The 142737-nt window shown below is 45.3% G+C and overlaps 4 protein-coding genes, 1 long non-coding RNA gene and 1 pseudogene across 5 annotated transcripts; 4 read left to right on the forward strand and 2 right to left on the reverse strand.

Moving 5' to 3' along the window:
* Positions 1 to 8078: 8078 nt before the first annotated feature.
* LOC119716542 (dynein light chain 1, cytoplasmic-like) lies at positions 8079 to 8443 on the reverse strand (annotated as a pseudogene).
* LOC113840600 (uncharacterized) lies at positions 8219 to 16161 on the forward strand. Its single transcript, XM_072032009.1, has 4 exons — positions 8219 to 10962; positions 11565 to 14417; positions 14590 to 14737; positions 14869 to 16161. Exons 1-4 carry the CDS (start codon positions 10894 to 10896, stop codon positions 14985 to 14987), a joined length of 3189 nt encoding a protein of 1062 aa, XP_071888110.1. The 5' UTR covers positions 8219 to 10893; the 3' UTR covers positions 14988 to 16161.
* LOC140000937 (uncharacterized) lies at positions 12090 to 44826 on the reverse strand. Its single transcript, XR_011806131.1, has 4 exons — positions 44689 to 44826; positions 33823 to 33993; positions 22958 to 23128; positions 12090 to 12228 (listed from the first exon to the last, which is right to left on the reverse strand). It is a non-coding gene; the product is annotated as an uncharacterized lncRNA (long non-coding RNA).
* Positions 19321 to 28126, forward strand: LOC113844713 (uncharacterized). Its single transcript, XM_072032027.1, has 4 exons — positions 19321 to 21862; positions 22465 to 25314; positions 25487 to 25634; positions 25766 to 28126. The coding sequence occupies exons 1-4, from the start codon at positions 21794 to 21796 to the stop codon at positions 25882 to 25884; spliced, it is 3186 nt and encodes a 1061-aa protein (XP_071888128.1). The 5' UTR covers positions 19321 to 21793; the 3' UTR covers positions 25885 to 28126.
* Positions 30479 to 38946, forward strand: LOC113840736 (uncharacterized). The gene is made up of 4 exons (XM_027447480.3): positions 30479 to 32727; positions 33330 to 36179; positions 36352 to 36499; positions 36631 to 38946. The coding sequence occupies exons 1-4, from the start codon at positions 32659 to 32661 to the stop codon at positions 36747 to 36749; spliced, it is 3186 nt and encodes a 1061-aa protein (XP_027303281.3). The 5' UTR covers positions 30479 to 32658; the 3' UTR covers positions 36750 to 38946.
* On the forward strand, positions 41338 to 49816 carry LOC113840735 (uncharacterized). Its single transcript, XM_027447479.3, has 4 exons — positions 41338 to 43593; positions 44196 to 47048; positions 47221 to 47368; positions 47500 to 49816. The coding sequence occupies exons 1-4, from the start codon at positions 43525 to 43527 to the stop codon at positions 47616 to 47618; spliced, it is 3189 nt and encodes a 1062-aa protein (XP_027303280.3). The 5' UTR covers positions 41338 to 43524; the 3' UTR covers positions 47619 to 49816.
* The last annotated feature ends 92921 nt before the right edge of the window (positions 49817 to 142737 follow it).

Consider the following 142737-nt stretch of genomic DNA (forward strand, 5'->3'; position numbering starts at 1 on the left):
ATGCTGCAATTTTTCTTCTGTTCTTTGTTTTTGTTCACATACCATTGAACAAGGTGATGTTTCAATGTTATATTAGAAAAGAAAAAGCGCATGAGAAGATGAACATGGCACTCTACTTCTAGAGATTCTGAATAGCTTCAAGCTTCATATAGCTCAAAAACTTCCATTAGGCAAAAATGCATTGTGTGTGCTTCTACTTACCCATGTTGTACGGAATATCATAGTCTAGACTGCACTTTTTCTCTCAAGTTACTTCTATGGATCTAATTGAGTTGCTGTAAAAGTTGCTGTACTTCTGGGTCTGTGGAAAGAAATTTATGACTTCTCTGAGTCCTGTGACAATAGCATAGTCACTGTAGGTTTGCTTGCAAAATAAGACTGTTGTATTGAATGAGTATGGTGAGCTACAAGGAGAAATAAAGGTAGATAGAAGAATACAGTGTGTAGCATCATTCTTTTGGGATTCTGTGCAGAGTCCTTGCTGAGCCCCATTTTCAGGCCTCTACCAAATTTCTTATGTTAGTAACAAAACTTATGATGAAGCAAGATATTTCTTTGATGCAACTGTGCTTATATCCAAACAACAGTCAAACGATATAGGACAGCCTGTTTTCTCAGAGCAGATACAAGCAACTTGTTGAGTGAAGGCTACCTAAGCCTGTTTTCGAAGGTACTAGGAAAGTGCTTTTACCTGCATCTTTATCAATCAGTACTCAATTTGCAGCAGTGGCTATGCCATCCATTCTCCTGGTAAGATTGCATGGGACAGATTCTGCTCAGATCTCACCTGCTCATTTTTTTTGTTTCTGGGTCCATTCAAGACTTTGGGTTCTTCCTGAACAAAGAACAGAGTTTATGATCAGTCTTCCTCAATGATATTTTTAGGGGGTCTAGCTTGACAATATGAGCATGAAATACAGGAGTCAGGTGTATTATTATTAAAAATATCAAACTCTTTATAGAAAACTTCTAAGAGACTGACAATAAGTGTCCTTGGTTACACATCTGCTAGCTATGATTAATACCCTCCCTCTCCCCCTGGAATCTAGTTTTCATTATTTTTCTGTTTGTTGGGCCACTTACTATCATGAAAAGTAAGTATAATATATTTTCAGTGGCATAACTGTTATTGTAATCAGCAGAATACACCTAGTTTGAATACTTCCCATCTGCATGGAGAGGGCAGAGTACTGAGATGTGTGACTGCCATTCCTGTGTGGACCAAACGGGAACTGAATTTTTATTTTCACCCGAAAGAAGACTTACAGAGAGCAAGGATTTCCAAATCAATGTCCATTAAACAAAATTGATCAGTACACAATTGTCATTCCTAGTGCAAGAACTAGCTGACAGAAAAGAAGCGTCATGGAAATTCTTCGTTAACTTCAGGTATTTGTCCTGTAACCAGAAAATATTGAGAGAATGGAATATTTAAAATATTCACATAGTTCACAATACATTTCAGGACTTCCTTGCTAGTTTCACTTTTCCAATAATATACAGAGAAGAATTAAGGGCCCAAACCTGTGCAAATAAGTTTCCCCATTGTATCCGTTTCTGCTATCCTTACTTCTCACAGTTCAGATCTCCTAAATCTCCTGCCATGAGAAATGTCATACAAACCTTTTTTTTTTTTTTTTTTTTTTTTTTTTTTTTTTTTTTAAATACAAGCATTTATTATGGTGGTATATTTTTAAAAAGACTAAGGAAACTGGAAATACAAAGATGAATACGATCTTTTACTAACTCGTGTAATTCCAGCATCTCTCTTTGTTTTGACATTAAAATAAGTCTCATAAGAAGAAACTGAACGTTATACTATTCAGATGGCATTTTTAAGGAAGGATTTATAAAGCGTTGTTCAGGTAACAGGCTCTCCAAACCTCCTTTGTGTGAGCACTGTGTGAGAAAGCACTGGAGTAGCAACTATCAAGTAGAGCATTTCTTCTTCATTCTTCTTTAAAAAAAAAATAAATAATAAATTAACTGTGCAAACTCCAGGACTTATGTGAACTGCATTTCGTGGGTTATTCAATTACTCTGATCTGTCAGCATAGTTTAGGTATAATTTGAAGTCTGGGAAGAGATCAGTGACTGCAGTTCAGAAACTGCTTTGTATGTATAAGGGGATTTTGTTAGACCTGAAAACCTCAGATTAAAAATAAAAATTGTTGAATTATATATATATATATTTGTTCTAGACAGAAGTAGGTTGTTTTCTTTGTTTTTTAAGCACAGGTCAAACTTAATCAGTGTGTGATGAGTTCTACACAAAGAAACTTCTCAGCAATTGGTCTAGGCCTCTTCCTTACTTGGTTGGTGTATGATGAAGCATTGTATACTTGTGGTCCAGATCTTATATTTCCTCATGCTAAACTTTCCCAAGGATATATTTTAAAGCCAGCAAGGTAACACTCTCCTTTCTGTTCCCATGGTTGTTTTCCCATAAACCTTTTTTTTTTTTTTTTTTAAACAAATCAAAACAAACAACACAAGAGAGATCTAAAATGTGCAAATATTTCAGAATAAGCATGCCCCTAGGAAAAGACCTCTGAAACACCACTGCAGAATGTGGTTTCAGTCAGTGTGAGATGGTACTGTTTGCACTTATAAAAAATGAACCAGTACGGAATAGCTGGGAGGTGAGTTATTTCCAAATTTTGTCCCCTCATTGTCTTGCATGCTTCAGTTTGGGGCTTTGTGGGGAGATGGGCAGAAATACAGATAGAAGAAGAAGAGGTCTTTGCAGTGACTTTCAGCACCTGGTTTGCTACTGAGCTCATGGCAATGGAGGAGTAGATGGAAAAAAATGCCAAACTCTTTAGCCTGCTGGCTGTAAGAAAGAGAATGACTGTGGCTGTTGGCTGCTTTTGTTGTAAACACCAGATGACCTGCAAGTGTACTCTGGAAAGGGGGCTTAGCTTACATCCCTACAGACTTTGTGAAATGCCAGCACCAGCAGCCTGTTATGGTGCTCTGAGACACCTGGAAGAACAGAGCTCAAGTTCTGGATTCCCCTTTTAAATGAGCTAGAGAATTTTGCACGTGGAGAAAAGTCATTTTAGAGTGCTGTTTGAGCATTGCCTTTGGCTTACATGGTACTGTACACTAATCTGCCTGTTGACTCACTGACATACAAGACCAACACTTGTTTTAATTTTATTTGCCTTTAGGAGCTGCAGACGAGAATTAAACAGTAAAGACCTTCCTTGCTAGTCTCTCAAAGACCATTGGGAGTAAATATACCATACACAGAAAAACAAAGAACAATTTCTCCTCCTTTGCCTGAGAGTCATTTGTAAACTCTGTCCCAGGTGTAATTTTCCATGCTTTTCTTTTTAAACCTTGAAATACAGATTAAAAAAATGACAGTTCTTCCCTTTGATTCTTCAAGGACTAGTGTGAAATCTTATTATTGACTATAAATTAATTGCAGCTTTTCCTCCCAGTTTGGACTGTTAAGACAAACTGTGATTCTGTTTTCTGAGACTGGTTGCTAGAGTAGACAGACCATCAATAGATGAGACTAAAAGATGATCACTTAGCAATAAATTCTCTCCCCTCTTTTTCACTGCTTTCCTTGGCTTCTTCCTTTTGTTGGATTTAAATGTTTGTGATTTTCACCTCTTTATCCATCATAGCACTCCATTGACTGAATAATACACTTTTATTTAGCTGCCCTCTTTCTGTGAAATAAATGCCAGTAATAATCAGTCAATCATTCAATCCATATGAATGTGGAATTTAGATGTGGCTGTTTGAATCACGTTTATAATATACCATTTCTTGGTACAGCATGTTCTTTGATAGTATTCTTTTAAATGACTGTTTCCAACTGCACTTGAAAGCACCTATGAAAGAAATTGTTTGTGACGCTATACTTAGTTTAAACCTCCTTCTCTTTTCTCCAGCATTTTTGTCTGTATTTCATTTCTATGCAAATTATATCTTTGCGAGTTAGTAAAATTTTACAAACCAGTTGAAATTCAGCTATGGAATGAATTAGTGGAGAAAATTTGGAAAATATGCTCATGAAAGGAAAACTGAGGAAAACATTTAAATCTAATTGTGTATTATTCAAAGAGAATTTCAGAGCAACTCTTAGGGAAATATTACATAAATGTATACCTATATTAAATGATTAATTTACCACAGGTAATATACTTGAGGGCTCAGGGACTATTTTCCCATTAGCCCGTGCATGTAGTACTTCTCAGCTGAAATAGAGCCTAGGTATACAAATGCACTAACTCCCTCGTGGGGAATTGCAGAGGAGGAATTGTGACTGTAATGCTTGTAAACAGCTAGGCAGCAATAGCAGTAACTACCAGCACCCCCGTACTTTGTTTCCATTAGAGCGAGAGTGACTGAGTTTAACCTCTCAGGGAGAGGACCCTCAATGACCAAGAATAATTTCTCATCCTCCCCAGTATAAAGTGTCCACTCCCCCTAAATTCATTAACAGCAGCTGGCAGATCTACTATGAGCACTCTGAATAACTACCAGATTCTCAGCAATTGATCTCCAAAATGGGAGGCTTGATAGCTGCGCGTTTGTCAGTCAAGAGTAATTTCTGTGATTTGTGCCTCCACGAGATACCTGCTTCCTCTCACAAGACAAAGGCAGGCTTTGTGAAGATTCACCCCTCATTTCATCATTTCCTACGAAGGCTGTGGGACCAAATGCAGATATTGGAAGTCTAATGGGCCTTCAGTACTTTCCAGGCCTCAGTGAGAGAGAGGAGTTGAAGTCCAGTCCAGACATTGTGTTGGCATCCAGGAGATACTGCAGCAAATCTCAATGTGATTTATTTTATTTTATTTTATTTTATTTTATTTTATTTTATTTTATTTTATTTTATTTTATTTTATTTTATTTTATTTTATTTATTTTATTTTATGTTATTTTATTTTATTTTATTTTATTTTATGTTATTTTATTTTATTTTATTTTATTTTAATGCTAATTCCACTTGGGTTTTCTATTTGTAAATACCAAGCTGCATGTCTGGAGGGTCAGGCTAGGGCACAGGACAATTGGTGCCAGTTGTCTTCCCCTCCCCTTATCCCCTGAGTTCTTCCTCACATGGTCCCCAAGTTCAGGTTTTACCTGTGTCTTTTGTACCTTTTAGAAGCTGACAGTGACTGTGGTCTCTTGGGGGCAACCTGTCCCACTTGTGTAAATTATTAGGATTTAATCCCTTTTAGCTCCTTTATCTGTGTGCCTGAACACTCCAATCCTGTCCATCATCTTTCTGTAACTATCTCATAATGCAGACTGTTCTTTAGGTTGGATATTAGGAAAAACTTCTTTGCCGAAAGGGTTGTGAGGCATTGGAATGGTCTGTCCAGGGAAGTGGTGGAGTCACCATCCCTGGAGGTCTTTAAAAGATGTTTAGATGTAGAGCTTAGGGATATGGTTTAGCAGAGAACTGGTTAGTGTTAGGTCAGAGGTTGGACTACATGATCTTGGAGGTCTCTTCCAACCTAGACGATTCTGTGATTAAGTTCACATGCTTTCTCCACTGGGAGATACTGTGTCCCCAGTGCTAGGCATCTTCTAACCTAGGTGCTACCAACATCTGCCATTCTTACAGCCCTACTTCTGAGTTTTCTTCTGGTGCTTCCATGCCTAGACATGCCCATTCACTCTCCATTAAAACCAATCTTAGTATTCCTACTACAGTCTTATTTATTTATTTATATATATTTTTTTCCATAGATAGTTTTAGTCGCTTTGGGTTTTCACACCCAGTAGAACATGTCCTTACTCCTCAAAGGCAGGCAGGGATGGCTTTGCTTCTGCGGAGTAAATACACCCAAGCTACAAGCAATATTTTCTAAACTGCTCATGTAACTAAGGGAGGGATCCAATATGGCACGTAGGGACACATAAACTGAAGTGCAGGGATATTTAAGGCATTGAAGTCTGATATTGCAACCCAGGCTACCTCTTTCTAGCCGCAGCTCAGCCTGGAGGTGTGTCTGGCTGGTGCCTCCCAGCTTGAATCCCAAGCTGCTCGTTGAAATTCCCTACCTTGAAAAGATAGGCAATTAGCTGCTGTCTAATATCGCTGAAGGTTTATCAGCTGCTATATGTGCCCTTGAAGGAGCTGATCTTCAAGGAGCCATCCTGTACAACGCATACTGGGAGAACCCAGCTCTGTGTGAAAACCCACAGCAAGAAATTCATGAGGGGCTGTGTCCTGGTTTCAGTTAGAATTAATTTTCTTCCTAGTAGCTGGTGGAATGCTGTGTTTTGGCTTAGGATGAAAAGAGTGCTGATAACACCCCGATGCTTTAATTGTTGCAGTGCAGTGCTTATACTAAGCCAAGGACATCTCAGCCTTTTGCTCTGTCCTGCCAACGGGCAGGCTGGGGGTGCAGTAAGAGCTGGGAGGGGACAGACCCAGGACAGGTGACCCAAACTAGCCAAAGGGGTATTCCATACCATCTGACGTCATGCTAAACAATATATAGGGGTGGCTAGCTGGGGGGAGGGGGCCGGACTGCTCGGGGTTAGGCTGGGCATCGGTCAGCGGGTGGTGAGCAATTGCATTGTGCATCACTTGTTTGTACATATTATTATTACTTTCCTATTATCACCATTGTATCATTATCATTATTATTGTTATTATTATTTTTATTATTATTATTTTCCTGTCTTATTAAACTGTCTTTATCTCAACTCACGGGCTTCACTTTCCATTTCTCTCCCCCGTCCCAGAGAGGGAGGGGGGAGGGTGAGCGAACGGCTGCGTGGTGTTTAGCTGCCGGCCGGGTTAAACCACGACAGGTGAAAATTGCAGTGTTAAGTCAAGTCAGATAAGTGAAGAAACATTACCCCTTCAAGCAGTAAAAACATCAAAAGAAATTTGAAATTTAACAGGCCGGCAACCGAAGGCCATGCGTTGTTTGTGAAGCATCGGATAGATTGTGAACCTGGCTTACTCACTCAGTGGGGAAACAGGGGAGGGTCCTGTCATCAAAAGGTATATAAACTGTGTTTTGGAACTAGTAGGCACGCTCTCCTGCTTGTGGGGCGCCCGCCATTGCAATTGCAAATAAATTACTACTTCACTGAGATCCTCGCCTGAGCCTAAGTTATTGGCTACGGAGTGTTTCTCACATAGGGCAGCTCATCCAGCAGCGTGGGCAGGGAGGCCTGAATGGCACCATCAACAGCATCTTGCTGCTTCTTCTCTGACATGTCCGCATTCTTGATGCCTGCCTTTCAGACAGTCGCGGTTGCCTCAGGGGCTCTGCTCACGCCGCCACTGCTCCGCTTTTAGGGGATTTGCTTCCAGGGCCTAGGAAAGTTGGGGATGCAGTACCCTTGGGGTTGGTTTTGGGCTCTGGGTTTGCCTTATCCCCTGCAGGGGCAGGCGTCTGCCCCTGAGCCCAGAGCCCAGGAGCGGCTCCTGCAGTCGTGGCTGCCCCTGCGCGGGCTGCTGCCGCTGCTTCTGGAACCTTCCTGCAGCCTCTGGCAGCTGGCGCCTGCGTGGCGGCCGCATGTTGGGCTTGGCAGCCTGGGATCTGCGGGCCGTGCCTGCCCATGGAAATCAAAATTGTTAAAAAGGAAATGAAATTTGTTAAACAGGTCCTAACCCTCGTGAACCCATGTTGGCTGGGAGAAATGACTGCACTGTCCCCCAGGCGCTCTTCAATAACTTCAAGGATAATCTTCTCCCTAATTTTAGCAGGCACTGACCTGAGACTGACAAGCCTGTAATTACCGGGGTCTTCTTTTTGCCCTTCTTGAAAATTGGTACAACTTTTGCCAGCTGCCACTCTACTGGGATCTCTCCAGATTGCCAAGACCATAGAAAAATAATTGAGAGAGGTCCCGCAATGATGTCAGCCAGCTCTCCAAGTACTCTGGGATGAATCCCATCCAGATGCATGGACTTGTATGGATCCAAATCTTTTAATTTCAACATTTTAAATTGGGGCTTGGCCCAATTTATACAATATTACAATTATTACAATAAATAAAAACAAAACAAAAAAAACAATGAATACATTTTGTTGGTATTTTTCCTTTTTATTTCCACAATGTAACACCTTCTGCTCTAGCATAATCCCTGCCATTGCCCTTGAAGATCAAGGTTTGTTTCCTCAGGAAGGCTGAAGTAACCAGCCATAGGAGCCAGCAAAGTCCTGTAACCAGATGCAAGTGTCACTAGGAGTCCGTGGTTCTAACCAGACTCAAAAAGAATAGCACCTTGGCTGAGCTAGAAGTAGGTGAAGTGCGTGCTCTCAGGAGTCACGTAGCTGCCGCAGTTCCTTCCTGTGATGCAGTGCCAAGTGGGATTCTATTTCTTGTCAAATTCCTTCCCGATGTGCGCAGCAATGCCCTTCTCGATGTGCTTCGCCAAGGTCTGAGTGGCGCAATCAACAGCATCTTGCTGCTCCTCCTCTGACATGTCCGCATTCTTGATGCCTGCCTTTCAGACAGTCGCGGTTGCCTCTGGGGCTCCGCTCGTGATGCCACTGCTCTGCTTTTGGGGGATTTGCTTCCAGGGCCTGAGAAAGCTGGGGATGCAATCTCCCACCACGTGCACAGGCACTTTGCAGCGAACAGGGAACACAGCCAATACCCGCAGCCCTGTTGGCCTGTTGTGGTTTGACTCAGGTGGGCAGCTGAGCTCCACCACAACCGCTCTCTCACTCCCCCTCTCCTCAAAGAGGCAGGGGGAGAAAATACAACACAGAGGACTCGAGGTTTGAGATGAGAAAGGTTTAATTAAAGGGAAAGGGAATGGGGAGGAAAAAAAGAAACAAGAGAAACAGTAAGTCAGTGCGGAAGCACAGAGAGAGGGAAAAAAAATATTCTCTACTTCCCATCAAGGAGCGATGTTCGGCCACGTCCTGGGAAGCAGGGCCTCAAAACGCGTAGTGGTTGTTCAGGAGGAACAGCCCCCTCCCCCAGGAGAGCCCCCCTTTTTATTGCTGAGTGTGACATCAGGTGTTATGGAATATCCCTTTGGTTGGTTTAGGTCAGCTGCCCTGGCAATGCCCCCTCCCCATCACTTGCCCACCCCCAGCCTGCTGGCTCTTGGGGGCTTGGAAGGAGTCCTGATGCCGTGCCAGCACGACGCAGCAACAGACACAACACCTGAGCGATATCAGTGCTGCTCCAGCTGCGAGTGCAGAGCACAGCACTGTGTGGGCTGCTGCAGGGAAAAGGTGACTCCAGCTCAGACAGACCCAACACAAGTACTGTTTCTGAGAAGCTTCTTAGCTCCTCTCGTAGTGCCTGGACTGCGTGCAGAGTGTTATTCTCTAGTTCTCCAGTGAGTGAAATTCCCTGGTTCGGTTTCCTAGAGGATTATGTGGAGTCCTCGTAATTCTGCGTGCGGTCTCAGGGGGGCTTTGGCGTTGTGGGTCTTCAGGAATAGGTACATGTGGAATTATTGCCCCCAGGGTGCAAGCTCCCTTCCAGCCAAGGGGCAACACCTTCCTGCATTTATTGCCGCAGAGCCAGTACTACCCCTTGCCATTCGGGACAGGCCATCCCCTTACAGGATTCTCATGTTGTATCTGCTGTACAACAACTTCTACTGTTACTGTTACAAGTGTTACTCTAGAGTGAGGAGTCACTCCCTTCACAGCAATACTTTGTCTCAAGCAGATCCAATACTTTGTCTCAAGCACATGCACTTCCACATATACTTCCTTGCTGCTGCAGCTCCTGCTGCCTCGGCTGCAATGTTAGGGTTAGAGGGAGCATAACTTGATTCCTCCTGCGGAAAAGGAGTCTTATTGTTTACATGTAAACTTGAAGCGGGAGTTTTCATCAGACCAGTGTTGTGGCCAAAGGAGCAAAGTTCCTTTTAATGGCTTTTCAGGCCAGACAATTGGACAATATCTAACCTGTGCTTTTTAATCCTTTTCCCTAGTTTTTGGGTTATTTTTCCAATTCCTTTCCTTTCTCCCCAAAGGACTAGCTTTACGCACAATTCCGAGGATTGTGCTTCTGAAGATCTCCAAGGATGGAGATGCCACAGCCTCTCTGGGCAACCTGTTCCAGCAAAGACACCGTTGTGTTACCAACACTGTTTCAGGCACAACTCCGAAGCATAGGACCTGCTTCAGCAGGCAGAGAAGCTGCAGGCTAAACAGCAGCGTGGCACAGCTGTGGCTCTGCTGCTGAAAGCTTCTCCACAGCTTGCTCTTAAAGCAAGGAGCAGGAACTCGTCCTGCGGCTGCCCAGGGCTTTCCTCTCACAGCCCTGCCAGAGCCCACCTCAAGCCACCTCTCTGCCAGCTCCACCGGCTCCCTGGCGCCCGCCTTCTCTGGGAGCACTTCACAGTGCCTAGAGCCACAGGCCTCTGGCTGCCCGGACACGGGAGGAATCCCTGCTCCTGCTCCTGCTCCTGCTCCAGCTGCACTGCCAGGGTGGCCCGATGGGCGTCCAAGCTCGAGTGCAGTCTCTGCTGATGTGTGGGCAGTCAGGCAAAAGAGCCAGGAAGCTTACGCGGATGACCGAGCAGAGCATCTCCTGGCAGAGCAGGTAACGCGCAGTTACCTGGGAGCAGTTAGGGAGCTAAGCTGACTCCCCTGAGAAAGACTGAGCTGGGGCTGAGCCGGGGGCACTGGCTGGAAGGAGCCAGAGGTACCTGCCAATGCAGATCCTGCTGTGGGTGTGTGAGATGGTGTCCCTGGGGTGTCTGCCAGAATATGGGCTTGAGGGCCCCATGGCAACCACCGGAGCATTGTGATGCGTACCCAAAGGCCATTGTGACACGGAGGGGTACCCACGGCAACGGTGTCCCTTATAAAGCCCGAGCCCCGGGCTGCCCACTCACTCTCAGGAGAGCAGCTCTGTCAGGAGGCAGCAGCTCCCCTGGGTGCCCGTTGGAGTTCTTGGTCAGAGGACCTGGAGCATAGCATGGAGCAGCAGAATAAGGATGACTCCCAGCCCGCTGAAGGGCAGCGGAGCGTACAGGAGCGGCGCCAGGTGAGGCTCAGGGAGCGAGACAGGGACAGCAGCGTGACGGGATGGCACCGAGAGCACCAGGATGAGGAGAACGGTGCTGGAGCGAGCCGGCCAGCTGGCCCTGAGCCCCTCCGGCCTGGACACAGTTGTTCCCAAACCTGGGGTTTCTCCATGAAGAGCCCACCCCCAGGACAGCCAAAGCCCACGTGGCCCTGGCAGTTCTGTGCCCAGAGGCACAAAGAGCAGCGTGGCCTAATTCAACCTGGCTGTGCGCAGCCAGGAGCTGCCTCCACCGTCCCTCCATGCGGACAGGCTGCCGGTGCGGTCGTGCCCAGAGAGCGTGCGTCACACTGGCAGCTGCCACACGGAGTCGGGAGCCCCAGGAGGGTTCGGTCGAACATCGTTGGCAGCCCTGGCAGCCTGCGACAAGCAGGCAGCACTTGCAGGAGGAGACAGGCAGGGCATTACCCTGGCAGGCTGAGCCCGGCTCTGCGTGGGCAGCTGCCAGGGCGTGCCGGGGGCCGCTGCAGGGCAGCTCACAGCAGCACTTCTAGGGGGTACACTGAGCGGAATGGCAGAAATGGCCCAAGTAACTTGGCCTTTCTCCTTGCCTTCTCTTGCAGATGGAGAAGAAGCCGCAAGACATCAAGACACTGCCTCACCGTGGGGTGAGGCAGGCCGAGAGAATCCAGCTGCCAGCCCTGCCGCCTTTGCCAAGGCAGGCAGCGACTCAGACAGCAGCACCCAAGCAAGTGCCTGCAGCAGAGGCATCATCATCTGAAAGGGCCACTTGCAAGCTGCCCCCTCTGCAAGCAGCAGCCTCTGCTTCTTCAGGGGGAGGAAGGGCAAAGTCATTGGGAACAGAGGCCCGCAGCCAGCAAGAGCTTTTGCCACCTCTTCCCTGCATCTCTGGCAACAGGGACAGAGCAGTGAGGGCAGAGAGGCGGGAACGTGGCCCACACAGCCCTGTGGCCCCTGACGAGGACGTGGGCAATGCAATACGGTCCTTCGTGTCCACTGTCATAACAAACACTCTAGCCTGCAACGAGGGAGCCAGCAGCAAGACAAGGCTTTCTCCCTCAGGCAGAGGTCCCAGGACCAAAGGCCCCAGAACACCACCTCTCACCACAGCAGCGGCCCAAAACTGGAAGAGTCGGCACTCGTCCAAAAGCAGCCTTGAATCCCCTGCCGAAGAAATGGACGACCGAATAAAGGCCTTTGTCTCCACTGCAATAAGAAATGGCCTTGCCTGGAACCAGGGAGCCATGAGGGAGGCAAGGCTTCCTCCTGTGGGCAGACCTCCGACGAGCAAAGGACACAGAACACCACCTCAGCCCGCAACTGGGCCCCAGAATTTAAAGAAGAGCTGGCACCCTGCCCCACACAGCCCTGCAGACTCTTGCACGGCACTGCAGGACACAGCACACTCCCGCGTGTCTGAAGTGCTGCAGAAGACGCAAAAAAGCTGGGAACACGGCCAACGATCAGCAGCACTTGGGGACCTGGCACAAACGGGGTGCAAATTGAGAGCAACAAGTTCAGCCGGGGTCCAGACAGACCTGGAGAGGACGTGGACGACTTCTCTGCCAGGGCCTGATTCCCGGGTATGCTCAGGAGCAAGGGCTTCCAGCAGAGACCCTGCAGCAGCTAGCCCAGGCCAGGGTAAGAAGAAAAAACAACAGGGAGAGAAACACGCCAAACCCAGGCAGGGGACAGGCAACGAGGGGACAAGCCAAGGCCGGGGCAAGAAAGAGAGCAGTCCTGGGGGATGCGATGAAGAGGAGATCGTCATCATCAACTCCTGGATCAACCCCAGGTTCGCCAGCCTCTTCACAGACGCACAGGACGTTCCCCAGCAAGAGGGCAGCGCAGCCAGCAGTGTGGACAGGGAGGCAGCAGAAGAAGCAAAACACCCAGCAAGCGCCTCTCCTGGCTCGCTGCAAACCACGGACACTGCCCCATCAGCTGCTCCCCTGGAAGAAGGTCCAGGGGAAGAGAGGCACAGCACGCCTCTCACTTACACAACAGCAGCACAGAGCAGGCCAGCAAGTCCTCCAGCAGCCCCTGCTCTGGAAGATGAGGGACACAGAGCGCCTCCCCTGACACGTGGGGCTCCACAGTCAAAACCATCGGCCTCTCCAAGCCCCAGTGAGCACAGCACTGCGGTGATGGTTGAGAGCCAGGGACGTGCCCGACATGCCTCCAGTGCCTGTGATGACGAGCTGGATGAAAGAGTTGACACCATCGTTTCCACAGTCCTACGCCGTGTTGTAGCCATGAGCCAGGGAGCCGTGAGCAAGGCACCAAGTGCTCCCTCGGCCACAGGACCCAGCGTGCCTCCTCCCACAGCAGAGCCTGCAGACTCTACATCCTCAGCATCTGCCTTGGCTGGAGCACTGGGGGACCTGGCACACACCGGGAGCACAGGGAGAGCAACGAGATCAGCCGGGGTCCAGACAGACATGGAGAGGAGGCGGACCACTGCTCTGCCAGGGCCTGATTCCCAGGTATGCGCAGGAGCAAGGGCTTCCACCAGAGACCCTGCAGCAGCTAGCCCAGGCCAGGGTAAGAAGCAAAATCAACGGAGAGAGAAACACGCCAAACCCAGGCAGGGGACAGGCAACGAGGGGACAAGCCAAGGCCGGGGCAAGAAAGAGAGCAGTCCTGGGGGATGCGATGAAGAGGAGGAGATCGTCATCATCAACTCCTGGATCAACCCCAGGTTCGCCAGCCTCTTCACAGACGCACAGGACGTTCCCCAGCAAGAGGGCAGCGCAGCCAGCAGTGTGGACAGGGAGGCAGCAGAAGAAGCAAAACACCCAGCAAGCGCCTCTCCTGGCTCGCTGCAAACCACGGACACTGCCCCATCAGCTGCTCCCCTGGAAGAAGGTCCAGGGGAAGAGAGGCACAGCACGCCTCTCACTTACACAACAGCAGCACAGAGCAGGCCAGCAAGTCCTCCAGCAGCCCCTGCTCTGGAAGATGAGGGACACAGAGCGCCTCCCCTGACACGTGGGGCTCAACAGTCGAAGCCATCAGCCTGTGCAAGCCCCAGTGAGCACAGCGCTGCCGTGATGGTGGAGAGCCAGGGACGTGCCCGACATGCCTGCAGTGTCTCTGATGAAGAGCTGGATGAAAGAGTTGACACCATCGTGGCTGCAGTCCTACTCCACTCTGTAGCCATCATCCAGGGAGCCCCAAGCAAGGCAGCAAGTGCTCCCTGGGTCACAGTGCCCAGGGTGCCTCCTCCCACACCAGAGCCTGCAGAATGTACATCCTCGGCCTCTGCCTTGGCCAGAGGCCATGTGGGGGAGGCCAATGAAGCCCCTCTCGCTGCAGCAGCAACGCCACAAGAAGGTGGAGAAGGGGCTTCTCCTTTGGCTGCAGAGCCTCTCCAGGAGCCCAGCAGAGATTTCCGCCCAGCAGCAGCTGACAAAGCAGGAGCAGCAGCCAGTCCCTTGGTTCCTGGGCACCAGGTAAGCACAGCACACGCCGTGGACACGAAGCATCCAGGGCAGCCCCAGGCAGAAGCAGTGCGTGGGGTGTGCATGCCGGGAGCTGCCTGCTGCTCTGCATTTCCACATGTCCCAGGCATAAGGGCTGACATCCCTTTCCTCAGCTGCCCGTGCTGTTCCTCTCCCCATGCAGGTGGCCATCGAGCAGGGAGGCCAAGCGCAGTCCTCCTCCTGCACCAAAGATATGCCAGCGGATGAGCCAGCAACATCCCAGACACAAGCGCCGTCCCAGGATCTGTTGGCCGGGCCTGTTCAGCGCAGCGAGCAGCACCAAGCACAAGGTTGGCAGCACCACGCGCAGGGGGGCTGGCTGGTCCTGGGCCACCCCTCCCCGGGGAAAGGCCTTGGAGGGGGGGACAGGCTCGCCCAACACCCGCTCAGGCCCTAACCTACACCTCTGTGTCCCCCACAGGCATCCTTGACCTCGCACAAGCCCCGGCACGCCAGCCACGGCCCTCCCGCATCAGGAGGGCACTTCGCGCGCTGCGCAGGGCTTTCCGCTGCAGATGCATCGCAGGACAGCGAGAGTAGCCGCGCCCGGCTGGGCCAGTCCCAGGAGGATGCTTGGAGCTGGCAGCTGGCCCTCAGGAAGCTTTGCAGCGCCCACGGAAGCATCACTGCGAGGCACAGGACAGCGCCCCAGGAATTCAGATGCCCCACCACATCCTGCCCCCAGCCTCAGCTCAGCTGCGGCTGCTTTCTGATCTGAATAAAAGCTCAGGCAGACTTTTGCCCCCAGTGCTCCTCTCTGTGCCGTTGATCTCAGGTGAAAGAGTGGTGCAGGCCATGCCAACCTGGCACCCAGGGCCAGTACAGAAGTACAGAATCATAGAATCTACCACTGAACCGTGTCCCTCGGCACCAGATCTACACGGCTTTCGAATGCCTCCAGGGATGGTCACTCAACTACTTCCCTGGGCAGCCTGTTCCAATGCTTCACAACCCTTTCGTTGAAGACTTTTTGCCTAAACCTAAACCTAAATCCACCTAAACCTCCCGCGGCCCCACTTTTTCCTCTTCTCCTACCACCTGTTGCTTGGGAGATGGGACTGACCCCCACCGCACTACAACCTTCTCTGAGGTCCTTGTACACAGTGATAAGGTCTCCCCCAAGCCTCCTTTCCTCTAGGCTACATAACTCCAGCTCCCTCAGCACTCCTCACATGACTTGCTCCCTGGGCCCTTCGGCTGCTCCTTTCCCCTTCCTTGGACATGCTCCAGGACCTCCATGTCCTTCCTGCAGTGAGGGCCCCAAAACTGAACAGGGTATTCATGGCGCGACCTCACCAGAGCTGAGTACAGGGGGAGAATCAGGTTCACAAACCACGCGATGCTTACTACTATACCATATATGTACAATTTTATTTGACCAACCTTTATTTTCCCCTTTTCCTTTTTTTTTTTTTAATTATTTTTTTCTTCATCTCTCGTGACTAGAAGGCCCGTGATTTATTTATTTATTTATTTGTTTGTTACTGATTTTTGCCCTGTTTCTCCTGCTTTTCTTAGCTATCCTCCTCATTTTGCGACTGTGGGACATTCCCCTTATCTGCTTAAAATACTTCACCTGGTATGCTACTGCCATGCCCGCACAATCCCTTTTGAAAATGCAAGGTTAGTGGAATTTTGCACTGCAAGAACCTGACGTGCTGTCTGCAGCCTGCAAGCTCTCCTGACGTGCTGTCTGCAGCCTGCAAGCACACAAGGGGAGGAAGTGCTGCAACAGCCGTTGCTCACCAAGCAGCTGCCCGGCAAGGAAAAGACAGTCAGGAGGACATGTGTCAGGACACTTTTCCTGCCGATGCGGCCAAATTCGCCTGAGAAAGAAACGGGAAAAGTCTCTTTCTTTCTTATGTGGGACTCCGGGAAGACAGGCAAAGTTCTCCGAGAGCTGAAAAGTGGGCTTCTTTACCTGGAGGAGCTCAAAGCAAAAAACAAGAGCAGCCCCACTTTAATAAGGAAGGAGGCACCCAGCCCAGGTACTAAGACACGCTGAAAAGCAAGAAAGGAGGAACAGTATTTAAGCATTTCTGGCACTGGAAATGCAGCGCGGGGCTTCCCCAACAAAGAAGATGGGCCCTTGTGCTTTGGCCACTGCTCATGGGAAGGTGCCAGATGGCGTCACTGCGGAGAGCCCTGGAGATGGCCTCAGTGTCTGGGAGCTTCCCAGCTCCCTCCTTTTTGCCCCCTACGGAAGAGCTGGGCTAGGAAGAGCACAGCCAACACCCTCATCTCAGGAAAAACCCTCCACGGGGTTCCCAACTAATAGGGAAAGCCTTGAGAACCGGCTCTGGCTACATGCTGGCTTGCCCACTCGGGCCACAGGCAACGCACAAGCGCCAGGCAGTACGCATCCCGTCCTTCTGCTGGAGCTGGGCTCTTCTGTTGTGCATATTGCCAGAGCAGCAAGGGGCCCCTGGCACAGCTGCACTTTGCAGGCTACCGCTGGGGCGTTTCTTCTGCTTGAGGAGGCGGGCTGTGGGGTGGCAGCTGCAGGAAGGAGCAGGCTACGAGGGCAGGACGAGGCTGCAAAGCCCACCTTGTTCAGTGCGAACTGCCTGTGCACGTGGTGGGGTATTGCATCCCCAACGTGCCCAGCCCCTGGAAAGCAAATGCCCCAAATCCCCTTTCAGCCGTGCCCTGGGGACGGCAACAAGGCCGCCAATGCCATGCTGCAGGCTGGCACGGCCTGCAGATGCCAGGCTGCCAAGCCCAACGTGCGGCCGCCACGCAGGCGCCAGCTGCCAGAGGCTGCAGGAAGGTTCCAGAAGCAGCGGCAGCAGCCCGCGCAGGGGCAGCCGCGAGTGCAGGAGCCGCTCCTGGGCTCTGGGCTCAGGGGCAGACGCCTGCCCCTGCAGGGGACGAGGCCCACCCAGAGCCTGCCCAGTGGCATGGGCCTGCCCAGACATCCTGGGGGGAAGCCCTGGCCGCAACAAGTGAGCAGGGGGCATGCAGAAGCCCCTCACAAATGCTGACGAAAAACAAGGCCCTCAAAGTGAGAGGCAACCCCGCAAGACTTGGAGCAAAGAGGCACTGCCTCTCCAGACAGCACGTTTCCTTCAGCACAAAGAAAAGGAAAGGCCTCTTGGCTCTAGATGCCGCCCACCATCGCTGGCAGCCGTGCTGCGGACAGGCCAAGGCCTCAGCCAGCTTGTGGCGCTGGGGGGAAGGCAGAACTGCCAAATGGCCGCCAGGGCTGTCAGAGGGTGGGGCTGGAGCCTCCCTGTCAAGGAGCAGCTTTTCTCTCTCTCTCCCTGCACTCAGGGAGTTTCCTTCCTGTAGGACCACAACTGAGCTGAGCAACCCAGGACTGAGAATAAAATTCTCTCGTTTCTGTCCCATACAAGCCTCGAGTACATCCCACAAAGTGTGTGCGGTGACCCATTTGGGTGTGGGAAGAAAATTCTAGAATTGCCATTTATTTCTTTCTTAAATCATGAAAAGAAATAAGAAAGAAGCAATGTACAGTCTACAGAAGAGCCTGCAGACTGTACATCCTCAGCCTCTGCATTGGCTGGAGGCCCTGTGGGGGAGGCCAATGAAGCCCCTCTCGCTGCAGCAGCAGCGCCATAAGAAGAAGGTGGAGAAGTGAGATGCAGAGCATCTCAGGGAGGCCAGCACAGATCTCCTCCCAGGAGCAGCTGACGAAGCAGGAGCAGCAGCCACTCCCTTGGTTCCTGGTGTGACCTGTTCCAGCAAAGACACCGTTGTGTTACCAACACTGTCTCAGCCACAACTCTGAAGCATAGGACCTGCTTCAGCAGCCAGAGAAGCTGCAGGCTAAACAGCAGCGTGGCACAGCTGTGGCTCTGCCGCTGAAAGCTTCTCCACAGCATGCTCTTAAAGCAAGGAGCAGGGAATCTTCCTGCCACACAGAGTCGGGAGCCCCAGGAGGGTTCGGTCGAACATCGTTGGCAGCCCTGGCAGCCTGCGACAAGCAGGCAGCACTTGCAGGAGGAGACAGGCAGGGCATTACCCTGGCAGGCTGAGCCCGGCTCTGCGTGGGCAGCTGCCAGGGCGTGCCGGGGGCCGCTGCAGGGCAGCTCACAGCAGCACTTCTAGGGGGTACACTGAGCGGAATGGCAGAAATGGCCCAAGTAACTTGGCCTTTCTCCTTGCCTTCTCTTGCAGATGGAGAAGAAGCCGCAAGACATCAAGACGCTGCCTCACCGTGGGGTGAGGCAGGCCGAGAGAATCCAGCTGCCAGCCCTGCCGCCTTTGCCAAGGCAGGCAGCGACTCAGGCAGCAGCACCCAAGCAAGTGCCTGCAGCAGAGGCATCATCATCTGAAAGGGCCACTTGCAAGCTGCCCCCTCTGCAAGCAGCAGCCTCTGCTTCTTCAGGGGGAGGAAGGGCAAAGTCATTGGGAACAGAGGCCCGCAGCCAGCAAGAGCTTTTGCCACCTCTTCCCTGCATCTCTGGCAACAGGGACAGGGCAGTGAGGGCAGAGAGGCGGGAACGTGGCCCACACAGCCCTGTGGCCCCTGACGAGGACGTGGGCAATGCAATACGGTCCTTCGTGTCCACTGTCATAACAAACGCTCTAGCCTGCAACGAGGGAGCCAGCAGCAAGGCCGCCAATGCCATGCTGCAGGCTGGCACGGCCTGCAGATGCCAGGCTGCCAAGCCCAACGTGCGGCCGCCACGCAGGCGCCAGCTGCCAGAGGCTGCAGGAAGGTTCCAGAAGCAGCGGCAGCAGCCCGCGCAGGGGCAGCCGCGAGTGCAGGAGCCGCACTGTGTTGCAGTGCCAAGTGGGATTCTATTTCTTGTCAAATTCCTTCCCGATGTGCACAGCAATGCCCTTCTCGATGTGCTTCGCCAAGGTCTGAGTGGCGCAATCAACAGCATCTTGCTGCTCCTCCTCTGACATGTCCGCATTCTTGATGCCTGCCTTTCAGACAGTCGCGGTTGCCTCTGGGGCTCCGCTCGTGATGCCACTGCTCTGCTTTTGGGGGATTTGCTTCCAGGGCCTGAGAAAGCTGGGGATGCAATCTCCCACCACGTGCACAGGCACTTTGCAGCGAACAGGGAACACAGCCAATACCCGCAGCCCTGTTGGCCTGTTGTGGTTTGACTCAGGTGGGCAGCTGAGCTCCACCACAACCGCTCTCTCACTCCCCCTCTCCTCAAAGAGGCAGGGGGAGAAAATACAACACAGAGGACTCGAGGTTTGAGATGAGAAAGGTTTAATTAAAGGGAAAGGGAATGGGGAGGAAAAAAAGAAACAAGAGAAACAGTAAGTCAGTGCGGAAGCACAGAGAGAGGGAAAAAAAATATTCTCTACTTCCCATCAAGGAGCGATGTTCGGCCACGTCCTGGGAAGCAGGGCCTCAAAACGCGTAGTGGTTGTTCAGGAGGAACAGCCCCCTCCCCCAGGAGAGCCCCCCTTTTTATTGCTGAGTGTGACATCAGGTGTTATGGAATATCCCTTTGGTTGGTTTAGGTCAGCTGCCCTGGCAATGCCCCCTCCCCATCACTTGCCCACCCCCAGCCTGCTGGCTCTTGGGGGCTTGGAAGGAGTCCTGATGCCATGCCAGCACGACGCAGCAACAGACACAACACCTGAGCGATATCAGTGCTGCTCCAGCTGCGAGTGCAGAGCACAGCACTGTGTGGGCTGCTGCAGGGAAAAGGTGACTCCAGCTCAGACAGACCCAACACAAGTACTGTTTCTGAGAAGCTTCTTAGCTCCTCTCGTAGTGCCTGGACTGCGTGCAGAGTGTTATTTTCTAGTTCTCCAGTGAGTGAAATTCCCTGGTTCGGTTTCCTAGAGGATTATGTGGAGTCCTCGTAATTCTGCGTGCGGTCTCAGGGGGGCTTTGGCGTTGTGGGTCTTCAGTAATAGGTACATGTGGAATTATTGCCCCCAGGGTGCAAGCTCCCTTCCAGCCAAGGGGCAACACCTTCCTGCATTTATTGCCGCAGAGCCAGTACTACCCCTTGCCATTCGGGACAGGCCATCCCCTTACAGGATTCTCATGTTGTATCTGCTGTACAACAACTTCTACTGTTACTGTTACAAGTGTTACTCTAGAGTGAGGAGTCACTCCCTTCACAGCAATACTTTGTCTCAAGCAGATCCAATACTTTGTCTCAAGCACATGCACTTCCACATATACTTCCTTGCTGCTGCAGCTCCTGCTGCCTCGGCTGCAATGTTAGGGTTAGAGGGAGCATAACTTGATTCCTCCTGCGGAAAAGGAGTCTTATTGTTTACATGTAAACTTGAAGCGGGAGTTTTCATCAGACCAGTGTTGTGGCCAAAGGAGCAAAGTTCCTTTTAATGGCTTTTCAGGCCAGACAATTGGACAATATCTAACCTGTGCTTTTTAATCCTTTTCCCTAGTTTTTGGGTTATTTTTCCAATTCCTTTCCTTTCTCCCCAAAGGACTAGCTTTACGCACAATTCCGAGGATTGTGCTTCTGAAGATCTCCAAGGATGGAGATGCCACAGCCTCTCTGGGCAACCTGTTCCAGCAAAGACACCGTTGTGTTACCAACACTGTTTCAGGCACAACTCCGAAGCATAGGACCTGCTTCAGCAGGCAGAGAAGCTGCAGGCTAAACAGCAGCGTGGCACAGCTGTGGCTCTGCTGCTGAAAGCTTCTCCACAGCTTGCTCTTAAAGCAAGGAGCAGGAACTCGTCCTGCGGCTGCCCAGGGCTTTCCTCTCACAGCCCTGCCAGAGCCCACCTCAAGCCACCTCTCTGCCAGCTCCACCGGCTCCCTGGCGCCCGCCTTCTCTGGGAGCACTTCACAGTGCCTAGAGCCACAGGCCTCTGGCTGCCCGGACACGGGAGGAATCCCTGCTCCTGCTCCTGCTCCTGCTCCAGCTGCACTGCCAGGGTGGCCCGATGGGCGTCCAAGCTCGAGTGCAGTCTCTGCTGATGTGTGGGCAGTCAGGCAAAAGAGCCAGGAAGCTTACGCGGATGACCGAGCAGAGCATCTCCTGGCAGAGCAGGTAACGCGCAGTTACCTGGGAGCAGTTAGGGAGCTAAGCTGACTCCCCTGAGAAAGACTGAGCTGGGGCTGAGCCGGGGGCACTGGCTGGAAGGAGCCAGAGGTACCTGCCAATGCAGATCCTGCTGTGGGTGTGTGAGATGGTGTCCCTGGGGTGTCTGCCAGAATATGGGCTTGAGGGCCCCATGGCAACCACCGGAGCATTGTGATGCGTACCCAAAGGCCATTGTGACACGGAGGGGTACCCACGGCAACGGTGTCCCTTATAAAGCCCGAGCCCCGGGCTGCCCACTCACTCTCAGGAGAGCAGCTCTGTCAGGAGGCAGCAGCTCCCCTGGGTGCCCGTTGGAGTTCTTGGTCAGAGGACCTGGAGCATAGCATGGAGCAGCAGAATAAGGATGACTCCCAGCCCGCTGAAGGGCAGCGGAGCGTACAGGAGCGGCGCCAGGTGAGGCTCAGGGAGCGAGACAGGGACAGCAGCGTGACGGGATGGCACCGAGAGCACCAGGATGAGGAGAACGGTGCTGGAGCGAGCCGGCCAGCTGGCCCTGAGCCCCTCCGGCCTGGACACAGTTGTTCCCAAACCTGGGGTTTCTCCATGAAGAGCCCACCCCCAGGACAGCCAAAGCCCACGTGGCCCTGGCAGTTCTGTGCCCAGAGGCACAAAGAGCAGCGTGGCCTAATTCAACCTGGCTGTGCGCAGCCAGGAGCTGCCTCCACCGTCCCTCCATGCGGACAGGCTGCCGGTGCGGTCGTGCCCAGAGAGCGTGCGTCACACTGGCAGCTGCCACACGGAGTCGGGAGCCCCAGGAGGGTTCGGTCGAACATCGTTGGCAGCCCTGGCAGCCTGCGACAAGCAGGCAGCACTTGCAGGAGGAGACAGGCAGGGCATTACCCTGGCAGGCTGAGCCCGGCTCTGCGTGGGCAGCTGCCAGGGCGTGCCGGGGGCCGCTGCAGGGCAGCTCACAGCAGCACTTCTAGGGGGTACACTGAGCGGAATGGCAGAAATGGCCCAAGTAACTTGGCCTTTCTCCTTGCCTTCTCTTGCAGATGGAGAAGAAGCCGCAAGACATCAAGACGCTGCCTCACCGTGGGGTGAGGCAGGCCGAGAGAATCCAGCTGCCAGCCCTGCCGCCTTTGCCAAGGCAGGCAGCGACTCAGGCAGCAGCACCCAAGCAAGTGCCTGCAGCAGAGGCATCATCATCTGAAAGGGCCACTTGCAAGCTGCCCCCTCTGCAAGCAGCAGCCTCTGCTTCTTCAGGGGGAGGAAGGGCAAAGTCATTGGGAACAGAGGCCCGCAGCCAGCAAGAGCTTTTGCCACCTCTTCCCTGCATCTCTGGCAACAGGGACAGGGCAGTGAGGGCAGAGAGGCGGGAACATGGCCCACACAGCCCTGTGGCCCCTGACGAGGACGTGGGCAATGCAATACGGTCCTTCGTGTCCACTGTCATAACAAACACTCTAGCCTGCAACGAGGGAGCCAGCAGCAAGACAAGGCTTTCTCCCTCAGGCAGAGGTCCCAGGACCAAAGGCCCCAGAACACCACCTCTCACCACAGCAGCGGCCCAAAACTGGAAGAGTCGGCACTCGTCCAAAAGCAGCCTTGAATCCCCTGCCGAAGAAATGGACGACCGAATAAAGGCCTTTGTCTCCACTGCAATAAGAAATGGCCTTGCCTGGAACCAGGGAGCCATGAGGGAGGCAAGGCTTCCTCCTGTGGGCAGACCTCCGACGAGCAAAGGACACAGAACACCACCTCAGCCCGCAACTGGGCCCCAGAATTTAAAGAAGAGCTGGCACCCTGCCCCACACAGCCCTGCAGACTCTTGCACGGCACTGCAGGACACAGCACACTCCCGCGTGTCTGAAGTGCTGCAGAAGACGCAAAAAAGCTGGGAACACGGCCAACGATCAGCAGCACTTGGGGACCTGGCACAAACGGGGTGCAAATTGAGAGCAACAAGTTCAGCCGGGGTCCAGACAGACCTGGAGAGGACGTGGACGACTTCTCTGCCAGGGCCTGATTCCCGGGTATGCTCAGGAGCAAGGGCTTCCAGCAGAGACCCTGCAGCAGCTAGCCCAGGCCAGGGTAAGAAGAAAAAACAACAGGGAGAGAAACACGCCAAACCCAGGCAGGGGACAGGCAACGAGGGGACAAGCCAAGGCCGGGGCAAGAAAGAGAGCAGTCCTGGGGGATGCGATGAAGAGGAGATCGTCATCATCAACTCCTGGATCAACCCCAGGTTCGCCAGCCTCTTCACAGACGCACAGGACGTTCCCCAGCAAGAGGGCAGCGCAGCCAGCAGTGTGGACAGGGAGGCAGCAGAAGAAGCAAAACACCCAGCAAGCGCCTCTCCTGGCTCGCTGCAAACCACGGACACTGCCCCATCAGCTGCTCCCCTGGAAGAAGGTCCAGGGGAAGAGAGGCACAGCACGCCTCTCACTTACACAACAGCAGCACAGAGCAGGCCAGCAAGTCCTCCAGCAGCCCCTGCTCTGGAAGATGAGGGACACAGAGCGCCTCCCCTGACACGTGGGGCTCCACAGTCAAAACCATCGGCCTCTCCAAGCCCCAGTGAGCACAGCACTGCGGTGATGGTTGAGAGCCAGGGACGTGCCCGACATGCCTCCAGTGCCTGTGATGACGAGCTGGATGAAAGAGTTGACACCATCGTTTCCACAGTCCTACGCCGTGTTGTAGCCATGAGCCAGGGAGCCGTGAGCAAGGCACCAAGTGCTCCCTCGGCCACAGGACCCAGCGTGCCTCCTCCCACAGCAGAGCCTGCAGACTCTACATCCTCAGCATCTGCCTTGGCTGGAGCACTGGGGGACCTGGCACACACCGGGAGCACAGGGAGAGCAACGAGATCAGCCGGGGTCCAGACAGACATGGAGAGGAGGCGGACCACTGCTCTGCCAGGGCCTGATTCCCAGGTATGCGCAGGAGCAAGGGCTTCCACCAGAGACCCTGCAGCAGCTAGCCCAGGCCAGGGTAAGAAGCAAAATCAACGGAGAGAGAAACACGCCAAACCCAGGCAGGGGACAGGCAACGAGGGGACAAGCCAAGGCCGGGGCAAGAAAGAGAGCAGTCCTGGGGGATGCGATGAAGAGGAGATCGTCATCATCAACTCCTGGATCAACCCCAGGTTCGCCAGCCTCTTCACAGACGCACAGGACGTTCCCCAGCAAGAGGGCAGCGCAGCCAGCAGTGTGGACAGGGAGGCAGCAGAAGAAGCAAAACACCCAGCAAGCGCCTCTCCTGGCTCGCTGCAAACCACGGACACTGCCCCATCAGCTGCTCCCCTGGAAGAAGGTCCAGGGGAAGAGAGGCACAGCACGCCTCTCACTTACACAACAGCAGCACAGAGCAGGCCAGCAAGTCCTCCAGCAGCCCCTGCTCTGGAAGATGAGGGACACAGAGCGCCTCCCCTGACACGTGGGGCTCAACAGTCGAAGCCATCAGCCTGTGCAAGCCCCAGTGAGCACAGCGCTGCCGTGATGGTGGAGAGCCAGGGACGTGCCCGACATGCCTGCAGTGTCTCTGATGAAGAGCTGGATGAAAGAGTTGACACCATCGTGGCTGCAGTCCTACTCCACTCTGTAGCCATCATCCAGGGAGCCCCAAGCAAGGCAGCAAGTGCTCCCTGGGTCACAGTGCCCAGGGTGCCTCCTCCCACACCAGAGCCTGCAGAATGTACATCCTCGGCCTCTGCCTTGGCCAGAGGCCATGTGGGGGAGGCCAATGAAGCCCCTCTCGCTGCAGCAGCAACGCCACAAGAAGGTGGAGAAGGGGCTTCTCCTTTGGCTGCAGAGCCTCTCCAGGAGCCCAGCAGAGATTTCCGCCCAGCAGCAGCTGACAAAGCAGGAGCAGCAGCCAGTCCCTTGGTTCCTGGGCACCAGGTAAGCACAGCACACGCCGTGGACACGAAGCATCCAGGGCAGCCCCAGGCAGAAGCAGTGCGTGGGGTGTGCATGCCGGGAGCTGCCTGCTGCTCTGCATTTCCACATGTCCCAGGCATAAGGGCTGACATCCCTTTCCTCAGCTGCCCGTGCTGTTCCTCTCCCCATGCAGGTGGCCATCGAGCAGGGAGGCCAAGCGCAGTCCTCCTCCTGCACCAAAGATATGCCAGCGGATGAGCCAGCAACATCCCAGACACAAGCGCCGTCCCAGGATCTGTTGGCCGGGCCTGTTCAGCGCAGCGAGCAGCACCAAGCACAAGGTTGGCAGCACCACGCGCAGGGGGGCTGGCTGGTCCTGGGCCACCCCTCCCCGGGGAAAGGCCTTGGAGGGGGGGACAGGCTCGCCCAACACCCGCTCAGGCCCTAACCTACACCTCTGTGTCCCCCACAGGCATCCTTGACCTCGCACAAGCCCCGGCACGCCAGCCACGGCCCTCCCGCATCAGGAGGGCACTTCGCGCGCTGCGCAGGGCTTTCCGCTGCAGATGCATCGCAGGACAGCGAGAGTAGCCGCGCCCGGCTGGGCCAGTCCCAGGAGGATGCTTGGAGCTGGCAGCTGGCCCTCAGGAAGCTTTGCAGCGCCCACGGAAGCATCACTGCGAGGCACAGGACAGCGCCCCAGGAATTCAGATGCCCCACCACATCCTGCCCCCAGCCTCAGCTCAGCTGCGGCTGCTTTCTGATCTGAATAAAAGCTCAGGCAGACTTTTGCCCCCAGTGCTCCTCTCTGTGCCGTTGATCTCAGGTGAAAGAGTGGTGCAGGCCATGCCAACCTGGCACCCAGGGCCAGTACAGAAGTACAGAATCATAGAATCTACCACTGAACCGTGTCCCTCGGCACCAGATCTACACGGCTTTCGAATGCCTCCAGGGATGGTCACTCAACTACTTCCCTGGGCAGCCTGTTCCAATGCTTCACAACCCTTTCGTTGAAGACTTTTTGCCTAAACCTAAACCTAAATCCACCTAAACCTCCCGCGGCCCCACTTTTTCCTCTTCTCCTACCACCTGTTGCTTGGGAGATGGGACTGACCCCCACCGCACTACAACCTTCTCTGAGGTCCTTGTACACAGTGATAAGGTCTCCCCCAAGCCTCCTTTCCTCTAGGCTACATAACTCCAGCTCCCTCAGCACTCCTCACATGACTTGCTCCCTGGGCCCTTCGGCTGCTCCTTTCCCCTTCCTTGGACATGCTCCAGGACCTCCATGTCCTTCCTGCAGTGAGGGCCCCAAAACTGAACAGGGTATTCATGGCGCGACCTCACCAGAGCTGAGTACAGGGGGAGAATCAGGTTCACAAACCACGCGATGCTTACTACTATACCATATATGTACAATTTTATTTGACCAACCTTTATTTTCCCCTTTTCCTTTTTTTTTTTTTAATTATTTTTTTCTTCATCTCTCGTGACTAGAAGGCCCGTGATTTATTTATTTATTTATTTGTTTGTTACTGATTTTTGCCCTGTTTCTCCTGCTTTTCTTAGCTATCCTCCTCATTTTGCGACTGTGGGACATTCCCCTTATCTGCTTAAAATACTTCACCTGGTATGCTACTGCCATGCCCGCACAATCCCTTTTGAAAATGCAAGGTTAGTGGAATTTTGCACTGCAAGAACCTGACGTGCTGTCTGCAGCCTGCAAGCACACAAGGGGAGGAAGTGCTGCAACAGCCGTTGCTCACCAAGCAGCTGCCCGGCAAGGAAAAGACAGTCAGGAGGACATGTGTCAGGACACTTTTCCTGCCGATGCGGCCAAATTCGCCTGAGAAAGAAACGGGAAAAGTCTCTTTCTTTCTTATGTGGGACTCCGGGAAGACAGGCAAAGTTCTCCGAGAGCTGAAAAGTGGGCTTCTTTACCTGGAGGAGCTCAAAGCAAAAAACAAGAGCAGCCCCACTTTAATAAGGAAGGAGGCACCCAGCCCAGGTACTAAGACACGCTGAAAAGCAAGAAAGGAGGAACAGTATTTAAGCATTTCTGGCACTGGAAATGCAGCGCGGGGCTTCCCCAACAAAGAAGATGGGCCCTTGTGCTTTGGCCACTGCTCATGGGAAGGTGCCAGATGGCGTCACTGCGGAGAGCCCTGGAGATGGCCTCAGTGTCTGGGAGCTTCCCAGCTCCCTCCTTTTTGCCCCCTACGGAAGAGCTGGGCTAGGAAGAGCACAGCCAACACCCTCATCTCAGGAAAAACCCTCCACGGGGTTCCCAACTAATAGGGAAAGCCTTGAGAACCGGCTCTGGCTACATGCTGGCTTGCCCACTCGGGCCACAGGCAACGCACAAGCGCCAGGCAGTACGCATCCCGTCCTTCTGCTGGAGCTGGGCTCTTCTGTTGTGCATATTGCCAGAGCAGCAAGGAGCCCCTGGCACAGCTGCACTTTGCAGGCTACCGCTGGGGCGTTTCTTCTGCTTGAGGAGGCGGGCTGTGGGGTGGCAGCTGCAGGAAGGAGCAGGCTACGAGGGCAGGACGAGGCTGCAAAGCCCACCTTGTTCAGTGCGAACTGCCTGTGCACGTGGTGGGGTATTGCATCCCCAACGTGCCCAGCCCCTGGAAAGCAAATGCCCCAAATCCCCTTTCAGCCGTGCCCTGGGGACGGCAACAAGGCCGCCAATGCCATGCTGCAGGCTGGCACGGCCTGCAGATGCCAGGCTGCCAAGCCCAACGTGCGGCCGCCACGCAGGCGCCAGCTGCCAGAGGCTGCAGGAAGGTTCCAGAAGCAGCGGCAGCAGCCCGCGCAGGGGCAGCCGCGAGTGCAGGAGCCGCTCCTGGGCTCTGGGCTCAGGGGCAGACGCCTGCCCCTGCAGGGGACGAGGCCCACCCAGAGCCTGCCCAGTGGCATGGGCCTGCCCAGACATCCTGGGGGGAAGCCCTGGCCGCAACAAGTGAGCAGGGGGCATGCAGAAGCCCCTCACAAATGCTGACGAAAAACAAGGCCCTCAAAGTGAGAGGCAACCCCGCAAGACTTGGAGCAAAGAGGCACTGCCTCTCCAGACAGCATGTTTCCTTCAGCACAAAGAAAAGGAAAGGCCTCTTGGCTCTAGATGCCGCCCACCATCGCTGGCAGCCGTGCTGCGGACAGGCCAAGGCCTCAGCCAGCTTGTGGCGCTGGGGGGAAGGCAGAACTGCCAAATGGCCGCCAGGGCTGTCAGAGGGTGGGGCTGGAGCCTCCCTGTCAAGGAGCAGCTTTTCTCTCTCTCTCCCTGCACTCAGGGAGTTTCCTTCCTGTAGGGCCACAACTGAGCTGAGCAACCCAGGACTGAGAATAAAATTCTCTCGTTTCTGTCCCATACAAGCCTCGAGTACATCCCACAAAGTGTGTGCGGTGACCCATTTGGGTGTGGGAAGAAAATTCTAGAATTGCCATTTATTTCTTTCTTAAATCATGAAAAGAAATAAGAAAGAAGCAATGTACAGTCTACAGAAGAGCCTGCAGACTGTACATCCTCAGCCTCTGCATTGGCTGGAGGCCCTGTGGGGGAGGCCAATGAAGCCCCTCTCGCTGCAGCAGCAGCGCCACAAGAAGAAGGTGGAGAAGTGAGATGCAGAGCATCTCAGGGAGGCCAGCACAGATCTCCTCCCAGGAGCAGCTGACGAAGCAGGAGCAGCAGCCACTCCCTTGGTTCCTGGTGTGACCTGTTCCAGCAAAGACACCGTTGTGTTACCAACACTGTCTCAGCCACAACTCTGAAGCATAGGACCTGCTTCAGCAGCCAGAGAAGCTGCAGGCTAAACAGCAGCGTGGCACAGCTGTGGCTCTGCCGCTGAAAGCTTCTCCACAGCATGCTCTTAAAGCAAGGAGCAGGGAATCTTCCTGCCACACAGAGTCGGGAGCCCCAGGAGGGTTCGGTCGAACATCGTTGGCAGCCCTGGCAGCCTGCGACAAGCAGGCAGCACTTGCAGGAGGAGACAGGCAGGGCATTACCCTGGCAGGCTGAGCCCGGCTCTGCGTGGGCAGCTGCCAGGGCGTGCCGGGGGCCGCTGCAGGGCAGCTCACAGCAGCACTTCTAGGGGGTACACTGAGCGGAATGGCAGAAATGGCCCAAGTAACTTGGCCTTTCTTCTCGCTTCTCTTGCAGATGGAGAAGAAGCTGCAAGACATCAAGACACTGCCTCACCGTGGGGTGAGGCAGGCCGAGAGAATCCAGCTGCCAGCCCTGCCGCCTTTGCCAAGGCAGGCAGCGACTCAGACAGCAGCACCCAAGCAAGTGCCTGCAGCAGAGGCATCATCATCTGAAAGGGCCACTTGCAAGCTGCCCCCTCTGCAAGCAGCAGCCTCTGCTTCTTCAGGGGGAGGAAGGGCAAAGTCATTGGGAACAGAGGCCCGCAGCCAGCAAGAGCTTTTGCCACCTCTTCCCTGCATCTCTGGCAAGAGGGACAGGGCAGTGAGGGCAGAGAGGCGGGAACGTGGCCCACACAGCCCTGTGGCCCCTGACGAGGACGTGGGCAATGCAATACGGTCCTTCGTGTCCACTGTCATAACAAACGCTCTAGCCTGCAACGAGGGAGCCAGCAGCAAGGCCGCCAATGCCATGCTGCAGGCTGGCACGGCCTGCAGATGCCAGGCTGCCAAGCCCAACGTGCGGCCGCCATGCAGGCGCCAGCTGCCAGAGGCTGCAGGAAGGTTCCAGAAGCAGCGGCAGCAGCCCGCGCAGGGGCAGCCGCGAGTGCAGGAGCCGCACTGTGTTGCAGTGCCAAGTGGGATTCTATTTCTTGTCAAATTCCTTCCTGATGTGCACAGCAATGCCCTTCTCGATGTGCTTCGCCAAGGTCTGAGTGGCGCAATCAACAGCATCTTGCTGCTCCTCCTCTGACATGTCCGCATTCTTGATGCCTGCCTTTCAGACAGTCGCGGTTGCCTACGGAGCTCCGCTCGTGATGCCACTGCTCTGCTTTTGGGGGATTTGCTTCCAGGGCCTGAGAAAGCTGGGGATGCAATCTCCCACCACGTGCACAGGCACTTTGCAGCGAACAGGGAACACAGCCAATACCCGCAGCCCTGTTGGCCTGTTGTGGTTTGACTCAGGTGGGCAGCTGAGCTCCACCACAACCGCTCTCTCATTCCCCCTCTCCTCAAAGAGGCAGGGGGAGAAAATACAACACAGAGGACTCGAGGTTTGAGATGAGAAAGGTTTAATTAAAGGGAAAGGGAATGGGGAGGAAAAAAAGAAACAAGAGAAACAATAAGTCAGTGCGGAAGCACAGAGAGAGGGAAAAAAAATATTCTCTACTTCCCATCAAGGAGCGATGTTCGGCCACGTCCTGGGAAGCAGGGCCTCAAAACGCGTAGTGGTTGTTCAGGAGGAACAGCCCCCTCCCCCAGGAGAGCCCCCCTTTTTATTGCTGAGTGTGACATCAGGTGTTATGGAATATCCCTTTGGTTGGTTTAGGTCAGCTGCCCTGGCAATGCCCCCTCCCCATCACTTGCCCACCCCCAGCCTGCTGGCTCTTGGGGGCTTGGAAGGAGTCCTGATGCCATGCCAGCACGACGCAGCAACAGACACAACACCTGAGCGATATCAGTGCTGCTCCAGCTGCGAGTGCAGAGCACAGCACTGTGTGGGCTGCTGCAGGGAAAAGGTGACTCCAGCTCAGACAGACCCAACACAAGTACTGTTTCTGAGAAGCTTCTTAGCTCCTCTCGTAGTGCCTGGACTGCGTGCAGAGTGTTATTTTCTAGTTCTCCAGTGAGTGAAATTCCCTGGTTCGGTTTCCTAGAGGATTATGTGGAGTCCTCGTAATTCTGCGTGCGGTCTCAGGGGGGCTTTGGCGTTGTGGGTCTTCAGTAATAGGTACATGTGGAATTATTGCCCCCAGGGTGCAAGCTCCCTTCCAGCCAAGGGGCAACACCTTCCTGCATTTATTGCCGCAGAGCCAGTACTACCCCTTGCCATTCGGGACAGGCCATCCCCTTACAGGATTCTCATGTTGTATCTGCTGTACAACAACTTCTACTGTTACTGTTACAAGTGTTACTCTAGAGTGAGGAGTCACTCCCTTCACAGCAATACTTTGTCTCAAGCAGATCCAATACTTTGTCTCAAGCACATGCACTTACACATATACTTCCTTGCTGCTGCAGCTCCTGCTGCCTCGGCTGCAATGTTAGGGTTAGAGGGAGCATAACTTGATTCCTCCTGCGGAAAAGGAGTCTTATTGTTTACATGTAAACTTGAAGCGGGAGTTTTCATCAGACCAGTGTTGTGGCCAAAGGAGCAAAGTTCCTTTTAATGGCTTTTCAGGCCAGACAATTGGACAATATCTAACCTGTGCTTTTTAATCCTTTTCCCTAGTTTTTGGGTTATTTTTCCAATTCCTTTCCTTTCTCCCCAAAGGACTAGCTTTACGCACAATTCCGAGGATTGTGCTTCTGAAGATCTCCAAGGATGGAGATGCCACAGCCTCTCTGGGCAACCTGTTCCAGCAAAGACACCGTTGTGTTACCAACACTGTTTCAGGCACAACTCCGAAGCATAGGACCTGCTTCAGCAGGCAGAGAAGCTGCAGGCTAAACAGCAGCGTGGCACAGCTGTGGCTCTGCTGCTGAAAGCTTCTCCACAGCTTGCTCTTAAAGCAAGGAGCAGGAACTCGTCCTGCGGCTGCCCAGGGCTTTCCTCTCACAGCCCTGCCAGAGCCCACCTCAAGCCACCTCTCTGCCAGCTCCACCGGCTCCCTGGCGCCCGCCTTCTCTGGGAGCACTTCACAGTGCCTAGAGCCACAGGCCTCTGGCTGCCCGGACACGGGAGGAATCCCTGCTCCTGCTCCTGCTCCTGCTCCAGCTGCACTGCCAGGGTGGCCCGATGGGCGTCCAAGCTCGAGTGCAGTCTCTGCTGATGTGTGGGCAGTCAGGCAAAAGAGCCAGGAAGCTTACGCGGATGACCGAGCAGAGCATCTCCTGGCAGAGCAGGTAACGCGCAGTTACCTGGGAGCAGTTAGGGAGCTAAGCTGACTCCCCTGAGAAAGACTGAGCTGGGGCTGAGCCGGGGGCACTGGCTGGAAGGAGCCAGAGGTACCTGCCAATGCAGATCCTGCTGTGGGTGTGTGAGATGGTGTCCCTGGGGTGTCTGCCAGAATATGGGCTTGAGGGCCCCATGGCAACCACCGGAGCATTGTGATGCGTACCCAAAGGCCATTGTGACACGGAGGGGTACCCACGGCAACGGTGTCCCTTATAAAGCCCGAGCCCCGGGCTGCCCACTCACTCTCAGGAGAGCAGCTCTGTCAGGAGGCAGCAGCTCCCCTGGGTGCCCGTTGGAGTTCTTGGTCAGAGGACCTGGAGCATAGCATGGAGCAGCAGAATAAGGATGACTCCCAGCCCGCTGAAGGGCAGCGGAGCGTACAGGAGCGGCGCCAGGTGAGGCTCAGGGAGCGAGACAGGGACAGCAGCGTGACGGGATGGCACCGAGAGCACCAGGATGAGGAGAACGGTGCTGGAGCGAGCCGGCCAGCTGGCCCTGAGCCCCTCCGGCCTGGACACAGTTGTTCCCAAACCTGGGGTTTCTCCATGAAGAGCCCACCCCCAGGACAGCCAAAGCCCACGTGGCCCTGGCAGTTCTGTGCCCAGAGGCACAAAGAGCAGCGTGGCCTAATTCAACCTGGCTGTGCGCAGCCAGGAGCTGCCTCCACCGTCCCTCCATGCGGACAGGCTGCCGGTGCGGTCGTGCCCAGAGAGCGTGCGTCACACTGGCAGCTGCCACACGGAGTCGGGAGCCCCAGGAGGGTTCGGTCGAACATCGTTGGCAGCCCTGGCAGCCTGCGACAAGCAGGCAGCACTTGCAGGAGGAGACAGGCAGGGCATTACCCTGGCAGGCTGAGCCCGGCTCTGCGTGGGCAGCTGCCAGGGCGTGCCGGGGGCCGCTGCAGGGCAGCTCACAGCAGCACTTCTAGGGGGTACACTGAGCGGAATGGCAGAAATGGCCCAAGTAACTTGGCCTTTCTCCTTGCCTTCTCTTGCAGATGGAGAAGAAGCCGCAAGACATCAAGACACTGCCTCACCGTGGGGTGAGGCAGGCCGAGAGAATCCAGCTGCCAGCCCTGCCGCCTTTGCCAAGGCAGGCAGCGACTCAGACAGCAGCACCCAAGCAAGTGCCTGCAGCAGAGGCATCATCATCTGAAAGGGCCACTTGCAAGCTGCCCCCTCTGCAAGCAGCAGCCTCTGCTTCTTCAGGGGGAGGAAGGGCAAAGTCATTGGGAACAGAGGCCCGCAGCCAGCAAGAGCTTTTGCCACCTCTTCCCTGCATCTCTGGCAACAGGGACAGAGCAGTGAGGGCAGAGAGGCGGGAACGTGGCCCACACAGCCCTGTGGCCCCTGACGAGGACGTGGGCAATGCAATACGGTCCTTCGTGTCCACTGTCATAACAAACACTCTAGCCTGCAACGAGGGAGCCAGCAGCAAGACAAGGCTTTCTCCCTCAGGCAGAGGTCCCAGGACCAAAGGCCCCAGAACACCACCTCTCACCACAGCAGCGGCCCAAAACTGGAAGAGTCGGCACTCGTCCAAAAGCAGCCTTGAATCCCCTGCCGAAGAAATGGACGACCGAATAAAGGCCTTTGTCTCCACTGCAATAAGAAATGGCCTTGCCTGGAACCAGGGAGCCATGAGGGAGGCAAGGCTTCCTCCTGTGGGCAGACCTCCGACGAGCAAAGGACACAGAACACCACCTCAGCCCGCAACTGGGCCCCAGAATTTAAAGAAGAGCTGGCACCCTGCCCCACACAGCCCTGCAGACTCTTGCACGGCACTGCAGGACACAGCACACTCCCGCGTGTCTGAAGTGCTGCAGAAGACGCAAAAAAGCTGGGAACACGGCCAACGATCAGCAGCACTTGGGGACCTGGCACAAACGGGGTGCAAATTGAGAGCAACAAGTTCAGCCGGGGTCCAGACAGACCTGGAGAGGACGTGGACGACTTCTCTGCCAGGGCCTGATTCCCGGGTATGCTCAGGAGCAAGGGCTTCCAGCAGAGACCCTGCAGCAGCTAGCCCAGGCCAGGGTAAGAAGAAAAAACAACAGGGAGAGAAACACGCCAAACCCAGGCAGGGGACAGGCAACGAGGGGACAAGCCAAGGCCGGGGCAAGAAAGAGAGCAGTCCTGGGGGATGCGATGAAGAGGAGATCGTCATCATCAACTCCTGGATCAACCCCAGGTTCGCCAGCCTCTTCACAGACGCACAGGACGTTCCCCAGCAAGAGGGCAGCGCAGCCAGCAGTGTGGACAGGGAGGCAGCAGAAGAAGCAAAACACCCAGCAAGCGCCTCTCCTGGCTCGCTGCAAACCACGGACACTGCCCCATCAGCTGCTCCCCTGGAAGAAGGTCCAGGGGAAGAGAGGCACAGCACGCCTCTCACTTACACAACAGCAGCACAGAGCAGGCCAGCAAGTCCTCCAGCAGCCCCTGCTCTGGAAGATGAGGGACACAGAGCGCCTCCCCTGACACGTGGGGCTCCACAGTCAAAACCATCGGCCTCTCCAAGCCCCAGTGAGCACAGCACTGCGGTGATGGTTGAGAGCCAGGGACGTGCCCGACATGCCTCCAGTGCCTGTGATGACGAGCTGGATGAAAGAGTTGACACCATCGTTTCCACAGTCCTACGCCGTGTTGTAGCCATGAGCCAGGGAGCCGTGAGCAAGGCACCAAGTGCTCCCTCGGCCACAGGACCCAGCGTGCCTCCTCCCACAGCAGAGCCTGCAGACTCTACATCCTCAGCATCTGCCTTGGCTGGAGCACTGGGGGACCTGGCACACACCGGGAGCACAGGGAGAGCAACGAGATCAGCCGGGGTCCAGACAGACATGGAGAGGAGGCGGACCACTGCTCTGCCAGGGCCTGATTCCCAGGTATGCGCAGGAGCAAGGGCTTCCACCAGAGACCCTGCAGCAGCTAGCCCAGGCCAGGGTAAGAAGCAAAATCAACGGAGAGAGAAACACGCCAAACCCAGGCAGGGGACAGGCAACGAGGGGACAAGCCAAGGCCGGGGCAAGAAAGAGAGCAGTCCTGGGGGATGCGATGAAGAGGAGATCGTCATCATCAACTCCTGGATCAACCCCAGGTTCGCCAGCCTCTTCACAGACGCACAGGACGTTCCCCAGCAAGAGGGCAGCGCAGCCAGCAGTGTGGACAGGGAGGCAGCAGAAGAAGCAAAACACCCAGCAAGCGCCTCTCCTGGCTCGCTGCAAACCACGGACACTGCCCCATCAGCTGCTCCCCTGGAAGAAGGTCCAGGGGAAGAGAGGCACAGCACGCCTCTCACTTACACAACAGCAGCACAGAGCAGGCCAGCAAGTCCTCCAGCAGCCCCTGCTCTGGAAGATGAGGGACACAGAGCGCCTCCCCTGACACGTGGGGCTCAACAGTCGAAGCCATCAGCCTGTGCAAGCCCCAGTGAGCACAGCGCTGCCGTGATGGTGGAGAGCCAGGGACGTGCCCGACATGCCTGCAGTGTCTCTGATGAAGAGCTGGATGAAAGAGTTGACACCATCGTGGCTGCAGTCCTACTCCACTCTGTAGCCATCATCCAGGGAGCCCCAAGCAAGGCAGCAAGTGCTCCCTGGGTCACAGTGCCCAGGGTGCCTCCTCCCACACCAGAGCCTGCAGAATGTACATCCTCGGCCTCTGCCTTGGCCAGAGGCCATGTGGGGGAGGCCAATGAAGCCCCTCTCGCTGCAGCAGCAACGCCACAAGAAGGTGGAGAAGGGGCTTCTCCTTTGGCTGCAGAGCCTCTCCAGGAGCCCAGCAGAGATTTCCGCCCAGCAGCAGCTGACAAAGCAGGAGCAGCAGCCAGTCCCTTGGTTCCTGGGCACCAGGTAAGCACAGCACACGCCGTGGACACGAAGCATCCAGGGCAGCCCCAGGCAGAAGCAGTGCGTGGGGTGTGCATGCCGGGAGCTGCCTGCTGCTCTGCATTTCCACATGTCCCAGGCATAAGGGCTGACATCCCTTTCCTCAGCTGCCCGTGCTGTTCCTCTCCCCATGCAGGTGGCCATCGAGCAGGGAGGCCAAGCGCAGTCCTCCTCCTGCACCAAAGATATGCCAGCGGATGAGCCAGCAACATCCCAGACACAAGCGCCGTCCCAGGATCTGTTGGCCGGGCCTGTTCAGCGCAGCGAGCAGCACCAAGCACAAGGTTGGCAGCACCACGCGCAGGGGGGCTGGCTGGTCCTGGGCCACCCCTCCCCGGGGAAAGGCCTTGGAGGGGGGGACAGGCTCGCCCAACACCCGCTCAGGCCCTAACCTACACCTCTGTGTCCCCCACAGGCATCCTTGACCTCGCACAAGCCCCGGCACGCCAGCCACGGCCCTCCCGCATCAGGAGGGCACTTCGCGCGCTGCGCAGGGCTTTCCGCTGCAGATGCATCGCAGGACAGCGAGAGTAGCCGCGCCCGGCTGGGCCAGTCCCAGGAGGATGCTTGGAGCTGGCAGCTGGCCCTCAGGAAGCTTTGCAGCGCCCACGGAAGCATCACTGCGAGGCACAGGACAGCGCCCCAGGAATTCAGATGCCCCACCACATCCTGCCCCCAGCCTCAGCTCAGCTGCGGCTGCTTTCTGATCTGAATAAAAGCTCAGGCAGACTTTTGCCCCCAGTGCTCCCCTCTGTGCCGTTGATCTCAGGTGAAAGAGTGGTGCAGGCCATGCCAACCTGGCACCCAGGGCCAGTACAGAAGTACAGAATCATAGAATCTACCACTGAACCGTGTCCCTCGGCACCAGATCTACACGGCTTTCGAATGCCTCCAGGGATGGTCACTCAACTACTTCCCTGGGCAGCCTGTTCCAATGCTTCACAACCCTTTCGTTGAAGACTTTTTGCCTAAACCTAAACCTAAATCCACCTAAACCTCCCGCGGCCCCACTTTTTCCTCTTCTCCTACCGCCTGTTGCTTGGGAGATGGGACTGACCCCCACCGCACTACAACCTTCTCTGAGGTCCTTGTACACAGTGATAAGGTCTCCCCCAAGCCTCCTTTCCTCTAGGCTACATAACTCCAGCTCCCTCAGCACTCCTCACATGATTTGCTCCCTGGGCCCTTCGGCTGCTCCTTTCCCCTTCCTTGGACATGCTCCAGGACCTCCACGTCCTTCCTGCAGTGAGGGCCCCAAAACTGAACAGGGTATTCATGGCGCGACCTCACCAGAGCTGAGTACAGGGGGAGAATCAGGTTCACAAACCACGCGATGCTTACTACTATACCATATATGTACAATTTTATTTGACCAACCTTTATTTTCCCCTTTTCCTTTTTTTTTTTTAAATTATTTTTTTCTTCATCTCTCGTGACTAGAAGGCCCGTGATTTATTTATTTATTTATTTGTTTGTTACTGATTTTTGCCCTGTTTCTCCTGCTTTTCTTAGCTATCCTCCTCATTTTGCGACTGTGGGACATTCCCCTTATCTGCTTAAAATACTTCACCTGGTATGCTACTGCCATGCCCACACAATCCCTTTTGAAAATGCAAGGTTAGTGGAATTTTGCACTGCAAGAACCTGACGTGCTGTCTGCAGCCTGCAAGCACACAAGGGGAGGAAGTGCTGCAACAGCCGTTGCTCACCAAGCAGCTGCCCGGCAAGGAAAAGACAGTCAGGAGGACATGTGTCAGGACACTTTTCCTGCCGATGCGGCCAAATTCGCCTGAGAAAGAAACGGGAAAAGTCTCTTTCTTTCTTATGTGGGACTCCGGGAAGACAGGCAAAGTTCTCCGAGAGCTGAAAAGTGGGCTTCTTTACCTGGAGGAGCTCAAAGCAAAAAACAAGAGCAGCCCCACTTTAATAAGGAAGGAGGCACCCAGCCCAGGTACTAAGACACGCTGAAAAGCAAGAAAGGAGGAACAGTATTTAAGCATTTCTGGCACTGGAAATGCAGCGCGGGGCTTCCCCAACAAAGAAGATGGGCCCTTGTGCTTTGGCCACTGCTCATGGGAAGGTGCCAGATGGCGTCACTGCGGAGAGCCCTGGAGATGGCCTCAGTGTCTGGGAGCTTCCCAGCTCCCTCCTTTTTGCCCCCTACGGAAGAGCTGGGCTAGGAAGAGCACAGCCAACACCCTCATCTCAGGAAAAACCCTCCACGGGGTTCCCAACTAATAGGGAAAGCCTTGAGAACCGGCTCTGGCTACATGCTGGCTTGCCCACTCGGGCCACAGGCAACGCACAAGCGCCACGCAGTACGCATCCCGTCCTTCTGCTGGAGCTGGGCTCTTCTGTTGTGCATATTGCCAGAGCAGCAAGGGGCCCCTGGCACAGCTGCACTTTGCAGGCTACCGCTGGGGCGTTTCTTCTGCTTGAGGAGGCGGGCTGTGGGGTGGCAGCTGCAGGAAGGAGCAGGCTACGAGGGCAGGACGAGGCTGCAAAGCCCACCTTGTTCAGTGCGAACTGCCTGTGCACGTGGTGGGGTATTGCATCCCCAACGTGCCCAGCCCCTGGAAAGCAAATGCCCCAAATCCCCTTTCAGCCGTGCCCTGGGGACGGCAACAAGGCCGCCAATGCCATGCTGCAGGCTGGCACGGCCTGCAGATGCCAGGCTGCCAAGCCCAACGTGCGGCCGCCACGCAGGCGCCAGCTGCCAGAGGCTGCAGGAAGGTTCCAGAAGCAGCAGCAGCAGCCCGCGCAGGGGCAGCCGCGAGTGCAGGAGCCGCTCCTGGGCTCTGGGCTCAGGGGCAGACGCCTGCCCCTGCAGGGGACGAGGCCCACCCAGAGCCTGCCCAGTGGCATGGGCCTGCCCAGACATCCTGGGGGGAAGCCCTGGCCGCAACAAGTGAGCGGGGGGCATGCAGAAGCCCCTCACAAATGCTGACGAAAAACAGGGCCCTCAAAGTGAGAGGCAACCCCGCAAGACTTGGAGCAAAGAGGCACTGCCTCTCCAGACAGCACGTTTCCTTCAGCACAAAGAAAAGGAAAGGCCTCTTGGCTCTAGATGCCGCCCACCATCGCTGGCAGCCGTGCTGCGGACAGGCCAAGGCCTCAGCCAGCTTGTGGCGCGGGGGGGAAGGCAGAACTGCCAAATGGCCGCCAGGGCTGTCAGAGGGTGGGGCTGGAGCCTCCCTGTCAAGGAGCAGCTTTTCTCTCTCTCTCCCTGCACTCAGGGAGTTTCCTTCCTGTAGGGCCACAACTGAGCTGAGCAACCCAGGACTGAGAATAAAATTCTCTCGTTTCTGTCCCATACAAGCCTCGAGTACATCCCACAAAGTGTGTGCGGTGACCCATTTGGGTGTGGGAAGAAAATTCTAGAATTGCCATTTATTTCTTTCTTAAATCATGAAAAGAAATAAGAAAGAAGCAATGTACAGTCTACAGAAGAGCCTGCAGACTGTACATCCTCAGCCTCTGCATTGGCTGGAGGCCCTGTGGGGGAGGCCAATGAAGCCCCTCTCGCTGCAGCAGCAGCGCCACAAGAAGAAGGTGGAGAAGTGAGATGCAGAGCATCTCAGGGAGGCCAGCACAGATCTCCTCCCAGGAGCAGCTGACGAAGCAGGAGCAGCAGCCACTCCCTTGGTTCCTGGTGTGACCTGTTCCAGCAAAGACACCGTTGTGTTACCAACACTGTCTCAGCCACAACTCTGAAGCATAGGACCTGCTTCAGCAGCCAGAGAAGCTGCAGGCTAAACAGCAGCGTGGCACAGCTGTGGCTCTGCCGCTGAAAGCTTCTCCACAGCATGCTCTTAAAGCAAGGAGCAGGGAATCTTCCTGCCACACAGAGTCGGGAGCCCCAGGAGGGTTCGGTCGAACATCGTTGGCAGCCCTGGCAGCCTGCGACAAGCAGGCAGCACTTGCAGGAGGAGACAGGCAGGGCATTACCCTGGCAGGCTGAGCCCGGCTCTGCGTGGGCAGCTGCCAGGGCGTGCCGGGGGCTGCTGCAGGGCAGCTCACAGCAGCACTTCTAGGGGGTACACTGAGCGGAATGGCAGAAATGGCCCAAGTAACTTGGCCTTTCTCCTTGCCTTCTCTTGCAGATGGAGAAGAAGCCGCAAGACATCAAGACACTGCCTCACCGTGGGGTGAGGCAGGCCGAGAGAATCCAGCTGCCAGCCCTGCCGCCTTTGCCAAGGCAGGCAGCGACTCAGGCAGCAGCACCCAAGCAAGTGCCTGCAGCAGAGGCATCATCATCTGAAAGGGCCACTTGCAAGCTGCCCCCTCTGCAAGCAGCAGCCTCTGCTTCTTCAGGGGGAGGAAGGGCAAAGTCATTGGGAACAGAGGCCCGCAGCCAGCAAGAGCTTTTGCCACCTCTTCCCTGCATCTCTGGCAAGAGGGACAGGGCAGTGAGGGCAGAGAGGCGGGAACGTGGCCCACACAGCCCTGTGGCCCCTGACGAGGACGTGGGCAATGCAATACGGTCCTTCGTGTCCACTGTCATAACAAACGCTCTAGCCTGCAACGAGGGAGCCAGCAGCAAGGCCGCCAATGCCATGCTGCAGGCTGGCACGGCCTGCAGATGCCAGGCTGCCAAGCCCAACGTGCGGCCGCCATGCAGGCGCCAGCTGCCAGAGGCTGCAGGAAGGTTCCAGAAGCAGCGGCAGCAGCCCGCGCAGGGGCAGCCGCGAGTGCAGGAGCCGCACTGTGTTGCAGTGCCAAGTGGGATTCTATTTCTTGTCAAATTCCTTCCTGATGTGCACAGCAATGCCCTTCTCGATGTGCTTCGCCAAGGTCTGAGTGGCGCAATCAACAGCATCTTGCTGCTCCTCCTCTGACATGTCCGCATTCTTGATGCCTGCCTTTCAGACAGTCGCGGTTGCCTACGGAGCTCCGCTCGTGATGCCACTGCTCTGCTTTTGGGGGATTTGCTTCCAGGGCCTGAGAAAGCTGGGGATGCAATCTCCCACCACGTGCACAGGCACTTTGCAGCGAACAGGGAACACAGCCAATACCCGCAGCCCTGTTGGCCTGTTGTGGTTTGACTCAGGTGGGCAGCTGAGCTCCACCACAACCGCTCTCTCATTCCCCCTCTCCTCAAAGAGGCAGGGGGAGAAAATACAACACAGAGGACTCGAGGTTTGAGATGAGAAAGGTTTAATTAAAGGGAAAGGGAATGGGGAGGAAAAAAAGAAACAAGAGAAACAATAAGTCAGTGCGGAAGCACAGAGAGAGGGAAAAAAAATATTCTCTACTTCCCATCAAGGAGCGATGTTCGGCCACGTCCTGGGAAGCAGGGCCTCAAAACGCGTAGTGGTTGTTCAGGAGGAACAGCCCCCTCCCCCAGGAGAGCCCCCCTTTTTATTGCTGAGTGTGACATCAGGTGTTATGGAATATCCCTTTGGTTGGTTTAGGTCAGCTGCCCTGGCAATGCCCCCTCCCCATCACTTGCCCACCCCCAGCCTGCTGGCTCTTGGGGGCTTGGAAGGAGTCCTGATGCCATGCCAGCACGACGCAGCAACAGACACAACACCTGAGCGATATCAGTGCTGCTCCAGCTGCGAGTGCAGAGCACAGCACTGTGTGGGCTGCTGCAGGGAAAAGGTGACTCCAGCTCAGACAGACCCAACACAAGTACTGTTTCTGAGAAGCTTCTTAGCTCCTCTCGTAGTGCCTGGACTGCGTGCAGAGTGTTATTTTCTAGTTCTCCAGTGAGTGAAATTCCCTGGTTCGGTTTCCTAGAGGATTATGTGGAGTCCTCGTAATTCTGCGTGCGGTCTCAGGGGGGCTTTGGCGTTGTGGGTCTTCAGTAATAGGTACATGTGGAATTATTGCCCCCAGGGTGCAAGCTCCCTTCCAGCCAAGGGGCAACACCTTCCTGCATTTATTGCCGCAGAGCCAGTACTACCCCTTGCCATTCGGGACAGGCCATCCCCTTACAGGATTCTCATGTTGTATCTGCTGTACAACAACTTCTACTGTTACTGTTACAAGTGTTACTCTAGAGTGAGGAGTCACTCCCTTCACAGCAATACTTTGTCTCAAGCAGATCCAATACTTTGTCTCAAGCACATGCACTTCCACATATACTTCCTTGCTGCTGCAGCTCCTGCTGCCTCGGCTGCAATGTTAGGGTTAGAGGGAGCATAACTTGATTCCTCCTGCGGAAAAGGAGTCTTATTGTTTACATGTAAACTTGAAGCGGGAGTTTTCATCAGACCAGTGTTGTGGCCAAAGGAGCAAAGTTCCTTTTAATGGCTTTTCAGGCCAGACAATTGGACAATATCTAACCTGTGCTTTTTAATCCTTTTCCCTAGTTTTTGGGTTATTTTTCCAATTCCTTTCCTTTCTCCCCAAAGGACTAGCTTTACGCACAATTCCGAGGATTGTGCTTCTGAAGATCTCCAAGGATGGAGATGCCACAGCCTCTCTGGGCAACCTGTTCCAGCAAAGACACCGTTGTGTTACCAACACTGTTTCAGGCACAACTCCGAAGCATAGGACCTGCTTCAGCAGGCAGAGAAGCTGCAGGCTAAACAGCAGCGTGGCACAGCTGTGGCTCTGCTGCTGAAAGCTTCTCCACAGCTTGCTCTTAAAGCAAGGAGCAGGAACTCGTCCTGCGGCTGCCCAGGGCTTTCCTCTCACAGCCCTGCCAGAGCCCACCTCAAGCCACCTCTCTGCCAGCTCCACCGGCTCCCTGGCGCCCGCCTTCTCTGGGAGCACTTCACAGTGCCTAGAGCCACAGGCCTCTGGCTGCCCGGACACGGGAGGAATCCCTGCTCCTGCTCCTGCTCCTGCTCCAGCTGCACTGCCAGGGTGGCCCGATGGGCGTCCAAGCTCGAGTGCAGTCTCTGCTGATGTGTGGGCAGTCAGGCAAAAGAGCCAGGAAGCTTACGCGGATGACCGAGCAGAGCATCTCCTGGCAGAGCAGGTAACGCGCAGTTACCTGGGAGCAGTTAGGGAGCTAAGCTGACTCCCCTGAGAAAGACTGAGCTGGGGCTGAGCCGGGGGCACTGGCTGGAAGGAGCCAGAGGTACCTGCCAATGCAGATCCTGCTGTGGGTGTGTGAGATGGTGTCCCTGGGGTGTCTGCCAGAATATGGGCTTGAGGGCCCCATGGCAACCACCGGAGCATTGTGATGCGTACCCAAAGGCCATTGTGACACGGAGGGGTACCCACGGCAACGGTGTCCCTTATAAAGCCCGAGCCCCGGGCTGCCCACTCACTCTCAGGAGAGCAGCTCTGTCAGGAGGCAGCAGCTCCCCTGGGTGCCCGTTGGAGTTCTTGGTCAGAGGACCTGGAGCATAGCATGGAGCAGCAGAATAAGGATGACTCCCAGCCCGCTGAAGGGCAGCGGAGCGTACAGGAGCGGCGCCAGGTGAGGCTCAGGGAGCGAGACAGGGACAGCAGCGTGACGGGATGGCACCGAGAGCACCAGGATGAGGAGAACGGTGCTGGAGCGAGCCGGCCAGCTGGCCCTGAGCCCCTCCGGCCTGGACACAGTTGTTCCCAAACCTGGGGTTTCTCCATGAAGAGCCCACCCCCAGGACAGCCAAAGCCCACGTGGCCCTGGCAGTTCTGTGCCCAGAGGCACAAAGAGCAGCGTGGCCTAATTCAACCTGGCTGTGCGCAGCCAGGAGCTGCCTCCACCGTCCCTCCATGCGGACAGGCTGCCGGTGCGGTCGTGCCCAGAGAGCGTGCGTCACACTGGCAGCTGCCACACGGAGTCGGGAGCCCCAGGAGGGTTCGGTCGAACATCGTTGGCAGCCCTGGCAGCCTGCGACAAGCAGGCAGCACTTGCAGGAGGAGACAGGCAGGGCATTACCCTGGCAGGCTGAGCCCGGCTCTGCGTGGGCAGCTGCCAGGGCGTGCCGGGGGCCGCTGCAGGGCAGCTCACAGCAGCACTTCTAGGGGGTACACTGAGCGGAATGGCAGAAATGGCCCAAGTAACTTGGCCTTTCTCCTTGCCTTCTCTTGCAGATGGAGAAGAAGCCGCAAGACATCAAGACACTGCCTCACCGTGGGGTGAGGCAGGCCGAGAGAATCCAGCTGCCAGCCCTGCCGCCTTTGCCAAGGCAGGCAGCGACTCAGACAGCAGCACCCAAGCAAGTGCCTGCAGCAGAGGCATCATCATCTGAAAGGGCCACTTGCAAGCTGCCCCCTCTGCAAGCAGCAGCCTCTGCTTCTTCAGGGGGAGGAAGGGCAAAGTCATTGGGAACAGAGGCCCGCAGCCAGCAAGAGCTTTTGCCACCTCTTCCCTGCATCTCTGGCAACAGGGACAGAGCAGTGAGGGCAGAGAGGCGGGAACGTGGCCCACACAGCCCTGTGGCCCCTGACGAGGACGTGGGCAATGCAATACGGTCCTTCGTGTCCACTGTCATAACAAACACTCTAGCCTGCAACGAGGGAGCCAGCAGCAAGACAAGGCTTTCTCCCTCAGGCAGAGGTCCCAGGACCAAAGGCCCCAGAACACCACCTCTCACCACAGCAGCGGCCCAAAACTGCAAGAGTCGGCACTCGTCCAAAAGCAGCCTTGAATCCCCTGCCGAAGAAATGGACGACCGAATAAAGGCCTTTGTCTCCACTGCAATAAGAAATGGCCTTGCCTGGAACCAGGGAGCCATGAGGGAGGCAAGGCTTCCTCCTGTGGGCAGACCTCCGACGAGCAAAGGACACAGAACACCACCTCAGCCCGCAACTGGGCCCCAGAATTTAAAGAAGAGCTGGCACCCTGCCCCACACAGCCCTGCAGACTCTTGCACGGCACTGCAGGACACAGCACACTCCCGCGTGTCTGAAGTGCTGCAGAAGACGCAAAAAAGCTGGGAACACGGCCAACGATCAGCAGCACTTGGGGACCTGGCACAAACGGGGTGCAAATTGAGAGCAACAAGTTCAGCCGGGGTCCAGACAGACCTGGAGAGGACGTGGACGACTTCTCTGCCAGGGCCTGATTCCCGGGTATGCTCAGGAGCAAGGGCTTCCAGCAGAGACCCTGCAGCAGCTAGCCCAGGCCAGGGTAAGAAGAAAAAACAACAGGGAGAGAAACACGCCAAACCCAGGCAGGGGACAGGCAACGAGGGGACAAGCCAAGGCCGGGGCAAGAAAGAGAGCAGTCCTGGGGGATGCGATGAAGAGGAGATCGTCATCATCAACTCCTGGATCAACCCCAGGTTCGCCAGCCTCTTCACAGACGCACAGGACGTTCCCCAGCAAGAGGGCAGCGCAGCCAGCAGTGTGGACAGGGAGGCAGCAGAAGAAGCAAAACACCCAGCAAGCGCCTCTCCTGGCTCGCTGCAAACCACGGACACTGCCCCATCAGCTGCTCCCCTGGAAGAAGGTCCAGGGGAAGAGAGGCACAGCACGCCTCTCACTTACACAACAGCAGCACAGAGCAGGCCAGCAAGTCCTCCAGCAGCCCCTGCTCTGGAAGATGAGGGACACAGAGCGCCTCCCCTGACACGTGGGGCTCCACAGTCAAAACCATCGGCCTCTCCAAGCCCCAGTGAGCACAGCACTGCGGTGATGGTTGAGAGCCAGGGACGTGCCCGACATGCCTCCAGTGCCTGTGATGACGAGCTGGATGAAAGAGTTGACACCATCGTTTCCACAGTCCTACGCCGTGTTGTAGCCATGAGCCAGGGAGCCGTGAGCAAGGCACCAAGTGCTCCCTCGGCCACAGGACCCAGCGTGCCTCCTCCCACAGCAGAGCCTGCAGACTCTACATCCTCAGCATCTGCCTTGGCTGGAGCACTGGGGGACCTGGCACACACCGGGAGCACAGGGAGAGCAACGAGATCAGCCGGGGTCCAGACAGACATGGAGAGGAGGCGGACCACTGCTCTGCCAGGGCCTGATTCCCAGGTATGCGCAGGAGCAAGGGCTTCCACCAGAGACCCTGCAGCAGCTAGCCCAGGCCAGGGTAAGAAGCAAAATCAACGGAGAGAGAAACACGCCAAACCCAGGCAGGGGACAGGCAACGAGGGGACAAGCCAAGGCCGGGGCAAGAAAGAGAGCAGTCCTGGGGGATGCGATGAAGAGGAGGAGATCGTCATCATCAACTCCTGGATCAACCCCAGGTTCGCCAGCCTCTTCACAGACGCACAGGACGTTCCCCAGCAAGAGGGCAGCGCAGCCAGCAGTGTGGACAGGGAGGCAGCAGAAGAAGCAAAACACCCAGCAAGCGCCTCTCCTGGCTCGCTGCAAACCACAGACACTGCCCCATCAGCTGCTCCCGAGGAAGAAATTCCTGGGGAAGATAGGCACAGCACGCCTCTCACTTACACAACAGCAGCACAGAGCAGGCCAGCAAGTCCTCCAGCAGCCCCTGCTCTGGAAGATGAGGGACACAGAGCGCCTCCCCTGACACGTGGGGCTCAACAGTCGAAGCCATCAGCCTGTGCAAGCCCCAGTGAGCACAGCGCTGCCGTGATGGTGGAGAGCCAGGGACGTGCCCGACATGCCTGCAGTGTCTCTGATGAAGAGCTGGATGAAAGAGTTGACACCATCGTGGCTGCAGTCCTACTCCACTCTGTAGCCATCATCCAGGGAGCCCCAAGCAAGGCAGCAAGTGCTCCCTGGGTCACAGTGCCCAGGGTGCCTCCTCCCACACCAGAGCCTGCAGAATGTACATCCTCGGCCTCTGCCTTGGCCAGAGGCCATGTGGGGGAGGCCAATGAAGCCCCTCTCGCTGCAGCAGCAACGCCACAAGAAGGTGGAGAAGGGGCTTCTCCTTTGGCTGCAGAGCCTCTCCAGGAGCCCAGCAGAGATTTCCGCCCAGCAGCAGCTGACAAAGCAGGAGCAGCAGCCAGTCCCTTGGTTCCTGGGCACCAGGTAAGCACAGCACACGCCGTGGACACGAAGCATCCAGGGCAGCCCCAGGCAGAAGCAGTGCGTGGGGTGTGCATGCCGGGAGCTGCCTGCTGCTCTGCATTTCCACATGTCCCAGGCATAAGGGCTGACATCCCTTTCCTCAGCTGCCCGTGCTGTTCCTCTCCCCATGCAGGTGGCCATCGAGCAGGGAGGCCAAGCGCAGTCCTCCTCCTGCACCAAAGATATGCCAGCGGATGAGCCAGCAACATCCCAGACACAAGCGCCGTCCCAGGATCTGTTGGCCGGGCCTGTTCAGCGCAGCGAGCAGCACCAAGCACAAGGTTGGCAGCACCACGCGCAGGGGGGCTGGCTGGTCCTGGGCCACCCCTCCCCGGGGAAAGGCCTTGGAGGGGGGGACAGGCTCGCCCAACACCCGCTCAGGCCCTAACCTACACCTCTGTGTCCCCCACAGGCATCCTTGACCTCGCACAAGCCCCGGCACGCCAGCCACGGCCCTCCCGCATCAGGAGGGCACTTCGCGCGCTGCGCAGGGCTTTCCGCTGCAGATGCATCGCAGGACAGCGAGAGTAGCCGCGCCCGGCTGGGCCAGTCCCAGGAGGATGCTTGGAGCTGGCAGCTGGCCCTCAGGAAGCTTTGCAGCGCCCACGGAAGCATCACTGCGAGGCACAGGACAGCGCCCCAGGAATTCAGATGCCCCACCACATCCTGCCCCCAGCCTCAGCTCAGCTGCGGCTGCTTTCTGATCTGAATAAAAGCTCAGGCAGACTTTTGCCCCCAGTGCTCCCCTCTGTGCCGTTGATCTCAGGTGAAAGAGTGGTGCAGGCCATGCCAACCTGGCACCCAGGGCCAGTACAGAAGTACAGAATCATAGAATCTACCACTGAACCGTGTCCCTCGGCACCAGATCTACACGGCTTTCGAATGCCTCCAGGGATGGTCACTCAACTACTTCCCTGGGCAGCCTGTTCCAATGCTTCACAACCCTTTCGTTGAAGACTTTTTGCCTAAACCTAAACCTAAATCCACCTAAACCTCCCGCGGCCCCACTTTTTCCTCTTCTCCTACCGCCTGTTGCTTGGGAGATGGGACTGACCCCCACCGCACTACAACCTTCTCTGAGGTCCTTGTACACAGTGATAAGGTCTCCCCCAAGCCTCCTTTCCTCTAGGCTACATAACTCCAGCTCCCTCAGCACTCCTCACATGATTTGCTCCCTGGGCCCTTCGGCTGCTCCTTTCCCCTTCCTTGGACATGCTCCAGGACCTCCACGTCCTTCCTGCAGTGAGGGCCCCAAAACTGAACAGGGTATTCATGGCGCGACCTCACCAGAGCTGAGTACAGGGGGAGAATCAGGTTCACAAACCACGCGATGCTTACTACTATACCATATATGTACAATTTTATTTGACCAACCTTTATTTTCCCCTTTTCCTTTTTTTTTTTTAAATTATTTTTTTCTTCATCTCTCGTGACTAGAAGGCCCGTGATTTATTTATTTATTTATTTGTTTGTTACTGATTTTTGCCCTGTTTCTCCTGCTTTTCTTAGCTATCCTCCTCATTTTGCGACTGTGGGACATTCCCCTTATCTGCTTAAAATACTTCACCTGGTATGCTACTGCCATGCCCACACAATCCCTTTTGAAAATGCAAGGTTAGTGGAATTTTGCACTGCAAGAACCTGACGTGCTGTCTGCAGCCTGCAAGCACACAAGGGGAGGAAGTGCTGCAACAGCCGTTGCTCACCAAGCAGCTGCCCGGCAAGGAAAAGACAGTCAGGAGGACATGTGTCAGGACACTTTTCCTGCCGATGCGGCCAAATTCGCCTGAGAAAGAAACGGGAAAAGTCTCTTTCTTTCTTATGTGGGACTCCGGGAAGACAGGCAAAGTTCTCCGAGAGCTGAAAAGTGGGCTTCTTTACCTGGAGGAGCTCAAAGCAAAAAACAAGAGCAGCCCCACTTTAATAAGGAAGGAGGCACCCAGCCCAGGTACTAAGACACGCTGAAAAGCAAGAAAGGAGGAACAGTATTTAAGCATTTCTGGCACTGGAAATGCAGCGCGGGGCTTCCCCAACAAAGAAGATGGGCCCTTGTGCTTTGGCCACTGCTCATGGGAAGGTGCCAGATGGCGTCACTGCGGAGAGCCCTGGAGATGGCCTCAGTGTCTGGGAGCTTCCCAGCTCCCTCCTTTTTGCCCCCTACGGAAGAGCTGGGCTAGGAAGAGCACAGCCAACACCCTCATCTCAGGAAAAACCCTCCACGGGGTTCCCAACTAATAGGGAAAGCCTTGAGAACCGGCTCTGGCTACATGCTGGCTTGCCCACTCGGGCCACAGGCAACGCACAAGCGCCACGCAGTACGCATCCCGTCCTTCTGCTGGAGCTGGGCTCTTCTGTTGTGCATATTGCCAGAGCAGCAAGGGGCCCCTGGCACAGCTGCACTTTGCAGGCTACCGCTGGGGCGTTTCTTCTGCTTGAGGAGGCGGGCTGTGGGGTGGCAGCTGCAGGAAGGAGCAGGCTACGAGGGCAGGACGAGGCTGCAAAGCCCACCTTGTTCAGTGCGAACTGCCTGTGCACGTGGTGGGGTATTGCATCCCCAACGTGCCCAGCCCCTGGAAAGCAAATGCCCCAAATCCCCTTTCAGCCGTGCCCTGGGGACGGCAACAAGGCCGCCAATGCCATGCTGCAGGCTGGCACGGCCTGCAGATGCCAGGCTGCCAAGCCCAACGTGCGGCCGCCACGCAGGCGCCAGCTGCCAGAGGCTGCAGGAAGGTTCCAGAAGCAGCAGCAGCAGCCCGCGCAGGGGCAGCCGCGAGTGCAGGAGCCGCTCCTGGGCTCTGGGCTCAGGGGCAGACGCCTGCCCCTGCAGGGGACGAGGCCCACCCAGAGCCTGCCCAGTGGCATGGGCCTGCCCAGACATCCTGGGGGGAAGCCCTGGCCGCAACAAGTGAGCGGGGGGCATGCAGAAGCCCCTCACAAATGCTGACGAAAAACAGGGCCCTCAAAGTGAGAGGCAACCCCGCAAGACTTGGAGCAAAGAGGCACTGCCTCTCCAGACAGCACGTTTCCTTCAGCACAAAGAAAAGGAAAGGCCTCTTGGCTCTAGATGCCGCCCACCATCGCTGGCAGCCGTGCTGCGGACAGGCCAAGGCCTCAGCCAGCTTGTGGCGCGGGGGGGAAGGCAGAACTGCCAAATGGCCGCCAGGGCTGTCAGAGGGTGGGGCTGGAGCCTCCCTGTCAAGGAGCAGCTTTTCTCTCTCTCTCCCTGCACTCAGGGAGTTTCCTTCCTGTAGGGCCACAACTGAGCTGAGCAACCCAGGACTGAGAATAAAATTCTCTCGTTTCTGTCCCATACAAGCCTCGAGTACATCCCACAAAGTGTGTGCGGTGACCCATTTGGGTGTGGGAAGAAAATTCTAGAATTGCCATTTATTTCTTTCTTAAATCATGAAAAGAAATAAGAAAGAAGCAATGTACAGTCTACAGAAGAGCCTGCAGACTGTACATCCTCAGCCTCTGCATTGGCTGGAGGCCCTGTGGGGGAGGCCAATGAAGCCCCTCTCGCTGCAGCAGCAGCGCCACAAGAAGAAGGTGGAGAAGTGAGATGCAGAGCATCTCAGGGAGGCCAGCACAGATCTCCTCCCAGGAGCAGCTGACGAAGCAGGAGCAGCAGCCACTCCCTTGGTTCCTGGTGTGACCTGTTCCAGCAAAGACACCGTTGTGTTACCAACACTGTCTCAGCCACAACTCTGAAGCATAGGACCTGCTTCAGCAGCCAGAGAAGCTGCAGGCTAAACAGCAGCGTGGCACAGCTGTGGCTCTGCCGCTGAAAGCTTCTCCACAGCATGCTCTTAAAGCAAGGAGCAGGGAATCTTCCTGCCACACAGAGTCGGGAGCCCCAGGAGGGTTCGGTCGAACATCGTTGGCAGCCCTGGCAGCCTGCGACAAGCAGGCAGCACTTGCAGGAGGAGACAGGCAGGGCATTACCCTGGCAGGCTGAGCCCGGCTCTGCGTGGGCAGCTGCCAGGGCGTGCCGGGGGCTGCTGCAGGGCAGCTCACAGCAGCACTTCTAGGGGGTACACTGAGCGGAATGGCAGAAATGGCCCAAGTAACTTGGCCTTTCTCCTTGCCTTCTCTTGCAGATGGAGAAGAAGCCGCAAGACATCAAGACACTGCCTCACCGTGGGGTGAGGCAGGCCGAGAGAATCCAGCTGCCAGCCCTGCCGCCTTTGCCAAGGCAGGCAGCGACTCAGGCAGCAGCACCCAAGCAAGTGCCTGCAGCAGAGGCATCATCATCTGAAAGGGCCACTTGCAAGCTGCCCCCTCTGCAAGCAGCAGCCTCTGCTTCTTCAGGGGGAGGAAGGGCAAAGTCATTGGGAACAGAGGCCCGCAGCCAGCAAGAGCTTTTGCCACCTCTTCCCTGCATCTCTGGCAACAGGGACAGAGCAGTGAGGGCAGAGAGGCGGGAACGTGGCCCACACAGTCCTGTGGCCCCTGACGAAGACGTGGGCAATGCAATACGGTCCTTTGTGTCCACTGTCATAACAAACGCTCTAGCCTGCAACGAGGGAGCCAGCAGCAAGGCCGCCAATGCCATGCTGCAGGCTGGCACGGCCTGCAGATGCCAGGCTGCCAAGCCCAACGTGTGGCCGCCACGCAGGCGCCAGCTGCCAGAGGCTGCAGGAAGGTTCCAGAAGCAGCGGCAGCAGCCCGCGCAGGGGCAGCCGCGAGTGCAGGAGCCGCACTGTGTTGCAGTGCCAAGTGGGATTCTATTTCTTGTCAAATTCCTTCCCGATGTGCACAGCAATGCCCTTCTCGATGTGCTTCGCCAAGGTCTGAGTGGCGCAATCAACAGCATCTTGCTGCTCCTCCTCTGACATGTCCGCATTCTTGATGCCTGCCTTTCAGACAGTCGCGGTTGCCTCTGGGGCTCCGCTCGTGATGCCACTGCTCTGCTTTTGGGGGATTTGCTTCCAGGGCCTGAGAAAGCTGGGGATGCAATCTCCCACCACGTGCACAGGCACTTTGCAGCGAACAGGGAACACAGCCAATACCCGCAGCCCTGTTGGCCTGTTGTGGTTTGACTCAGGTGGGCAGCTGAGCTCCACCACAACCGCTCTCTCACTCCCCCTCTCCTCAAAGAGGCAGGGGGAGAAAATACAACACAGGGGACTCGAGGTTTGAGATGAGAAAGGTTTAATTAAAGGGAAAGGGAATGGGGAGGAAAAAAAGAAACAAGAGAAACAATAAGTCAGTGCGGAAGCACAGAGAGAGGGAAAAAAAATATTCTCTACTTCCCATCAAGGAGCGATGTTCGGCCACGTCCTGGGAAGCAGGGCCTCAAAACGCGTAGTGGTTGTTCAGGAGGAACAGCCCCCTCCCCCAGGAGAGCCCCCCTTTTTATTGCTGAGTGTGACATCAGGTGTTATGGAATATCCCTTTGGTTGGTTTAGGTCAGCTGCCCTGGCAATGCCCCCTCCCCATCACTTGCCCACCCCCAGCCTGCTGGCTCTTGGGGGCTTGGAAGGAGTCCTGATGCCGTGCCAGCACGACGCAGCAACAGACACAACACCTGAGCGATATCAGTGCTGCTCCAGCTGCGAGTGCAGAGCACAGCACTGTGTGGGCTGCTGCAGGGAAAAGGTGACTCCAGCTCAGACAGACCCAACACAAGTACTGTTTCTGAGAAGCTTCTTAGCTCCTCTCGTAGTGCCTGGACTGCGTGCAGAGTGTTATTTTCTAGTTCTCCAGTGAGTGAAATTCCCTGGTTCGGTTTCCTAGAGGATTATGTGGAGTCCTCGTAATTCTGCGTGCGGTCTCAGGGGGGCTTTGGCGTTGTGGGTCTTCAGTAATAGGTACATGTGGAATTATTGCCCCCAGGGTGCAAGCTCCCTTCCAGCCAAGGGGCAACACCTTCCTGCATTTATTGCCGCAGAGCCAGTACTACCCCTTGCCATTCGGGACAGGCCATCCCCTTACAGGATTCTCATGTTGTATCTGCTGTACAACAGATTTTTGGCGCCCAACGTGGGGCCCGAAAGGTTGAGATAACGGCAGATCTGATCAGAGTGTGTTAAACTAAAATTGGTGTAAGGATTAGACCTGCTTAATAGTCACTTGTCATGATTCTGATTGCTTTAATCTGAACTCTGCTGCTCCTGTTTTCCAAATTGAGTATTATAGTACATTATTTTCCGTATTTGCTCTCTGTCGTGTTGTTTATCCTCTCCGGGCCCTGGTATCAGATCATTATGGTACTGAGTGTTATAGCAATGGCTTATGAGACGATAAGGTATCTGGTCATGACTCTAACCTGGTATTTATACTCAGTAACATCGTGGACTCTGTACTTTGGAAACAGTATCTTGGGAACTATTAGCAATTATACCTATTGTTTTTCTCCATTAGAGAGTCAATCTGTGGAGGGGAAAGGGGAAGATATTTTTTCTTACTTGATTACTCTCCCTTTCTCCTTCACAACCCCTGTATCCTCCCTGGATCACTTTGCCTTCTCTTCCAAAAAGACTGTCGTGGTTTAACCCGGCCGGCAGCTAAACACCACGCAGCCGTTCGCTCACCCTCCCCCCTCCCTCTCTGGGACGGGGGAGAGAAATGGAAAGTGAAGCCCGTGAGTTGAGATAAAGACAGTTTAATAAGACAGGAAAATAATAATAATAACAATAATAATAACAATAATAATGATAATGATACAATGGTGATAATAGGAAAGTAATAATAATATGTACAAACAAGTGATGCACAATGCAATTGCTCACCACCCGCTGACCGATGCCCAGCCTAACCCCGAGCAGTCCGGCCCCCTCCCCCCGGCTAGCCACCCCTATATATTGTTTAGCATGACGTTAGATGGTATGGAATACCCCTTTGGCTAGTTTGGGTCACCTGTCCTGGGTCTGTCCCCTCCCAGCTCTTACTGCACCCCCAGCCTGCCCGTTGGCAGGACAGAGCAAAAGGCTGAGATGTCCTTGGCTTAGTATAAGCACTGCTCTGCAACAATTAAAGCATCGGGGTGTTATCAGCACTCTTCTCATCCTAAGCCAAAACACAGCATTCCACCAGCTACTAGGAAGAAAATTAATTCTAACTGAAACCAGGACAGGCTGGTTGTTTCGTGGCAGCACCCAGCTCAGCCTGTGTTCTCCAAAGGGAACTAAGAGACCAGCAAGGCATCCTGGCTCACCCTTCAGGGGCCGGGTAACCCTACACCAGACATTACTTCTCATGAAGCAGTAATGACACATGCAGTGCCCTCACTTTAAAAATAAATAAATAAATAAATTCCACACCTGTGTCTCTGCTCTGCAGGAAAGCCTGCCTATTTATGAATTATTCTCGACTGTAGGAATGCTTATATTGAGTAAAAATGACACAAAGCTTACACATTCCTCTTATTTCAGCAGACACAATAGTGCTTGGCAGCTATTGTTCTAATGTGGTATTTTAGCTATATTTTAAATGGATGACAAAGGAAATTAAATCTTTAATTTGAATTTCCATCAAGGCTATCTTACATAAGCTAGTTATAAGGATTCTGTAATGCAGAATAGAGGGATGAATTTGTGTATGTGTGCACATCATTTTTTCCTATAATAATTCCTGGCATTATGGATAGGAAAAAAAGTTCCTTTTACCATACTGAATACATACATTTGTACATACAGTATACTGGTCAGGTGGTAAATCCTACACATAGTGGCTTGTAGGTGTCACATCCTGAATGGTTCTGGTGAAATTTTATAGAACATTGTGATAATTTTCAGAGTCCTCAAACAACTAAGGTGGCTCACTGATTGTCTGCAATTCAACAAAATTATGTTCAGTACAGAAGAGCAAAAGCTTAATTCTTCAGACTCAGTGGTACTCATACTCAGAATTTAAATGAAGTTTTGTGAGTTGAGTTGGAAAAATTAATAAAAAATATTATTCTCTATTTTAAGAGTGTGCATAAAAAAATAATTTTAGTATAGAGAATACTTTTTTCACCTTCAGGTAGTGCGTTTGGGTTTATTGATGTAATAAATATAGCACAGAAGGGGAAAATGCTGCTCTTTTAACTTTCTTTTCTTGGAGGACAGAGGCTTCTCCTGGACTTTTCAATGGAAACTTCTACTGAAGTGTTCTTCCAAGGGGCCCAAACTTCTTTGAGGATGAGGGAAACCTTGAAACTGTACCTCTTATTCTTGGCGAGAGCTATTGGTATAGGTTTTTTTCTCTAGAAGAAGGTCATTTATTCCTCTTGCATGGAGTTTGAATAACTCCACTTTGAAGAACCTGGTGTTTCAAAATCAGAATATCACTAGCTGGCGGTCTTACTCTGGTAACATGCTTGGTGCCAGTGACTGTATATTCAAGTGTAGCCAAGACTGAAGCATCTGTTCCAAGTCTGTCTTATACTTGCCATCTTTCATGTTCTTCTGTTACCTTTCTGCATGGAAAATCCTCCATTTGATCTAGACTGAGCTAGACCTCCCATACTTGTGGGTTGTACACTGCAAGGCAATTTCTTTTTCACAGCTCATCTCTCCTGGCTGATGCTCTGCATTCTTTGCCCAGCAGCACAGTAAAGCAAAAGCAGTTCTGGCTTGAGGTTCCTCTGCAACCAGAGGCAAGGCAGGGAACCAGGCCAGGAGCTGTTTTAGCCATCAATGCTAGCATGAATGAATAGGTAGGCCAGAAAGGGTCGTTCTGCAGGCTGCTGTGGACCAGAAAAGGGTTTGTGGGGGTCAACCAATGTGCACAGCTCTAGCATGGTGTATTATGCTAAGTGTTTTGAAGATCTCTGATTTTCATATTTAGACAAAAACATTCTTTGTTTCCCACCTAGTAATGTACATGACAGTCTGTCTGCTGCTAATTTGTGACACCTAGCCTGTATTGCCCTGCCCGAGCTTATGAGGTGAGGGTATATGGCAGAAAAAGATGTACTTGTACACTGGGCATGTAACTTCAGTTTGGCTGACCGAGATGAGGTAGGTAGAGCCATTTTGAAAAAACTGTGACACTTCCATTCACTGTTGATCAAGAATCTGTTGATTCTTGAACAAGATATTCAGGCAAGTCAGGAACAGTTTAATGGAGAGAAAAACAGTGCCTGATATGACTTAGAAGCTATAAGAAAAAACTTTGAGAGGAATATCCTCTCAAAGAGTGCCCAGTCCTTTGTTTCTGGCTTTGGAAGGGGAAATGTTGAAAGGGAGCAAAGTCATCTGCATCCTGTGCTGCACATTTCACATTGTGAACTGAAGATTTTGCTTCTTCTTTCTAGTTATAAATTCCTCTCTCTTTGGAGCCATTCTGGGCCCTAACTTTGGAGGACGGTGCTATCCTAGTCAACACTTTATGCCTTCATGAGGGAAAAATCCAGAAGGAATCAACAGTATGTACTGTTAGAGGAGAACATATCATACTGTGTCCAAGAGCCCAACAGAGACAAGCCTGCTGCCTCTGCATGCCCCTAGATCCAACCAAGAACGTGTCTGGAAATGTATTCCCAGTAGGAAATAGGGACACACACGGATACACCGTGTATGTATATGTACACAGCTGGTCCCACAGGTCAACCCAGACAGACACATAGACCACTTGTGCAAATGCAGGCAGAAGAAACAGCCTCATCCTGCTCCCCTCGCTGGCTGAACAGGATGGAGGTTCTCTAGTGAGATGATATCTATGTGTATGTACAAGGCAGAGACCTCCAGCAGCTGGGCTGACAGATTCAGTCTGCCCCACAGCTAAACCCTGGGTTCCAGTCTCCCCAGTTGCTGGCACCTGGATGCCCCCAAGGCCCCAGCTCCCCTCCAGCTGCTAGCACAGACCACCTCTAACACGTATGTGCACACTCACACACCTGACAAGGACTCCCCAGGACTGGTCTTGCAGTAGCCAGACCTCTGTCACACACATGCACATGGAATGGAGAACCCTCACCCAGGAGAGGGTTAGAAGGGAGGTTGATAAGATAGGACCACGCTGGTCAGGTGAAGGACATGACTGGATAAACATACAAATCAGCAACCTATTTACATACATCTGGCCCTTTTTATCTGCTAATCCCTCTGTTTTCCCATATTTGCTCTTCCCCAGATCACCTAAGTACTTCCTTTCTCTACCTTTGGTTTATACCCAGGAATTCCATGGTAAATCCTGAGGAATCCCAAAATGTTCTTCCCCTGCAACCCATAATGTGTCCTTTCTCTGGGAGGCAACTCCCCTTAGTCTGAAGAAGACTGATCTGTGATCACAGATGCTGCTCATGAGGATTCATTGGGATGGGTTGTGTGCCTGGACACTGGGGCTGGTAGCTCTGCTGGGGCAGCTCTGGGAAGGGACTGGACAGGGTGTTTATTCCTTGGGGTCCTTAATTTGGGTTTCCTGCCTGCTGTTTTCTCTCTGTTCTCCTTTTTGGGTGTGCAGACGAGCTTTCATCACATAACCTAACATATGCTACTTTTCTGTACTGCAGAGAGTAAGTGAGAGTTTTTTTTTTTTTTTTTTTTTTTTTTTTTAACTTTCTGCATTATAGCAAGGGAAGTTGCAGCCTCAAGTCTATGTAGTTGTCTACTCTGTCTGTTCTGTAGCTGCTGTCTCTGAGCTTTCTTCATGAGACTATTGTGTAGGCTAGGTACTATAAGTCATGCTGTATATGCAAGGTAGGACAGATTGAAGAGATTTTTCCTAGTAATATAGTCACTGTTGGCCCTGGTATATGGAGAATACGCTAGAATCTCTGAATAGAAATGAAAACTTCAGCTCCAAGCACCTAACAGAATGCTGTTCACCACACAGCTCCTCTTTTCCTGAGTACACATAAAAATAGCAACAACTTGGTTTAATATTCCTAGGAAAATATTCAGACTTTGTCCTTTATTAGGACTATCATGGTGTTCTTAGTGTTCCTGGCACTTGTACATGTAGAATTTCTGTAGTGCCCACAGAACAGGACTAATGGGCAGGCCAAGATTGCTTGGGGAATCCTTTTGTGTAGTATCTTCCTGGAGACAGCTTTGTAAAAGTGATAAATTCATGTATGTCATCTCACAGCTGTGTCTTGCTGATATCATACCTTAATTCCACCAGAAAACTTGAGAGCTGGCAGTATACAGGGTGACTAAGTGATTGTTTCAGGTGTGTTGGGGATGGGCATAATATGGATGACAAGAATGATAGCGGCACGGTTAGTTCAGATGAATTTATTCCCAGAACAAGACCAAAAACAGTGCACATTCTGCCTACAGAGGGTTGATTAGAGTCTCTCTCTTCATAACAGTTGAAAGACATTCAGAATAGAAGTAAGGGCATGATGAAGGAAACTCTAACAGAGTGGGAAATTAAGCATTGTTATAATTTATCAAAGGAAGCAATGTCCTTCACTGTACAAATTTCAACTCAAGATAAATTCAAGCATGCATTGCAGTTCAAGAAAAGCTTTTGAGCTTGTAATAGCACACATAGGGAAAATCTTACACTATGCATAACATGCAAGGTTATGTTAGATGATTTTTTGCCTTTCAAGTCTGAGTTTTGTGTAATTCCTGGCTGCAAGAAGCAGGAGCCATGTTTATGTGTACTAAATGTGTAGGGTATCCAAGGTGAGCAGATGTGCAACTGGGAAGATTGTGATGGGAAATGGGAAGACTGTTTTCTGTAATGGTTATTGGGTGGTAAAACAGCAGCTGGTCTTTTCTGTGCTAGGATATGTAGACACATTAAAAATGCACCTTTCTCCATTCACAAAGGTAAAAATATACAAGTTTCATGAAGACGAGGCTAATGCCATGTTACAAATCAAGTGAATACAGAAATATATTTAAAAAAAAAAAGTAAGTAAGTATACAGACCAGAAAGTAATTTAGGGTAGTCAAAAGTGGTAGAAAGAAAGAAGAGATTGTGCTTGCAAAAGGTGAAGTCTGTCTGATACAGTGCGGGACTTGTTTGTGCAGAGTTCCATTCACTGAGGAGAACTGGATCAACCAACCTCCCTCCCTCCCTCCCTCCCTCCCTCCCTCCCTCCCTCCCTCCCTCCCTCCCTCCCTCCCTCCCTCCCTCCCTCCCTCCCTCCCTCCCTCCCTCCCTCCCTCCCTCCCTTCCTTCCTTCCTTCCTTCCTTCCTTCCTTCCTTCCTTCCTTCCTTCCTTCCTTCCTTCCTTCCTTCCTCTCCCTTCTTCCATTTCTCTTCTCTTCTCTCTCTTCTCTTCTCTTCTCTTCTCTTCTCTTCTCTTCTCTTCTCTTCTCTTCTCTTCTCTTCTCTTCTCTTCTCTTCTCTTCTCTTCTCTTCTCTTCTCTTCTCTTCTCTTCTCTTCTCTTCTCTTCTCTTCTCTTCTCTTCTCTTCTCTTCTCTTCTCTTCTCTTCTCTTCTCTTCTCTTCTCTTCTCTTCTCTTCTCTTCTCTTCTCTTCTCTTCTCTTCTCTTCTCTTCTCTTCTCTTCTCTTCTCTTCTCTTCTCTTCTCTTCTTTCTTTCTTTCTTTCTTTCTTTCTTTCTTTCTTTCTTTCTTTCTTTCTTTCTTTCTTTCTTTCTTTCTTTCTTTCTTTCTTTCTTTCTTTCTTTCTTTCTTTCTTTCTTTCTTTTCTGTCTTTCTTTTCTTTCTTTTCTTTCCTTTCAGCATTGAAGATTCACATGCCTGGTGCATCACAGATGCCTACCCAAGTGCCTTTCTCTATGAGAAAAATTGTATCTTTCATCAAGGTAATGTATTTTTTTTTAAACTGTCAGAATCATTCCGATGAAATGCATGAAGAAATCAATAGTAGAATTGTATTAGAGAAAAACCACAGCTTTGCTCACAGTTAAAGGTTTCAAGTTCAATAACGTTGGACTTTAAAGAGGAGGAAAGAAATCTCCTTCTTTTTTACTGTAATGCACTTAATGCACCATACAGAGAAGAATAGAAGTGCTGTCCAATAGACCCTTTGTGTTTTTCCTCAACCTTTGCTATCAGCTTCCTTTTACATTTCTTTTTAATTCTCCTTGTTCATTTTCAAAAAAGACCCCCCCCCGCACACACTGCAAATGAAGCTAACTCCTTCCAGTAGCACTGCAGCAGATATAACTATATTCTGTCACAAACAATACCAGTGATGTTTAGAGAACTACCTTTATTTTGAAATATCAGTAGAAAAGGTATTCTTGGTTCTGTTCTTCCTGAGATAATGCAAAGAAAGATGAAAGTGTGCTAATGCCATGGCTTTTTTTCCCGCAATGTACTTCTTCTCAGCATGTTAATACACAATGAGAAGAACAGCCAGATAAGCAAGGTGCCTTCCTGCCTTGTATCACAAATAAGACTAGTTATTGAGAATTATTTTCTTCAGAGATCCTTTTCATTCAGAAATGTAGGATTGGCCTGAAACAGCTGCAGCTTTTTGGACCTATTCCTAACTACATACGCCTAGCTACTTTCATATCTACAGATTAGGTATGTTGTCTTCAGTACAAGTCTATTTTGCTGTCCCTAAATTGTCTTCATTTTAAATCTCCTTCAGGCAAAAATTTCTTATAGCCTTCCTTAGAACAGAACTTACTTTTTTCTTGCTGTCTTAGAATATTCCTCCTACCAACAGCTAGTCTATCCTTATATTCTTTTTACTTTTTTTTTTTTTTTTTTTTTTTTTTTTTGGTGCCAGTTAACTCTCAGAGAGAGCTTTGCTTTCTGATTTTAAATAGCATTTCTAATAAATAGTATTTATTTTTCTAAACTGAATACTTACTTTTCTGGTTAGAGATAAAGGATTTCTGCCAAGAAGCAGACAATTGCCTGAATCCTTACAGAGATCTAAACTGGGTTTTAGGTTCGTATGATCTGCCCATCTCTATGTCAACAAAATGGCACAATGGGTTGTGTTCTCATCACCTTCCATGCTAACTGAAAAGCTGGTTACCTTCTACCAGTAACAAATTGTGATCCAGCTGTCACGTGAAAACCAGAGTCTCTGGGACAACTTACAAAAACATGAATGTGAATGTGATTAGGGACATGTTATCGTGATTAATGAAATTCACCACCACCAGTCACACTGGCTGACACCATAGCCTTGTCTTCTCCTTCTACCATGTCTATTTGTGTCTGCTTTGAGCTGTTTTTGTCCTGTTCCAGAGGGTGGTTTCTGTTTGATGGCTGCCTAATATAATAGGCTCCAAGTCTGCCAGTAGTTTTCCCACCTCCTCAGGTAGTGCAAACAGCAATGATGAGGTACTTCTATTCTGCCTTTCTTCTTTTATTTTATTTATTTATTTATTTGTTCAAAATATCCCACTGAATATCCTTCCTCTCAATGAAGTGGATAGGGGGGTAACAAAACATGCTGATGAACACTTATTCACATCCTTGCCTGCACAGTGATAGTGCTCATAGCCAGTCTGTGCCATTTTTACTGGTTCTTCTCTCTTCTTTGTGGACTTGGGTAGAGGAATGGTTTATATGCATGGTTCCCAAATTACTGAGGCACTTCTCTGGTGAGTCAGGGAGTAGCCCTGTTGTTGACTGGCTGCAGGGCTGCTGGAAGCTCAGCTACAGGGGGGATAAAAAATTTGAGAGGATGTTTGTTTTTTGGGTAAGCCTAAAGCCTTTCTTAGGGGGCAGACAAACAACAATAAAAACCATCACCAACAAAAAACAACAATGAAAACAAGATGGGAACAATGAAAAAATCAATAGAGTAATTAATCAAAATTAAATTAATTTAATCCTAGCAGAAATGGAGACAGTATAAAAAGAGTAAATGAAACTGTGGTTTGAATTTCTGAAATTCCTACCTTTTCTGTTTCACTTGTTGGAGATGTGTGGTCTCTTGTATCCAACTGTCTTCTCTAAGGCTTTTCTTACCTCTTCAGTGCTGAAGTGTAAGGTGACCTGTGAAAGATGACTGACACTTCTTTGACTTGCACTTATAAGGAAATGATAAAACAGCAGGTCCATCTTTAAAACGATGGGGATTGCCTGGTGCTAGCTGCTTTGGTTTATGTATATTGGCTGAGTACTGATTTTACTAGTCAACTTCTGATGGGTCAGGCACTTCAGCATTTCTGTTGTAAGAGAGGCTTTCACACCCCATGTATGGGGCCAGAAATGAGTATTCCATCTTTCCCCTGTTTTAGGTCTCTTCACTTTCTTCAGTCACTTAACAGAGAGCAGGTGAAGGTAAAAGGAAGGTCAGGACCTTCTGGGAATGGCAAAGAAACCCTGTACTTGAATGGGAGAATGGGATGAGAAACAGTATAAGCCTGCTGCTGAAGTTAGACCTGAGGAGGTGGGAAACACTAGAAGGGTCTGTGGCAGAAGCTTGTGGAAAGATGAAATGAGAGGAGGAAAAGGCCTGGTGCAGGGTAGTGTCTGCTAGAAACCCTCTGATGGTATTGCTGTGAGAATTTTTATGCAGTTAAGGACATCCCTATCATATTTTGTAGAGGGTTTGGGAAGGATGACTTCACTGATCTCATGGAAAGGTTAGTGAGGAAGACCAGGTAGAAGCAAGTCCATCCTTTTTAAGCAGCTGTTGTGTTTAAATGGTGACTTGGCAGCCTCTCTCGCTTGCCCTGTGCAAGCTCTCACAACGGGGGGCTGTTTCCTGGGGCTATTTCCCTGCTTATTGTTGCCATAACAAGGCAAAAAGGTGTCTTATGGTTTAGTGATGCATCAGGCGTTGCCAAATTTCTGAAGTATGAGCTTCGCAACAGGTGATAGTGGGCTGTTTGCCATTGCTTTGCATGGTACCTTGTGTAACCTGGCTTTGCATACCTGAGCTGAATGCTACCTGTCCTGAATGAAGAGAATAAACAAGTGGGAGAAGGGGCAGGGTGCTGCCTTTATCAGGAGGGTCCATTTACCCCGACAGCTCAGCCTTTCAGGGTATTAAAACCATATTAAAATACTGTCTATTTGTAAGACAGATCCTCTATTATATATAAAAAAAAAGTAGGATTAGAGACAAAAGATATTTTCAGAAAGCATCTGCTGTAAACAAAAATGTGCACATGCACGTGACTGCATATAATAGATACACACAAACATACAGAGACAAATTATAGGAGCACTGCAAAACTGGCTAGATTTTGTCTGTGGATATATATGGAGACCACTTTCAGCCTGCATGTGTACACATACACAAATTTAAATACTTTATGCAACGATATGCAATCTCTTTTGATATTCAGTATTTTTCTGATCTTCAGTAGCTTTTTCATACAGAAATGGTGCCAAGAATATAGGAATTTGTGGTTACATTGTGTCTCTGACTAGTGGTATTGTACAGATGCTCCCAGTGCCTTGATGTTCCAGCAAGCCTCATGAACAGAAGCTGGAACTGCTGTACCTGAGCAGATGTTTTTCACTAGTTACAGTATAATTCCCCAAATACTGCTTTTCAGCATGTACGCCTTGTAGCCTTCCTCTCTCTACTACAGAACTCCTATGTGAGCATAAAGCATTCTCAGTGTTTTATGGGTATTAAAGTGCTACCGGATCAGAACTTTTCAATTTGAAAAGTATTTAAGCAACTTTTCATTGTCTATACCATTCCTTTTTTTTAAAAAAAAATACTTGGTCTGGACACAATTTTTTCCTCTGTTTCCCACATCAGTTTGCCAGTTTGGTCATGTCTTGGGGGAATGGCATAGCCATTTCCACCAACTCTTCAGAGAAGCTTCAAATACTGTAAAATGTAAAATGGAAGAATGAAAACACTTGAGGTGTGAGTAGAATGAAACCCTCTGTAAAAAGTTGAGCTGTATACTGGAATTTTAAAATACTTCTTTGCAACCAGCTATTCCAAGTTGACAGTGGTCTGTGTGTGCACTAAATTTTGTAGGTAGCTACCTGACTTTGTGCAATAGCTCTGTGAAAACCAAACTATAACATTTTACTCACAACATAGTTCTTTTGATGTACACACTCTCTCTTTCACTCTCTCTGATGCCGAAGCAGACCTTTTGGGGCATGTTTTGCTTTCATAAACTCTCTAGATATTTTCCAGTAAAATTATTCCATGCCAAAATTTGCAAGAATGGGTTCATTTTTCCTTTCTGAGTTCTTTTTCACAAAGTACTTTAATAGTCTTGTTATCCCAGTAGAGAAACTGTGACTCACTGAAGTGAGCATCAAGAACCAACCCCCTTGGAATTCTAATGGGTCTGAGCCTAGCTATGAACCTCAGGAGCAACATTTGCCTTTAGCAAGATGCTTCAACATGAGCTGCGCCCGTTCCTGAAAAGAGAACCAGAAAGAAGATCCAGAGTATTCTGCAATTCCTGGTTTGAGCTCAGCTGCACTTTTAAGTGGCCAATGCCCAAAGACAGACTTCTCGTCCATGAAATCTGTATGAGGTTGCCTTAACGTGATTCGCTGCCCAGGCCTAGTAATATTAAAAATGCACAATGAATTAAAAGGTAGAAATACAGCATGAAATGAGAATTGTTGGTTTATTTGTAAAAGTCCAGGTCTCAATGTTCCTGAGTTAGTCACACACCAGCTACGCACTGAGTTAGACCTTCAGTAACAACTGCTGCTTATTTTCCTCTACTGCTTTTCAAAAGTTGATGTCAAATCTTTGAAAGATAAAAATGAATTAATTCAATTTTTACTGTAGCTGTGTAAAGACACAGAAATTGTCTCATAATCAGTAGTCTTAAATGTGCTGCATTTGAGTAATTCTGTTGTGCTGTGTGCAAATTTTTGGGAGACTTCTTAATTTAGTGACTGAGGCAGTTCAAATCATAGTGTACAGAGGCTGCATTCATAATACAGCATCCAGGTGTCATTGGCAGAGTCCATCTGCTACCAGTGCCATTCCACTCTTCTATCACACATGTTCTATAAACCATTAAAAAAAATCAATAATTTTTAAATCTTTTTGTCTGATACAGCAAAACTGTTTTGTTCCCTTTATAGTCTGACAGCTTAATTTTTATTTCTTAAGAAAAAAAAATCAAATCCTAAAGCTGATCTTGAGTTACACAATTGTTAAAAAGCCTCAGAAATTAGCAAGCAGCTTTTAGAAATGTTTAACTTAAAAACAGCCAGAAAGGGTTTTTTATTTTTTTTTCCTTTTACATTTGTTTAAAAAAATTATATTCCCTCCAAATGAGACCTTTGTGCCAAGTTTTATTCTGGAGCACAGCTTTACAGCTGAGCTAAAACCCCCTATAATAGGAGAAAAGTGACAGACCCTTAACTATAGTAGCATGAACAGCACTGCTATAATTCCTGGGTGAACTTTGTCCCTGGATGTGTGTTTTTGGAGTGTGCCGGGGTGACATTCAGCCTCTACATTCATTTTTATGATAATTCAGAGTAAATTGTGGTGCAATAAACTCTTCAAGCCTGTCTTTCTTGTGAAAGCCATGAATCAATCAGCTGCAGGCTTTTTTGGGTCTTTTCAATGTATAGTGATCATTTAGATTTGACATGCATTGTGAGACCTTGGCTTAGCTCCTCTCTATGGTCTGTCATTAATTCCAGCCTTTACTGTTCTGAAGTACAGTGAAGGATGACTGAGAAATCATTGCCCCTCTTCAGCTCTGTTATTGCACAAAATAGCAGCGCAATAATTTTTTGTCAATGTTTTACTCTAAAAGCTTTCTACATCAGTTTTGAAAAGGAAGCAATAAAGCCCATTCAATGGTATGAATAAAAATCCTTTGAGGTTTAGGCGCAGGGCTGCTTTTCTTCAGCTGGTAATCAAATTGGAGCTAAAATGAAATTGAGTTTTCTTATGAAAATAGCCTTTGTTGCTGGGAAGGCTGGTAATTCATAAACAATAACCTGCTCTTTTGTGTGGATAATAATATATTCATGTTCTTTCAATAGGGTAAAAGCCAGACCTAGTGCATTATGGTACAGTAAAAATAGCAGAAGGAGCTTGCTGGAATAATCTTGAAGAAGAAATGTAGCATTCGGTGACTTAAGCTTTCAGCTCCCATCTGAAATTGTACTTTGCTTTTATTTGCGAGCCGGGTTTTAGTTGTTGATTTGTTGCTGCTATACAATATTTGGTTAATTGTGGAAGATCTCAAGCTGTGCTCATCACTGCTCCTGCGAAGGCTGCTGCCAGCTGCTAGAAGCAGAGCCTGCTGCTACAGGATGTACACTATTCACAGGAGCAGCCTCTCAGCGCTGATTATCACTGAAGAGGTCCCCGCTCTCCATCACTGCGCGCCCCGCACGCAACCGGACTGCCGAGCACGGGAGGTAGGCTCTCTCTCCCCTCTCCTCAGGGTAAGGTGAAAGGCGTGCAGCGGCGAGCGCGGTGGGCGAACTTGGCTGGGAACCGACCACGTTTGCTCTGCTGTTTGCTGGGGAACGGCGTGTGCTCAGCCACGCCGGAGCTGAGCAGGGCTCGGGGAGGATGCTCGGGGCAGAGGGTGTCGGGGTTCCCAACTCTGCTGCTGGGCGCCCTTGGAAACGTCGCCTCATCCAGGGGCTTTTTGCCTAACTCGCCGGGTGCTCCTTTGTGGGGTTGATCCGGCTGTCTGCTGCGTTTTAGGGTGTACCTTGTTGTTACCTCTGTGTGTTGCCACTTGGTGCTAAGGGGTGGGGGACACCTCCGGGTACCTTGTGTGGGCGAAGGCAAGAGGCTAGTGGAAAACTCTGGGAGCATGTCCTGTCTGTAGGGACTCTTTTCTCTGCCTCAGCTTGTGGGGAGCAGAGGGTAAAGTTCAGTCTGAGTTCCTGAAATTACCTCCCCCCGGCTCTGTATCAGGGTATGCTTCTATGCTGGTGATGGCTTTGATAGTTTTGGTCTTCTGAGGGGTGATAAAAATAAAAACAGAAAATACTGCATTCAGACACAGGCATGCAGAAATGCTTATTCTGGAGTCTGTTTACATACACGATGCTTCCTCAGCCTTACCAACTGTATGCACTGAGGTGGAAGCTTGCTTAGGGATTTGGTTTAATTTTGATGAGTCTCCATGCCTTGGTGACTCAAGTAATATTAAAAATACTCTGTCAGAGTGCCTGGGGAGATGCAGCATGAGAGGTGATAGCAGGTCAGGGCTGTGCCATTACTTGGGGATTTCAGCCGGGCAGGAAGACTGGAGGACAGACGGTCTCTTGGTGTAAATCAGAAGAGGCTTTACCCAGGGCTTTCTTGCAGTGAAATTCTTTGTAATCCAGACTAGAGACTCAGAAACTCCACTCTTTTTTATCTGCAGTGAAGAATGGATTAATACCATGTGTACTGCTCTCCCTGTAAACTTTCACGAGGGTTCAGAAAAGTTTAAAAACACAAAACAAAAGACACCCTAAGCAGATATAAAGTGAACGAGAATGTAGCATGCAAAGATTTACAATGGGTATTTTCTAAGTAACACTGAAGTTAAATCTTACCATATGCAAGGCTGTCTTGAGGTAGTTGCATAGGTTTTTATTCACTTTTAACAGTGAAATTATATGCTTAGGAAAAGGAACTTTTAAAGGCACAGTGGTAACTGACAGTCACAGCAATCTATGTCATTATCCAATTAGTACACACAAGTGTGTTTTTATTATTCACTTAACATACCTCTGTGTTTGGCTTTCACAAATACGATGTTTTATTTCTCAAAGTGTTTTAACATTGGTATGTGTTTTACCGCTGTAATCAGAGGTAATATTTTTGCACATTACATTTGTTAATGTTGTTGTTGCTGATTGAATTAGCTCTGTTTAGGAAAAAAAAAATAAATTATATGAAAAATTGTTTTTGTGGGTAAATGCTAGTTATACAAAATGTAGCTTGTCCTGAATTTCAGTTTTCTTCCCAACTGGAAAATGTGCTTTATATTGCATCCAAAGTTGAATTCAGATAAATAATGTTGCTTTTGTTTTAAAGACTGATAATACAATGAAATTTTTGAGTGCATTTGAATGAAATGTGTTTAGCATATAATACAGCATTTGCTGGTGCTTGCTAATGTGAGAACAGAGAGTCTATACAATTGAACCACCCTTTTTGTTTTGCTGAAAAATAAACTATCTAGCAATGTGTTGTTGGCATTTGTTTCCTTGGGATACTAGTGAACTGACAGATGTGGTGGTGATTTTAGTTTTTTAATAGCATGCTTTGCAGAGTTGTGGTACGTTGTGTCATCAGAGTTGTCTAGGAGCAAACATTTTGGTTGTAGTTGGACAGTGCTGTTATCCTAGCACCAAATAGGTCAAATAAGTACAACAAGTTTTCCAAAGAATCCATGTCATCCACAGCTTTAAAAAGAACTCTTGCTTTTCTTGCTGTATTTAAATAAGATTTAGTGAACATGTTTGAAGTGGGGTATGTTTCCTAATGTTTCTTATTCTGGCTTCACCTTTGTCATGGAAATGCATGCTTTGTTCTGGGATTCATGCAGAAAGGAGGCTTCACTTAGGTATACAGTGCTCTAATGAAGCTCTGGTATGTGCACAAACCTCTATGCAAGTAAACTCAGTCTTAAAATTTCACTAATATTAAATATTTCTTTTACTAACAACACCAGAGTGGGACAGTTGTATACCAAAGTATTAGCTTTCTGTGAGAGATCTGCTGTTGTATCTCATGCTCAAGGACTATTTTATTATTTGACAGCATTAGGAATTATGAATAATTAGACGGCAGTGAACAAGTCTTAGACTTCCAAACTAATTTCTGGGGGCCTTTATTACACTATAACACAAGTGTATATCATGTTTACAAATGTAAACTTTATGTTCCACTGTAACTTACAAAGGTAGGTATTTTCAATTGCAGTTAACATTTCTGAGTTCACAAAGGAATGTGTTTTAGGTCTATGCAGTCATAAATCATATGGTACTTATTGTAACACACAAATTAAAATTGTCCAGTCTTGACAAAGTTGGTTGAATGACGCACTGTAAATTTGTCTTGAAATTTTATGTATCTGCTGATGCTAGACCACAAAATCTTTGTTGAGTATGGATTTCCCTACAGAAGTAAGGCAAAAAAGTTAACTGTAATTATTTTGCAATAAAAATTAACTTCTAACCTTTGCAGACAATAAGGTAACTAAAAGCTCTCAACCTTCTGGTCAAAAAAATAACGATGTATTCAGATATAACATATTGTACCTAATGAATGCATCCTACAACTGGAAGAAAAGCTGACCTTTATGAAAAGATGATAAACAAGGTGAATTAAGAATGAGATTAGTGTAAATGGGAGAACTTTTAAATGATTTTTTACACATCTGCTTGCTCTGTACTAAGTGTATTTACATTCTTCAGTCTTGCTTTTTGAGTAGTTTGTGGTCATCTTGGCTGGGTTTGCATCTTGTGTTTTATTTTATTTTATTTTAGAAAAGGCTATTCAGTAAAGGCATATCTGAGTAAATTATTAGTGTTAGAATTCTGGGGTTAGAATAGATCTGATAGCTCTCGACTATGTAAAAATACTTATGAAGAAAAATGTATCCCAGGATCCTTATCAAAAGTAATGATGAAGGTCACAAACTTCAACCCATACCATGTGGATGAGTATTTTCAGAGTGCTGCTTCACATGTCTTCCTGTTTTTACTCTTCCGATTCTTATATTTGCTTAAACTTTGTAGATTTTAGTTAAGTATTGTACTATTTTATGCAAATTGCACAGAAAAAGTTGAGTGTTTCACAAAGCTTCAGTAGTTTCATGTCTGTCTCCAATACAGTCCTTGAAATCTAATAGCTTGTTTATGGGTGACTTAGTTTCTACTGAAATATAACATTAGTGGATTTTTTATTGCCTTCTCAGCTTTCAATACACTCTGCCTTATCAGTGTACTTGAATCCACATGGCACGTATAAGATGAAATACCTCAAGCATTTTTATTAAGATATCCAGGAAGGACTCTGTAAACAAGGCTTTGCTTTCCAATGCTTGAGCTTTGAATATTCAGCTCTTACAAACACACTCTTACTTTCTCAGTCTGAAACGTGGCCAGACAAAAGAGCAGATCTCTAACATGTTTGGTGCCTTCTTAATGTAGATATTTGAATAACATGATTTTGCTTTGAAATATGAATTGTCTACTTTGTGAAGAGGGCTAGTCTCTCAAGTTTTCTCAGTGCTTGTGAAGCCATAAAGGAAGCATTATTTTACAACATAATTCATCTCACTCTACCAAGATTTTTCTTAAAGACCATTGAAATGACTTCTTTCTCCTATGAGGCTCTTGAGTACCATACAAGTGAGTCAATAAAAGTAAAATCTTTTGCTGGCACTCTGGATATTGAAGGAGCTTCAGGAGTTTAAATAAAGTGGTGGTTTTGCTTTGGTAGCCTCCCTTTATGGGTTCAAAATAGGCTGAAAATAAGTATGGAAAAATGAGCTAAACAGTGAGCAGAAGCAAAACACAAAAATGGGAAAGCAATGTTCTACTTCCCCACTGTCTCCACTTTGCACTTTCTTTGATGATTTCAGAAAGTAGGTTAAAAATGGAGGCTAACATGGCAGCTGCAATGTAGTCCAGAGGCCAAGGCATGCTCCAGGTTAGATTATAAAATTGGGGTGGTGGTGAAGGAAACGGTGGCTGGATACAGCAAGCTGGTGGGGCCAAAGGCAGACCCACTACACCAAAAAAGTGCCTGCTACAACCATAGAGAGTTTTAAAATCATGTTGCATAGCTGTGAAGAATCATGCTCACATGTGTAAAGGAGTAAATTCTGTATCAATGGTCTCTCAAAATATGTCTGGCATTGACTCTGATGCCACCAGCTAGAGAGAATACTTGGTACAAAATCAGACCAACAGTTATCAGGTACATTGAGTAGGTACTGCATTGAGGGAAAGAAATAGAAATTGGCAGCACTTTGGAATTTGGAGAAGACTCCCACACAACACGAAACAGTTTTTTAACTAGACTTACTTGTGCCTTTCTGATATATATATATATATATATATATATATATATATATATATATTTTTTTTTTTTTTTCTTCCATGGATTATTTTTTTTGTTCACTGATTTTCTTTGCTGCAAAATAATTTCATCTCTTAATTTTAGTTTATCACTACTAAAAGCACTGGTCTGATTTCCCCAGAGCATTCCATCACTTACAAATCTCTGTAACTAATGTGAAATCTGATCTATGCAGTGAGAAAGTGATGGGAAACACTAGGGAATCGAGTCTGTTCTCTTAGAGAAAAATCCTAGGTTTGTAAACGTTTTTCAGATCACTTTTCCTACTGTCAAATGTTAAAGTGTCAGAGTTTAAAAACTTTTCTGTTTTTCTCCATAAGCTAGCCACGTTTGCTAGCATTAAAGTAGTCTATAAAAAGTTAAATTCCCACCACCATACTGAAGAAAATGAAATAGCAGCAATCACAGAAAAAAAAACAAACACACTCGAGCATGAAGTAACTGGTGCATTCACTACCTAGTAACATAGCAAAAGGAAAACTTTTAAGGTCAATCATTATTCAGTGTTATGGAGAATCATCATCATGGTCCAGGCTTGACAACACATCATATTAAACATTCATCCTCAGAAACTTGCATGGCCCCTTTCTGTGCACTGCTTACACTGTAGCAAGACTACCGTTATAATTGTACCAGTCAGCAAGGATTACACAGTTACAAAAATGTAATTTTAGTCTCCCTGGGAGATGTAACATCCAGCTGCAAAACATTTATAAAGTATGTCAAAAACTTCATATTGTATAGCAGCTAGTAAAACATGGCTTGATTTATGTGTTTGAGAACTGATCCACAATGTGTGTTTGGAGTTGGTCTTAATCTTTCATCACACTGCTTCAGAAAAGCTTTAACTATATTGGAAACAAAAATGTGACTCTTCCACCATACTGGAAATGTGACATGTGGCTTTAATTGAAAATTTATAACAAAATTAATACAATCATGCCAACAAATGTTAAAGGATAAGCTGGCATTTGACTTTACACTTGATTTATTAGGCTGCATTGCTAATACAGAAAATTGATAATGGACCATTGATTAACAATTTAGTTCATAAAATGACATAACAGTACAGAAATCATTATAATCATTTCATTGTAGGAAGAATGAAAGTTCTTAAGAAAACTCACTGTGAAGTTTTTAAAAAAATTCAATAATTTAAATTGGTGTCCAAACCAGGTCAGTAATTTGAATGAGACTTTGCAACCCTTTATCCTAAATAAACCACAGCTGCTCTTAAAATCAGCCAATACTCTGGTTAGTGTAATAGAATAAGAATGTGAGAATTGTGTTACTCATGTCTGAAGGTGTGTATCAGAGACTTTGACTTATCAGGCCAGCATTATTGTCAGTCTTGAAGTCTGAGTGCACATGTCCTGAATTGAATGGATATATGAAATGGTCCAGTTGATTAGGATTGCAAATCTGGAGAGAACCTCACTGTTTAAGGTCAAATTCAAGAGACCAATTTTTGTGTTATGTTTGCTTGTAATTCTTTGTTACATTTTACTGAAGATTCTGCCTTAATATCTCAACACCAACCTAATCCAGAACAGACCAATGTTTCTGTTATACCAAGTAGAAGAAAGACACAACTTTGTAAGTGTCCAAATTTTTATTCTTCTGAAAAACTGTCCTGGGGAGTCAACTTTTTGATGTCAACCTGCTCCAGAGTATAGCCAGTGCATCACCTTATAGAAATTCTGTCTGTATTTGTAGTGAGACTTGTATGAGTAGGAGAAAAAGGGGCATTGATCCTCTCTCAGTATGCTTCTGAGCACTGAATGCAGAGCTTAGAAAGATGAACTTTGCAGTTATTTTTAAAGCTAAAAACAAAGTATTTAATTTGGTAAGGGAGCTTGCTATTTGGAACACTGAATTCACATTGTCCCTAGGGATCAGGCTTTTGTGTGTATAAAGTCTGTCTTGGACGACAGCTCAGCAAAAGGAAAAATATTGTTCAAGCAACCAAGGAGTCTTTAAGCTGCAAGTGTCTATGGTTTCGAAATAATGGTCTATCTGAAAATGGGGATCTAGTTACATGGAGAAAACATGGACCAAAAGACACATATGATGATGAAAGGCTGCTGGCAGTTTAATTCATGAGCCACTGTAGAAATTAGCAATGCTATATGTTCTTTGAACTTTTAACAAACTTCTTGGCATATTCTTGGAGAACATGTCCTTTCCATGAGCATTACACATGTCTCTGTCGGTATGTTGTGTTTCTAAAGGCTGTCTTTATCTGTTAGGGTCAAACATGCTCAAGCAGAGTACTCTTTCTGACGTTATCCCTCATATGAACAATGTGTGGTAGTTCAGTCTTGGGCAGCTAGTTGGTGACATCTTATCACAAAGCTGTTTTGACTTGGACCTACCAGTGGAAGGGACAAGGAAATTCCAAAATACCTCTGAATGGCATGTGAAGAACTGTTTGGTCTTTATAACACAGGGAGTAAACGTGTGTACTGTTTGTGAAAGATTGACTGTATTCATTTGCTGTATAACTGGGAGAAGGTGCTGTGCAGAACTGACTGAGAATTAAATCCTTGCATTAGTGGATTTATAGCTGAACAGAGTATTGGGCTTGTTGTTTGGAAGGATGGATCTAATTGTATCTTTTGTGTTGTAAAAATATATGTGAATATAAAGCTTATGAGCTCTTCTATTTTTTCTCAGCCTGAGAAAGTCACCAGTGACTATTTTTCTGGGTAATGTTGACAAACAGAAATGCTTTGAGGCTAACTGTTCATAAGGGATAGCCCATAGCACAATCAGATGCAGTAATAATTTACAGCTGCTCTCATTCCAGACTGGATATGACTTATAAACCTAAAGATAGAAAGATATTTTTTCAGTTACTAAGCTCTAGTGCCAGTCACATGCTCTAGTGATTCTGTTATCTGTAAAGTACACTTCTATTCTGAATGTCCAGGAGACATTACCCTGCCCATGATTTTCACTCTGGGAGAGGGAGAAATATCTGTTAGCTCTAAACAATAATGCTTTTCTCAGTAGATGAGAGGCTAATGTCCAAAGGTCTATTGAAGCTGATTGTCAAAAGCAGCAACAAAGGCTTGCCAGCTATTTTGGTAAGTGTTGCATGGATGCTGACCTTGTGTGGCAGTGACATTGCATCATCTTTTGTGTTAGGGCTGGGTACAGGAGGCTGACTGGCTGAATTGGAATTAGCATTCCCTAGCAAGGTGATGCACATAGGTTGTGCAAAACATTACAGAGTGCTGCACTCCTCCCTAGCACCCTCCCCATATGGTAGCTGCCTTAAGGCAAACAGGGTGAAACTACTGCTTATTTAGTTTTTGATGGATCCTTAGATGAAGAGGAAAAAATGCTGTCAGGGCGTACTTCATTTTAATTTTGAGGGTGAAGAGAGGAAAGCATTAAGTATTTCTCTTTTCCTGAATGATTTCCATTCTGGGGAAAGGAAAAGCCAGCAAGCATACAGAACTTTGTTAAGAAGGAAGCAATTGCCTCTCTAAATCATGACAATCTCCTCCCTTTCCCTTGTTGTCTCTCCTCTTTCTGGCTTTACTCTATTTGATGGCCAGGAAGTTTTGGGTTCCTTTAAGGTCCACAGAGTTGAGCTTCTTTTGATTTTCTAGATTCTTACTTTTTTTTTTTGCAAAGGAAGAGGACAAATCTGCACATCATTTCTCCTTAAAATCCTTCTACATCTTTCTAGACCCTTAGGCTGTTGACAACACTGTATCACTCTGAACTCATGCTGTGTCATCTCTAATCTGTTAGGAGGATGCTGTGATTTTGGGCATTGCAGTCACACTGGCAGAGCATCTTTAGCTTCTTCGATGTATTTGTGGGCATAAGTTTCTTGAGTGTCTTCAGCTGTTCACTGACAGCAAGAATAGAGCTTCTCCATGTTACTGACTCATACTTTGATAGAGGATGGAGTTTGGCAAAAGTCTGTTCCTGAGTTGTACAGGGTCGTGAATCTGTGAGGCACAAGGTTCAGGACATTCAGCTTACTGACCTGATATAAAGACCTGATATAAAGATATATTTCAGTGCAGTTACAAGCTAAGCACATCTAGTTTGGACTTGTATTAAGATGCTATTAAATCAGAAGCATAACTGAGTACTTCAGGTAAGCATTAAGCATGTTTCAGCTGATGCGTCTGCTAGATCTGCTGGCACACGGGGCTTTGAAGTAAGTTCAGATAAGAAAGATGGTATATCTAGTCAACTAATATTCCTTTGAAAGAACAAAGCAACTGAATGGGTTATCCAGAGAAAAATTAGCAGAGAAATCATTTGTTATGTGATAAGATGTCTATCAGAAATCGATCTCTTGGGGAAAAAAACCTAAATCACTAGTCCCACAATACTTTCATTAAGCATGCTTTCAACAAAAGATGTGTCTAAGCATCAGAAGCATCTTTGAATTTCTGTTAAACTGCCCAGCAGGCATGTCACATGGTCCATAGAAGCAATGAGATTTTTTCCCATCTGCCTATTTTAACTTTTTAGTAACAAATTCATATTATTCCCTAGACACTGTGAAGAATTAAATATGGATGAACTCAGTGTCAAGGCAGCAACTTGCTGGTAGTGCCAGTAAGAATGTCATGCTGATGAGTACAGGAGGAATTCTGAATGAGACCATGATACCAGCAGGTTCCAGCTCCTACATCCATGCATGTGACATGCTCCGGGTACAGGCATGGTGTCCAATATCTTGTTGCTTGCCGAAGAGCCTTCATGCTCATTCCTGGTTGCTGGTAGACACATCTTTCCTGGTACTGGGGTACCATGTTTCCATATGGTTTGTGAAATATCTGTGGATACTTACTCTGTAACTAATATGACGAATGCGCTGGGAGCTGAGAAAAAAATTTAAGATGCTGTTCTCAGACAGACAATATTAAATCTCTGCAGTTGTTTCTCAGGTGGTAGTCTTGCCTTTTATCTTAACTGAAGTATGTAAATGAAGTATTGTAAACCAAAGCATCATATCCTTGGAGATATTTCATTTTATGCCAGTAACTACTTTTAGTTTCAATGAGCAGTAAAACCTGTTTATCTCCCTTCATTGATCAGTGTGCATTTGTCAATAAAAAACAATTTTCTCCAGTGAATCTCATATTCTGTGAGGGAGAAAACCTGATGCAAACAGGTAAAGGGGATGAACACAAATATCTCACTGCTTGCTCTTAATTGATACTGTATGCTCCGGTGACCCTCTGCTTTTGGAGGTAAACAGATTTGGGCAAATGGCCCATCAGCTTTATTCTGAAGATACTTCCTTTGTTTTCCTTTGCACACTGAAGCTAAGCAGTAGTGTATGTTTTCACAAGAATTAGTCTGACGGGGCTAACTTTTCAATAATTTCTGTGAAAGACACATAATGAAACCTAGCAACAGTTACAAAATATTGTCTGTGGTTTTGTAAATGGAAGTGTGGGCCTGCTGCTGAATGGCGTAGATACGCTCTTGATAAAAGATAAAGAGAAGTCAGAGTTCTCTTCTCTGCTTCATCCTTTACTGCTAAGGTCAGCCCCCAGAAATCCCTGACCCTGGAAACAGGAAAGAAAATCTGGAGAAAGGAAAACTTTCCCTTTGTCAAGAAGGATTGGGTTAGAGATTATTTACACAGAATCACAGAATCACAGAATTTCTAGGTTGGAAGAGACCTCAAGATCATCAAGTCCAACCTCAGGTAAACCTGACACTCACAAATCCATGGCGCTGATGGGATATACCCATGAGTGCTGAGGGAGCTGGCCAATGTTATAGCTAGACCACTCTCCAGCACCTTTGAAAGGTCATGGAGAACAGGAAAGGTGCCTGAGGCCTGGAAGGAAGCCAGTGTTGCTCCAGTCTACAAAAAGGGCAAGAAGGAGGATCTAGGAAACTACAGGCCAGTCAGCCTCACCTCCATCCCTGGAAAGGTGATGGAACAGCTCATCCTGGAGGTCATCTCCAAGCATGTGGAGGAAAAGAAGGTGATCAAGAGTAATCAGCATGGACTCACCAAGGGGAAATCATGCTTAACCGATCTGATAGCCTTCTATGATGGGATGACTGGATGGGTAGATGAGGGGAGAACAGTGGATGTTGTCTACCTTAACTTCAGCAAGGCTTTCAACAATATCTCCCATAACATCCTCATAGACAAGCTCAGGAAGTTCAGGATAGATGAATGGGCAGTGAGGTGGATTGAGAACTGGCTGGATGGCAGAGCTCAGATAGCTGTGCTTAGTGACACTGAGTCTATTTGGAGGCCTGTAGAAAGTGGTGTCCCCCAGGGGTCAGTACTGGGTCCAGTCTTATTCAATTTATTCATCAGTTACCTAGATGATGGAGCAGAGTGCACTCTCAGCAAGTTTGCTGGTGACACAAAACTGTGAGGAGTGACTGATACAGCAGAGGACTGTGCTGCCATTCAGAGGGACCTGGACAGGCTGAAAAGTTGGGCAGAGAGGAACCTCATCAAGTTCAACAACGGCAAGTGCAGGGTCTTTCACCTAGGAAGGAATAACCCCATCCACCAGTACAGGTTAGAGGCTGACCTGGTGGGTAGCAGCTCACTGGAGAAGGACTTGGGAGGCCGGGTGGACAGCAGGTTAACCATGAGCCAGCAATGTGCCTTTGTGGCCAAGAAGGCCAGTGGGGTGCATTAGGAAGATTGTTGCTAGCAGGTCAAAGGATTGTTGCAAAGCAGGTCATCCCTGACGAGGCCACACCTGGAATACTGTGTCCTGTTCTGGCTCCCCAGTACGAGAACATGGAGCTACTGGACTGAGTCCAGTGGAAGACTATTAAGCTAATTAGGGGACTGGAGTATCGGTCATATAAGGAGAGACTGAGAGATCTGGGCCTGTTTAGCTTGGAGAAGACTGAGAAGGAATCTTATCAATGCGTATAAATATCTGAAGGAAGGGTGTCGAGAGGATGGGGCCAGACTCTTTTCAGGACAAGAGGCAATGGGTTCAAACTGAAACACAGGAAGTTCCACCTGGATATGAAGGAAAACTTCTTTACTGTGTGGGTGACTGAGCACTGCAACAGGTTGCCCAGAGAGGCTGTGGATTGTCCTTCTTTGGAGATATTCAAAACCTGCCAGGACATGATAGAATCATAGAATAGTTAAGGTTGGAAAAGACCTTCAAGATCAACTGGTCCAACCATCCCCCTACTACCAATGTCACCCACTACTCCATCATCTCCCTGGGCAACCTGTTCCAATGCCTGACTACTCTTTCTGAGAAGAAATGTCTCCTAATTTCCAACCTAAACCTTCCCTCGTGCAACTTGAGGCCATTCCCTCTAGTACTATCGCTAGTTACCTGTTGAGAAGAGGCCAACCCCCAGCTCCCCACAGCTTCCTTTCAGGTAGTTGAAGAGAACAATGAGGTCTCCCCTGAGCCTCCTCTCCTCCAGGCTGAACACCTCACAGGATTTGTGTTCCAGGCCCTTCATCAGCTTTGTAACCCTTCTCTGGACACACTCCAAGGCCTTGATGTCCTTCTTGTAGTGAACACAGCTGAACACAGTACTCAAAGTGTGGCCTCACCAGAGTACAGGGGACCGATCACCTCCCTGGTCCTGCTGGCCACACTATTCCTGATACAAGCCAGGATGCTGTTGGCCTTGTTGGCCAGCTGGGCACACTGCTGGCTCATGTTCAGGTGAGTGTCGACAACACCTCCAGATCCTTTTCCTCTGCACAGCTTTCCAGCCACAGCACATGATCCTATACAATGTGCTCTAGGTGACCCTGCTTGGCAGGGAGGTTGGGCTAGATGATCTCCAGTGACCACTCTGTGACACTGTGTACAGCTAACAGTAGGAATATTCCTGAAATCTCCCTATTTTCATAAAATTGATGTAAGATTTAAAAAAACAAACAACAACAACAAAAAAACCCGCCATGATCCAGCAATGAGAGTTTAATAGATATTCTAATTAGTGATAGCCAATTTATTAAAATAATTAGTAATTTTAATACATTACTGCAGAGATACTACTTGGGGAAGTATGGGTATCCCACAATCTGTTGTAATTATTAAAGATGATATACATATTGTCTGATAGATGACACTACACACAATTTGAGGAATATATGAAGCTCTTTACTCAGTGTCTAAGTTTCTTTTAATCCATCTTTATAAACTCCTCCATTTGATTACAGCATGAGCTGCATTTCCAAAATGAAAACAACATAGAATTTACTTTTTTTTTTTTTTATACTGGAGTCTTTTATCAGATAAGGTGTTTTGATGATGGTGTTTGGTCATTTCAAGGGCATTTGAAAATGCAAAATTTGCTGGACATTGGGTACTTGACATTTTTATCCCAACAGTTTGAGTACTCCTGCTGTATGTAGTTACTTTGCTGCTCTAGATTTGTTAGAAAACTTGTGGTTATGGTAGTAGGCAGGTTTTAAAAGTTTCTCACAAACAGAACATTTTCTTGTGGATTATCTTTTCTTGTATGGTTTTATTCTGATTTTGATAAGAAAGCAAAATTACTGCCTGTAACGTCTGCTCTCTACCTTTGCACTGTAGCTCATTTATTTTTCATTTGGACTTAGATGAATAGCAGCTCTTAAGATTAAGAAAAAGACTTCAGAAAACCATGCACTTACACAGTCAGTATTAAATTTAAAATGGGGATGACTCAATTGTTTGTGTCAATTATTTTTCATTATCAAATGGAATGAATTCATTAGATGCATTAGACTTCAGTTCTGCAAATACTTTGCTTGGTTTTCAGCCCATGAGCAGTCCTGATGAGTGATGGCTTCACATTGTTCAGCATGGATATCTCTTTGCAAGCCTGAGGCCTAAATGCCTGCTCTAGTGTCTCAGCTGAAGGTGGCAGAATGTTTGCTTGCTGAGGACTGCTGAAATGAGGCTTTCTTTTCCAACATCATTTTTAAATGTTTCTGCAAATGCTGTGTGTTGCAAAGACTAGTAAGCCATTCATGTTTTTGCCCCCAGGTACTTTTATAATAAAGTTTTCTATCAGTCATTCTTATGGGGAAGTCTCCTTGCTGTTATTTTGTAGCACAGGAGTCATTTCAATGCTGCACAAAGTTCACCTAAAGGAAAAATAATTGTTTCCAGATTTGGAAGATTTTTCAAAACTTAGCACTGTGGACAAAATCCCATGGGCTTTCACCCCTTGCTGGGGCTAATACATTGGGAAGTTCTGTGCATGTAAAATTCTTAAGAAAATACAGCAAGAAATCTTCCCTCTTTGGTAACAAATGACAATTTCCAGGCATTCACAATCAGGGGGTGCTCTGTACTCCTGTCACTGGGCTAATCTTAAAAGTTATGACTCAGACTAATGGATATAAATTATCATAACTGTTTCACAGATTTCAGATATTGTGGATGTTAACTGAAATATTTAGAAAGAACATCACAAAAATTATAGTCATATTCATGACTGCTTTTGTTTTACAGGTTATGACTGTATTCATATGTTCCTCCTTCTGTGATTAATAGCGCAAGCTTGAGAGTTGATGGAGTTTTGCATCCAGTACAGACTTTCTGCACAATTCTATGAATTAAAATTTTAATAAAACTTACATCAAAACTCATTATAACCATTATCATCATGCTCCAGAGGCCATGCAGTTACTTGCTGATGTGTGTAGGAGACAGGTTTGCAGGTCCCTGTCCCACCTCCAGCTGCTTCTACTGACACAGATACTGTTTTCAACTGTGGCTGCAGAACAGGTTTTAGGGCTCAAGTAGGGCCACTGTGTGGTTTTATTAAGAAAAGAAGCTAGTAACTGGTATGCAGTGATAAAGGAGGAAGTTTGATGGAGCATATTTTGTTGTAAAGCTGTTTCCCTGGTCTTCATCTCCATTAACTACTGCTCCCTTTAGCTTTCCAGAGCTTTTTATTTTATTTTAAGGTTGTTTCACCTGCTTCCACATTGAAAGATCCACTATATTATCTGGTCTGTTCTTCCATGATGGGTGAAACTCCCCACGCCTGAGTTTTCAAGCTTAACTCCTTAAAGTCATCTAGGATTTCACTGTACCTTTCCTGCTTTGTTCTCTGCTTCCCTGCTAGACTCATCAGAGGTTGAGTTATTGACAAGGATTTGGTCTTGGAGGATATTGATTGTGCAGGATTGGACTGTATGGAAAGAGAGGAAAAATAACAAGCAAGCAGTTGTTCTGTTTCTGAGGCATCATATATAACTAAAGATGGGGGACTATGCTGACCATCTTTGCTCCTAGAAGTGGAAGAGCTTCATAAAGGTATTCATAAATCATAAAGTTATTGCCTAAATAGGCTAGGACAGCCCAACAAAATAAGAACAAAGTCCACTGTGATGGAAAGCTGTAGGTGAAAACCAGTAGAAAGGCAACTTGGTACTGTAATGCTTAAACCTGTATGGCTTACTTCTGTCCTATGCCCAGCTTCACAGTGGAACAATGAAATTTGCTGTGATTGTTTAGAAGTTCAGAGGTTGGTGGGGTCCAGTCTCACTTTCATTTCTGATGCTGTCCATGTATTTCTAAGAGGAATTTATTTAGCAATGCAAAGCTAAGGTTGTTCCTAGGTAAGATACCTTAGATATCTTGCTGCTGCTGAAATGCTGTGATTTGTATCAGAAAAAATACCTCATGCAATGCTATGCTCAGCCTCTCCTTGTTTGACAGATGCTCCAAGCCCTTCATGGTATTTGTGGCATTTTTCTGGACTCAATCCACTGAGTGCATGTCTTTATTTAACACCACTGGACCCAGCACTCCACAAAAGTTTCATCAATGTGAAGTAGGGAGGAATGATCCCCTTGCATTACCTGCTGCCAATGCTTTTCTTCCTGCTGCCCAGGATGTGAATATTTCCTTATTTCCAGAGGAAAGCGTTATTCTGACCCACTTGTCTGTTACCTGACAGTGTTTGAAATATTTTCATTGCTTCAGTGAAGTAATGCTTTAAAAGCTCTTGTGCTCTGGGGCTGCTCCAGGTGTGTACAGCCCTACACATGACCATGCAGCAGGAATTTCTGTAGGAAGGTGAATACCACAGAGCAGTCATCTTATGTGGCAGAGACCATATTGAATGGCAACTGAAGGATGGTCGAAATAATGACAATCAGCAGGTTGGATGCTTATTAATGTGAGGTGGAAATGTTGTAATAAATAGATAGTGAGACTGCAATGGTTAGTGCAGTAAAAGTACAAAGCTAGTTACCTTTCTGTGTTGACCCGCAGTCAGGCATGTATGCAGGACATGCCAGCATGTAGCAGCTCCATCTTCTGTGTTACCCCAGACTGCCCTGTGTGGCAGAGAAAGCAGTGAATTTGATTTTGATTTTGCTGTGTTGATTATATACCAGTGAAGCTCTCAGGACATTAATGGAATTACATGGGTGTGAATCACAGTGTTAACAGATTGCTGAACTGGACTTGCACACATCCTGCAAGACTTACAGCTGCCATCCATGTAGGACCGAGGGGCTATAATCAGTCTACTTTAATTTCATAAATTAAATGTAAGCAAGCGTAAATTACATGCAAAGTTATCTTCAACAGAAGAATGTTAAAGCCAATTTTAGATACACCAGAACATATACAGAGGTCCAGCTGCAGTAAGAAAGCTAGAAACCTGTGAAGGATCAAGAATGATCTCCACGCAGACGCATACTAGGACCATTCTACTGTGAAACTGGTTCTGCATTTATAGGTGAAATAGGTCTTGATTCTTGTACCGGGTCTGGCTGGGATGGAGTTAACTTTCCCTGCAGTGGCCCACACAGTGCTGTGCTCTGCACGTGTAGTTGGAACAGCACTGGTATCACACCAGCATTGTGCCTGCTGCTGAGCAATACTGGCACAATCAGGACTCCCTCTAACCAACCCCAGAATAACTGCTGGCTTCATGGTAACCTGTAGCAGAGGATGCCCACTTGGGGAAGCACAGAGAGGAATCATGCATGTGGTTTGGGCCAAGGCATAGTAATTTTGGTTGACTTTTCACAGGCCTTTTGAAAGGCTAATTGCAATTTGGAGATCCATTAGGAATGTTGCTATAGGGATGAGTGGCCAAGAAAACCCCACATTACAAGTGAGCTGCACCTAAGGGAAAAACATGACCAAATAGGAAAATTAAAAGGGGGTGGATGAAAGCAAAGAATAACAATGAATTTTAGAGAAAAACAAAGTTTTCATCTCGTATTTTGCCAAGTCGATGTCAGAAGGATGTGGAAGGTCTTAAGGAGGGATTTGTCAGAGACAGGGAGAGATTTTGTGCACTGTCAGGAAGAAATTCCTTCAGAATTAGGACAGCTTGAAAAAGGAGGAAGCCACTTCAGAAAGAAGCAAGAAAACTGTGTTGGCATTGCCGGTACTGGTGGGGTAAAGGCAAGGATTGAATGTATATTGTGGTACTCTATATGGTGGTAGACTTTAAAAGTGAGGCCATGTTATATTAAAGTCTGTGAAGCATCGACATTGCATGTGTTAGGGCTGTATCAATTCATCAGCAAGACAGACCAGAGACCTCACAGCACCACTGTGACACAGTTAAGGATTGCTCCCATGTGAAAAAAGTAAGAGAAAGGAGCTTAGCACCTCCTCTGAGCAGAGCACTTGGGAAATGTATGAGTAGCAAAGCAGACTCATTGACTTCAATGACACTGCTTTTGCTTAAAGTTACATAGGGACACAAGTGCCTGGCTGAATTGAGAGCCCAAGGGTAGGGATTAGGACTTGTGTTTACTTGGCTTTCTGCCTGAGCAAAATTTGTTCTGCCACACTGATCCCGAAACACAACTTCTGTTTATATTATTTGCAGAGTGCTGTGGGGAAATGAAAGCTGGTAAGGCGTAATTTTATTTGTGTGCTTTGAAATTTTATGTTATTATGTATTTCTTGTTGCAATGTAATGAAGCTTAGATTTCCATATTTAAATTAATAAAATGAAAATAACATGAATGCGATATTCCTGCTGAATACACATTGACTATAGAACGTTTTCACATTATTTCACAAACATATTTATGACAGCCTATTTTACTGTGTTTTGAGAAGAATGGAGATTCAATGAAACCTTAATCACTCACATTTTCTTACCAATTATGACAGAGTTCGCACATAAGCCACCTTTGAATACCACTTTTAAACTAATCAGTAATAGAATAAGTTCTATTGTAGTGATGTATAAGTATTTTTAGGCTGTTGCCAGCCTATAACGGTGTATTTATGAAAGCAGTGGCACTTACTGGAGAGAAATAATTTGTTAAAATAGAGCTTATATTTTATAACCAACCCTCCTTTGTTTTATCATGGATATTGGGCAGAGTAGAAGAACATCACAGCTTTGATGTGTTCAGGTAAGTAGATAAAACTCATTCAGATGTGCCTGTGTTACTTGAACCTTTTAATTTAGCAAGGACTGAATAGTTTGCTATAAGTAATATCAGTACTCTGTAGGACCTGGTGAATATGCATTGAGTGTTCGGAAGAGTGATGGGTTTGTAAACTATGGTATTATGTAATCACTGTTTGGTCCTCAAGAATGCAGAAATCGTGTGTGGCCAAAATATTTAGAGAGAAGAGCATAATCCTATCACAACTTGTTGTCCCTTACACCCATGCAAAGGTATCATAACCTCCTTTACACTACTGGTGCAGTATATTAGAGCCCATTGCTTGGTGCCCAGCTATGGAGGAAGCAGACTAGCAGGAGGAACACGAATATCTGTGCAGCACATGGGCTACACCTGCGTCACAGTTTTTTTGTAGTCTATTCTTTTTCCTCATCTGCCCCAAAAAATGTTCATGGTATTGCCATGTGGAAGAACATTTCACTGTGGGAGAGGGGCAGACAAAGGCTGGATGAAATTTTCCTAGGGTTCTTTGCTTCCAGCCAGCCCACTCTCTCAGGACTTGCACCTTGTGCCCAAGCAAGTAATTGTGTTTTAGGATGGGGAGTGGTCTTATGTATAATAGGTGTTTCTGAAGAGATCATGTTAATGATTATCCCTGCCATCCTGGTGAAACTTCAGCCCGTGGGATGGTGAAACAGGCATCAGATTTGCAAGGGTGTTTTGTAAAAGCATTCTCCCTTGTTGCTTGTCCAGCTACTGCCTGTGGGATTCATGACTTTAGAAGCATTATGACAAATGAATCATTGATTCAGCAAATTTAATTTCAGGGTGTCAAAAGACTGTCATTTACATCAGTGTCTGTTTTTGTACCTCTTGTTACCAGAGGTGAAAAAAAAGCAAGCATCAATGGGAACAATTTGAATATTTTATTAAATGATACGGCAGTCTTCATGGAAAGCAGTTATCACTGAATTTCACAGCATGGACATTGTGATGGTGTATGGTAATGTTTCCTGCCCAGGCTACTGAGAATACTCTTACTGAAGAAAAGCATTTAGAAGTGTTTTTTTCTGCTCTGGTTCCAAGAATCCAGAAAACATTAGATGAGCAAAGGAATTGTTCATTCCCTATGTCATCAATTAAAATTACTTTACTTTTATTCAATTTTTCTATAGTCTTTCATTTGGTCCTTCATGTCAGATGGAGCTGTTGCTACTGGAAATAGATCTTCCAACAGATTGTCTGAAAAGGAAACTATGTTATGAACTATATTACTTAAAATAGAACACCATATACTCTAATATAAATACAAATATATTATTTATAATACAAAAAATCATACTGTAGTACTATAATTTATTAATATTTTGTGATTTTCAGAGTTTTAGTAGTAGGACAAACACTTTACTGATGAATATACTTCTGTATCTTTTCTGTAATCCCTCCAAAAGTATAAAAGCAAGTACACTTGTAGACATTGACCCCAAGGACTCATACTGATCAGACACAGAGTCCCTCTACTTGTGGTCCTTCGCCTCTTAGTTGATTGTACCTTGTAGTAGAGGATACTTTTGGTAATGAAATTTGCAGGTCTATTCCCTTCTTGAACCCAAAATAAACTTTGATTTTAATTACATGAACTCAAGGAGGACTCAGTTATTTGTTCAGAATAATTAAACAACATTAAATAATTTTAGGTTTTAATCTTATTTCTAAAAGAACTGATTTGATGTTAACTGTTAAGACAGCCCCACAGAATATAATTCAGCTAATCAGCTATACCAGTCTGTACATTTCTCGTGTTGCTTTGGTATATGGCAGTAAAAAACATATGTGGAAGATCTTGCCAAGCCATTGAAACCTTAAATGCAAACTGTTTGCTTATCTGAACTGCCTGCGTGTGTGTAAAAATGCTATAGCTTTAATCTATACCAGCGTGTACTTTACTGATGATTTAAGGCAGAGAGGAAACTATTAATCCTAAAAGGAATTGCCAGAAATTAGGCCGTTTGCCTTCAGAGTCAAATTTTACCTTTGAAGGGACTGCCAGAAAAAGATGCATATCTAACTGCTTTCTTAACCATATTACCAGAATAAAATTCTGTTTTTGCTTGGGTACAAAGCATATATTTTGACGTGGCAGCAGAAATAAATATATGGAGCCATACTGAGAACTTTGACACCACTGTGGCTTCCTGTGAAGATAATTCTGGGTGGAGATGCTCTTTTTTGTTTATTTTCTGCATGCAGAAGATGAGGCAGGATGGGTTTCCTTTTGCTACCTGTTAGATGGGAGAGGAAATTAGCTTAAGTGCACCATACACTCTACTCTACAGTTACTTAAAAGGGAAAATACATTAACAGAACACTGGCACTGAGGTGAGGCAGAACCAGAAACATTCCCTTGCTTCCTTGCACAGCTCTCAAAAGCAGAGCCAGTCACTACAGGGAGCTACAGAAGACCAAAGCAACACCACAAGAAAGTGTTTTGTACCACAGGTTTGGTGGGAGCTTTTTGTTCCTCTTTCTTTGGCTTTTGAGTCCCTCTGGACTCTGGAGTGAGGTCAGTGGTTTTTGGTGGTGTTTCACAGCACAGATTAATGTTCTTCTCTTTATCTGCATGTATTTTGCAGCAAATACAGCCTTAGGGAAATGCATGAGCATCAAAGTGTTGAATTAAATGCCTGTTTAGGGGAAGGCCTGCTGATTTAAGTGCTGCCTAGCAGCCAGTTGGGGACTAGAATAAATACAGTACATTTCTTTTATGACAAAAAAGTGTGGACGTTTGCAGTGATGTAATGATAGATTACTGGTAATTGGGTTCAGCATTGTTTTGGTACCTAATCACAGGTGGAGGTCATCTCACCCTACTTTAGACATTTACCTCTGAGCTAATCATCCAGAATGTCTTACAACTCTTGCAGAGAAACAGGCAAATCAAGAAAGCAGTGCATACCACCCATTAGTTTAGGGATAAAAGGAATTATTTTCTAGGAACACCTGCCTTTCTCCACTGGCTGTTAAAAGGTGCTGAGGGGATTACCTGAAGAGTGTCAGCCTATTAGTTGCCTAAATTAGGGCACACTAATTCCATGCAGTAGCAGTACTTTCCAAATTGATTAAAATGGTTAAGAAACCAATGGTTCCAAATTGATTAAAATGATCAAGGAACGCCCTTCCCTGTCCTTTCACATGGTGCCCCAGGCAGCTGGCTGCCAAATCTTGCTTGGTTTCATGCTCTCTTTCTATAGACTTATGTACAGTTAGTGCCTTTGTACATGTGGAACAGCTTCCACAAGAAAGGTCAGCAATGCTGCTGACCCCCCACAGCCCACCCACCATCACTGCGACACCTTCAGGAAGCTGGGGTGAGTCCTGATGTTGAATTGATGTTCAATATCAACAGATGTTGAATTAGTATTGTGTCCTATGAATGCTCTGGAAAATGGTCATTAAAAAATATTATGCACTGAGGTTATTTCATCACTAAGCAAAGCATGCCCATGTGTTACCTGCAGAGGAACCATCTGTAACATTTACAATTCCAAAGTCACTTTATACTCGAAGTCTTGCTGAAGTTGTAAAGGTAGAATAGTAAGTCATGAGATGCTTATCATTCGGTAATGCTGTTTTCTTTTCCATATGGACTGTATTTTGAGAAAAAGTCCAGGATATCTGACTCTACTCCTTTTTCTACTTTTAGGTCACTGTAGAACTTCACATCCCTGTGTCTTCCACGTGCTCTTTTTCTTAATTTCTATATTAAAATTACACCAAGTTGAATTAATTCAAATTGGATATGTAGGGAAGCATGTACAAATCTTGTTAGATTTGTACATCTAATATCTAAAATCAGACTTTTTTTTTTCTCCTTTGAAACTTGTGTAGTATTCAATCATTTCACAGAATCACAGAATTGTCTAGGTTGGAAGAGACCTCAAGATCATTGAGTCCAACTTCCGACCTAACATTTCTCACTGTTTACAACAGTACATGGTATGAATTTTTGGTTTTGCTTAAAATGCTAAAATATTTAAGAATACTCTACTGGAAAAGCTTTTGGACAGACGTTTGTTTTCTTACATACAGTCAGTTAAAGCCATATGCTGTGCTACATCTGAAATATGTCTGTTTCACAGGCTGCCCAAGTACAAGTCATCTGCCTTAACAACTCTTGGGGCTTAGCTTTGACACTTTCATTCCAATCTCCATCAAATACTGTGGATACTTATCTTATCTCACTGATCAAATAAAAAGCTATAGGGAAAAAAAAAGTGATTTTGCTTTTAAAAGCCTCATTCTGTGTTGATTTTCCTGAAAAGGAAGACAGATATAGAGTTGGCTGCAGCAGTTTGTCAAAACTGTTATTCTCTCCCTCTGTTTTTTTTTTTGTTTGTTTGTTTTGTTTGTTTTTGACAAATGTTTTTTAGTCTTTCATTGAAATGATATTTCCTGACTCATACAGAAAAAGGATATTTTTTGTTAGCATGTATTAAAATAAACTGGAAAAAAAAAGAAAGCAGTACAATTAAGCAGCTGGAAAATCTTGAAAATGTGAAACTACAGACTGATTTTGTGACTTTAACTAGTAACTCTAATATCTGGTTTCCAGGTAGCACATTACCTCCCTTTTCTCTCTGAAAATCCAGCTCTTTCAAGATTACCCTAAAAAACAGGAACCATAGGGGTTTAATTGGTAGTTAATTTTCTGCAGTTTCTCTAAGGAGAACTTCTATCGACTTTGCCTAAAAGCATGACCCTCAGAAGAGGAGATATCTATTTAAACTGCTTCGTGTAGAGTGCCATAACACCCCTCCATTTCCATGACTATTCCCTATAGTGATGCTAGAACATAGTGAACTGAGAACATTGCCACAGTGGGTACCAGGAATAAATCTCAGACACCAGAGATGACATGCCACATCAATAAAAGTCACAAAGCCAAAGCTAGTTGCATTTTAATATGTGAAGAAAAACAATACTTCTTGTCTTGGTGTTTTTTTTTTTTTTTAATTTATTATTATTATTTTATTTATTTGTTTTACAATAAAGTATGTTGCTGTTAGAGCTAAAACCATAAAGGGCTTTCTCAGCACAAGAGAACCTGTTACATGATAGACATCTTTGACATGTGCCAGTGTGTATTTTATGCTATTGGCAATATTTAAAGAAATAACTTCACCAGTCTACATTGCAGAGAACTTGGGACTACAACGTGCGCTTCTGTGCTGGAGCAGATAACAGTGGTTCTATGAATCGTTGATAGAGGAAACGAGAAGGGACTTTATTGGTAAGAATAAGTCTTTGTAGCTGTAACATTATCAGTATATTCCCAGCTTTTACTGTTCCTGAGGACAAGGTGGTTGCTAAGCAATCACAGAATTAGATGAGCAGATTCAGAAATTGTTAACTGTACTTTAAGAGATTTCATAATTCAAGCTCTATGACTGCTACGAAGAAAGGATAGCAGATGACTGAAGCCAGCACCAAACCATCCAATGTTGTAACTAGTAGAAATCTAAAGCACCTGTTGAATGTCTGAGTTCCCTGGTGGCACATCCTTTCCAGGTAATGACAATTACCTATCTGTCTGACGTTGTAGGCTTATTTATTACATGTCATCTGTTAGTTTTCTGAGTCATCACCAGAAGACACAGAGTCCTCCAAAGATCGGTTCTACCAAATGGAAGAAAGATGGCTTTATGAGTAGATGATTCATTAATTTGTAAGAGTCATTTGGTGTAGTCCTTACAAAACACCCTTTGACCTTGCACCTCACCAAAGTACATGTTTACAGCCCACACACAACAAACTTCAAGAAACAATGTAAGCCCTTAAAGCAATGTCAGTTTGTGTGTCTGTGGTGGTTTTACTCAGCTGGGCAGTTGAACTCTGCCACAACCACTCTCTCACTCCCTCTCCTCGAAGAAAAAGAGGGAGAAAATATGATGGAAATGGCTCAAGTGTTGAGATAAGGGCAGGGAGATTACTCAACAATTATAATCATGGAAAAAACAGAATCAGAATAAGGAGATTAATGTAATTTATTACCAATAGCAAACAAGCTAGACCAGTGTGAATCTAAAAACAAATTAAAACCATCTCCCCACCCCAACCACCCTCTTCCATCTCCTCCCCTCGGGTGGCACAGGGGAATGGGGGTTGTGGTCAGTCTATAGCTCTTTGTCTCCCCCACTCCCTCACGGCCACTCTCTGCCCCTGCTCCCCTTGGGGTCCTTCCCACTGGATGCCGTCCTTCCCAAACTGAGCCTGTGGGGGCTGCCCACAGGCAGCAGCTCTTCAAGCACTGCTCCCACATGGCACCGTCCCACGGGGTCCATCCATTCCCCGGGAGCAAACTGCTCCAGCAGGGGTCCCCCACGGGTGTGTGGCAGCTCCCCCCAGACCCTTGCTCCTGTGTGGGCTCCTCTCCACAGGCTGCAGCTCCAGCCTGGGGCCTGCTCCTGCGGGGGCTCTCCATGGGTCGCAGCCTCTTCCAGGCCACATCCACCTGCTCCACCGGGGTCTCCTCCACCCATGGGGGGGCTGCAGCGTGGAGATCTGCTCCATGTGGGACCCATGGGATGCAAGGGGACAGCCTGCTCCACCAGAGACCTCTCCACAGGCTGTAGGGGAACTGCTCCAGTGCCTGGAGCACCTCTTGCCCTCCTGCTGTGCTCACCTTGGGGGCTGCTTCTCACTCCTCACTCTCCCAGCTGCTGTTGCATAACAGTTTTTTTTTTTTTTTTTTTTTTTTTTTTTTTTTTTTTTTTCCCTTTCTTAATTCTGCTCTCTCACAGGTTCTCCTGTCATTGCTCACTGACTTGGCTCTGGCCAGCGGTGGGTCCCTTTTGGAGCTGGCTCTGATGTGACATGGGGCAGCTGCTGGGCTCTGCTCACAGAGGCCACTCCTGCAGCCCACTGTTACCAAAACCTTGCCACACAAACCCAATACAATGTCTTTTTGTTACTGTCCAGCAATGATATGTAATACACTTGGCATTTGGAAATACATGGGTAACTATGGCTGGAAAAAATGCTTCTGAATCATGGCCTGTCCCAGCAGTATGAATTAAGACACAAGATATGGGGAAAAATTATTTCCCACTAATAAAGCAAATGAACAGTTCTGTTTTTCTCATGAGTTCATTGTAGCAAAAGAAAAACTAAATCCTGATGTTGATATTGATGTAAAGATGAGCTCAAAGAAGATCCAAGTTTACTTGAAGGAAATTTTGAGTATACCAATGCAAAAAAATTAAGCACAAAAGAGGTTTTATGTAGAAGATCCTGGAGCGCAGGTGAAGCAGTTAGAATACAGTGGCCCAGTCAGGATTTCTAGAAAACACTGGCTAAAACTTAGTGGCTATACACAAAAGAATAAGAAAGTCATGGTCGTGATGGGCAGAGAGAGAGTGACAAAAAAGATGAAAATTCATTGAAAAACAGACAATGAGAACTCTGACTTCTGACATACAGAAGGGAACACACAGTTCAGGCTGTCTCATTGTAAAGGAGTATATAAAAAGACAGCATAAGCAAGTGAAGATAACGTCAGAAATGCCAAAGGAACAAGATGAGATATAACTATCAAGAGACATCAGAAATACACCAGTAGTGACAGTGAGACACCAAGAAAATAACTGGTCTACTACACAGTAGAAAGAGAAAGCTATTGATCAGCAGTGCTGAAGTGTCAGAAGTGTTATATAGCATTTTTGTTTATCCTTACTGAAAGTGTCAGCTCTGATCAGACATAACCAAACAGTGGAAACCCAGAGCTCTGAGTGTGGTTACACACAGCATGTCCTTGCAGGCACAATAGTGACATTCAGTGTCACTCACAAAAATCTAAAAGATGTAATAAAGAAACTTTGTGCTGCAGGAAGTTGACTTCTAGCATTCAACATGTGCAGTGAGATGTTTACAGGATCTTACTTGTCCTTTATTTGTCAGCATTTTAAGTTAAGAAAGACTTTAGAAGGCATCAAGGAGCAGCCTTTTTTTTGGTTTTCATGCATTGGAAAGATAATGAGTACCTGAAATTAAAGTTCAGATATGTTTACCTGGATGTGCCATATAATTGCCATGAAGCCTATTGTGCACCTAACCGGACTGCATAATATTTTAGTGCTGACAATTTTGAAATCTATTTGATATGCAAAATATTGTACTAAGCTGAGGCACTCAGGGGTCTCTCTGTTGTAGAACAGGAAAAAATCTCTACAGCAATTTAATTCCATCAGCTTTCCCAATCACTTCAAGCAATTAGTTCTGAAGACTTGCTGAAATTTACATAAAACACATCCTTCCCCCTAATCCATTTTACAAGTGGTAGATTATTTCTTGTATTGTGTTGCCAAAGGTGAGGAGCAGAAGGGAAGAATATGCTTGGGCTGCAGCAAGTGATGAGAATGGCTTCGAGAACAGCAAGCTCCCTGGTACCTTCATTGCTCTCAGTAGATTTACATGCTAGTGTAATAGGGATGAGAGATTAGCTGATCCCTGTTAATGAAAGGAGGGCATCCATAGAGACAATATGTTAAAAATGGAAGGTAGTTACATTTTATAGGTCTGGAATTGCCAGACAAGGAGAAAACAATTGACAAGGAGAAAACAATTGTCAGAAAATAGAGGTAGACCAAGCAGTATTTGAATGGGCAAAGTAGTTAAAGGAATTAGGATAGAGATAGTTTGCATGCATTTAACTTCTGTGACCAAATTTCATGTGAATGCAGGGTACAGTCTGTAGTGCTGCTCACAACCTGGGTTGTCATTGCTTTCTAGCACTTTGTAAAGTCTATCCTGAATGATCAAACCTCAATATCCAAGACCAAGGCTCTACCTGAACTTTTTTTTTTTTTTTTTCCCAAGACATATTAGAAAGGACTTCCTGTAATTAGAAAGTGAGCACTAGCTATTATGACTCCACAGATAGTACTGCCCTTGTATCATAGATAAAAGCATTTATTTCATTTCATACTGGAGTAAGGAGTCAAAGGAATGCCACTTGATTGCTTCTTTGGGTTGTGTCTAAGAAAGCTAGTGGTATGATGAGAAGAATTGGTTAGGTTGAAAGTTCTCTTATGTGCATCTTTATTGAATAGATTTGCTTTTATTTTGAACTCTTCTGCTGATTATTTATGTTGGATATATAGTATACTTTTCTTATGATGTGTTAGTGTATTTAGAGTAGCTACAATTGCTTTAAAAATAAATTAATTACCTCTGGTATTCCAAAGTCTATTAATCCAGTTAAATGTATTAATATAAAATAGCATAACTGTTTTCAGTTGCTTTCTTCTTACTTAATTAGGACCAGAAAAACTTTATAACAAGTTTACAACTTTGTAACAGTTTGAGAAACATAGGTTCATTCTCAGCATCAACTGAGTTTAGGTTTCCTCTTCTTTCAGTCAGTGATTCACTGTTTTGCTTTTTTTGGACTATTGCCCTGATGTTGCAGCATCTCTGCATACCTGAAAGTGAGACTTATAGTGACAGGGAACAAAGAGAAAGGGGAAACACAAGCATAATCTGAATGGGAGATACAGGAGCTGTGCATGCTGCGTTGCAGGACACGGGCTGGGATATGAAGTGCTGGAATGCATGTGGAGTCATCTGGGTGGTGGCAGAGAAGAAAAGATCTCCTTTACTCTAGCCAGTACTTTTAAATTTGTCAGCTACTGATGCAAAATCAGTTATCCGAGTGAATTCACAATTGGGCCCAGTACAGCAATATCAACAGAAGGGTAATCCTGTGATTCGACCTAGTTGTTGGAAGGTTTGGGTTCACTTTTTGTTCTTTCCCAGCATCGAAAATGATTTTATTAGATTTTCTTAATGTCAGATTCCCAGAAGATATTAAGGCCAGATTTCAGTTTAATTGGCATTTAAAAGATACCCTTAGCTATTCTGTTACAGTTCTTCAAAAATGGGGATAATCTGCTTCCATTCATGGCCATGAGAATGATAGTGATTCTTTCTGGTATTACAGAAAATGTAAACAATGGAGATAAGTTAAAATTGTGCTTTCAAACATAGCTAAAACCTAATTACCTTTCTGTTAAACTACTTGTATTCCATTGAAATGCTTTGGTGTGACTCATTATATTTTATGGAATTTTTAATGTTTCTGGAGAAACATGACACACAAGCATTGTGGAAAGTTCTGACTCATATTCCATTTTCCCGAATCACCTAGAGTAATCTGAAGGAATTCAATGCCTTGTGTCACGCACATGCCTGATTACTTGGTAGCCTACGCTTGCTTCTCTGATACTTAAATACCTGTTTCTACAGTCTCTGTATGTTTTGATATGTCATTGTGGGCATTCAGGGAGTGACATGAACAGATGCGATAATTATACACCTCTGCTGAGCTAGCAGTTTTATAATTTCGTACTTACAAAAGTATTAAGTGTTCCAATGCAACATAATGCAAATTACATTTGTGACACATTTGCCTGTTTTTAGTTTGTGATTCATTTCACCAGTAAAACATTAAAAAAAAACAAAAAACACACACACAAGGAAAAAGCATATGACAACATACTTATGCATAAATACAGAAAAACTTAAAATACCTTGAGTTAAAAATAGATTGAATTAATTATAAATCTTTTAAAATTCTTTGCTGTCTGTAATTTAAGATTGAATAATGAACAAGTAATGGGGTGGGAGGCTTGGGGGATCGCAGTGGAAGCAGATATACTATCACTGTTGCTACTGTGTTTCTGGATGCTTTGTCCCTGCATAAGTGAAAAAGAAAGTTTTAAAAATATTTCAGACAAATCATAAGTTGGAAGTGAAGTAGAATATCTTTTTGAACTGTGGATTCACCCTCCCCTCCCACCTTTGTTTTTTATTTAATTTTACTAAAGAAATTAACTAAAATATCTGTCTCTACTACTGTCCAATGCAACTTTTCCACACAGGCCCTGCTTCCTGTTAAAGTAGTAGGATTTCTTATTCATATCACGAGCTACATTGGTATCTTGAACTACCTGAAATAATCTAGCACTTGTTAAATTTTTAGAATAAGTCATTGTCAGCTAGAAGATATGGTGTGTCAGAATCCATTTGGAGAGAAAAATATAAGTAATTTAGAGAAGTTTAAAGCTTCTGGACTGGGATTTGAGATAGCAAGAACAGATCTGTTCTGTTTTAACTTCATCGTATGACCTGAGTTTTCTTAGTGTCTACAAGTATTATGATGATAGGTGAAAATAACAATCTGGAATTTGCAATAACAATAGCAACAGGACAATGTAAGTGAAGCAATTACCACTTTATGTCCAACTGATTTTGGGGCAGCAAGAGAAGAATATGTTCAATAAGAAAATTTTCATTCAAATCCAAAAAAATGGGCTGAAAAATCCTATACTGTGCTTGACAGAATAGTAGTTCAAGCACATGCTGCTTTTTTTTTTTTTTCTTTTTTCTTTTTTTCCCCCCATAGACTACATGTAAGTTCCCAATTAAGACATAATAATCACATACATCACAATTTTTTCTTCTTTAGACTGGAGCCATAAATCATGGAAGGTTGTCATGTACTGTGAAAGATGCAGTTACCCGTGGGACACTAAAACCACACAGCTACTTTCACTAGACAGTGAATAATCCACACAAAAATTAATATTTCTGTTTTCTACAAAAATATGGAATGGACAAATACACTGGTAATACTGTAATTTAAGCTCAGGGAAACTGAGCTTTACATTTAAATAATTAGAATCTAAGATATTGGTCAATGCTGGGGAAAACTAAGCCCAGTCAGATAAAATCAAGAAAGAAGCTTTTGCAAAAAGATTTACCTTTTTTTTTTGTTTTTGTTTTTTGTTTTTACTAACAGTGTGAATTGTAAACTGAACTGAATAGTGGTGTTTTTCCAATGTGTATGAGAAATCGTATCAGGGAAGAAGAGGGGTTGAACTGGCTAAGACTGTTTTAGCAGAGCTTCACCCTACAGCTGGCTTCAGAAGCAAAGGGAGTTAAATCTTGCAGAAGAGTTTTCCATCTACTATTTTACCACTTGACTGAGCAGTTTACTTTTCCTGAAAGCCTTAGAGGTACTCTGCACTTGACTTAGTTATCTGAGTCTTCAGTTTTTTCAGTTTTACCTCTGTGGGCATAGCATCCTTTTTTTTTTTTTTTTTTTTTTTATGAAACAGCACTAGCAATGTTACACAGTTGTTACAGTCAGACTTTTGCAAATCTGTGGGCTGAGCTAATCCAATGATTTCTGTCAGTATTATGGGGTCTTCAGATTGGTGCCTTCAGAATTTTACCTGTGTGAGGAAATCAGAGAAACTTTGAAACCTGTACTATGATCCAATACGATAAAGTTTAAGACTTTCTTTCAGATTTGTGTGTAATTTTAAGGTAATTTTTTTTTTTTTTTACTTTTTGCTTTTATTCAGTGTTTGGCAAAAAAGTGTACTCTTCTAGAGAACATACATAAATTCAGCATGTTTATTGGAGGTGGAAGAGGGTTAACAAGCACCTTGAACTTCAAACAAAGGTGGTCTTTCCTTCTGGGTACCTTATTACATCACTCTTCCTACTCCAAGGCAATTCATTATTGTCTCGTGGGACCCAAACTAGAAATGGTCTAACCTTTCTTAATTCCTTACCACATCTGCCTCCCACCTCCTTCCTGATACAACTTTTTTGTGTTGTAGCTTTCTTGGAGATGTCCCATTGCTGACTGCACACCACCACCAATGATATAATAACACCCAATTGATTACAAAGCATTCAGTCACTGCAGGTACCATAGGAGGATTTGTGGGATTCAAGAATAATTGGGCATATATCCATATTTTTGAGCATCAGGGTTTGCCATTTGCCGAGGCGATCGGCTCCGGGGCAGACGCGTTCTGCGGCGGAGCGGGGGATCGGGCCAGGCAGGGCTAACTTTCCGGCATCGAGCCGACTTCAGGGAGCCGCCAGGAGCCGGCAGCCCTCGTGAGGGAGGCTGACGAGGCGAAGGCGGAGCCAGCAGCGCCCCCTGCCCGGCCGTTCAAAAGCAGCCCCTAGGGAGCGCGAGCGACCAGGAGCGCGGCGAACAGGACGGGCAAACAGGGCGTGGCGCGTCAGAAGGGAGTGGCGCGGCAGTTAGCGCAGGCAGGGCGAGCAGGAAGGGAGGAGAGCAACACCCTCCCACACGAGCACCTGTTAACGACAGTCGTTAGCTAGGTGATAATGGTCTCCACCAGGCACGGAGCGCTCTGCAGGAGGTCTGTACACACCCAGACCGAGTACCCGCTAAAGAATGCAGCGGTTCAGGTCACAGGGTGCAGGGAGTGTCAGAGCCTGTTCCTGCCATCGGCAGGAGGCAGAGACGCTGCGTGTGTTAGGTGTGAGCAAGTGGATGACCTGATCCGCATGGTGGCGGAGCTCAAGGAGGAGGTAGAGAGGCTGAGGGCCATCAGGGAGTGTGAGCGGGAGATTGACTTCTGGAGCAACTCCCTGCAGGGCATCAAGGAGAGGTACCGGGGTGAGACACCCCAAATGGGGGTGGAGCCCCTGCCCAGTCGCCGTCGGGCAGAGGGAGGGGATCTGGGAGCTGAGGAGGAATGGAAACAGGTCCCTGCTCGACATCGCAGGCGATGCCCTCCTCTTCCGACCCCACCTTACCAGGTGCCCTTACAAAACAGGTTTGAGGCCCTGGAGAATGAGAGATCAACAGAGACTGAGGAAGAGGTACAAAGTGTTCCCAGGAGGACTCCTAGGGTGAGGAGGTCAACTCCACACATCAGGACTGCCTCCGCCAAGAACGAAAGAAGGGTGATTGTTGTGGGTGACTCTGTCCTTAGGGGAACAGAGGGCCCTATTTGTCGGCCTGACCCTACCCGTAGGGAGGTCTGCTGCCTCCCTGGGGCCAGGGTCAGGGACATTGCCAAGAAGGTCAAGCACCTGGTAGGGCCCACTGACTACTACCCGCTATTGGTCTTTCAGGCTGGTAGCGATGAACTAGCAAAGAGGAGTCCGAAGGCGATCAAAAGAGACTTTAGGGATTTGGGGCGACAACTTAGAGGTTCAGGCGCGCAGGTTGTGTTTGCCTCTGTCCTTCCGATAGGGGGGATGGAAGCTGAAAGGTGCGCTGTTCGCATAAACTCGTGGCTTCGTGACTGGTGTGACCGGCACAACTTTGGGTTCTTTGATCACGGGAAGGTCTATGCTACACCGGGCCTGATGGCACCGAATGGGATGGGCCTCTCTCGGAGAGGGGTAAGGATCTTGGGTCAGGAGTTGGCAGGGCTGATAGATAGGGCTTTAAACTAGAGTCGAAGGGGGAAGGGGCTAAAACCAGGCACGCCGGTGAAGACCTAAGGGATGGTACGCTAGAATCAGAGGGGCTGTGTGCCAGTGAGGTCCTTCGGTTCGATCCACAAGGTGCTGAGTGTAAGGAGTCGCACCTGAAATGCTTCTACACAAACGCACGCAGTATGAGGAATAAAATGGATGAGCTAGAAGTCCTGGCCCAGTCCCGCAACTACGACATCATCGGCATAAGCAAAACCTGGTGGGATGAGTCCTGTGACTGGGGTGTTGCGATAGACGGTTACAGGCTCTTCAGGAGGGACAGGCAGGGTAGGCGAGGTGGTGGGGTGGCGATGTATGTGAAGCAGGGGCTGGACTGTGTGGAACTTCAGGTCGGCGATGGCAAAGTTGAGAGCCTCTGGGTAAGGATCAAGGGACGAACGAATAAAGGGGATGTCGTTGTGGGAGTCTATTACAGACCGCCTGGCCAGGACGATAGCGCCGATAACTTATTCTTTATAGAACTAAGAGAGGCCTCGAGATTAACTCCCCTTGTCCTTATGGGGGACTTCAACTTGCCAGACGTTAACTGGGAGTGCCACACGGCTGACACGAGCAAGTCCAGGAGGTTCATGAAGCACCTAGATGATAACTTTTTGGTGCAGGTGCTAACGGAGCCAACTAGGAAAGGTGCCCTCCTAGACCTGTTGCTAGAAAACAGAGAGGGTCTGGTGGGAGATGTGGTGATTGGTGGCCGCCTCGGTCATAGCGACCATGAAGTGGTTGAGTTCAAAATTTACGGTGACAGAAGGAAAAGTGCCACCAAAACCTCATCCCTAGATATGGGGAAGGCGGACTTCAGGCTGCTCGGGGAACTAGTCAGCAAGGTCCCCTGGAAAGCTGCTCTTGAAGGCCTTGATGTCCACCAGTGCTGGTCACTCTTTAAGCGATGCCTCCTAGAAGCACAAGATCAGGCGATTCCTAAATATCGCAAGTCAGGCAGGCGGGGCAGGAGGCCGTCGTGGCTGACCAGGAACATTCTTATGGAGATTAGGCGGAAACAGAGAGTGTTTCGCTACTGGAAGGAGGGCCGGGTGACATGGAAAGAATACAGGGATGCTGCTCGTGTCTGTAGGAAGAAAATTCGTGTGGCTAAAGCACACCTAGAGTTGAAGCTGGCTGTGTCTGTGAGAGAAAATAAAAAGGGTTTTTTTAGATATGTGAATGGAAAAAGGAGAACTAAAGAATACGTAGGGCCGCTCCTTGACAGGGAAGGTCTTCTCACAGACGATGACATAGGCAAAGCAGAGACGCTTAACGCCTTCTTTGCCTCTGTCTTCAATGCCGATGATGGGCTTCGGGACCCAGGGTGCCCCGAGCTGCAGGACCGGGACGGTGGGGATGACAAACTCCCGACCGACCCTGAACGTGTGCGGGATCTGCTACTCCACCTGGATCCCTACAAGTCCATGGGTCCGGATGGGATTCATCCCCGGGTGCTGAAGGAGCTGGCGGACGTCATCGCGGAACCTCTCTCAATTATTTTTCAACGATCCTGGGAGTCTGGAGAGGTCCCGGTAGACTGGAAGCTGGCAAATGTTGTGCCGATTTTCAAGAAGGGTCAGAAAGAAGACCCTAGCAATTACAGGCCTGTCAGTCTCACGTCAGTGCCTGGTAAAATCATGGAGAAGATGGTTCTCGAACGTATTGAGGCGCACCTGGGGGACAAAGCAGTCATTGGTCCCAGCCAGCATGGGTTTGTGAAGGGTAGGTCCTGCCTAACTAACCTAATTTCCTTTTATGATAAGATCACCCATATGGTGGACCAAGGGAAACCAGCTGATGTGATTTTTTTGGACTTCAGCAAGGCTTTTGACACGGTTTCCCATAGGATCCTACTGGACAAAATGTCCAGCATACAGCTAAATAAAAACATCATACGATGGGTGAGCAATTGGCTAACGGGCAGGGCCCAAAGGGTTATGGTGAATGGGGCTGCGTCAGGCTGGCGGGCGGTCACCAGTGGGGTCCCTCAAGGCTCCATTTTAGGGCCGGTACTTTTCAATATTTTTATAAACGATCTGGATGTAGGAATAGAAGGCATTTTGAGCAAGTTTGCTGATGACACCAAACTTGGAGGAGTTGTGGACTCTGTGGAGGGTGGAAAGGCCTTGCAGAGGGATCTGGATAGGTTGGAGAGCTGGGCGATCGCCAACCGCATGAAGTTCAATAAGAGCAAGTGCCGGGTCCTGCACCTGGGACGGGGAAACCCTGGCTGCACGTACAGACTGGGCGATGAGACGCTGGAGAGCAGCCTAGAAGAGAGGGATCTGGGGGTCGTGGTAGACAACAAGTTGAATATGAGCCGGCAGTGTGCCCTGGCAGCCAGGAGGGCCAACCGTGTCCTGGGGTGCATCAAGCACGGCATCGCTAGTAGGTCGAGGGAGGTGATTGTCCCGCTCTACTCTGCGCTGGTGCGGCCTCACCTCGAGTACTGTGTGCAGTTCTGGGCACCACAGTATAAAAAGGACATGAAACTGTTGGAGAGTGTCCAGAGGAGGGCTACGAAGATGGTGAAAGGCCTGGAGGGGAAGACGTACGAGGAACGGCTGAGGGCACTGGGCCTGTTCAGCCTGGAGAAGAGGAGGCTGAGGGGAGACCTCATCGCAGTCTACAACTTCCTCGTAAGGGGGTGTCGAGAGGCAGGAGACCTTTTCTCCATTAACACCAGCGACAGGACCCGCGGGAATGGAGTTAAGCTGAGGCAGGGGAAGTTTAGGCTGGACATCAGGAAAGGGTTCTTCACAGAGAGGGTGGTTGCACACTGGAACAGGCTCCCCAGGGAAGTGGTCACTGCACCGAGCCTGACTGAATTTAAGAAGAGATTGGACTGTGCACTTAGTCACATGGTCTGAACTTGGGTAGACCTGTGCGGTGTCAAGAGTTGGACTTGATGATCCTTAAGGGTCCCTTCCAACTCAGGATATTCTATGATTCTATGATTCTATGAAAGTGAGAGGTGGAAAGCTTACCAACAGTGTTAATACAGAGAATTTACAAAATGGAAAGACCAAGAAGATAATGATATAGAAGAGCCATGTGTTGCTCTTTAACTAGAATTGCATATAGTGTTTAAGAGCATTAAGGAAAATGGTGAATTCAAACTGGAATTGGCACTGCAGGGACTACAGGGATCTGTGGAGTTGGCTGAGAAACTGGAGAGCTTTTTTTTTTTTTTTTTTTTTTTTTTAATGCAAATTTTTAATGCATTCAAAATGAATTTTGAGAGAAATGATTGATTTCAATATGCCCCCAAAGAAATAAATAACGACAGGTCCACTCAGGGGAAGGGTAGGCTGAGAGAGGTGGGAGAAAGTGATTTAACTAGACTGAGGCTTTGAAAATTGTCATCTATCCTTTTACTTGAGCTGGAGGTGAGAGAATTACCACAGAGCTGCTTGAATAAATATCTTTCAATTGAATTTGCTCCACTTATCTTCAGACTACATGATTAACATCTGTTCTAACAATCCAGGCAAAAACAGTTCTTAAGTGGACAGGTAGGAATCCAGTTTTGATCATATCAGTTATCTGAGGATTATATCATATTATTAAATATATATATATATACGTGTATATATATAACTAGAAATATTTGGGGGCTATAAAATGTACAGACTGCCATGGGTATTTTGGAGACTTCTGACAGAGTAAAAGAATATTTAGTTCTAGAGAGTATTTACTTAATGGAGACTACTTCTTTCAAGTGGGTATAAAAATTATATAGTGACAGGGAATGATATGAGAAAAAATGCTGTATAAAAGTGACAGACATAAAATAATTATACTTATATAATAACGTTGCATCAAAGAACAGGAATACAACATGTATCCTGACATTTTTTACAGATCAGGGGCTGGGATGGGTGGTACTTCTTAACTCCATTTGATGACAAAGATTTTTTAGGTCTTCAGCTCTGAGTTATCTTGCAACAGAGCAACCTTAAATCACAAAGCCAAACTGAAAACTTTGAGAACTGTTATCTTTCAGTGAGTTACAGGCAATAAACAGAACAAGAAGCGCGGCCTTATAGTTATAACCTATACATTGCATTTTATGCTGAAGTCCAAATGTTAAGTATCTCTGTTTCTCAAAAATTACAGTCCAGAAGAGTGGGGATGAAAGTACTTGAAGTATGTAAGAAAGGTTCAGAAGGAATATGTATGACATAAACTGTAATGCAGTTTATGCATCTGTCCTGGGAGACTCCATGTTCCCTTTGCAAATATGTACCACATATTCATTCCTTATAGCACCACATGTTTTGATTTCAGTCTTTGTAAATTGGCTATAATAATACTGTTGTACTTTGAAGGGATGTTATTTAGTGTGATTGCTTTAAATCTTATCATAATATCTAAATAGTTTACAGTATAGATCATAATTATATCTGAGTTTCTTAATGGGTATGAGTTTTGCATCCACAACTCTCAATCTAAAAAGGTCTCACTGGCACACACAAGAGCAAAGTCGAAGTCTTTAGCCCATAGTTAAAAAAAAAAAAAAAGTGCACTCACTGTAAACATTCATATATCAAAAAAGACCAAGCTTGTTTCAGACTTGCACCTTGCTAAACACAAGATCATTTATTATCGTTATTATTTTATATACAGTTCTTATTTCTGGAAAGAGACTATCCACGTGTCTCAGAAGGGACTGAAGGCTTTATTGTGGAGCAGGGTAGTTCATGTCACTAATTTGTTTGTGTACAATTCTCTGTTCTTGGTGCTCTCTTCTTAGCAGCTACCTTATGCCTTTTCTTTCTCAAGAGTAAGATAAACTGGCATATTGAATAGGGATGGCTGAGTAAAATGCACTGCTGATGTTGTGACAAGTTTTACAAATATTTGTCAAACACAATAGCTAGTCAAATACTATTTGGAAAACATATGATTTAATAGCTACAGATAGCATACCAAGGGATTAATAAATTCAAAACATTTTATTTATTTATTTTTTAATCTTTAGTGCTCATTCAACAGGTGCTTTTTTTGTTTTGTTTTGTTTGTTTGTTTTACATCTTAAAAAGAATATTAAATTGTCTGTACTTAAACTTCTAATACTTAAATTCATACTTAGGTGTGACAGGAATTTACAATCCAAGATGAGGGTTTAGATATACACAGCCTGTAGAGACTCAGGAAACCTCCCGCTTTCTGGTTAAGCCAATAGCAACCATTATTGACCCTTTGTCCCATGTAGTTATTTTTAGCTTCTTAATTTTTATTTTATTTTATTTTTCGAAAATGGTATTGTGTAGCCACCTTCTCATCTGAAAAAGAACAGGACATGCCTTAAAATGTCAAATTTAAAATATTGACACTACTGTCCTTCCTCAATAAAGCTGTGATTGGTGCTTGATAATATTATATTGTTAATATTATAACATTAATTTTAAATGTTACTTGGATTATGCCTAAATGTGAGCCATGTTGAAAAACTTTTTCAGCATGGCCATGTTTCTTGCTGGGCATGTCTGGGAGCAGAACTTCATATGTCTGAGGATGCTGACATCTCCAAAGTGGATAAAGAGGGTATCTGCAGATGTTGCTAGAATCTAGGTAACAAAGTGAAAAAGCTGCTAAGGTCCATTTCTGGGTTGAGTTTTGTCTTCTAAGTCAACCCTTAATTACTCATATTTTAAAAGATATATTTCTGGTACACTGAGACTCTGCATTGTATTAGATGATTGACCAGCCAATGTGACTCTTCTGCAGCACGTTAAGTGATTTCTACTCCTATCTATATGGGCTGCTGTGGGGAACGTTAGCTCCACCCCAGTCAGACTCAGTACACCTTCACCTGTAGAGCTCCATTGCAGCACTCTGTATAAAACAGACTCTGGATTTGATTCAAACTATTCATTCTGAAGGGTGTTAAAAACAGATATTGAAATTTTAATCAAAATAAAACAAAGTAGTGGCTGAATATTGGGTTCTGAGGATGGAAATTTTTATTTGCAAATTAAATTCATAATCAATAGATTTTTGCAATTATAGAAGTGTGCGTTTGAAACCATTCTTCAGTCTTGGTTACAGCTAACTCCAAAAAAAATTGCCCCACCCTTCCCAATTATTACAACTCAGAGAATTTTTGTTCTTTTGAAACAAAATGACTCTTTGCAATTGAAGTTGATTCTTAAGTGTGGGAACAAAAACCTCAGAATACCAAGGAGTTGAAACTATCTGATAGGGTTTGGTGTTGATTTAGTGTCAGCCTGAATAACTGAAATACTTCTCATCTCAACTCAAGCCTATTCAATTTGGATCGTATTATTATTATTATTGCTTTTATTATTATTATTACCCCTCATATATTATTGCTATCCTGATATTAGCGAAAATTATTAATACCATACAGGAGACTGGCTGATAGCACTCCCATCTCTTTTCCTTTGCAGTGTAAGGCAATATTTTGCCTTGAAATTCATTATTTTTTTCTTTGTAGTACAAGAAAGTAGATAAATTATGCATGCTTCTTCCCTGAGACTGAAGGCAAAGTGCATTATCAGAAAGGGCATAAGCAAGCTCATCTAACTTCTGGCTCCTCAGAGAAGTGCCCATGTGAAGACAGAAGTCATCCTAAGCAGTCTCTGTAGTAAAAGAAAAGGGGAAAAAGGGCTCCTCAGGGTGAGATTTATTCCATCAACAAATTAGATGGTTGTGTTCCCCAGACAGGCAGTCTCCTAGATGCTTATGATGAGTTGGAGAAAGAAAGCCTCATGAATAGAGACTGAAGTAGACCCACCTCAGTGGACTCTCATATCTCTGTTGAGTCTGATTCCCCTGTTTTGTTCTTTATATGTTACATGGTAATGAACACATTAGAAAGGTGCTTGTTATGTGCGTATATAATACCTGTGTCCTCAACCATATGTATGTGTATGTTTGCATATATGGCTAAAAATAGCTGTTAGGCATTTATTTGTGATATGAAAGGTCATCATTACACTACATTGATTATGTAACTTCTAGAAACTGAAATATTAGTGAGACATTGGTAAGTTTTCCCTCTCATCAGAAGTGAGCTATGTCCACAGCTTACCAGCTGCACGCATCCATGGTGCATCAGCTGACAGATGCTGGGGGAAGAAGGATCACTTCATTGTATTTTTGTGTTCTTTACTCCATGTGCTCCTTGACTACTTGCACGTTAGCTTATCAGCCATTCATGGATGGGCCTGTCCTTGTACTTGCAACCCTCATATAAGTAAATATTTACAACAGCTCTTTATGTAGATATTTCAGCTGGGGGCAGGATATATTTTTATGTGACAAATTTTGAGGAAAAGTCTCAAATTCTCAGTCTTCAGGTTAAGCTTTAAGCTTCTGTCTTAAACACCATTGAAAGAAATGTTTCTAACATAACATAAACAACATAACATATTCTGTTTTTATTAGTAGTAATAATAGTAGTAATAAAGACTAACTTAATAGTCTCTTTGAAATATGTACATTTTCCACTGTCATTTAAACTGAACTTTATGTAGTTGTGAAATTACAAGACCGTGTCTTGTGAAATGATTTATTTTTGAAAAGATTCATTTACAGCTTTAGCAAAAATGCCCTTTTTTACCCAAAATGTCTTTACTGAAAAATAGATCTACTATGTTGTTTGCAAATGCATTCTTCAGGAAAGCATACAAAATAAAAAGCAGAAGTGTTACTGTGTTTTGAGTAAGGAATGCATTTGGCAAGCACTTCTGAGAATAAAGCTCTCATTGATTAGAAATTTGTGAAGGTCGCCGCCATCTAGTGATGAGATGTTGAAGATGTTGCTTAGAACTAAACGCAGCCAAAATCCTTTCCAGCTGTGTCTCTACTCACTCAGCATGCTAGATGCATCCTGAACAGGCGCTTTTTTTTTTTTTTTTTTGGTATGTCATTTTGAATATAAATCAACTTAGAACAGCAGAGATTTAGAGATATTAAAGGTATTTGTTCATGTGAACTGCTTTTTCATTACAATCCTAGAATGAAGTAATTGAGTGCAGGTTTAAGTGAAAATGGCAATCCAGAAACTTAACTGTGAAACAAAACAAAACCCAATGATCTTTCAAGGTCCCTTCCAACCCCTTCAATTCTGTGCTTCTGTGCTTCTGTGAAAACCAAAAAGCAACCCCCTCACACCCACTCCCCAAATCCACAACTGTCAGGGCAACAAAGGTTACTCACAGACAAAAACCAGATCATATAAGTCCTCCTGTGGACTGTTCCCCTGAAGCCTATGGCCAATGTCATTTTAGTTTAAGAAATATACATGTATCTATATGCTCCAACTACTTGTTCTCAGCTTAGCAATTTGAGCCCTGTATATTGCTAGGCATATGAGTAGTCCTCAATGCTTTAATCCAGATTCAGAAAATCTACAAAACTGCTCAGCGTCATCTGAGCACAACAGAAACACAGAGTGCAACTAGTTCAGGAAACTTACATCAAGATTTGAATATTTTAGAAAGCCTCAGAATCTGGTCTGCAGATACAAAGTGTGCACCTGGTCAGTGTCTACAAAGGCAACATTTGCATGTTAACTATTATTTTTAGCAGACATACTTCCTTGGGTCCCACCTGTATCTGTGTGATTTCTTCCTAATGCCTTTATGTGGTGGTTTTATTGTGTAAAGAATGAAAGGTGTAATGGAGAAGGAAATGAAGCAGTGGGTAATACCAGATTTTTGACTAACAGCTATTGTATTACAGCTGTTGTTCAAATAATATCTACTTCATGTAGTAATTCAAAGAAACTTCAAATAAAACTTCAAATGGTGACAAGCTCAGACAGATATCAAGCAAGATGAAACTTTATTTAAAGGACAACAAACAAACCCCTCAATTTTATGTACATTTGAAACCTTATGTGCATTTGAAGCATTAGATCCCAAATACCAATCCTGACTTTGCTATTCATTCCTGATGAACTTCAGACACCACCCACTGAGAGACACAGATTCTCTCCTGCCCCCCTCTCTATGTGCCCAAGGTGACAAACTGGCCTGACCTGTAATCTGGTAGCTGGTACCTGTGGATTAGTGCCAAGGAACCCAGGAGAGGCTGCATGGATGTAGTTCTGCCATGTATCCCAGCCTGATATGTGCTCTTCTCCTGGCTCCTAGTGTGTGTGTTGGATCCTGGAGAAATGACAGACCCCTAAACAAATGCTTAGCAGAGGAATATGTGGTGATTAGGCCAAGTTATTGCTACAAGATTTTGCTTTCCAAGCTCTACTCCAGTTCAGATAAAGAGGCCAACTGGTTAGTCGCTGTGGAACACCTTAATTGACTGAGGTGAAGGTATTGCCTTTGCAAAATTAATCCACCATTTTATAGGTCAGAGGAAGGTTGTGATGCTTATTCCAGTGTGTGTACATGTTTCTGAACCCACTTCAAGCTGAAGGCTTTGCAAACTGAAGCAGGATTACAATAACCAAACCTCTGGCCCCAAAAGTGCATGTTACTGTTGCTAGGTCACTGCATTAGAAAAAGGGGCAGGTCATGCCTCTGAAATTTGCTTCCTTTCCAAAGATGATCATCATCTACCAGCTCAAATCTGATGACCTTTCTGGGGAAGAAGCTTCATCAAAAGTGTCATCATGATATTTAATATGATTCATTATCACAGTGCACATCCCTTCAACAAGCAGGGGCATGAAGGAAGAGAACATCATCATAACAATGACCTTGACCAATCTGCTATTCTGATTTCCCTGAAAGAAGTTGTGCCAGCAGCATGTGTTACAACAATCAAATTCAATCTCTCTCTCTCTCTCTCTCTCTCTCTCTTTTTTTTTTTTTTTTTTTTACCACTAGTCTAAGTTTATTATAGCTGACTTGCAGTTTAAAAAAGCCTGTTGCCCAATCATCTAGTTTGAATATTACACCAGGGACACAGCTAAGTGGTTCCAAGTCATCAAGAGGCTTGAGTACGATTAAGGGAATAAATCACTTGGAGCTGCTTTTATGGAAAGAGATGACTATATTTGTTTTCTGCTGGAGATCAGTTAAAGATATTGTCTTTTTACTAGTTAAAAAATACTGATATTTGTACCTATAAATATTATTACTGATATTTTTCCAATACTTTTGTAGTGAAAAACAGTAGTCTACTTTTTGTAGTGACAAAAGGAACCAGTCCATCCACTAAAGGACTAGTATTGCCCTCCTTAGGATAATAACTGAAATCTGGTAAACTTTACAAATACCAGATTACAATTGAGGAAACTGTTGGAGCTGAGGGCTGGTGAATCATACTTGTGACATTGAATGACCAAAGTAAAAGGCCCTCAATTTCTTCATATAGGCTCTAAATTTCTTCAATTTCTTCAGGCATAAGGACATTTTAACTCTCTAGCTACTGCCTAGCTGGTAATCCCTATCTATATTCTGTCAGTACTAAGTATTTCCAGTACTGACGTGTATGATGGAAGAGAGAGAATGCTGTGGTGTTCGCAGTCAGTATCAAGTGGGAAGGAGTGCTCAGAATACAGAAGGATTGGGTAGGAATGCAAAATTATTTTAATGAATTAGAAGAATTCTTTGGTGTGTATGTGTGTGTGTGTGTGTGGGGGGGGGGGGTCATGAAAAGAAACCAGAAACAGGATAATGCTTCATGACATCAAATACAGGAAAACAGAAGAAGGCAGGGATAAAAAATGGTAGAAAAACAAAAACCAAAACCAAACAAAAACCCTCACCACATTTGAAAACAACAGGCTAGATAAGGACTAGAAGGAGGTTAAAAAAGGACTGAGATAACACTGAGACAACACGAGATAACAGCATAGAGACCTAGTGGAAAGAAAAAGTAGTGGGAATTATTTGTAAACTGTGAAGTAATGCATTTACTCTACTTGGCACCAGAAAGGCTTCTTCTGTAATGCTGAGTTTCATACTAAGGAGGCATCACAGCTTAAGAAGTTCAGGGAAAAGCTGAGACTACTACTAATAGAAAAAAATCGTTATGACTTGCTTCCCACTACTTAGCCTCCTGGCTATTGTGAATTGCACAACTAGGTGCCTACTAGGTGCCTGCTGTATGGAGACCATAGGACCTAGTTTATTTTGTCTTGGATTTCATTGTGAAGAGCTGTACACCTAAGTTCAATATACCCTTCAACTTCTAGTCTTTGAAAAATATATTTTAAATCTGCAAATTCTTTAAGACCGTGACCTAAACGTGTATATTGTTATTTTGGGTTCTGTCTCTTTGCAACTTGGCATCAAAGGCAAATATTTGGCAAATAAAACACCCTTGGAACCCACAGGAGGGTACCAAAGAAGTTGGCAGAATTGCTTGCCAAGACACTTTCCATCATTTATCAGCAGTCCTAGCTATCAGGGCTGGTGCCAGTTGAATGGTGGCTAGCAAATGAAGGGCCAGAAGGAGTATCTGAGAAAATACAGGTCCATCAGTCTGACTTTGTTGCCAGGAAAGCTCATGGAGCAGATTATCCTGAGTGCATACAACTATTACAGGGCAATCAGGTGATCAGGCCCAGTCAGCATGGGTTTATGAAAAGCAGGTTCTGCTTGACAAACCTGATCTCCTATGACAAGGTGATACACAAAGGGGATGAGAGAAAGGCTGTAGATATGGTCTACCTAGATTTCAGTGAGGTTTTGACACTGTTTCCCATGGCATTCTCCTGAAGAAGCTGACTGCTCAATGCTTGGCAAGTGTATGCTTCATTGGGTTAAAAATTGGCTGGGTAGCCTGGCCCAAAGAGTCATGGTGAATGGAGTTAAATCCAGCTGGAGGATGGTCACTAGTGGTGACAGTTCTCTCCAATATCTTCGTCAATAATCTGGACAAGAAGATGAAGTGTACCCTCAGTAAATTTGCAGATGACACCAAGTTAGGCGTGAGTGTTGATCTGCTCAAGGGTAGTAGGGCTTTGCAGAGGGATCTGGATGGGCTGAGGCCAGTGTTCAACAAGCTTAGGAGCTGGGTCCTGCACTTGGGGCACAACAACCGCATACAACGCAATAGGCTATGGGAAAGGGACTGGAAAGCTGCTGATCAGAAAGGGACCCGGGGGTATCAGTCAATAGCCTTCTGAATACAAGCCAGCAGTGTGCTCAGGTGGCCAAGAAGGCCAACAGCATCCTGGCTTGTATTAGGAATAGTGTGGCCAGCAGGACTAGGGAAAAGATTGTCCCCCTGTAATTGGATCTGGTGAGGCCACACCTTGAGTACTGTGTTCAGTTTTGGGCCTCTCACTACAAGCAAGACATCAAGGTGTTGAAGCATGTCCAGAGAAGGGCAACAACCTGGTGAAGGGTATAGAGAACAAGGCTTATGAGGAGTGGCTGTGGGAACTGAGGTTGTGAGCTTGGAGAAGAGGAGGCTCAGGGAAGACCTTACCATGCCCTACAATTACCTCAAAAGAGGTTATAGCAAGGTGGGGATTGGTCTCTTGTCCCAGGAATCCACTGATAGGATGAGAGAAAATGGCCTTAAGTTGTGCCAGGGGAAGTTTAGGTTGGATATTAGGAAAAATTTCTTCACTGAAAGGGTTGTGAAGTATTGGAACAGGCTACCCAGGGAAATAGTTGAGTCACCATCCCTGGAGGTCTTCAAAAAATGTGTAGATGTAGAGCTTAGTGACATGCTTTAATGGTGGGCTTGGCAGTGCTAGGTTAAAGGTTGGACCAGATGATCTTAGAGGTCTATTCCAACATAAATGATTCTATGATTTGTCATTGGCTGGGCATCTCTGGGCTCTGTGACTTTCAATGGCCTTGAACCAGGTTCAGGGGTCCCTATAGCTTCTTTTTTTTTGGCACTACATGTATCTTTCTGAAATTCTGAACAGATCTGAAACTTCACAACTTGTTTTCTGTAGAGACGGCAAGACTAAGGGACTGTCCTCTTTAAGCAATTCCTTTCTGGTTTTGCTGGTAGAATGCAGTAAGTCTAGTTATAGAAGTTGGGAGACTGGAGACAAACTGAGTCATTTAGCTTTCTTTCTTTGTGACTAAATCTTGTATTAAACATCACCTTTCAGACAGCAGTCCCCTGTGGCATGGAGTTAGTTCAGGTTCAGGTTCTCTGGAATTACAGGGGAAACAGATGGGGTTTTCTTAGTCAGAGCTGTGGTACTTTAGGAATATCTAGCTGATGTTGATTCACCCTTAAAGAGCAAGACAATTGAACCAAGTTGGAGTTATAACATAGTTTTGGTATTTTGTATAGATGGTGCAGATAAATCTCAAACAGTAATAATTATATTAGTGAAAATACATGCTTTAAAGCATGTGGAATAAAAAGATTAAGTTGTACACCACTGTTATCATGTATTACTACAAAAGATCTCAGGCACTGCACACATGAGGTTTAGGAGACATTTGCTACCTGGTTTACATTCCTGGCTTTTTTTTTTTTTTTTTTTTTTTTTTTTTTTTTTTTTGTGTGTGTGTGTGTGTGTGTGTTTTGTGTTTTGTTTTCTGATTTCCTTATGGCAGAGACTGGAAGCAAAGTTCATATTTTTATGTAGTCACCATCACTGTCATTACATTTTGGCACTTTTGGCTGGATTCATTTTAAGTAGTGTAGAGCCAAAAATTTGTGCCATCATCTATTTCCTTTTCAGATGGCAAGAGGTTTTAATGTGTTTTCAGGGTGAAACGTGCCAGAACCTACCACTTAACAGATTGTCTTTCATGTGCAAAACATTTAATCATTTAATTAAGCAATAAGATGTTAAGCCATTAATGTGTGTCTTGGGTGTGCTGTGGGACACAAGGCCAAAGGCAAAATGACTTCAGTCACCTCAGTAGTGCTTTTATGCCTTGGTAATGTGCATCCTGGAGTGGCCAGTTGCTGTAATAATTTGGACTCACTGAATTTGAAAGGGCTTTTAAATTTTTTAAACATATTTCTTTTATGTTTTATTGACTACATTCCTCTTTGGCAAAAATGGGTTATTGATGTTTGTATGTTGAGAAGCCTGCATGCTAACTCTCTGCTGACCCTGTCTCTTTTGTGAGCTACTAAAATACATCCAAACTATCTTTTCCTCAGCCTTGTGTAATTATAAATGATGAAAAAATGTCAGACTGAAAAATTTCTGATGAAAGCAGGGTCACAGTTTTGGGCCTTTTTTTTTCTCATTTTATGTTATTTCTGATAATAATATATATAAAATGCTAATAAATATATAGTAATATGTGCTATTAATAAAAAAAAAAACGATCATTATATATTAGTAAAATAATGTCATTCATTTTTGTGCCTTTCAAAGAGCACAGTGGGTGTTTGAGTAGGTCTCACAACAACTTTAAGAGGTAGGTAGTAATGTTGTAAACTGAGGTATGCAGAAATTAAGGTTGTATTTACCCTGGTGAACATATTTTAAGGAATGATTATTAGCTTCTATGCTGAGCACTGAAGAATGTTGTTTGCAACTGTTTTCTAGAGAGGATAGGTACATCTGTAATTGCAAGAATATATACACTGCTTACAGTAATACACCTCCTACATTCTCAACTCTAGGTGTCGTTTGGGCTCTATATATCTCTTTGACACAACTACAGATAAACACTGTAAAAATGAAGTAAAAATAAAAATAATAAATAGATTATTATTATAATTAAGAGAATAATTAATGTTTATAATATTAAAAGTTTTATTTTATTGGGAGGAGTACCACAGTGGGTTTAGCCATTCACAGCCATCTATTCTGATGCCCTTCTAGGCTTCTTCCATTCACAGAATTCTTAAATTAATGCACTGTCATATGAAACTACTGTTGCTCCTAAGGTGTTGAAAATAAGCATATGTCTTTGGATAGTGGTAGTAGGAGGCATGAGTGGGAAAGAGGAGATATTTTTCATGCCAATTTTTGGAATGATAAGCTTGTCATTCTGCTTCATTTATCCATTCTTAGCAGGTTTTCCTCCCTCCCTCCCTCCCTCCCTGCCTTCCTTCCTTCCTTCCTTCCTTCCTTCCTTCCTTCCTTCCTGCCTTCCTTCCTTCCTTCCTTCCCTCCTTCCCTCCCATACTACAGTGGGGTACAGTACTGTACCCTTTATGCAATTTATATCTATTACTTCTATTTTTATCCCCAAAGATATATTCTCTTTCTTTCTTAAATAATTAATTATATCTTTAAAGCTAGATTGTTCATGGACTCTCTTTTCCCTTTTCTAGAATATTGTTATTATTCCAAATTATGTTTTCTGTACATCACTCTTATTACCTCTCTGCACTCTCTCCATCTTTCTTGAAGTACCATGCCCAAAACTAGACATCACACTCTTGCTGTTGCCTTCCCAGTGCTGAGTAGGGCTGAAGTCCCTACAAGGCAAGACAGAGCAGCTCACAAAGTACTTCAATCTATATCAACTGCCGGGAGTGTCAATAGGCCACTCCAGCAGTCAAGACTCACTGAGATGCAGGAGAGTCCTTGTCACGTTCTCTCCTTCCCCCCACTCTTAGCAGTGCACCTGCTGCAGCAGAGAAAAGTATGCTGTACTCCATCTCTAACTATGGATTATTCACAACACACTAGTAAGTCAGAGTCAAGGCTGTAGCGATTATCTAAGGATGACTCATTGTTGCCTTCTTTGAAAAGTAGAAACACACCGGCTCTGTAGTTCCCGAGTTTCCAACTGTACTTTGTATGTTTGTTTACCTCTTTGTATGTTGTCTAATATTCCTGAAAAGCAATACACGTTTGGCACACTGGTGTATGTGGGTAACTGCAATGAAGTAACTTCCTGAGAATGCCTATGGAAAAAAAAAACAGTGTCCTAAACTTCCCCAGAAAAGAATCTTCCTCTCCAATAGTTCATAGAAGTAAGGGGTCTAATCTTTTTATTTTCCAGACTAGAAGATCTTCACATGATTCAGGAAAAGAATGCGTCCCTAAGCTTAACTGTATTATAGTCCACTCCTCAGTTCATTTCTTTAATTATAATTATATAGTAATTTTTCCTTTTCTTAGTATTTATATGTAATGGTTCTAATTTTGAGTGGAGCTGCTGAATGCACCAGAAAGGATAACCTCCAAATTCCGCTGATTTTCAGCAGTTTTATAGACTGTACATCAGGTTCAGCTGTAACACCCAGAAGGCCAAAGTGAATTTGAATATCTATGATGTTTAAAACTGAGAACTGTCTAAATCTCACAGATTAATGATTAAATAACTGCAGCTGTTCCAAAAGTTCCTGTAAGGAATCTGAGGTAGAAATGCTCATAAAAGTTGCAGAGTAGTGACAGTACTTCTAACAGGATGCATATCTACAACTGTGTCAAAAATGTCAATTTTTCTCAATGTCACCATGGAAAGTCAATTGGTCTAATTAATGAATCAGGACAAGAAAGGATGCAATGGATCTAGTCTATGTTTGTCAGGTATATGTATAACTATTCTTAATGGCTATCAATGGCTATCAAAGTTTTTTTTTTTTTTTTCTTTTCCTGATTTCAGTAAATGTATGATGTCAAAGATAAAACGTATGTGATTTAGAGTCTGTCTCAGCAATCCTTTTAATTCCATTAGTTGTGACACGTAAAACTCGGCAACTTTAATTGAGGTTTCCTGTGCAACATCAGAATCATTCAGATGGGACATTTAAACTTTAAAAAAGTAAGCTGGAAGTCAGAAATGGAAGCTGACTAGTAGCCATTCCTTCAGGTCTCCTTCAAAGTATTTAGTCTTTTATTTCTGTTTAGAATTTGACAGTTTCAATAAAAGTTTTGAACTCCTAAAAGCTTTCTATGTTTGATATATAAAATATCTAGTTTGTATACAATTTATATTTCTAATAAAGACACTGAGTATTTTTTGAGATGTTATTCTCTTTACATTGAATGATTTTTTGCTTTGTTGACCTTCCCCTTGATGAGAGACAACCTGTTAGCTAACAGAGTGTGGAGTTAGGTCCATGTTCAGATCTATGTTTTGTTGAGGATGCATTTTAAGGTCAGCACAAATATTGTAAAGAGAATATTTTTACTAGCTTTTCTTCAGAGTTCTCTATGATACGGAATTTAACCAGGGCAGCCTAGTACTGTTCAAACTGATGATTTTTTTTTTCCATCTTGTCTTACTATGATCCCTCGTAGTCGTATAGCTGTCTGCCCTGATCGAGACTGAACACTGGCATCTGCTAGCTGTCAACAACTACAGTGTGTTTCGTTGGATTTGTTGTAGAGGTTTCTCAGAGGTGAGCTTTCTCCTAGTGCCACCAGATGTCGCTAAAATCCCTACATAAAATAAATGTGCTGCCCGGTAGCAGGCATGACAAAGGCGAGTGAGCTACAGAAAGTTGATACCTGAGTTAAAATAGGCACAAAAGACGCATTTTAGACCAATTCTACAACCAATCTCAGAAAAGAAATTGAATAACGAAGTTTTGGTGGTTTCGAAGCCTTTCTTCTTTGCCGAAAAAGGATACCAGACTGGCTCATTCCTAAATGCCAGCTCTATGGTGGTAACAGCTGAAAAAGAGTCTGGGTGAGCTCACATCCAGTTTCTATAGCAAGTTATGGCCATGATAATCTAGGATTTGCCTGTAAGCTTTGCTTAGGTGACAAGTGTAAAAATTGCTTTGACCTTAAAAAAAGAGAAAGGAAAGGAAAGGAAAGGAAAGGAAAGGAAAGGAAAGGAAAGGAAAGGAAAGGAAAGGAAAGGAAAGGAAAGGAAAGGAAAGGAAAGGAAAGGAAAGGAAAGGAAAGGAAAGGAAAGGAAAGGAAAGGAAAGGAAAGGAAAGGAAAGGAAAGGAAAGGAAAGGAGAAAAAGCATATTTGGCAGATTTTAAAGAAAATAATAATTTTGGTTAGTATGATTCTGATCAATCTGTGCTCAGGCAATAGCTACACAACTAAATGTGTGGCAGAGGGACAAAGGGAACAGAACCACAAAGGTCTTGAATCCAAGGCACTTCATACCTTAGGAGTCTCTAAACACACATCCTTTGTCAAAACATTCCATTTTCCACTGCCCTTCTACTTGGCCATGAGCATCAAAATGCATTTTTAAAGGAATGTTCTTTTGCTTTCTGTGCTTTTGTTCTCAAAGAAGAAGGTCACAGACATAAAGACCTCTAGTCCTGTGGCTGTTCATCTCCCGAATTCCTTTAATTGCTTATTTCTTCTGGAATCACATTCAGTATCCTCAACCTCCAGTTTATGGCTTTCTATTTATTCTTTAGAGCTTATTTCTCATCCAGCTCTTCATCCCACCTGATCTCTTCATTGTGTTTTTATCACCAATTCTTAACACTTGGGGCATTGGGATCTGTTTGGAATTCTAGATAGAAAATTTGCCTTTATCTGTTTAATTTTTGAGTTCTTCTGATATGAACTTAGGCACAGAGCTAGTGTTAAGAACAGACAAATTTACTTTAGCAGAAAGAGGTGCTTCTGTGTTAAGGTTTTAGTTTAATTTCAGTTTCTGCTCGTGTTTTTTATGTCATATTTCTCTCTTAAGAAAAAATGTTGAAGCAACATGACACAGAATGCAAATCAGCAGCAGTAAACTCTTTAAAAATGTGTAATAGCTAAAAGCAGCACTAGGCTCAACATTTTTAGTTTCTATAGTATGCTTTTATTCTACAAATTCCTATCAAGAGCTAATATTTAAAAGCGTAAATGAGAGAAAAAATAGATTACATTTACTATGTGTCTTTTTAATATGCAAAATTGGATGTGAACAGAGACAAAGATTTATAATTAGATAAATGATTCATTCTTGATGCATTAGGATATGACTTATGCTTAAATAATTCCAGCTGGAATGATGTCCCTCTCAGCTACGTAGAAAGCCAGAAAAAAACGCTGTGGATGAAATTTTTATAGTTCTAATGTTGAGCTGGTATAAGCCAGCATCCCAAATGGCATACCATTGAACTTACATCCTTTTCCCTCAGAAACAGGATTTTTTTTCTTCTTTTGTTTTAATAGCAGTATTTACTTAATAGAAAAAGTTAAATTAAGAAAAAAAGAAACAAAGGGGTAAAAATAGTTACTTGGGGCTTGATGCTTTCATGTTGTGCTATGTGGAGAAACTCTGGATGGCTGTATTTCAGGGTTCTCGGCTGTAACTTTTCACTGTACCTGGATGAAGAACAGCCTTTTCTGTGTCTTTTTTTTTTTTTTCCCTCCCCTTTCCATGGCTGCCTCTGTCGCAGCCTGCTGAGAGCAAGTCCATGCCCACCTCCATCTGTACAAAGGCATCTCTGTACCCAGACACAAAATAACACCTTTGCTGGAGGATATCTGAGGGTGTCCTGCAGCATCCATGTGCCATGGGAACTGAGGTGCCTGGGAGAAGCCTATGGAGCTTCAGATGAAGCTGGTGAATTTCTGTCATGCTCTTGAGGGACAGCTCTTGAGACAATTTTACATATAAAAGGGTGCAGGCAGCCTGCTGACTGTATAAACAGTCCTGTATTGGGTATTTTCTGATCTCTGAATGCTTAAGTAGGCTGTTTGAACATTATTTTAACATGGTTTTTGTTTTTCTCCTTAATGAAGTATTATACACTCCTGCAGCTATTGTGCCTTTAGTTCCACTGTGCTCTGGTGTACTGTGGATGTTTACTTGTCTTTGTTTGAAATAAGATATAATTAAATTGGGCAACATGCACTGTCAAACAGCAGTACTCAGCGGTTTGCAGTCCTTGCAAAATGTGCCAAAACCCATTACTGTGCTAGAAACTGGTCTGATACCTACTCCTTTTGCCTGCTTGCCATTGCACAACCAAGAACTGCTTTAGTGCTGCCTTCTGACCCTCATGTGGGGGGTAGATTCCTAGGGCCAGGGCGGGCTGAGAGGCGAAGTCTATGTAGTCACTCTTGAGCACTGCAGGCAGAAGAGATTAAAAAGGGTTTCCGTGGGGGAAATCCACCTTATTCAAACAGGCCAAAATGTTTCACAGGGCAGGCTGGTTCTAGCAAAGTTGTTTACAAGTGACAGCAGTGTGAAAAGCTCCTGTAGACCTGAGGGTTTCACAGTTCAAAGCGCTTCCTGTGGTGCAGAGCACAGGATTCCTTGCCAGACTTGCTTTGAATAGATTTTGAAATGTCCACCCTTCATTGAGGGCTAGGGAACATTTGGGGCTCTTTGGCTTGCTTCATATGGCATTAAGCCTTGTTTCCTTATGCAGCAGCCAAATTGTTAGTATGGCACACTGCTGAAGGAAATAGCTCATTTCTTAATCCAGAGTGGATAAAGCTCATGTTAGCTACGTAGCTGGATTTCTTAGGTTTCAGCTCAAGATGGCAACACAAGTTCAAGACAATAGGAGGCCTGAGGCTGAAATTGTGTCATTGGTTTGTAGTCCTGACCAAAGAACCTGCTTATTGCAATATAGGCTTGAAGCAGTGCTGGTCTCCGGAGGATCTCATCCTCTCTAAGCCTCATCACTTCAGTGTCTCTCTGGAGCAGGAGGTCCGCATGATATGCAAACAACAGAACTGTGTAGGACAGTCATTCAGTCCTTCTGGATGTAATTGGATTTATTCTGTGGTTGAGACTTTAGTCTCAGAAAGGATGTCTATATTTGCCCCAAATGATCTCCTACTCAGTGACACCACTGTGAAGGATATCTTCATATGATACATCGGGGAAAACCGTAATGAGCCAAGAGCTATTTTTATGTTTATCCATCCATCTTTCTGAAGAGATCTCATAGAAAATCTATCATCAGCCACCTTCATAATAGGGCATCATACAGGCATTTGTTGTAAATGTTTTAATATAATAAATCATCAGTGGAAAATAAACAGCGGTACTTTGTTCATCTGCATTTTCTGTCATCTGCAGCTCTGAAAGCATTCAATAAACATTTATTAAATTTATTTATGCTCATATGAGAAAGACGTACTTACAAGTCAGGTTCCATAGGTAGAAAATAGAAGCCGTAGGGCACAAAATAGCCTTTCATCTCCTACACTGTGTTAAAATAAGAACTAACTCCACCAGTTAGTTCAAAACCTTGAGATACCTTAAACACCATTTATATTGTTTGTATTCTCCTTCCATCATGTCCTCAAATAAGAGAACACAACCTCATATGTATTTTTAGATTTTAAACAGAAGCAAGAGAAACTAAAAATTCATGTTTTCCCCCTTAAGTATTCAATGAAATAAGCTCTGTGGGACAGTGACAAGTTGTTTGTGAAGTTACTGCATCTTGATCTGCAGCAGCTGCTGTGGTGAGACATGGTATATCATGGTTGCTGTAGATGTTAGTGATGCAGATAAGGCCAGGCAAGTGATGATATAAGTATCTGTAAATAAAAACAGGCTAGTGGAGTTGGTATCACTGTAAACAGAAACGATACACACAGTTCAGCTGAGCAAATATCTGTCATGCAATGTAGCTGACACAGGAACAGACTTAAGCAATAGGATTAAAAAGGTAATCAAATTGTTAAATGTAAAATGGTTAATTCCTGTGATATCTAAATTTGGTTTAACCTATGAATAGCAGTTAATTTTAGAAAAGGTTTCATAACAGTGCAAAGCATTTAGAGTAACATTCACCAAAATAAGCATTTACTGGTATATAAAAATAAACAAAAGTGATATTAATTTTCTTGATGCTTCCCCAGTGTCAATATTTAACATGTTCTATTGTTCTGACATCTGGACCATTAAACAGATAAAGACAATACGAACAGGAAAAATGGCCAGCCAAGCTACTCACAAAGTTGGGGTATTATGAAACACTGATTACTACTATGATGACTAAATTTTGATATTTAATCAAGCCTTTGGAGGTAAAAAAAAAAAATATATATATATATATAAACATCCAATAACAGCAAAAATCCAACCCCCAAACCAAAGCAACCTTCCCAAAAACTCACCCCAAATCCTACATGACTGCGTACGCAAAGTGGAATTTGTATGTGCATATCTTTTCTCATTAATGTCATTTTTTGGGGCATAATACATGTATATGTTTGTTTAGTGTACTAAAGTAGACATTTGATATGGCTGTCAGGTGAGGTCAGATTTTTTTTGCTGCACTTTGGAAGGGTTGTGGAGTAAACAGGGCAGTAATAAACAGTGGAGTGGCAAACAATCTATGTGCATTTTCTACACAGGACAGTCATGGTTTCAGGATGTAAATGTTCTTCTGATAACCTGGCTGCTTTGGCCTGCTCCATCTATCTTTTTACTTTAGGGTCTCTGAAAGCCAAACTGACTGTTTGTCCTTATGGCTTGCTTTCTGACTTCACAGCATCTTATACTAGGCTTTTCTTTCATTTATATACATTACATATGTATGGAAAAATGTTAGTCAAACTAACAAACTATGGAAAAGTGTTAGTCAGACTTCCTGAACAAAAAGTTGTAAGTGCTTTTAATTCTCTGAGTGCTGAAGGCGTCCTCACAATACTAAGTTTGGGGTAAAAACTTGATAATAGCATAAAGTAGTATATTTTTTGCCTGTTCAGACTTGCCTTAGTGCTTCAGGTATAGCCTTTTAATTTTTATTGTGATATGTGTAAATTTTCTGACTACTTTCTCAGGATGTGCGTTACAATTTGGTGATCATACTTTTTTTTTTTTTTTTTTAATAGACCAATTCTCAGTAAGAATAGGCTGAAACAGTTTCATGTAATTCTCAGGATGGAAAAATACTTTGAAGACTTTAGAAGTCTTCACTCAACTACGGGGGGATTTACATTACTTAATATAAATGGATTCATTACAGGATAAAGGTTGATCCTTGAACTCTGGCTTCATATTCATAGCAGGAAGTCCCTCCTAAATGATATCAGGTATGGTATATTTAATAATACTGTCTCCAATTCTTCTTTTCCAACCTATTTTATTTTATTTTATTATTTTATTTTATTTTATTTTATTTTATTATTTTATTTTATTTTATTTTATTTTATTTTATTTTATATTTTATTTTATTTTATTTTATTTTATTTATTTTATTTTTCATTGCATCAATTTAGAATGCCACATCATGGAGTCAAAGTAAGTATAAAGACTAATTTTATAACACATAGAAAAACTTCTAGCTTCTGTACATTGGCTTTTCTAAAATGTAAAAGACTGGAGGTGCTTCAAGAGGGATTCTAAATCATGTACCCACAAATTGTATCTTGTGTAGGTGGTTACACATGTATAAAAGTGAACTCACACAGAAGTTTACCAAATCTGGGTGTATGTCATTTATGCTTTGCACAAGTATAAAAGACTAACTACTCAAGTTTGAGTACACTGATTTCATGGTGTTGTTGTGACCATTCTCTTTGGTGCAAAAATATATGTGATATATAAAATGCTTATCTACACAGGTAAGACTGTATGTAGCAAGAAAGAGCAAGAGTTTTCAGTGAATTAGCTGCTCTGTACTAACTCCCTATAGATGTTCCTGGTGAGGGCCATGCATCAGTACTCCACTTTCAGTGCTAGGGCCTTTGTGGGAAGAGCAATATAGACAAACCAAAGACTTGAAAAAAAAAGTGAACCTTCACAGTCCAGCAGTCTTGCTAGGGAGGTTTTGTCACCCGTCACACCTGTCAGACTTGATTCTCCTTACCTATGTGGTATTCACATCTCATTCTAAGCTCTGCCTGCTTGGGCTGGTGTTGCTGCTGCTGCACAAAGTACATCTGGTTTGCACTGCTGGGGTTGTACACAGGCACCACGTAGCCTGAGTGCTGCAGTGAAGGTGTTTTGGTCTCTGTCTGGAAGCACAGTTGATTCAAGCCTGTTTTGACAAAGCAAAATGTGTTTGTTGTGAAAAGCACTTACATAGCAAACTGTAATTACAGAGCAGTTAGGTTAATAGTGGAGCCAGTGTAACAGACTCGCTTGATTTCATTTGATCCAGCAACCCAACCTACCCATTGATCAAAACAGATGAGAACATTCCCTAACCTTTCCCTTTTATCTTTCTGGAACTTGGCATATTCTGTTGTCTTTTCTTGTCTAAAAGCAATAAATACCAGTTTAATTTTATTATTTTTTCCCCTACCTGTTAACAGTGGTGTTGTCTATGGCAAAGTTTCATTTTCCATCTGTTTCTGAGTTGAGAAAAACAGATTATTCCCTCAGTTTCTTGCACTTTCAATATGTACATTAGGTTAATATGTAAATGAAATATTAAATTGGCTCTTATTCTTCTGTAATTTATATTTTGCTGGCTTTTCAGAGCTTTAGTTTTGGTTTTCTATGAACCTTTGAGAATTCAGTTCTGGCTTTATAAACTAGTTTTACAATATAGTAAAAATATTTTCTAAGTTGTCACAGGCATGGCTCACTCTATGCAGAACAACTGCCGTGCTTGCAGTGCGGCCTTTCCACATGGTGCTGCCTTAGCTGAGAAGGATGGAAGGAGGGCTGGGTACGACTGTTTTCTCTCTTCCTAGGTGGGACTCACTCTGGCTGTGGGGATAACCGACTGCCACAAGGAAAGGTGAGGCACTCTCAGAGATTAGTGGTTAGCTGCTGGTGAATGAGTTGCTCTATTTGGTGGTGGGTGGGTGGGGGGTATATGGCATCATTTCAGACCAGAATGAAAGAGTTTTGGTTGGCTGAAGGAGAGAGCTGAGGAAGCTGCTTTTGTCAGAGACAGGGAGCTTTACTTAGTCACTGGTGGAATTTGGGAACTAGCTCTGAGAGTCTCAACCTGTGTATTTAGGCACTGGAAGCAGTGTGTATACCCACATGGCATTAACCTAACATGAGCTTCCCTGCAGCATTGTGGGGTCAGTGTCCATATTTTCAGCTACCTCATGATCCCCCCAGTGGGAATACTACTGGTAAGGGTTCAGAGTCATCCCAACCTTTGAACATACATTTGGGAATGTTCCTAACTATGCAACCAGGCTGTGACAGCTCACGTTTCAAAAAGTAGCTGTGTACTCCCTCAGAGCTTGATATGTGAGTCATTAAAAAAGTAGAGCTCAAATCTTTTAGAGGTTGTTGCTGTTAAAAATCAAGTGCTATGGTCCATTTTGATGGTCCAACAGACGCAACAGACTGATTGATGGACATGTATATATTTTCATCCCATTTTGAATGGATGTTGAGATGGCTGCATCTGTTTTGACTTGTTTCATTGTATTGAATATCACAAAATTAAAAGTGATTTACCTTTTGAATCATTTGTTTAACAAATATTTGCTCTTAGAGTGAAATGAGAAGGCATTGTGTTTGCTAGCTTCTTTTGTTAATGGGCCTTCTTTACACGTATGACAATATATGGCTAACTAAATAGAAACTGGAACATAGACAGCTGATGAAAATGTCTTCCTCACCATGTACCTGGTCCTTAAATATCTGCAAACACTTAGACATGGTGAATATTCTCCCTCCGTATTAGCTTTTCAGGAATGTCAGTACAAGTTAATACTTCTGTCAATAACACTGAACAAACCATTATTGAGGAGATAATGTTCTACTGGTATTCTCTTTTGGAAGAGGAGGAGCAGTATTTTGGGGCACAAAACATAGAAGATGTACTTTTGAAGTAGCTGGACAGAAACATAACCCTCAAAATCATAGCATTACAGATTCTTGTTTAGCCAAACTCAAATTTAGGTGAACCTGATGGCCAAAAGCTATCATAAGAAGATAATGACATTTCTGCAGAAAAACTTGATAGCCTTGTTTGTGAGAATTCTCTTGCCTGGAAATTTTCCAGAAAGAGAAAGGAAAAGACGGAAAATAAAAATTGTGACTTATATGGGAAAGGAAGCTTCAAGAAATAGGTGGCCCTCAGGTCTGTAAGCTTGCCTGCTGCAGTCTGAAGAAACAGGAAAACCAGGTTGGAAATTTAATGAAAGGACCAGTGAAGCAAAGGCCAGGTTGGGGTAATTTGCATCTGGCTAGCACTACCCTGAGGACCTGTCAGAACACACCCAATTAAGTGCTCCCTGTGAAAATTTCAGTGGACTTATGAGATTTTTCCTGTTATTATTATTGTTTTATTTTTCAATTAAAAGTCTTTACAAATACTATAGTGGTGCTTTTCAGTATCGTCTTGGTAAATCTTGTACTGATGTGTCTGATGTATTATTAAATTAGGGTTGTTTATTTTTAATGAAAGGCAATCAAAGAGGTGGAGGGGAGAGAGTCTGGCAGAGGCTCAGTTTTACTGTGAAATATCCATTGTAGGATGATAAATTCACTCTGTTTTACTTACCATTCTTTGTTTTTCATTCAAGTTTGATATTCACATAATGTGCTTTCCCTGTAACCTACCCTTTCTTGTGATGAATCTATTAGCATAACCCTTTTCTTCAGCAGACATGACCTTATATCAATATTTAATATGATAGAAATGTTCAGTACATTTTCCAAGGGATATTGCAAAGAGTCAGAAGAGGGGTACAGGAAAGCTGAAGGAAGTGTGGAAGCAGCACTCCTGGAAGTGGGCTAAGCCTGCCTCCTGTAACAGAGAACTTATTCTAGGTAGTGAATATGTAGTCTGGCAAATGGACTTGTTCCCGGCTTTATTCTGAATTGTTGAGAGGCTGTGCTCATCTTCTGAACCCATACTAGATCACTAAAATTCTGCCTCTTTCTCATCTGTATATGATGCTTCTTCATTTGTACAGAGCCAACGTGCTCTTTCAGTGATATGTTAATGTATGGAGAGAGATGTGCCACTCTGCCTGATAGAGAAAACACACAGCTGGTGCTTTTTCTTCCAGGTTTACTCCCAGTATCTGCTTTCTCTGATTTTTTCCATCAGCCACTGTTTTCAAGCCTTTGTTCAGCCGTAGAGAGCACTATCTGCCCTTGAAGTGTAAACTTTTAATTCTATATTCCCTCCTCCTTCCTTCATTAAGTCAGTTTACACTGGACAAGAAAGTAAGGAGGCTTATTTTCTATAACTTTGAACTTCTGTAGCTGCTATTGGACTTTCGGATGTTTGGGCACTCAGCACCCCTGAAAATCCTATTTCAGGTGTTAAAAGTAATTTTTTGTTGCTTTGTTGCTGAGCTGCTTCAAGCTGTGCATAAGCAGATAAACTAGGTGCATATTTTCCAGTGACACAAGGAATTAGTAGATTTAAATGCAGATCATTCCCAGAGCTGAGGAAGTAAATTCAAATGTTTTATATTTGCTATGGTAAGTACATACATGAGCTTTGAAAAACTGTAAATGTAAGACATAGATAAGTAAAACAAATCTTTCAAGGAAGCAGCCTGTAGTATGCCTTAGCATTTGATGAAACACATAAAACAGATTCTTGCATAAAATTGGGCCTTTAATGCTGGTAAATACACTGGTTTACTGGAAATCGACTGTTGATTTGATCATTGTGTGGGTGACCTGCTGCCTGGAGCTTAGGTCTGCTTACACCATTTCTCCTGGTGCCAAGACTCACAGGCAGCCCATTGCTTTCTAATCATCCTTGCTGCGATGTCAGTGCCATGCTACCTGATGATCATAAACCACCATGCAGCTATTAATGCGGCTGTGGAGTAGCTAGTGAGTAAGTCGTGTTATCTCCATTTTACAGATGAGGCAGGCAAGGAAGGCAAAGATATGCTAAATGGCATACTGAAGGCCACAGAGAAAGTTTTTGCTTCAGCCAGCTGTTCCTTTGGCTCCAGCCCCAAATATTCATGATGAGGCTGTCTGCATTGGCTGTGTATGCCAGCTACGCATGAATGGAAAATGTGGGGTGAAGCATGGGGAATCTCATGCGGCTTGCAATAATAGTTATGCTCCTAAACACACTAGCCCATTGTTTTGTAGCTGAAGGAGCCTTCATGTAGCAAAATAGTTGATGCATTATAGTTGGTTACAGCCTCCACCCTCTTCCTTTACACTTTTCCAGAGCTAGGGATGGGTAAATCTCAGCAGTGGTTGCCTGCACCCTGCTTCAAATTGCTCAGTATCAACATGTGGCAAACTGGCTGGGATTAAATTCCTGCTCCTCATTTTCTAAATTGGTTTCCTTAAGGCCCTGAAACAGCAGGAGGAAGAACATAAAGTGTGACTTCAGGATAGTAAGCTCAGTCTTTTGACATGAGGAATATTTTACTTTATTTTTTTTTCAGTGAGATTCCATTCAGCTTGTTTGAACATTTTCTTCCCCTTTGCGATTCTTTATTATGGTTATTTTTAAATATTCTTTGATCATGCTGCCTTAGCGTTGTTTATCTCACAGAGTGTAGCCTTTTGTCTCACAAGAGCAGGTTCACTCCCTCCCTGCCTTGACACATGCTGCTGAACATGGCTGTGTTCTTGCTGTGCAGCGGATCTATTCATGGTTTTATGAGTGGAAAGGGCTGTTTGCCGTGTGGAGCCCAGCAGGGCTAATAGCATATTTTTTCCCTGAGCTATTATCCCATTGGATTACCACCTGCCTTTTTACTATTTTGCAGACTATTTACATGGTCAGCTGATAAGTGATAGGTAAGCTTACTACTAATTGAGTTCCTTATTTAGGAGTGTAATTTGGGATGGACAGACCACACATAAGGCACCAAGAACAATTCCCTAGGAGTGTGTAGGCTTTGACTCAGGTTAGTTATCAGGCTGAACTCCTTCTCCTAAGTAGCTTCAGACAAAGTATTCCCCTCCAGGAAGAAGCTCTGCACTTAATGGCAGAAGGTTTGGGAAAGATGGCACAAACTTCAAAGGGGAAGGTACTGCTGTTCACTGCTCCTCTGTGTTAAAACACTCAGTTTTCGGGAGTAGGCAGCTACTCAGTCTTGACACATACAACCAAAATCATTTTACATATATATATATATTTTAAAGTCCACAGTCAACTGTGTTTGGCCCCCATTGCTTCCACAGAAAAATTTGGAGTAGGGGAGATATGGGTGATAGGCTTCCAAAAAAGCTCATTATATCAGCCATTATCCATCCACCAACATCAGAGGCAAATGTAAGTATCTTCTGCCAAAAGCCCATCTAGCCCTAATCTCTCACTACCAAGTAGGAAGTTTACTCCACTCCCTCAAAGTATGTGCTTAGATGGGTAACATTGTAGGATAAAAGGTGTTTTTTTCCTTAGTACAATTACTTACCTGAGAGTTGGAAAGCTTCACATATTTCTACATTACTCTTATATATATATATATATATATATATATATAGGTATATATAGGTACTGCATTTTCAGCATGTCCATTCAAGCTGTCCTAATCTTTGTGTTCTAAGCTGAAACTTGAAGAGAATCCAGGGTTTCTACCAATTCTCATTTCATCAGTGAGGATAATAATGCAGAATAGTTCCCTAGATCTTATGGTAAACATTGTGAATGCAGGGCATTTGTTGTAGCACTGTGATCAGCCTTTGTATGACCCAAGACCTATCTACTGATCAATCTAAGTCTGTTTTCTCAATTAGCCCTCTGCCTAAAGCTGTATTTGGAAGCAAAGAGAGGACAGTTTATCTGAAAACTGAAGAAGATTGTGGAAATAAAAGAGAAAAAGATATAGAAAGAAAAAAAAGAAAAAAGAAAGAAGGGAAGGAGGGAGGGAGGGAGGGAGGGAGGGAGGAGAGGAAAGAAGGGGGGAAGGGAGGGAGGGAGGGAGGGAGGAAGGAAGGAAGGAAGGAAAGAAAAAGAAAGAAAGAAAGAAAGAAAGAAAGAAAGAAAGAAAGAAAGAAAGAAAGAAAGAAAGAAAGAAAGAAAGAAAGAAAGAAAGAAAGAAAGAAAGAAAGAAAGAATTTTGATGGGAGAAGCTCATGATTCATCTGATTTCATTTCGTTTCATTTCATTTCATTTCATCTTTCCTATCAGAAACTGCTCTGAAAATGTACCTATCAAATTAAAGAAGACGGGGAAGAAACTCAACACCTTTAGCTTGAAAGTTGTTACCATGTTTCTGAGCAACATATCACTTCTAGATACCATTTTCATTGTACTGGCTTCAGTAGCATTTTAAATCTAATTAACATGAAATAGATATGACAGGAAAATGAGAAACAATATTGAATTGCTATGTTGAAGCACTGTTTTAAATGGACACATTCTTTCCAGCTTCTTCCATGTGCAACTACTTTGGCCATCATCACAGAAGAGAATGGCATAAAACACCGATTCTGTTGACATGAGTAGAGGTTTTGCCATGAGCTCTAATGGCAGGAGTTTTCCTTTCCCAGTCTCAGATTTCCTTTCCTTCCAGTCTGTCGTATTCTGTGTCATATTCTAATCTGTGTCGTATTCTAACGAGAAATTGTTCTCTGAGGTCATTCACCATGATTCTTGATGTTGTACTTTCCACTCCTTGGAAATAAAATTAATTTTTTCACCACTTGTTTCCATGCTTTCCCCCCACACAGATATATCAAATGTCAGGAAAAGCATGTTCCTGTGAATTTTAATCCTGTCTTTCCTTGGTTGGCCTTTTGTGTCGCTGAGAATTGTGCACGAGTTCTGATGATGCTTCTCTTTTATGCCGTGGGTGTAATAAGCAGTAAGAGGTACAGCAATGTGGTTAGTTGCAGTTACCAGCCCTTGCAGTGAACGGGGTACCCTACAACTCCAAGTGTTAGGCTCTCTCCAGACTTGGGTGGACATCTCCAGTTGTGCTTTACTTAGGTAAAGTTTTAAATATTGTCTTTGTAATCAAACCTCTTGCTTATAAATAAAAATAAAAATAAATAAATAAAAGGTGCGAAAAGCCAACCCAACCATCATAAATTAAAAAATATATATGGTGAGGGAAATAAAGTGGAAGTTTTAACAAAGAAATGAGATTTCTGCTTGAAATGCACACTTTGTGAAAGTCTGATTTGTGAGCTAAAAGTTTGAATGAAAGAAAAAGAACTATATAATGGCCCAAAACAATATCTCTGAGACTAAGAGAGAAAAGAAAAAAAGTGTTGTTGCATTATTATAAATTGAAAAAAAACTATGAGGTGAAGTAGAACACAAATTGCTACTGTAGAGTAGCTCCAACTATCGGTTGCAATGAACGTGCTGGACAGTTTTCTGCCCTTATCTTTTAATTGTTCTTTCAACCTTTGCATGCTTTTTGCTTTCAGAGAAACAATGCAGAACACTTGTTTTCAGGATTTTGAAGGGAACTATTATTCACTTATTCTTATAAAAAGGTGTCAGTATTCTGCACACTGAGGGTGTTCTCTCTTGCAGAAGAATTCCAGTATTGCTGTGGTTCCTACCTTATCACTTTTACTTCAAAAACTGGAGCCTGTAAATCCTCACATTTTTCTTCAGTGCCCCCACTAAAATACAAATAGCACTGAAAGTAATTGACACTGGAGAGGTAGTGCTTTCAGTAACATTCCAACTAATCTTATAGCCCTTTTTTGGATTCCTGTGTGTACAATCTTTCTATGTTCTGTTTCTGGGGCTCCCTCTTAAAAATTGCACCCCATTTTGGGTCTTGCTGAGATTGAAAGTTCTGTGGTGATCAACAGGAAGTTCCTCTCAGCTGTCATTTGGGACCAAGATATGACAGAGAATTACATACAAGTTCTATCTTGTATGCAAATAAATATTTAACAGGAGCTCAAAAACATAAAATATTTTGTCACCCCAGCCTTTCTTCTTTGACTCAGATTCTTCCATTCACTACACCAGCTGCTTTGTGCCTTACCATCTCCCACTCTCCTTTTAGACCTTCTGAACTAATGATGGCAAAGGGGTTTAGAGCAAATTTATCCTGTTTGAAGTCACCCTTACTACTAGTGCTCTGCACGCTTGTTTCTCTTAAGATAGTGCTAATCGAAGACTGCAGCATTTTCATGCTTAGTGAGAGAGGGAAAATTCAAATTTCTAGTTAATTGTCTCTTGTATTTTTAAGAGTAACTGCATCATTATTCTATGCCCCTTGAAATCTGACCACTTTTTCAATATCATGGCAGATCTAGGAATCAATGTCAGCTTGTTTGCTTGCTTTAATAACAGAACTGGGGCTCCAAACAATTCTCAGCACAGATAATTTTTTTTTTTTTTTTTTTTTTTTTTTAATGAGTGAGCTGTTATATGTTGCAGAACTTCTGCTCCTGACGGAGAACATTTTAACTGTGCCCAACCCTGAAGATGCAACAGTTAACAGGAGGTGGTTAGTCTACAGAGAAAAACCATACAAATTTTTGGCAAGCTTTGTTCCTGGTACCAACTCATAGAATTCAGTAAAGACTTTTCATATGTCCTGATCTTCTAGCTAGAAAAAGTAGAAATATTTGTTAGACTTCTCTCAGGACATTTTCTCTAGTTAAGGAAATATTCTAAAATGTTAAGGAAGTTCCTATAAAGGCCTAGAGAAAAATAAAATTTTGATTCTGTAAAACCCTACATAAAGCACAAGACGTAGCAGATGCATTGAGATGAAAAAATAATAAAATTTGATTTAAAAAATGATAACTTGATAAAAGTAAATGCAGAATTTTGGTCATGATGTACATCAGCAATTTCGGACCAAAGACAGTCTGTCTAGTACTCCACTGGAGTATTTTGAGGAGGAATTTGAAGAAGATCATTGGGGTTGCTTTGTGGGCATTCAAAGAGTGGTCATCCTAAACATAAGGATCACAATAGAGATAAAGCACATAAGATTTTATTTATTTATTTATTTATTTATTTATTTAATTTTACATGTCATTTAATGGCCTGATTCTGAAGATAAGTTTGCTTCTTGCTATCAAACAGAAAATAATGGATATAGTAGAGGAAGCTGTGGGATTCACAACAAGTGGTAGATTGAGGGAAGACAAACTGAGGAACAGCAGAGGGTTTCACTTGTCAGAGTGTCTTGAACAGAGGGAAGGCTTGGGGGATGATGGTTAGTAAGATCAGAGAAACTGTAGTCATGACAGAGGGGACATGAGAATTGAGAAAAAGGAAGACTTTGCTGTATCCTTGGCCATCAAACTATTGGTATTACTGGAATAAATGCATTTTCTAGAAAGTACAGGCAGGAGGAAAAAAAAGCTTGTACAAGTTGAGGGGGTCAAGTGAACATGCCATCTGCAAGGAAATATTTTGGGGGAGGTGGAATGGAGGTTGCTTTGTGGATGTCTAAGTAATGGCTGGTTAAAGCTTTATTAAGGAGACATGAGTCAACATATTCAAATATACATAGTAAGTATATAAATCAACACAAAGGTACTTCATGTGGATTTTAACAACCATCCCTCTTTCCTTTTAATTTGGGTGTTGTCCTCTTAGTTTAGGTCCTCTGCCCCTGTTGTGGAAGTAGTGACTGCACTGTGGCATCCTATTTGTGTGCTTTGGCTAGCCATCACACTGTAATATCTGTTGCCCACACAAAGACTGAAAAGGATTATAGCCATGTAATGCCATGTAGTCAGACAGAAGCAGGCAAATTAAGATATGTATTACATGTTAGGTTATCTCCCTCATTTACCAGTATTTATCACCCACTGTTTATCTAACATTGCTGTGACAGAAATTTCCAAGAGTATTTTGAAAGACAAAGGTGTCTCTCTTTCACAATTACAAAATGAAAAGAGCCTCACTTGCCAGGATTTATAAGTATTTCATACTTATCTGCTCTATTCTTGGCAGTAGCATGTGGATTTAAACCCCCTTTTCTCCTCCCCCCCCCCCCCCCCTTTTTTTTTCAGATTACAAACTTTTTGAAAAGCCATTTCCTTTTGAGTTGTTTTATATGGTGCCCAGAACAATAGTGGCCTCATTTGTGACTAAAACTTCTCGGTGCTTTGATGTTATCTTTAAAGAACAACACTGAGAACTTTTTACGTTAAACTGATTAAAGGTTCACTTGCATAAATCTGAAAAACGAAGTCATGTTCTCTATGACATGAGCACTGGAGGTATCTCTTAATCCTTGGCTCTATGTGCTTGTCATCTTCTAACCCCTTCATATAGTGCATTAGTTTAATATCAGCTAGTTACTGGCCCAGCACAATTTTTGATTTATTTATTTATTTTTTTTCCCAAAGAGAAGATTTTTTAATACAGCAAAGGAAATTGTGCAGAACAAAAGGGCGCACTTAGTTGCATTAATGCAGTCTCCATCTTTGCCACCAGAGTGGTGGCTCCAACTATGCTGAAACACTCATGAGCCATAAGAAAAAGAAAAGGAAAATCTCATCAGTGACAGCTGTACAGGGATGATTTTTCACTCATTGGAGAGACTGTCATAACTCACAGTCCTAAGAGAGTGTCTGTTTCTCACTGTCACTGGTGAGATAAGCTATATTTAATGCTGCAACATCAAAGCTGCCAATTTTACATTTGCATTTAGTGGTACAGTTACAAATTAAATACAGCTTTTGCCTGGTTTTGGTTCGTAGAGGGTAAATGGATGTAATTACAGTAGAGGGGGAGAAGGGCTTACTTAAAAAAAAGTTTCAAAGTGCAGGATTTGACATTTTAGGAACATTAGGCAGATACAGATTTTAGTAATGTGAATTTATATGTTATCAGTGACGTTACATTAAAAAAATATTCATGAGCATATTGAGGTCAGACTTCTCACTCTGCAAATTACTATAGAGTATCTTTAGTTAGCTCAGTGCTAAATATAAAAGAAAATCAACGTCCAGTCTCCCGTAATTAGTATGGAAAAAAAGAGTTTATGTTATCAGCAATGAAGATGAGATATATATTTGTGAATGTAAGCAATGGTGGGATACAATTAGAAGGAGAATATCTTAGTTGATTATCTGTTTGTTTAAATGAGGAAAAATGCATCAAGTTCCTTTCAGGAGATGGAATATATAACAAACTACTGATCAGGATTAAGTATCACTTCTTATTTTCTTTAAAAGGCTAGTGAAGTAATTGGAAAACACTGGATAGAGTCTGTTGTACTAAGACAGCATAAATCTAAAGTAAGTGTGACAAACGTACAATGGTTACACTTCTTCACTATCCATGTGTCCTATGTCTGAACTATTTATTAACTGAAATGTGAATGGGCAATGAAGGGCCAATTTATATGTAACACCAAGAGATGTATTATAACTGCCTTAAGCATTGATTTCCTTCCTTTGCCTATTCTTGATTGGGATATACACACATAGAACAGCAATAATGTGGGGTTTCCTTATCAGATCTTGGATATTTCCCCAGACTGTCTGCAGCCATTAACCTTGCATATTATCTGACTTTAGTGATTAGTACAAGGCACATAAAACCGTATTGATGGCCAGCCTTGGGTTAGAATGGTGAGCTGAATTATTGGAGGTTAGATTTTGCTGACTTTGTGATACAAATGATAGTATTATGCTGGTCCTGTGAAATTGCTAATTTGTCATTTCTTTCATGGTGTAGTCAATGATGTGGTACTAATGAATGAGGCACGTAATTGTGTGATACAGAACTGTAGCTTCTCGCTGATCCCTCTGTGCCTATATTAGAGGGAAAGAATGTCAAGACTCTTTGTTCGGTAGTTCATTTCACATTTCTGTGCTGTGCTATTAGATGATCACAAGCAGTGTTTGTAATTAATGCTAAGGTTATTGCAGTTTGGCTTATAAACCTAACTTTGTTCTGTTTTGCTCGTTACTTTTATGGGACACTTCAGTAGGATTGTAGCACTTTGCTTTTGCATCTTTGCTGTGAGACGTATGCAAAGCATCTGCAGTGAACTTCAGCAAGTGAAGTCCTCCAGGATCTTAGAGCTGCTGTCCTTTTGAGATCTCCCTGTGCACATCTCAGAGACTATCCAGTAAAATGGGTCTCAAAAAGGATTTGGGAGAAAAATTACAGTGGGTGAACTGGTGGTTGAATGCTTAAAGCATTTCTTTTTGTCTACTGACTTATTTTTGCTTCATTGTTTTATTTTGTGCAAAGGGAACTAACTGATCCAGAGTAGCAAATTGCTGTGGTCAGTAAAAATGCTTCTTACTCTTTTGACAGAAAAAGATAATTTTTGAAGACTAAACGTATTTAAAATACCTTAAATATGAAAATTAAAAAAAATAAATTGTTACAACATATAATTTCTGCAATTTTTGAACAGTTTCTGAATTTTGTCTTCAAAGGGCTGATGTAGTTTGAAATTCAAGTTAATAATAATTTCATCTGAAAAAAGTCACTATGAAGTGATTGATCTAAACCATATTTTTTCATCTTCTTTCTTGTTTAGGAAATGCTTACAATTTTTACTTTGTCCTAAATCACACTGAAACTTCTTTTGTGAGGTAGGCTCATTTTCTGTCCATTTTTACTAAGAAATATGACACAGAAGGAAGGAGTAAGATTTTTATGGGTTTTGACTTCTGAAAAAATGTTAATTGTTGTTAGTAGTATTCAAAATAGAATACACACACACACACACACACACACACATATACATATTTTTTTTTTTTTCAGGAGTTTTATCTATTTCCAAATTGGATGCATCTATGAGTTTTTCCACTTTTTATTTATTTGAATTTAATTGTAAAAATATTAAACAGGTATTTTATGCCTCTCCCAAAAATGTTTTTCAACATTTAAATGTTGGCATTTACCTTTTATTTTTATTTTTATAAATTTCCATTTTATTATTCTTTATCCATTTTATATCCAAGAAGAATAAGGCAAGGAAGGAGAAAAAAACTATTTGCAATGAATTAGGACAAAGTCTTTTATTTTAATTGATAAATCAGAGTTCATGGTTTTTCACAGGTATAATATCAGTCTGACTTATTAGATACTTCATAATGTTTAGTGCAGAAGGCACTGAAGAATTAGAAATACAGATATCTATCTTCTTTCCATCTGGCATTAAGAAGCAGCTAGAGCAAACCATTTGATTTTTTACACATTGATAGACTGCCCCTTCTGCCTGAAGTGGGCAAGTTCTACGGCAACAAGGGCTGTGGTAGAACACCAGCTCAGGCACTGCAGCCTGCAGGAGCTTTATGGTGGTTCTCATGCCATTTGACATTTAACTACAAGTCAAGCTTATGAAAAAAATACTGCAAAATCTCAGCCTGTGTTAAAATAAGACAGAGATATGAAAAAAGAATGAGAGGTGGTATTATAAGCAAAATGAAAAATAATCATGGTTTGCCAAAAAGTGAGAAAATGTCTATAAAATGAGCCCAGGTGGATCCTGAGGGCTTGAAAACCAGAAAGTGCATGTTGTAGAGGCACAACCTAGAGTTTTACCAGAGTTATAAATATAAAACATTCTGTTTTACGTTAATTGAATGTTTCTTGTATACTATATTAGTAAATTTTTACAGATTTAGAGATCTAGATTCTGATTTACTGTTGTCTAGTTTAGTTAGATGTTAGTATGATACCACTGAGCTCAAAATTATCTCAGGCACAAGCCATTTATTCCTTATTGGTCTGAGGCATTTAATTTTGAGAAAATCACTTTGACAATCAGTATTTTAGCCTTCTTACTTGTAAAAGGGGAATAGCAGTGTTTGTTTCCCTCTGAAAACTGTTTTTTCAGTTTCACATAGGAATGACTTAGTCTTTACCTGTTAGTGAATACTGCCTATGATATGCAGTAGAGGTGTTCTGTGTCCCCCATTAAATTTAGCAGCAGAAATCCTTGCTGCCCAAATAAAGGAGTTGGTCTCAAATTAATCTGATATGTTTAGATATAAATAGATGCCCCTTCAATCTTTATGGGCTCAATCTTTTTACCATATGCAGCTGTAGTGCTGTAATTAACCTTCACTGTTGATGAAGTTGTTATATTTATTAAAATGACATCAGTATAAATAGTGAAGTTTTGTAAGAGTTTTTGTGTTTATTACTTTAGTTTTCGAGCCAGCAGTCATGCCGTTCTAAAAGGTATTATTAACATGTCTCTGAGTTTGGATTGATGTCCTCCTCCTGCTGAAGAACTCGAACTCTGATAGTGAAATATTTGCAAATTGCTGTTCTGCTTGAAGCCTTGTAATGGAAGATAGGAATGCAGCTGTTTTCAGACCCAGGTTCTTTCTGTACAAGCAATTTTGTGATGGTTCTCATAGAACGGTTTACTTGGGAGCCTACGTCTTCATAAATTAACAGAAAAAACTCTCCCTTTAATATAATTCAAAAGCAAGTCAACAGCTTTTTTTTTCTTTTTTTTTTTTCTTTTTTTTTTTTTTTCTCCAGATCTTTAAATATTTGTGGAATGTGGGATGCACTATCTTGTATTGTTAGATATGGCATTTTTGACAAGACTAATCTCAGACAGCAGATACAGGAAAAAAGACAATGTTAGGGTCCCAGTAATGCAGAGGTTGTGGCTTTTTGAAGCACAGGAATAGGATTTGGAGAGACACAGTGGGGGGCACATGCCATTTCTGCATTGTAATGGTCTTTTGCAGGGCTTAGGCAGTATAATTTACCAAATGAACCAATGAACTGGGAAACAGTTTCTATTCCTAGTGCTGTCTTCAAATAAAGATTTATATTTAGATTTAAAGTTCATAGATGATCTTTTACAATGAGTTTGCACAAAGCCAAGACTAAAAGGATTTGAAATTAGTAGATAACACTTATTTTCTTCTCTTACTGTTGTTACAGACATCTAAGGAAGTTTTTAAGATAAGTCTTATAGACAGAGATAATATCTCTTAGTTGGAGTAACAAGTATAAGTGGAAAAACTCAGCAAGCTATTGGTCATACAAACTATATTAAAAAAATTACATTTTTGTTTAGATTGAGAGAAAATGTAGATGCTACTTTTGTGATAGAAGGGTGTAACCAGTGGTTATCTCCCAGGGAGCAGAAATAATGTACAGACAAATAGAGCAGAGGGAGGGAAGAGTGTGTTTTTAAAAAAATATCTTACTGGAATTTATTCTCAAACCCAGGAGTGCTATGAACATTACATTGTAGTTGTTTTTTAAAGATATTTTTGCAGGTCACCACTGAATTCCAGGATTAGGGATGAGAAATGGAGTGACTGGTGAATACCTGGGTCTTGAACTGATTTTGTATGGTTGTGTGATCTCACTCTGGAGCATAGCAATTATTATGTTTCAGCTACTCAGTTGTTACGAGAACTCTGTATGAAGAATACTATGTGCTGAGAAGTATTGGGATCTGAGGATTTTGATTTTTTAAAAAAATATTATTATTATCATTATTGCGTGAGTTATTTAATGCACTCTTACACAGAAGTGTTATAGAATCAGAATAATGGAATGGCTTGAGTTGGACGTTTAAAGATCACCTATTTCCACACCCCTGCCATGGTCAATGAGTTGGAACTCCCAGTAGGCCAGGTTGCCCAAAACCCCATCCAACCTGGCCTTGAACACTCCAGGGATGGGACAACCACAACTTACCTGGGCAACCTGTTCCAGTGCCTCTCCACCCTCAGAGTAAAGAATTTATTCCTTATATCCAATGTAAATCTACCCTCTTTTAATTTAAAATGATTACTTCTTGTCATATCCCTACAATTTGACAAGCTTCCAGCCTATTAGTCAGACCAGACATTGTCCAGGTCTGTTCAGTACTTCTTGGACTATAAAAACTTTCATCAGTTTGTAGTCTAATGAAATTGGGAGGTTACTTGAAGGCTAGGGAATTTTCTGTTGGAAACATATATTTGAAGGTAGAATGTTTTTTTTTTTCAGAACATTTTGCAATTATTTATTGACTTTCCCTATAATTTCCAAAGACCAGTGGCATATGCTGTTCAAGGGTGTGTAATCAGTGGGTAGTTTTTTGTTTGTTAGTTTTTGTTTTATTTTTCCCTATAAGAAGTTCTTCCATGACAACTAGTTACTTTCTGTATCTCTGTGCTATGAAAATGAGAGTCTTCCATGTGTTTATTCTCAATAAAATAGACAGATTATTGAATCAAGTACAGATAAGAAAATTACTTGCTCTTCTAGTCTGCCACACAACAGCCATAACACTTTATGCCCAGGAGAATTTTTCTCACTTTCATTTAATTCAGGTTCTATGGTTTCTACTGTATTTGCTGTTGTTTTTGTCATTGTTTTGTTGTGTTTATTTATTATTTTTTTATTTTTATTTTTTTAATTATTGGTAAACATAAGATGTTTCCTGCTATGTGTCTTTCTCATTTGGCTAGAAATGAGTATTGCAGATTTAACCCAGTACTGGACAACCCTGAGCAAAGTCTGAAACAGGTCAAAAGGGATCCGCTAGGGCCAGGGGGTCCAAGAATCCTTTTTGTCTACTAGCAAGGCTCATAAAATGCTCATAGATCTGCCTTACTTCTCCATTACATGGCTCAAGAGGAGTGGGAGCTGGTCTCACTGAAGACCTATCTATAGTCGCCTTTTCAAGACTATGTACCATGTTGCTGGACCCTAGAAGACAAAGCTGAATTTCATGTTGACCATCATCATTAATTGTAGTCTGGTAAATCTGCACACTGTTTCCCTCCCCTTGGGCATGAGCTGGAAAGATTCATCTCTAAAAGCAGCTGGCAGGCTAGCTAGGTGTTTCACCAAGCCTTTTTTTTTCAGACTCAACACATACTGCTGATGGATTTTGTTGGTGTGATGGTAGAGGATCAAAGAGGATTAAAGAAAACAGACCTGTTAACAGTTTGTTTGAAACAAGAGAGATATTTTTTGACCTGAAATTCCATGTATTGAAGTCTACTTGTTCGACTGATAAAAGAACTTCCATTGTTGTGACAAATTATCTATTTTGTCCACACTAAAATATAAAACATTTCTGTTGAAGGAAAATACGGCACCATAAATAATTAAAACCATTCCAATTGACTTTTTTGGTCAATTTTAATCTGACCTTAAATCTCAATGGTCAGCCTTTTTATTTTTATTTTTTTAATTACTGATTATTTAGAGAGATTACTCTAAGCAATTACTAGTTAATATCCTTAATAGCCAGTTTTACATGTAGTCCTCTGCTATGTTGCCACTGGCCCTGCTTGAGAAATATAATACACTGAATATCAGATCACATCCTGTATGTCCCCAGTATTAAAGAGAACAAAATGAAAGTAATATGAATTTCACTGATAAGGACCACTTTTGCTATGATTATAGTTCTATCAAAATGTACCAGTCTAATATTAAGCACAGATTTACATATCTTTGAAATAATACAATTATATATAAGAAACCTTGCCTTAGTGATTAAGACAATGAAATCTGCCCCATGGTGTTATGGGGAGAAGTCCACTGTTTTGGTCTGGATTGTGTTTTTTTTTTTTTTTTTTTTTTTTTCCCTTCTTCTTCTCGATATTATTGAAGCTATATGAGGCAACAGACTTTCTTCTTTCTGTTTTCTGGAGTGTTACAATTGTTCTGTTAGTGATACTTGGGTTACATATTAAATGACCTTGTGGAGGTTCCTGTTGTATTGTAATCAAGCATTTAGCAACAACTAGATGGTATATTTATGCCTCGCAGTTAGTTGTTTCACTGAGATTAAGTAACTAGGGACCTTCTATATGTGCTATTATTTATTGAACCATGTTTGAAGAAATTCGTCTACTGCTTTTCATTGATGGGAGTTTCTGGCTAACAGCACTTTAAATAAGTGGAAAATGCTCAGTTATCACCCAATGTGAACAGGATCAATAATAGTTTAGTAGTGTCTGATAATTGCAGTGGCTGTTATACACAAGAGCTTGCATCTTCTTGAGTGACTCTTATCAATCTATTGTCCGTCATCATCTGATAATCAGACCGAAAATATAGTGGGGAATTATCCCTTTTTGAATCAAGCTTGTGAAAAACATTTGAAATAATGGTAAAAAAATCTCATTGTTCAACTCAGCAGGGAGAAAAATTCAGTATCTGGGTGACTGTAGTGAGAAAAGGACAGAAAAAAATCCACTGTGCACTTGCTAAGTAGAAAGATATGTGTGGCATGATGATATAAGGGGAAAATACTTCTGCAAAATTCAGAAAGTGTGCTAAAATATTTGCATTTGTATTTCAAAGAAGTCATGACCCTTTGTACTACTCAGGACTAAGCTGATGACTTGAAAGGAAACCATGGGACACATGTAGCAAGAAAGGTATGCTAGAGTGCAGCAAAGTGCAGCTCTTGTTGCTTTGTTCCCGAGAGCAGCAGTATCTCCATTTCACAGCACAAACACCCCAACACTGCGATGGTGTGCAGCTTTGACTGTTCCCTCCTGCTTTCAGAAGTAATGTTGCTCCTGGACACACTGAGTTTGCTTACTAAGATGAGATATTTATCTCCTTCCCTTTTTCTTTCTATGTCAGCAGTAGTGAGATTTTTTTTTTAGTATTAGTATCATCATCATTCTTCTTATGCTTCTCTCTCCCTTTTCCTTTTTTATTTTATTTTATTTTATTTTATTTTATTTTATTTTATTTTATTTTATTTTATTTTATTTTATTTTATTTTTTATTTCATTTTATTTTATTTTTTTATGTAACTACTTTTACTAACATATATAGCCTGGTTAACTTAGGTATCATGGACTTTCTCCTCTGCTGAGAAAAGATGTCCATCTAGGTAATATTGCTAAGCTTAGTTACATGGGAGACCTAAGAGAATCCTTCGTCTCTTAACATATTTGTTGTAGGAATGAAGAAATGAAACAAAAACAAGAACAAAAGAAAACAACCACCCAACCACCCAACCAAAAAAAAAAAAAAAAAACCAACACTGAAAATGCAGTTAAACGAGATGTGCCTCTGTAGTTGATGATAGACAAATAATTGTTTCCAAGGGGAAATTTCAGGGATGTTGAATTCTCTCTCCTTCCATTGGCTAGAAATGAAAGTTAAGGTGATGAAACTGTTAACTTGGATGCCTCAGCAAAGTCTTCATGCTCATGGAAAACTTTGGAGTCCTTTCTTTGTTCACAGCAGAGGTATAACCGAAGCAGATGGGGACCTTCTCTTTGCTCACAGGCCAGAATACCATAATAGTTGGGTACATTTATTTCAGTTGTTACAGGTGTGAGCTCTTACAGCTAATGCATTATTATGACATCTAAAAACAACACCTTTTCCCTGGGATGGACAAAGGTATAGGACTGGCTCTACACATACTGAAATTCTGATACATTTTAGGCTTCCTTCACAGGGGATATCTAAGAAGCCATGATGCAATTTAAAGATAGACTTGGATCTGAACATGCAGTTGCAACAGTGAATGCAACTTAAACATGGAACATTTAATAACGAACACTGCCTCTACAGGTATGTTCTTTTATGAAAATAATCCATCAGTTTTTGTGTATTCTACAAGTAGCAACAACATGCTTTTCTTCGGAAAATGTTTTTGGCTTTGGTGCCTATAGTGTCAGGCCACCTATGTGACAGATACCTACGATGGGGAAAGAGAGAAGCACAAAGTAACTCTTTCCCCTTGCTGCTGTACTTTTAATTGCTCTATCTCCCTTTTGGCTAGACTTATTCTGTGAGACAGTAGAATCACAAAGTAACTCAGACTGGAAGAGACCTTCTGAGACCAAGTCCAATTACATTAGGTTTCTCAAGGACTGGTACAGTTGAGTTTTGGATATTTCTGAGGATATTCACAACCCCTGTGGGTTCCTGTTCCAGTGTCTGGTTACCCTCATAGTAAAAGAAAATTTTTCCTTATTCATAGAAAATCAGAAACTCCTGTGTTTTCCAATTTGTGCCTGTTTCCTCTTGATTTATCACTGTGCACTCCTGAGAAGTCCGTCTCTATTCCTTAGGCAATGCAGAAAGCAATAAAACCTCTCCTTATCTTTGTCACCATAAAGTTGAGCAAAATCTCTCCTTCAGTCTCTCCTTGTATGTCATATATTCCAGCCCCTTGACCATCTAAGTGTCTCTGTGCAGGACTCACTCCATTAATGTCGGTTTCATTCTTTTGGAGCTGGGAAGCTCCAAACTGGATACAGTACTGCAGGTTTGGTCTCTCTAGTGCTGAGTGGAGGGGAAGGATCATCTCCCTTGACCTATGGGTTCTTCTCTTCCTCGTGTAGCCCAGTATTTTTGTTTGTCTTCACTGCAAAGACACTAATGACTCTTGTTCAAAACAAATATGCTATGATGTGATGACATAAATTGTTTTAATTATAGCTGGTCTTAAACACCAAAGTAGTGTTTTTGAAAACTCTGAAAACTTTATGTCACTGTGTCACAGTCAATTGTATTCAGAATATCTCGGTTTAGATCTTATTGAATAGTCTGTAACACTCCTAAGTGATATTTAAGCTAAAAGTCTCAATCTACACTGGCGGTATTATCTTTAGTAAACTCTTTTATCTATTGAATAAAAACTTGATTTCCAACATGTATTGCATTTCTTGCAATGTGAAGCGTTAAATGCAACATTTCTTTACCTTGGCATGTACATACCCT

This window comes from Anas platyrhynchos, chromosome 1 (assembly GCF_047663525.1).
Source record: "Anas platyrhynchos isolate ZD024472 breed Pekin duck chromosome 1, IASCAAS_PekinDuck_T2T, whole genome shotgun sequence".
NCBI classification, from domain to species: domain Eukaryota; kingdom Metazoa; phylum Chordata; class Aves; order Anseriformes; family Anatidae; genus Anas; species Anas platyrhynchos.

Excerpts from the sequence above, each read along its gene's own strand:
- LOC113840600 (XM_072032009.1), top strand. The coding sequence starts at position 10,894 with ATGGAGCAGCAGAATAAGGATGACTCCCAGCCCGCTGAAGGGCAGCGG. Across the intron at positions 10,963-11,564 it reads GCGTACAGGAGCGGCGCCAG|ATGGAGAAGAAGCCGCAAGA; the intron begins GTGAGGCTCAGG and ends CTTCTCTTGCAG. Across the intron at positions 14,738-14,868 it reads CGAGCAGCACCAAGCACAAG|GCATCCTTGACCTCGCACAA; the intron begins GTTGGCAGCACC and ends TGTCCCCCACAG.
- LOC113844713 (XM_072032027.1), top strand. The coding sequence starts at position 21,794 with ATGGAGCAGCAGAATAAGGATGACTCCCAGCCCGCTGAAGGGCAGCGG. Across the intron at positions 25,315-25,486 it reads CCTTGGTTCCTGGGCACCAG|GTGGCCATCGAGCAGGGAGG; the intron begins GTAAGCACAGCA and ends CTCCCCATGCAG. Across the intron at positions 25,635-25,765 it reads CGAGCAGCACCAAGCACAAG|GCATCCTTGACCTCGCACAA; the intron begins GTTGGCAGCACC and ends TGTCCCCCACAG.
- LOC113840736 (XM_027447480.3), top strand. The coding sequence starts at position 32,659 with ATGGAGCAGCAGAATAAGGATGACTCCCAGCCCGCTGAAGGGCAGCGG. Across the intron at positions 36,180-36,351 it reads CCTTGGTTCCTGGGCACCAG|GTGGCCATCGAGCAGGGAGG; the intron begins GTAAGCACAGCA and ends CTCCCCATGCAG. Across the intron at positions 36,500-36,630 it reads CGAGCAGCACCAAGCACAAG|GCATCCTTGACCTCGCACAA; the intron begins GTTGGCAGCACC and ends TGTCCCCCACAG.
- LOC113840735 (XM_027447479.3), top strand. The coding sequence starts at position 43,525 with ATGGAGCAGCAGAATAAGGATGACTCCCAGCCCGCTGAAGGGCAGCGG. Across the intron at positions 43,594-44,195 it reads GCGTACAGGAGCGGCGCCAG|ATGGAGAAGAAGCCGCAAGA; the intron begins GTGAGGCTCAGG and ends CTTCTCTTGCAG. Across the intron at positions 47,049-47,220 it reads CCTTGGTTCCTGGGCACCAG|GTGGCCATCGAGCAGGGAGG; the intron begins GTAAGCACAGCA and ends CTCCCCATGCAG.